Below are 144179 nucleotides of genomic sequence, written 5' to 3' on the forward strand. Positions count from 1 at the left end.
GCCCCGGTAATATCCTCACAAAACGTTTCTGCATTCTTTCCAGCTTAATGATATCTTTAACTGAAACTGATTTCAACACTCCAAGTGCAGCCTCACTAATGTCTTGTACAACTGCAACATAGGCCCCAAACTAATCATTGCTCTGTGCCTTTAATATGCATGGACACTGTTCCAACGTAGGAAACAAGGAAAATAATTTGCACATAGCAAAATCCCATTGTGTTTACAAGCGTTTAGCAGCTTTTGTAATGATGGTTGACAGATGAGTAATGTCCCCAAGATTATGGGAACAACCTCATGCAAAATAGTGTCATGTTTTCTCTCTCCCAGATTGATGCTCCCTCAGCATTACCCCTCCCACAGCACAGCGCTACCTCAGTACTGCCCCTCCAATAGTGCGGTACTCCATCAGCACTGGCCCTCTGATACCTCAATGCTCCCTTAGTGCCTCTGGGCAGTGGGCAGGTTTCATTGACCTGCATGGGAAGGTAGAAGCTCCCGCCCCCATACGTCTCGGGCAGATGAGGCTCGTCAGCCTGGGAAGGCAGTCCATCTAGGAGAGGGAAAACTCTGATCTAAAACCTCCACTGCCTTGTGGCCATATCCAGTCATGGAAAAGGCTCAAGGAGTAAACCTCAAGAAAATCCGGAGTCGGAGTCCCGAAGGCAGTTCGTCGTTGTCTACACCCTCGTTCTGGCAGCTCCTGCAACGGTGCTGGTGCCAAACTGTAACGGCTCTACTGTTCCTTTGGATCAATCAGTGATGTGGAGAGGGGGGACGTGCTGCATGGGCAACAGCCTGTCCATTATATGACATCACCCAGGCTTGCATCGCTTAGTGCCACCCAGCCTAATGTACATTGTTCCCTCAGGGTAGCATCATTGTGTTATCCAAGGAATCTGGGGAGGGATGTACCCTGAACCTGGTTGGGAGATGATGTTTGCGTTCTCAGCATTACAGATAGAAACATAGAAATATAGAAACATAGAAACATAGAAAATAGGTGCAGGAGGAGGCCATTTGGCCCTTCGAGCCAGCACTGCCATTCATTATGATCATGGCTGATCATCCACAATCAGTAACCTGTGCCTGCCTTCTCCCCATATCCCTTGATTCCACTAGCCCCAGAGCTCCATCTAACTCTCTTTTAAATTCATCCAGTGAATTAGCCTTCTGTGGCAGTGAATTCCACAAATTCACAACTCTCTGGGTGAAAAAGTTTTTTCTCACCTCAGTTTTAAATGGCCTCCCCTTTATTCTTAGACTGTGGCCCCTGGTTCTGGACTTCCCCCAACATTGGGAACATTGTTCCTGCATCTAGCTTGTCCAGTCCTTTCATAATTGTATATGTCCCTATAAGATCCCCTCTCATCCTTCCAAACTCCAGTGAATACATGTTCCAGATGGAGATGACATGTTGCTGGTAGCCTGGCCATGAACTCATAGAATCATGCATTGCAGGAGAAGGTTGCTCAGTCTATCATGTCTGTGCTGGTTTTTATGAAAAGTCTCTCCATTAATCCCCACCCCAATTTGTTCCCTAAGGCCTTGTTCAATGTCGCCCATCTCAAGTATGTTTCCAATATCCTTTTGCAGGTTCTTGGTTCGTGGTCCCTCAGGAACCAGGTTCCTGATGATACTCCCGCCATCTTTTCAGATTGCATCCAATGCCTATAAACACTTCCCTGCTCTCCTCTCTGACCTTCTTCTACCAGTCCCCTTCACTCTAGGTCCTTTGGGCAAACACCTTCCTACCCCAGGGGATTGCTTTTCCTTATTTATCGGAATCATTCCTAATTCTGAACCTCTGTTATACAGCTTGTTTAAAAGAATCTTTTTTTTTTAAAAAGACACAGGTTTGTACGAAAACCAATTCAGGGAACGATCCCTCACTTCAGGCAGAAGGCCAATTTAAATTTTTTGGTCATTCTCCACCCCCTCTGTACAGGAATCTGTTGTATGTATATCTCGCACACTCAACACATTAAGAAATTAATTTTACCCAACAGTAACTTTGCAGAAATGGCAATCTGATTCAGTTGCTCTGGTGCCTTCGAACTGGTGGTGAGGTGACATCCCATCACCTTGTGCCCTCTTATGTCACCTCTGGTTCAACGAAGCACTCAGAGCTCGGAGCCCGGAGACTACAGTCTATTTCCATCCCCCATCTACATAATCACCTGTCACACACTGTCAAACCAATCACTGACTTTTTCCACCCCATTTCAGAAAAATGATCAAAACATCATAAGCAACCACTTTCCCTGTGATTGGAAAAAAAGAAAATCGCAGAAGAAACTTTTAAAATTCGCACTTTATTCACACACTCCTGCAAAACCCTGCAGCAAATTATACCTGGGATCACCTCGGCATCGGGGTCACGGTTTCCGGAGCATTGCGGGGCCAACCCTATTTCATGCCTCTCAGTCTTTTGAATAAATATTATTAAACACAGTTTTACACAAAATGCTTCATTTTGGCATCTCTGCTGAAACAGCAGTCACCTCGGAAACGGGATACAATGCTCCAGTGGCGCCTGTCCCTGTATCTCCTTAATGAGGGTCGGAGAAGCAGCACATGGGGTCAGTTCTTTCTCCTCACACGCTCGCTTATCTATCACAGCCCCCAAATTCTAATTATTATGAACAGCGACAATATTGTTTCTGATGTTAAAAAATCACTGTCGGTCATCATCTATTAAAATAGATAAATACTTTGTGGAGATAAATTTCCAGGAAACTTTTTTCAAAGACTACAGGAGACTCCAGCAAACGCTTTCAGTCCACGAACTTGCTGAGTTGTATGGCCTCATTCAGCGCTCTAATGTTTAGTGATTGTGCCCAGGGTCATCTTTACCTGACTTTATCGGTAGAATTCCGAAGTGATTTAATAAACAATCTGTGTCCAGGTCGTAATGATTCTTAAATGAGTAACTTTGCTGAGTCTGCAAGTGGGTTCATGTTAATGGTCAGAAGCTCCTGATTTCATTAGAAGCCTTCGTGCTATTCATTAGCCGGTGAACACGTGTAGGAAGGAACTGCAGATGGTGGTTTACACCGAAGATAGCCACAAAATGTTGGAGAGATGCTGCCTGACCCGCTGAGTTACTCCAGCATTTTGTGTCTCTCTTCCAGCCGGTGAACATGTCTTGTGTCCGGAACGATAGCCCGGCCACTGCAACGTCGCCAGAACAGTAATGTGGTGCATCACTGCGGTCTGCTGGCTGCAAACTGTTCTACACGACAGGGAAATGTTCTCGGCTTCTGCACACCACTGCGTCACATTGCCGGGAGTTTCACTGAGAAATTTCTGGGTTTTTTTTACGGTTGCTACAGAGGTCACGAATCACAGTTTGAGTATAATTGCTCGGTTTGAAAAGTCAGAGCAAAAATGCCCGGGTCCCTATTGTGAGAGAGGCAAGACGAGGCACAGCTGAACTTCTGACCAAAAGTCTTCAACATGATATTTTTAAACTGTTTCTTTATCCGCAGATGTTTGACCAGCATTTTCTGTTTATATTGCAAGGCAGTTAAGCAACTAATAAAGATGGCAAATAGAGCGATCCAAGCATTTGCCATCCTCCCAGATCAAAAGCATCATATGTTTTTTTCACTGGATATATGGGTGTGTGGGTGTATATATATATATATATATGTGTGTGTGTGTGTGTGTGTGTGTGTGTGTGTGTGTGTGTGTGTGTGTGTGTGTGTGTGTGTGTGTGTGTGTGTGTGTGTGTGTGTGTGTGTGTGTGTGTGTGTACACGCATTTATATATTACGACCCGTTGGGTTCCTGTTGCGAAGCAAGCTATCGTGTACTGTTTTGGCTGTATTTCGGGAACATTCTGGGAGATCCTCAAGACGTTCAGTTATTTCAAATTCCGTCTCTTCATTCTTTCTGGGCGCGCTGCCGCCGGGCACGGCAACCCTCCCTCAAATGCGCAGGTGCGGCGACAGGCCCGGCAAGCGGGAGCGCACTGTGCAGGCGCGACTGCCATGTTGAAACTTGTCCCATTCACAGTATAAAGTTTATTAAAGTTTATAAAATGAATTATTTTTTTAATATAATGAAACTTGATACTGCACACCGCAGGCAAATGGTGGGTAAGGTGCCCCTAAAATTGTTGCGCTGTTGTGTACCGTTTAGGCTGTATTTCGGGAACATACATACAAGATGAGAGTTTTAGTTATTTACTAGCCGGGCGTGGACCCATTGGGCCCGAATCTCTCCTGTGGACCTGGCAACCATCCGTCCAAACCTCTCCTGCGGGCCCGGTAACCCTCCCCCAACTGATGACACACACACTCCATCCCCCCCACAACCCCCCTTTAAAACTCCCCTGGGGCCGGGAGCGGGCGAGGGGGGAGAGGAAAGGGGAGAGGAAAGGGGAGAGGGAGCCACTCACCACGGCCCCGGATGACAATGACGGTGGCCAGCAGCTGGAGAGCTCTTGTCACCACCCACCCCCCCCTCCCTCATTGGCTGCTACTCCTGTCACACGGGTGGGTCCCGCCCCTCTCCGAGCAGCAACCCTCCCCCAACTGCGCACATGCGGATCCTTCAGCCATCTTACGTATCAGATTAACGGGCCCCAACTCCGCAGGCGTGGACGCGTTGGGTTCCCATTGTGACGTCGAACATGGCTGAGAGGCAGGGCAGGTGGAAAAGGGTTTTTTTAAGTTTAAAAATTGAATTGAATTGAATTGAATTACCTTTATTGTCATTCAAAATAAATTGAACGAAAATCATTTGCCACGCAGCCACAACAGTACTTAGTAAAAGACACAAGACACACAATTTTAACACAAACATCCATCACAGTGACTCCTCCAGATACCCCTTCACTGTGATGGAAGGCAAAAAAAATTCTTCTCTCTTCCCCCATGCTTCTCCCACGGACAGATAGTTCGACTACTGCCGAGGCGACCGAGGCTCCCGACTCGCGTAATCCCCGCAAGGAGATGGAAGGTCCCGTGGCTGAGCCTTACCGGGCGATGGAAGGTCCCGCGGCCGAGCCGCGCCGCGCCGGGCGCTGTAAAGTCCCGCGACCGAGCTGCGGCGGGCGCTGGAAAGTCCCGCGGCCACGCCGCGCTGGGCGATGTAAAGTCCCGCGTCCGAGCCGCGTCAGGCCTCGAGAAAGAGATTTTTTTTTAAAAGAAAGGTTTCCCCCACCCCGCCGGCGAGCCGCAGCCGTATGGCGGCGCCGCCATCTTGGATCAAAAGGCATATTTTAAAGTTTAAAAAGTGAAAAACCTTTAAAATACAACAACCATTTGAACCGGAGGACAAAGGTGATTAAGGTGGTGCTAAAATTGTCACGCTATCGTGTACCATTTTGGCTGTATTTCGGGAACGTACTAAAATGCAATATATATACACATATATATATACACGCATATATATATATACAATGTGAGAGTTTTAGTAATATAAAACCCTACCCCACCCCCACCCCCACCAAGCCATTTACCTGTGCCCAGTAGCTGCAGCACTGATCAGCGGTGAGCGGCAGCGACGGCGAACGGGAAGCGCCACCCATTTTTTCCATCCAACTCGACGCGCATCCCTCGTTGGGTTTCCTTCGTGACATGTGAAAAATCATGTTCGTTCTTTGAAATAAATGGCATTTGTTTCTTATAAGTAAAAAAAAAATCCTATCTGGAAAGTTTTTGCTTTTTATGTGTAAAATCCTCTCCTGGAGATCCTCGAGACATCCTCGAGTGCCCTCATTCAGCAGCAGCGTCAGCTCGACTGCGACGTCAGTTGCTTTGAGCGGGAAGAAACGGCTCCCCCTACATGGGACACATAGCACTAAGCACTAGGTGCACCGCAGGAGAGAGAAAACCGGGGTGTGAGTGGTCCTCGATTATATGCCTGTTTTCCTGATACATCGTGAAGTGTCGATGGAAGCGAGACTGGTTTACATGATGGACAAGGCTGCGTTCACGACTCTCTGCAATTACTTGTGGTTTAGTTTAGTTTCGAGATGCAGCACGGACACAGGCCCTTTGGCCCACCGTGTCCGCACCCGCCAATACTATCCTACACACACTAGGGACAATTTTACTAAGCCAATTAACCTACATACCTGTACGTCTTTGGAGTGTGGGAGGAAACACAGTGTGGTCTTGAGCAAAGCAGTTGCAATACCAAGCTTTGATACATCCAGGTTGCTTTCTGTGGTAGAAAACACAGAAAACATAGAAAAATAGGTGCAGGAGTAGGCCATTCTACCCTTCTATGAGCTAGCACCACCTTTCAATATGATCATGGCTGATCATCTAAAATCACTAACCCGTTCCTGCTTTTTCCCCATATCCCTTGATTCCTTTAGCACTAAGAGCTAAATCTAACTCTCTCTTGAAAATATCCAGTGAATTGGCTTCCACTGCCTTCTGCGGCAGAGAATTCCACAGATTCACAACTCTGGGTGAAAAGGTTTTTCCTCATCTCAGTCCTAAATGACCTACCCCTTATTCTTAAACTGTGACCCCTGGTTCTGGACAAGATAACATCGGGAACATTTTTCCTGCATCTAGCCTGTCCAATCCTTTAAGAATTGTATAAGATTCCCACTCATCCTTCTAAATTCCAGTGAATACAAGCCCAGTCGACCCATTCTTTCATCAAACGTCAGTCCCGCCATCCCTGGAATTGACCTGGTGAACCTACGCTGCAGTCCCTCAATAGCAATAATGTCCTTCCTCAAATTAGGAGATTAAAATTGTACACAATACTCAAGGTGACGTCTCATCAGGGCTCTTTCCAACTGCAGTAGAACCTCCTTGCTCTTAAACTCAAATCCTCTCGCAATGAAGGCCAACATGCCATTAGCTTTCTTCACTACCTGCTGTGCCTGCATGCTTACATTCAGTGACTGATGTACAAGCACACCCAGGTCTCATTGCACCACCCCTATTCCTAATCTGACATCATTCAGATAATAATCTGCCTTCCTGTTCTTGCCACCAAAGTGGAAAACCTCACATTTATCCACATTATACTGCATCTGCCATCACTCATTCAACTTATCCAAGTCGCCCTGCAGCCTCGTAACATCCTTCTCCACTGCCACTCAGTTTTGTGTCATTCGCAAACTTGGAGATGTTACATTTAATTCCCTCGTCTGAATCGTTAATATATATTGTAAATAACTGATGTCCTAACACTGAGCCTTGCAGCACCCCACTAGTCACTGCCTGCCGTTCTGAAAAGGACCCATTAATTTCTACTCTTTGCTTCCTGTCTGCCAACCAGTTCTCCATCCATATCAATACCCTACCCCCAATACCATGTGCTCTAATTTTACACACTAATCTCTTGTGTGGGACCTTGTCAAAGGCTTTTTGAAAGTCCAGATACTCCACATCCACTGGCTCTCCCTTATCAATTCTACTTGTTACATCCTCAAAAGATTCCAGAAGATTAGTCAAGCATGATTTCCCCTTCATAAATCCATGTTGGATCCCGTCACTGCTTTCCAAATGCTCTGCTATTGCATCATTAATGATCAACTCAAGCATCTTCCTCACTACTGATGTAAAGCTAACTGGTCAATAATTCCCCATTTTCTCTCTCCCTCCTTTCTTAAAAAGCGGAGTTACATTAGCTGCTCTCCAGTCCACAGAAACTGATCCAGAGTCTATAGAACATTACCAAGGAATCTAAGAATTGGCAAAAGTCATTGGTCATTTAATGTGCCATATTTCCTTAGCCCTGAGGAAGGAGACATGTCATCAAGTTATACAGCGAGAAAGTAGGCCTCTCAGGTCAACTTGCCCGTGCCAACCAACATGTCCCATCTTCACTAGACCCACCTGCCTGCATTTGGCCCATGTCCCTCTAAACTAATCCTATCTATGTACCTGTACATGTGTTGGTGTGCTTAATTGGCTGTAGCAGCAATGTAGTTGGAACAGGACAAGTTGTTGAAGATATTTACAATGAGGAATTTGAAGCTGTTGTGTAATTCACCCCAGTTCCTGAAGTTGATGACCAACTCTTGGTTGGTACGGGCAGGTTGGGCTAAAGTGCCTGTTTTTGTGCTGTATGACTCTATGACTCCTTTGTTTTGCTAACATTGAGGGAGAGATTGTTGTCTTGGCACCTGGTACTAAGAGTTGATCTCCTTCGTGACTCTGTCTCATCATTGTTAGAAATCTGATCTACGATGCTGGTGGCATCTGCAAACTTGTTATTGGAGTTAGAGCCAAATTCGCCACACAGTTGTGAATGTATGGGGAGTATGGAAGGAGCTGTGGACACATCCTTACGAGGCACTGGTGTTGAGAATTATTGGCTGTTTTAGTGGATGTTTTGCCACCTACCCTTACCCTACCCTTGTTGTTCATGGGTCATGACATCAAGGATTGTGTTGCAGAGGTGGGTCATAGAATCATGTAGTATGGAAACAGATGCTTCAATAAAACTTATTCATGATGGATTATCATTGGTATCCATGAGATCAAGATGCCTCGTCTCAGCTCGTCCCATTTATCTACATTTGGCCCATATCCTTCTGAACCTTTCCTATCCATGTATCTGTCCAAATGTCTCAGAAATTTTGTTAATGTACCTGTCTCAGCTACTTTCTCTGGAAGCTGGTTCCATGTGTTCGCCGGCCTCAGTGTGAATAAGCTGCCCAATTCTGTATTCTGCCTTCACTCTAACAGGAATATGTAGGCCTTGAACTCTCACTCTCACATTTTTAAAAGCATTCCAATGTCCAGACGTCTCTTTGCCCGTAAACAATCTACTCCAATGAACATGTACAAACTCCTCTCTCGTGCCCCAATCAAAGGTACGGAAGTGAAAATTATTGAGAGCTTCAAGGTCCTTGCCAGTAATATCACCAACAATCTGTCATGGACCAACGACATTAATGTGACAGCCAAGACGGTACTTCAAAGCATCTTCTTCCTGAGAAGACTGAGGAAATTCTCAGAACTCATAAAAGCAACCAACATTATCAAAGATTTGTCCCACACCGGTCCTTTCTTCTTCGCGCTACACCCGTCCAGCAGAAGATATCAAAGCTTGAAAGCGTGCATTACCAGACTCAAGAACTGCCCCTTCCCCTCTGTTATCACGCTTCTGAGTGGTCTGTCCATAAGCTAGAGTATTGTCTGATTCTCCTGTGGGGCAGCACGGTGGCGCAGCAGTAGAGTTGCTGCCTTACAGCGCCAGAGACCCGGGTACAATCCTGACTATGGGTGCTGTCTGTACGGAGTTTGTACATTCTCCCCATGACTGCATGGGTTTGCTCCGGGAGCTCCGGTTTCCTCCCACATTCCAAAGACATACATGTTTGTAGGTTAATTGGCTTTGGTAAAAATTGTAAATTGTCGGTGGTGTGTGGGATAATGCTAGTGTACGGTGATCGCTGGTTGGCGTGATCTCATTGGCCCTAAAGGCCTGTTTCCACTGTATATCTCATCAAAACTAATTGTGGGTATTGTACTTTGTCCATGGAACTGATGCACGATGATACTGAGAACTATCCTCCGCACTCTACATCTCCCCCTTTACTCTATCTATTGTACTTGATTTTGATGACTGTATTTATGTGTGATATCTGATCTGTTTGGATAGCATGCAAAACAACTCTTTTCACTCTACCACAGTACCCACAAAAATAATAACGTTTTAAACTAAACCAAAACCACCAAAGTTGGCTTTGCCCCAATTTCGAACTTTAACTTGTGCACCAGCCCTGTCTTTATTCATAACTATTTTAAAGTTAGTTGCACTGTGGTTGCTGATCTCAAAAGGTTTGTCCACTGACACTTCAGTCACTTGACCTCCCCAGTTCCCTAAATACAGATCAAGCTTTGTCCTCTCCTTTGTAGGGCCCTCATCGTATTGCCTGAGGATTTAGATTTAGATTTAGATTTAGAAATACAGCGCAGAAACAGGCCCTTCGGCCCACCGGATCCGCGCCGCCCAGCAATCCCCGCACATTAACACTATCCTACACCCACTAGGGACAATTTTTTTTAAACATTTGCCCAGCCAATTAACCTACAAACCTGTACGTCTTTGGAATGTGGGAGGAAACCGAAGATCTCGGAGAAAACATTGGAGGAACAGCACCTCATATTTCGCCTGGGCAGCTTGCAGCCCAGTGGTATGAACATCGACTTCTCCAACTTTAGATAGTTCCTCTGTCCCTCTCTTCCCTTCCTCCTTCCCAGATCTCCCTCTATCTTCCTGCCTCCTTCTAAATCCTTCCTTTGTCCCGCCCCCCTGACATCAGTCTGAAGAAGGGTCTCGACCCGAAACGTCACCCATTCCTTCTCTCCCGAGATGCTGCCTGACCTGCTGAGTTACTCCAACATTTTGTGAATAAATACCTTCGATTTGTACCAGCATCTGCAGTTATTTTCTTATAGATATATTCTTGATTAGTACGGGTGTCAGAGGTTATGGGGAGAAGGCAGGAGAATGGGGTTAGGAGAGAGGGATAGATCAGCCATGATTGAATAGTGGTGTAGACTTGATGGGCCAAATGGCCTACTTCGGCCCCGATCACTTATGATCTGATGACCTATTGAGGAGCTTATAATACAATCCCAACAAGGTATTCATCCCATTTTTTTATTTCTCAGTCTCACTGGACCATCTTTTAGTAATGTCACCTTGGACTACTGCCATGATGTTCTCCTTGTTCAAAAAAGCAACTCTCCTTCCTTTTACCCACAACTCTATCTCACCTATAGCACCTGTAATTGGAACATTAAATTGCCGGACCTGGGGGTGCTGAGTTCAGGAGTTTGCTTGGAATTATAGTGTTGAAGGCCGAGTTATAGTCAATAAATAGGAATCTGACATTGGTGTTCTTGTAATCCATTTGTTCCAGAGATGAGTGTGGGACTGAGGAGATGGTGTCTGCTGTTGACCTGTGGATCGAGGCTCTCTAGGGGAATGGAGTTCATGTGGAGCTCACCAGTCTCTCTAAGCATTTCATGATGGTGGATGTCAAAGCTACTGGATGCTATTCATTAAGGCACTTTATCTTTTTCTTTGGGATGCTAGTGTTTTTAATGCAGATGGGAACCACAGAATGGGGTAGGGAGAGGTTAAAGATGTCCGTGAATATGCCTGTTAGCTGGTCCACTCAGGTTCTGAGGATGTGGCAGGTGACTCCTTCCGGACCAGTCGCTTACCGTGGGTTCACTCACGAGAATGTCGATCTGATGTCTGCAATGGTGACCATAGAGATTCTAGCTTTAGCTTTTAACTATCATCCAAGGTCATGGAAGTAGGTTAGAGTGCTCTAAAATTGCAGGTGGCAAGTATTAAAGAAGAAACATTCTTTTTAATGGGTCTGAGCCCATATATGACTCCAGCCCATACCAAGGATATTAACTGGCCTAGTTAATTTGGTAATAACTCAATTAACACTCGGTTGCATGTCATATGCATGCACTGGCTTGAGAGGAAACGAGCATCTCTTCTCAGCACAACCATGGAAGAGCAATAAATGCCACCATCCCATGTTAATTAGAGTCCCTAAAATAAATATAGGTGATCAAGAAAACTATTCGATTGAAAAGCATTCAGAGAAAGAACATTAAAATGTTTGGCATGAAAAATAACAATGAAAATTGGAAGTGAGTTGTGTATCTAAATGAGTTTGCTTAAATCCAGGGTTAGCATAATTAGGAATGAGTAACTGATAGTCAATATATTGATAAGTCATTCAAGGAAGTATGAACACTGCAACACAATGGTCCCAATTATCAGACTTACGCGAGAAGTGTTATTGATTCTATGTCTCCTTACCCCTCTCTGTGCTGCCCAGGGCTAATGCACCTTTCTGTATTGACAATACGGTAATAATAAGGGAAGGATTTGTCCAGAGTCATTAATTCACTGCAAACAAACCAAGCAACTGTCACTGGACAGAGAAAAGAATGGGGCCGATTTTATAGTTTTTCCGATATCACAAAATCCCACCTGTTCCGTGAGATCATCACCAATGTGATTTTTAACAAAGCAACAAAGGTTTTGTTTTAACACTAGTGTGGGAATAACAAATGCCCTTGGTTCAGAGTCATTTATTCAAATCTCTACACCCCACCAATCGAACATTGTGGCTGATCTTCGACTGGGCTGCTGGCCATTTCTGCTCAGACATACAAAGAGGATGCAGAGCTGGAAGTAGAGTTTGGGGAAAAGTGCAGGAGCTTTGTGGGTGGAGGGACGGGAATTTTTAAAAAAACCTTCATCTTTCGTCCCAACATCTTTTGTCAATGACTATCTTTGATCGGACTTTGCTGGCTTTATCTTATAATAAACAGTATTGCCTGATCATGTATCTCTAAATGGCTCGATTGCAATCATGTATTGTCTTTCCGCTGACGGGTTAGCACGCAACATAAAGCTTTTCACTGTACCTCGGAGGCCGTGACAGTAAACTAAACTAACAAAGATCTTGGCTCAGCATCAATGCCATTTATAGGGGAGAGTTCCTGACCTCCCAAAACCTCTGTGTCTAGTGGTATATTTTAACCACTTCTGAAAACCCTTACTCATCTCCATTGGACCCATGTTCCTTAATGTCTCAAAAACTTTGTTCAAATAACCACTTAATCTTTTAAATTCAACTCTGGTTTGAAGATTCGCTCTTTGTAATCTAACTCAGAGTCCAGGATTCAGACTGGTCAGTCTCCAATGCACTCTTCAGGCCCAGATACCCACCCCAAGGTGTGGTGTCCAGATAGACTTGCAGGGCTTCAATGACTGTGGTGTAACTTCAACCTATATGCACTCCAACCTCTGGGTAAAAACATCCATGTCCTACAAGCATTTTAGTTATGACATGAAGCAATTTCCAGATATTTTGAATTACCTAAATCTTTAAGTATCTTTGAGTTCCTCTGTTACTGCACTTTCAGTATTTAAGCAGCAGCTGTTTCATAACCTTACATTCCAGCCACAGTTTAGCCCAGTCATTAAATTGTTGTTGAAACAAGGTGCTGGTTAATACAAAAGCAGACAAAGTGCTGCCGTAACTCAATGGGTCAGGCAGCCTCTTTGGAGAACATGGATATTTTGGGTTGGGACCATTCTTCAGATTGATTGCAGGGGGTGGAGGTGGGGGGGGGGCAGAGAAAGCTGGGAGACATTTGTTGTTTTAAGTTCTGTCGACCCATTTGTTGTCTGCCTATCACGGTGCCATCAGAGAGCTTGGACATTTCCTGCCCTGTAATGAGTGCAATGAAAGATTGGGTTGCACAAGCAATCTTTGGGAATGTGAGGGAGATTCACTCCAGCAATTTGAGCCTCAGTCTATAATTTCTACACTCTGTCTCCAGTGTGAAACGGCAATGATTGTGCATTGGCCAGCTCCGGCCATTAATACAGGGATAACTCACAGAAAGGCAGCTAGCTGCACCACAATGAGCATCAGCTTGGTCCTGACATTAACCCTTCACACATGGGAATCATTCGAAAAATATTTCTCCATCTGATTCCCACCTTGCTTCAACAACCTTCTTCATCATCCACGTTTGCACAAATTTGTAAGGGCGGCACTGTGGCGCAGTGGTAGAGCTGCCGCCTTACAGTGCCAGAGACCTGGGTTCAAACCTGACTATAGGTGCTGTCCACACGGAGTTTGTAGGTTCTCGCCGTGACCATGTGGGTTTTCTCTGGGTGCACCGGTTTCCTCCCACACTCCAAAGACGTACAGATTTATAGGTTAATTGGCTTTGGTAAAAATTGTAAATTGTCCCTAGTGTGTAGGATAGTGCTAGTGCACGGGGATCGCTAGTCGGCACAAACTTGGTGGGCCAAAGGGCCTTTTCTACACTGTATCTCTAAACTAAATTAAACGTGATGTTTGAAGTAGAGGTTTCACAATCTCTTCATCCCATTCAGCCCGAGATCTCTGAACAATTCTCAAATGATCCTTTCCCTGTTAATGTAATCTTCATCTGCTTAATTATTATTTTCCTTTTCACCATCTATCTATGTTCTTTGCAGTGAAAGAAAAAGAAACTGCAGATGCTGGTTCACAAAGAAAGACACAAAGTTCTGGAGTGACTCAACGGATCAAGCAGTATCTCCGTCGAACATGGATAGGTGACGTTTCATGTTGGGACCCTTCTGCAGCCTCAATGTTTTCCAATAGCACATGTGAGCTGCTTCTGTGCTTCTTCCAGTCATAGAGCTCTATAGCATTAAACAGTCCCTTCGGCCCAACTTGTCCATAATGACAAAGTTGTCCAAGCAAGCTAGTCTCACTTGCCTGGACCTTATCCCTGCAAATCTTTCCTCTCCTCATACCTGTGTAGGTTATATCCACTGTCTTGATTTTGTTTGGAAGCAACAGACCAAGTGATGAAGGAAATTAAAGCTCTGCAGTCAGTTGGCTCAGACTGTTAAAAGCATGATATGAAAAGGAATTTCGAAGACTTCTGTAGCTTTTGAGACTGGTAAAGGATTCATAACCTATTGTGCATAGACAGAAAAAAATGCCTTTTAAATGTTGTGATTGTACCAACTTCTACCACTTCGTCTGGAAGCTTGTTCCATATATGCACCACCTTCTAGGTGGAAAAAGTTGCCCCTCAAGTCCCTTTTAATTCTCTCCCCTCTCACTTTAAATTTATACCTTTTAATTTCAACCTGCCCTACCCTAGGTACCTTATGTATGCCCCCCATGATTTTATTACTTCCATAAAGTCAGTCTCAACTTCCTATGATCCATGGAAAATAGACCCAGCCTATCCAGCCTCTTCCAACAACTCAAACCTTGCAGATATGGCAACATTCTCGTAAAACATTTTTTGCACCTTCACCTTGCACTAGTGCAGTGACCAGAACCGTACACAGTAATTTAAATGTGGCCTTAACAACATCTTGTTCAGCTGCAACTGACATCACAATCCCTGGGTTGGGTAGTTTTGTGGTTAAGTTGCTGGACTATCAGCCAGAATTCTGGACCATTGACCCAGAGTTATGAGATCAAATTCCACTAAGGGAGCTAGGGAATTTAAATTCAAGTAATTAAGAACAACTAACATTAAAAAAAGGTTAGTCTCATTACATGCAACTCTGAAACTACTGAATTGTTATGCAGATACTATCACAACATTTGAGAAGCATTTAGACAGGTACAGGGATAGGGCAGGTTTAGAGGGATATAGGCCAAATGCAGGTAGATGGGATGTGTAGATTGGCTCATGTTGACCAGTGCGGGCAAGTTGGCTGTTTCCACGCTGTATGACTCTATCACCTGTACTCAATAGACTGGCTGTCGAAGGCAAGCAAGTCAAACTACTCCTTCACCATACACTTTCATGGAACTATGTTTCACTCCTAGGTCCCTGTTTTATCACACTCCCAAGAGCCTGAGTATTCAAATTCTGCCCTGGCTGTCTCTCCAAAACACAACACCTCACATTTATCTAAATCAAACACTATTTGCTCGGCCCATTAGCCCAGTTGATCAAGATCCCATTGTAGTACAGGTTTACTTTCTTCACTGTCCACTGTATGGGGAGAAGGCAGGAACGGCGTACTGATTGTGAATGATCAGCCATGATCACATTGAATGGTGGTGCTGGCTCGAAGGGCCAAATGGCCTACTCCTGCACCTATTGTCTATTATCATGAATTTTAGTGTAATCTGTAAATGTATTAACCATGTGACCTACATTCAAATCCAAACCATTAATATAAATAATAAATATTAGTGGAGCCAACACCTATCCCTGTGGTACACCACATGTTACAAGTCTTCAGTGTGAAAAACAACCCTCTGCCATCACCACCCTCTGCCTCCGTTTTGGGCCGGTCCTATGCTTTTCCATAATTATTTTAAAACTAATTATGGTCATTTGTCCCGAAGTGCTCCTCCACTAACACTTCAGACATTGCCTAGTTATTCCCCTAGAGGGGTTGAGTTTTGCTCCTTCTCCAGTAGGGCCATCTGCATATTGATTGAGAATTATTTTCTGAACACACTTGACAAATTTCACCCCACCCAGGCCCTTAACAGACCCAGACAATATTTGGAAAAACAAAATCTCCTGCGGCAGCTGAGGAAACTCAATCTGCCACAGGCAATGATGGTCCAATTATATACTGCCATCGTAGAGTCTGTCCTCACCTTCTCCATCATGGTCTAGTTTGGCTCAGCCACCAAGAACGACATCCGGAGGCATCAACGAATCATTTGATCAGCTGAGGTTGTTGGCTGCAACCTTCTCCCTCTCCCTCTCCCTCTCCCCCCCCCCCCCCCACCATTAACAAACTGTACACTGCAAGGGTCAGGAAGCGAGTGGGCAAGATCATCTCTGACCCCTCTCACCCTGGCCACAAACTCTTTGAAGCAATTCCCTCTGGAAGATGACTCCGGACTGTCAAAGCAGCCACAGCCAGACATAAAAACAGCTTTTTTTCTGCTCTACTCAATAACCAAAAGTCTGTAGACTCTTTTTGCTTTGGTTTATTTCACTCACATGTAACTGTGATGTTGTATTCTTAATGTTTTAATGTTTTATGCTTTATGTTTACTGTATGTTCTTGTTGTTACTTGTGAGTGGAGCACCAAGGCACATTCCTTGCATGTGTACATACTTGGCCAATAAACTTATTCATTCATTCAAATTTGGACAGGTACATGGATAGGATAGGTTTAGTAGGATATGGGCCAAATCAAGTAAGTGTTACTAGTCAATGGGGCATGTTGGTCAGCGTGGGCAATTTGGGCAAAAGAACCTGTTTTCACGCTCTATGAATCTATGACTGCTTTGGATCCCACTCTCATGCCAGACTATCTTACACACTCCAGAGTAGCTCTTGCAAATCTGCACACCAGGATAATGGTTCCCCTCCACTTCAGGTGCAATCCGTTTCTCTTATACAGAATACCTCTGCCCCACAAGAGATACAAGGGTCAGAAAATCTACACCACTGCCCTCTGCACCAGCTCCTCAACCACTCATTCATCTGCCTTAACCTCTTATTCCTACTCTCACTAGCACGTGGCACCTGTCAAGTCAAGCTTATTGTCATATGCACAAGTACAGAGGGATACAAGTACAAGAAAACTTTTGCTTGCGGCAGCATTGTTGGCAAATAGGCGCAGGAAACACACAAACATATAACTTGTACATAAATTACACGCAAATTCTGCAAAACATTAATGAAAAAAGACTGCAAGAATATGACACTTAAATGAAAGCAAAGTCGATGGAAGTGCAAGAGGTGGCTCATAGTGTTCCATTGCCGAGGTAGGATTCCACCAGAAGTAATCCAGAGGTTACTCCTCTTGAGGTTCTGTTTTTTAATCTCCTGCCTAACTCCCAATATTCACGCTGCAAAATACCATATACAGGGAGCAGGACTCTCTTTTTAAAGGTGGACAAGACGTCGATAGTTTTAATCCGTTAAAAAAAATCATTGATGCAAAAACAGTGGATCTACATGGTTTATATAGTAAATCAAGCAAGAGTTAGATCATAGAAACTCTAAGATGTAACATCTCACCGCTAGATATTGATCAGTGAATGAACAAGCTTCTGAGAGGGGAATAAACTCTGTTTGTGTCCAGCTCTCCCACAAAGTTGCGTTCTCTTTGTGGGATCTGGGCTTCCTCTGTTCAGCTGCAAGGGTTTGAATGACAGTCTTCCAGCCCGAGTGTTGAATGGAAAGTTTAACATTTTGGGGTTTAAAAAAAAAAAAAAAAGCGGTTTTCCTTGCCGCCAACGCAAGTTTCCTGGACTGAAGCTAAATAGGGCGAATTAAAACAGAGTTAAAGAACGGGGCAGGTTGTGTAAATAGGGAGTGTGAAGAATGTTACAACGGGCGATGAATGCATCCGTCAGGGTCCTTTTCCCTTTCTGTGTCTTCACCATCGCTCAGAGAGCTGTGCACAGCTAGTGCATACCACCCACAAGTGATCTCTTCTGTGAGTCTCAGCAGGTCCCCGTGAAAGGCGCTGTATTCCATTGTGATTCCATTCAAAAGCCCTTCCGTCGCCAACACACCATTGGCTAATTAATAATTCCCAAACACTGCATTGTTACACTATCAATTGTATGGCCAACTCAGCAAAACCCAAGCCCGAATAATTGAGGGCAGCATTCAGACCTGATGCTGCCCATTGTACAGATGCATGTATCTTACACTAATCACTAAAGTCAGATAAAGCACGAGGTTAATGGGCAGGTCAGAATCCGTCCCAACGCAAAATCTGATAAGGTGACAGTCCATTCCTGTTCTTTATCCCATCTCCTGATCAAGACTCGGCAAAGGGACCAAGTCAATCCTAGCAGCCATGGCAGTACATCTCGGTGTAATGTATAAATGAGTCCTTTGACTGCCTATTCAGGGTTTAAGTAAAGATGTAGTGGCGTCTCAGAATGCCTGGCCGCAGCACAGTCTGGCTTTTGTGCATCTGTCAACGCCAACATCAGATTTACAATCTCTAATTATAAGTGTGGCGAGTATAACCTTTGCAATTACTCGCTGGGTTTATCCGATGGCCGTGAATAGGTTTTTCACGAGTGCGTGTAATACCTGCAACATCGGGCAGTCTGGCAGCAGTTTTGTGCTGCCCCCTTTGTTTCAGGTTCAGTGTTAGAGAGATAGACAAAATGCTGGAGTAACACAGCGGGACAGGCAGCATCTCCGGTTAGAAGGAATGGGTGGCGCCGGTTCGGTTCGAGCCCCTTCTGCAGACGGAGAGTCGGGGGAGAGAGACACAGAGACAAGGAAGGATGAGGTGTTAAAACGAGACACCAAAAGAGATGTGGCTCAAGGAAAATGTAGAATATGTCATTGTTAGCTTGGAGAAGTTGACAACAATGCAAGCAGAAATAAAATGTAATCTGGGACAGTCAGACTGGTCAGAGAACTGGGAGATGGAGAGTGGGAAGAGTGGGAAGCAAGGGTTACTTGGCAAGCAAACCAGAGATGTTGGTAACTTGTAGTGCAGCAGCGAGCTCCGATGTCGAATAGATTGCGTGGAGCAAACTCCCAACAGTTGGGAGTGCCAAGCAGCAATCTTCTGGTAATAATTCAGCACAGACATCTCACATCAAACCACTTTCCATAAAGGATTGAACGCACTATTCTCAGTGTAATGAATTAATTCATCAGTATAAAACATTAACGTCATTTCAATTGTGGTTGGGGTGGCGCGGGGTGTGCAGCGGTGGGCTGTTCCTATCAGCAGCTGCCAGAGATTGTGTGGGTCCTTCTCTGGTCAGGAGTGATAAATCTGCAATCTCTGGGCTCTGCAATTCCCCTATCGCCGAGAACCAGCAAGAGGCAAGGTGAGGGTGACTCGCAGTCTGCGGGAGAGCAAGTGTCGGTTGGCAACCCCTCCTGCCGAGCGCTACCCTTCCCCGAGCCTGTACACGAGAGATAAGGCAAACAAAAAAAAATACCCCGTCCTCTCCTTCCCCCGGCTAACGCAGCCAGCTCCCAGTCAGACCCAAGCCAGACCCCGGCGGTCCAGGCAAAGTGTGATTCGGAGTGTGCACCGAATCAGAGATTCACACTTTGCTCAACATTGCATGGGCATGGGCATGGGCATTGAGGGGGGGGGGGGGTAGGCAAAAATGGAGCCGGCATTAGTGTTGATCCAGGCCTCTGCACGATATGGGCTGCCCAGCACAGCAGACTGACAAAACGTGGGGGTGCAGTATAAGAAAATAACTGCAGATGCTGGTACAAATCGATTTATTCACAAAATGCTGGAGTAACTCAGCAGGTCAGGCAGCATCTCGGGAGAGAAGGAATGGGTAGTGCCGTGCAATGGGTCTGCAAGGGTTCACCTGCCACCCAGTAAACATGTGGGGATTTTGCAGAGACCGTGCGAGTGGCAATTGTGCTGAGCCGAAATGGTTGCTGTGGTTACTTCAGGACTCCGATGCAAACACGGGGGATGGAGATCACCGAGGGAGCGGCACACAATGGGAGGGCAGTGCTAAGGGAGCGCCGCACTGTGGGAGGAGTGGTACTGAGGGAGCGCCGCACTGTGGGAGGGGTACTGAGGGAGCGCCGCACTGTGGAGCACCCAGAGAAAACCCACGTGGGTACTAGGAGAACGTGCAAACTCCATACAGACAGCATCCGTAGTCAGGATCGAACTCAGGTCACCTGTAAGGCAGCAACTCTACTGCTGCGCCAATGTACCGCTCCCTCTACCAATATTTGAGTGATGTTTTGATTGATTGATTGCTACGTTATGGTCATGTACACATTAGTGAAATTATTCGTTTTGCATATAATACACATATGCAAAGCGTAGCCACATACAGGGCGCTGACAAAGTTACAATAATTCCTCAACCTTTTCTCACAATTTTCAATTTCCAATGTTCATTTTCCAATGTTAAATATATTCAGGATCAGTTCATGTGGATTGGAGGGTAGCTAATGTTATCCCACTTTTCAAGAAAGGAGCAAGAGAAAACGGGGAATTATAGACCAGTTAGCCTGACATCGGTGGTGGGGAAGATGCTGGATTCAATTATTAAAGAGGTAATAACGGCGCATTTGGATAGCAGTAAAAGGTTTGGTCCAAGTCAGCATGGATTTATGAAGGGAAATCCTGCTTGTCTAATCTTCGGGGATTTTTTGAGGGGGCAGTGGATGCAGTGTATCAAGACTTTCAGAAATCCTTTGATAAGGTACGACATGGGAGGTCGATGAGCAAAATTAGTGCCCATGGTATTTGGGGGTAGGGTGTTGACATGGATAGAGAATTGGTTGGCAGACAGAAAGCAAAGAGTAGGAATAAACGGGTCCTTTTTAAAATGGCAGGCGGTGGAGAGTGGAGTGGCGCAAGGCTCGGTGCTGGGGCCGCAACTATTTACAATATATATTAATGATTTGGATGATGGAATTAGAAGTAACACTAGCAAGTTTGCTGATGACACAAAGCTGGGTGGCAGTGTGAACTGCGAAGAGGATGTTAGGAGGTTGCAGGGTGACTTCGACAGGTTGAGAGAGTGGGCAGATGCAGTATAATGTAGATAAATATGAGGTTATCCACTTTGGCGGCAAAAATAAGGAGGCACATTATTATCTCAATGGGGTCAGATTAGGTAAAGGGGAAGTGCAATGAGATCTTGGTGTCCTAGTACACCAGTCACTGAAAGTAAGTGTGCAGGTAGAGCAGGCAGTCAAGAAAGCTAATGGCATGTTTGCCTTCATAATGAGAGGATTTGAGTACAGGAGCAAAGAAGTCCTCCTGCAGTTGTATAGGGTCCTAGTGAGACCACATCTGGAGTATTTGGTCTCCTAATTTGAGGAAGGACATCCTTGCTACTGAGGCAGTGCAGCGTAGTAGGTTCACAAGGTTAATCCCTGGGATGGAGGGACTGTCATATGAGAAAAGATTGGAAAGACTCGGCTTGTAATCACTAGAGCTCAGAAGGATGAGAGGGGATCTTATAGAGATGTACAAAATTATAAAGGGACTAGACAAGCTGGATGCAGGAAAAATGTTATCAATGTTGGGGGAGTCCAGAACCAGGGAACACAGTCCAAGAATAAAGGGGAGGCCATTTAAAACTGTGAGAAGAAACTTTTTCACCCAGAAATGTGAATTTGTGGAATTCCCTGTCACAGAAGGGAGAGGAGGCCAATTCACTAGATGAATTTAAAAAGAGAGTTAGATAAAGCTCTAGGGGCTATGGGAATCAAGGGATATGGGGAGAAGGCAGGCACAGGTTACTGATTGTAGATGATCAGCCATGATCACAATCAATGGCGGTGCTGGCTCAAAGGGCCAAATGGCCTCCTCCTGCATCTATTTTGTAGGTTTCTACATTTCTATCTGTTATCTCTCTACCCATTTCCTCTCATTCTCATTGACTGCTGGGATTAATTCAACGTAATTTTCTTTCAATAAAGCTATGCTCTCCCTGCTCAATCCTATTGTTCTTTTCTAGGTGTTCTATTGCTACATCCTTCGTTATTAATTGCAGAATACGCATCAGATTGACAAATTCTGCTTGGACCCTTGTAGTCGGGATAAACACAGCCCAGTTAGCAGGAAGTCAGAATAAATTACTTGCAGTTCAATAAAGCATCAATTTAACATAATCTTCAGCGTTTGTTCATTTAAAAAATTACTTAAAACCTTTGGTGGCATGATTTGGTGTCTCAGCACCAAGCCCTGCAAGAGAGTCCGTTGATAAAGATCTTACCTACAACAAGCAGAGCCACAAGAGGTAGCTGAGTGTTGGAGGCAGGTGGCAGGGACTGGAATAATGGTTTCAGAAAAGCAAGATTTTCAGCATGCTGTCTGTCTCTGCCCAAACAATGTAAGCTGCACTCTGAATAGAGGCACCTCCCGGAGAGAATGAATTCTTATTCAGCAAGCAAAGAAAGGCCAAACTGGTGAAAGTGACCCACAACAGGCCAGCAGCAGGTCACATGGCATTTGAGCAACTCATTAAACTCTAGGCACAGTCTGTTGCAAAGAATCTCGCTCGACAGCCAAATAACTGTCATTTGGAAATCACAGGAGGGTTTGTTAGCGAACCACACACTACGGCCCGTCAACAGGGTTGTGTAGTGGCACCAGGCACAGCGTCAGGTGCCTTTTTATATTAAAGATAGAGACAAAATGTTACAGTAACACAGCGTGTCAGGCAGCATCTCTGGAGAAAAGGAATAGGTGACGTTTTGAAAACCTTGTTCAGACGTCTTTGACCTAAAATGTCATTATATCTTTTCTCCAGAGATGCTGCCTGACCCACTGAGTTACTCCAGCATTTTGTGTCTATCTTTAGTGTAAACCGACATCTGCAGTTTCTTCCTCCACCTTTTATATTAAGCTGGGTGAAAGGCAGGGGGAGGATGCTCAGCATCACTCTTGGTTTCACCATGATGCCTGTTGACATGGCCATTTAACATTTGCGCCTTGGTATTGCTCCCTGTTGGCCCAAAGGTTGAAACGCCAGTGACAGGAAACGTCTTGAACTTGAGGTCACTACATCCACCGAGATTCTCAGCTGCATCTACCCTATCCTGGGATGCAAGAGGGAGCAAGGGAAGAGATTACTGAGGCTCTGACAGCGATGTTTGCATCTTCATTAACCATGTGCAAGGTACCAGAAGATGGGAGGGAGGGTAGTTAATGCAGTTTCCTTATTCCAAAAAGGGCAGTAGGGATAAGCCAGGAAATTTGAGGCCAGTGAACCTTACATCAACAAAGGGGAAATTATTGGAAAACATTCTGAGGAATGTTCATTTGGATTACAGGAGTTAGCATGGTTTTTGATAGATGATAAAATTTCTGAAGGCAGGGAGGTAGACATGGTTCACATGGAGCACAGGTTTAAAATGAGAAAAATTTAAAGGTTATTTGATTATGTGGAATGAACTGCCAGAGGTGGTGCTGGGGGAAGATATAATCACAATGTTTAACAGGCATTTGGAAGGTAATAGACAATAGGTGCAGGAGCATTCCATTCAGCCCTACGAGCCAGCACCGCCATTCACTGTGATCATGACTGATCATCCACAATCAGTACTCAGTTCCTGCCTTCTCCCCATACCCCCCTGACTCCGTTATCTTTAAGAGCTCTATCTAACTCTCTCTTGAAAGCATCCAGAGAATTGGCCTCCACTGCCTTCTGAGGCAGAGAATTCCACAGCTTCACAACTCTGAGTGAAAAAGCTTTTCCTCATCTCCGTTCTAAATGGCCTACCCCATTCTTAAACTGTGGCCCCTGGTTCTGGACTCCCCCAACATCGGGAATACCAGTCCAATCTGTGCAACCTACCCTGATAGTTTAACCCTTTAATGTTTGGATTGATCTTGGTTCCCTTGTGTGCTGAGGTCAAGCTTGCCCCAAACTATTGCTCTTCAGATACCAGTCTCTGCTGTTTCCCTGCTGAGACTTAAGGGCCTGTCCCACTTAGGCGATTTTAAGGCGACAGCCGGCGACTAGGCTGTCACCGAACGTTCGCCAGCGTGTCGCGGGCATGATCGTGAGGAGTCTTCCAAAGATCGTAGTGGATTGTAGTGGATCTCGGCGCGTCGCTGAGAAATCATCCGGTTTGAAATTTCTTGGCGACAGCTGGCTTGTCGGCAGGTATCGTTGCTTATTGCGGGCGCTGTCGCATGGTCCCCAGGTTTGATAGGTTCTCTTAGATGCATTTAGAAGCACATAATATTAAAATAAGTAAATTCATTTCAAAATACCATAAAATGCTTGTGTTTAACCAATTTATTTACCATCAGGACATTTGACAGGTAGATTAGAGGCGACAGTTTGACGGTCAGGTAAGTGTGGTAATTTTCACGATGTTTATGGCCATCAGCCATTACTTTTAAAATGGGCTCCAAACCCAGATATGCAACCCAGAAACCAGATATGCATCTCCCTTACATTTTCAAAGAATGCCCATACACTTTTCACAAAAATCCACTTAACCACTATTTAAATTAGTTTTTTTAATACAGCTATTAGTAAACTGGAAATAAATCCAGTTAAATCCAATAAATCCGGGCGGCACGGTAGCGCAGCGGTAGATTTGCTGCTTTACAGCGAATGCAGCGCCGGAGACTCAGGTTCGATCCTGACTACGGGTGCTGCACTGTAAGGAGTTTGTACGTTCTCCCCGTGACCTGCGTGGGTTTTCTCCGAGATCTTCGGTTTCCTCCCACATTCCAAAGACGTACAGGTATGTAGGTTAATTGGCTGGGTAAATATAAAAATTGTCCCTAGTGGGTGTAGGATAGTGTTAATGTACGGGGATCGCTGGGCGGCACGGACTTGGTGGGCCGAAAAGGCCTGTTTCCGGCTGTATATGATATGATATGATATGCCTTGTTAGTGTAGCTTGTTTTTTAAGTAATCCATACAAGGCATTATAGTTCAAAACTCTCAACGACTTACCGACTTGCCAGCGATTTCAGCGAAAATTAGGACGCCGGAGAAGCATTAACAGCGTGGGAATGTTCGATGTTCATGGCCATCAGCCATTACATTTAAAGTGGGCTCCAAACCCAGATATGCAACCCAGAAACCAGATATGCATCTCCCTTACATTTTCAAAGAATGCCCATACACTTTTCACAAAAATCCACTTAACCACTATTTAAATTAGTTTTTTTAATACAGCTATTAGTAAACTGGAAATAAATCCAGTTTATGCCTTGTCAGTGTAGCTTGTTTTTTAAGTAATCCATACAAGGCATTATAGTTCAAAACTCTCAACGGCTTACCGACTTGCCAGTGATTTCAGCGAAAATTAGGACGCCGGAGAAGCATTAACAGCGTGGGAATGTTCGCGATGTTTATGGCCATCAGCCATTACATTTAAAGTGGGCTCCAAACCCAGATATGCAACCCAAAGAACAGATATGCATCTCTCTTACATTTTCAAAGAATGCCCACACACTTTTCACAAAAATCCACTTAACCACTTAATTTTTTTTTTTTTAATACAGCTATTAATAAACTGGAAGTAAATCCAGTTTATGCCTTGTTACAGTGAAGCTTGGTTTTTAAGTAGCCCATACAAGTTGTTATAGTTCAAAACTCTCAAGTACTTACCGACTTGTCAGTGATTTCAGCGAAAATCAGGACGCCGGAGAAGCATTGACAGTGTGGGAATTTTCGCGTTGTTTCCGAAGACTGTGTAATCTCGACCCGACTTGGCATTGTCATGGTCATTGGGTAAAATAAAATGTCGGCGATCTGCTACGACTTTGACAGTCGCCGGAAGTCGCCAAAAAAATCGCCTAAGTGGGACAGGCCCTGTAAGCGCGGGAATTTTCGTGATGTTTTTGGCCTCAGCCATTACATTTAAAGTGTGTTCCAAACCCAGATATTCAACTCAGAAACCAGATAGGCATCTCCCTTACATTTTCAAAGAATGCCCACACACTTTTCACAAAAATCCACTGAACCACTTTTTAATTTAAAAAATAATAATTCAGCTATTAGTAAACGGGAAGTAAATCCTGTCTATTCCTTGTTACAGTGAAGCTTGGTTTTTAAGTAACCCATACACGGTGTTATAGTTCAAAACTCTAAAGTACTTACCGACTTGTCAGTGATTTCAGCGAAAACCAGGATGCCGGAGAAGCACTGACAGCGTGGGAATTTTCACGATGTTTCAGAAGACGCTGTAATCTCGACCTGACTCGGCATTGTCGTGGTCATTGTCGTCGGGTAAAAGAAAAGTTCAGCGATCTGCTACGACTTTGACAGTCGCCGAAAAGATCGCCTAAGTGGGACAGGCCCTTTAGAATTAGATTTGCCCGACTTCCACCGAATAAATTTGAAGACTAAACAAATTGTGTCTTTTATTAAAATCCAATTCCACAGACAGGAAGCCAACATTCCATAGTTTAGCTGATAAACAGTCTGGGGTGTGGGGCAGAGGGTGGGGGAAGGGGCAAAGGAACAATTCCAACATGCCTCACCATCTGCATCCAAACACCTCATCGTGGCAGGCGGCAGGACTGAGCTGAGAATAACTCTTTCATCAGTCAAAAAGACACTAAATGGCATGTCCCCAACATCTCTCACCAACTTCTAGTGATGTGCCTTAGAAAGCATTTTATCAGGATGCATCAAAGCATGGTTCAGGAACAGTTCCATCCAAGACAAGAAATTGCAGAGAATTGTGTTATTAGGGAACTGAACCATCCTACTAACAACTAGAGAGCAGTGCTGAGCTACTGTGACCTTATTGAAGACCCTCGGACTATCTTTGATCAGACTTTCCTGGACTTTATCTTGCACTAAACATTATTCCCTTTATCATGTATCTGTACACTTTGGACTGCTTGATTGTCATCATGTAAAGTCTTTATGCTGACTGGTGAGCATGCAACAAAAAGCCATTCACTGTACCTCGGTACACATGGCAATAAACTAAACGACACTAAATCTTCCTCAGACTGTGGTACTTTGGTGATCAACTGAGCTGAAAAGGAACTTGCATTTGTACTGAATGCACCATCCACTTGGTGACCACAGCGACATCCTCCCATCTCCACATATCCAGCAACATATTTCACCACACACTCCCTTCCTTAGCACAGTGATCCAAATATGGTCAGTGCCCCAGTCTAGCAGAAAGATTGCAGTACACTTGCTTTAAGCCACTTCTGACTAGGCCATTGGGGCCATGAAGCAGAGACTGAGAAAGCAGTGTGAATATTCATGTGATCTCATTTCGCTAGTTGGTCTTCATTACAGCCTACATCAAAGTGTTCTACATCAGCATTTATACATTCGACACATGAAGAATTTTGTTTTGAAGGTGTTAATATTGAACAAAATTGAGTTACCCCTCCAACCTGCTCCTCTGAATCCATTGTCCAGGAGGGAGGAATAGTGCTCCCTCAGGACTGCCCCTTCCACATTCTAGTGTTCCCTCAGTACAGCCCCTCATCTCCCTCAGCAAAGCTCCTCTCACAATGCAGAATTCCATCAGTACAGCCCCTCTCACAGTATAGCACTCCCTCAGTACTGTTCCTCCTACCGTGTGGAGCTCCCTCAGTACTGCTCCTCCCAGTGTGGTGCTCACTCAGTACTGGTCCAAGGTCCATTTGCCCTCTCACCCCACCTCTCCTCCATCTGCCCCGTTCACTGAGCATTGGATCCATTATTTGGGAAGCAGTGCCACCAAGTGTCAACAAAGTGCCATTACAACCAGCCAGAGATTTTTCCCCAACCACAATCTAATTGTGGAGACACAAGGAAAATGCCGATGTTGTGATCTTGAGCAAATTGTTCTACTTTTGCTGGTTGTGCTCCAACTGCCTAGGCCCCAAGTGTGAAATCGATACAGGACCATGGGGACAGGGGAGAGGGGAGGATGGATTAACGTGGGATTGACATTGGACCGTGGTGAGAGGGGAGTGCGGATTAGCATGGGATTGAATCCGGACTGTTGGAAGATGAGTGCAGAGTATCGTGGGATTGATACAGGACTGTAGGGAGAGGGGAATGTAGATTAGCATGAGATTGATACAGGAGTGTGGGGAGAGAGGGTAGGACAGATCATTATGAGATGGATACAGGACTGAGGTAAAATGGGAATAGTTTGAGAGGAATATCTGGGCGAGAACGAGAATTCTACTGGTGTTAGCTTTCCCTGACACTCTTGTCCTTCTATCCTTTCCAAAGGTTTGCATCATATGCAACTATTGAAGTCGTCCAAGAAGAGTTGCGGATTCTACTGGGAGTCAGCCCAGGATTACAAGATCAGAATAGAATTTCTCCATGGCACCTAGCTTTAATGGGTGTTGATTGATAAGTGAAGCACACTGACCCCATGTAGCTGTGGGTCACAAGACACCCATTATTTTCAGTTTAGTTTAATGTCACATGTACCGAAGTACAGTGAAAAGCTTTTTGTTGCGTGCTAATCAGTCAGCAGAATGACAATACATGATTAAGACAATACATGGTTACAAAGGATACAATGCAGTACTGACCAAGGTCATGAGTCTTCATCAGAGCACCTACACTCAAACCTCATCAGTACAACATTGCTCCTTATCTCCTGTGTAGTTGATCCTTCTCCTGTGGAGAAAATCCTTATCGCCCCAGCATCAACTATATTAAGCCCTGTATTTGGAGTTGCATAGTATAGAAACAGACCCTTCAGCCCAACACATCCATGCTAACCACGATGCTCATTTACGCTGATTCTATTTGTCTGCACAAACCCCTATCCTCTACTTTCCTATCCAACAATCTATCCAAATTCCTTTTAAACATTGTAACTGTAACCTACCTGCACCACCTCATCTTGGAGCTCATTCCAGGTAACTAATACACCCTGTCCCTTAGATCACTTTTAAACTTCTCCCCTCTCACCTTAAACCTGTGCCCTCTAGATTCCCCAGGCCAGGGGAAAAAAGTTAAACTATCTTTCTCCTTTTTGCAGCTATCAAAATTTTATAAATGCGGTTATGGTCACATAGTCCCCAATGATCTCCATCATTTCCCATATGCTACAGGAAATCACTTCCTCTGCAATGCCGACATTAATTAGTAATTAAATCAACTGTTACTTTCATTTCTGTCCTGTTTCAAGAAATCAGTTTTAGGTAATGTATGCAGAATAATATAATTATTAGACAAACCCTCCAAAAAAAATTTTTTTTAATTACCAGCCAGATGAGACACCATTCAATTAACTCACTGAACTAAAACATCTCACTTTTATAGTATTTCCTTTAAATATAACATAGCATCTTTGCCCTTACCTCACTGAACCCTTCATATTGTATGTACTATGTGCTGTGCTTGGACACTTGCCTCAGAACCCTGATTTACATTCCCAGATGCAAGTAGGTTTAAGTCAAAGGGTCCCAATCCAAAACTTCACCTATCTTTTTTCTCCAGAGATGCTGCCTGTCCCACTGTATTACTCCAATGTCAGGCAGTTCCTTGCTTCTAGATTTTAAGTCATCTTAGAGTAAGTTCAGTTAACCCAGTTTTAGCTGGCTATATAATTAACAGGAAGACTAGCTGGTAATTTGTTGACCACATATTTACTATTTGCTAACCACGATCCAAAAGGTAATTCTTTTTTTCTAAATATTCAATGGCACTAATCCAATAATTCTTCCCCCATGTTCACAGTCCAACACTTATTCCTTGACCAAGCACCAAAATCGATCACCCGGCTGATATCTCATTCCTGTTGTGGATCAAATGGTGCAAGATTACTGCTGCAATTATTATGCTGTAACCATGCAGGCTTCGATAAAGTATTCCATTATTTGTGGAAATGCAAACATGTGCATGTTTTGTGAAATGTAGCAATCTGTTTTGTTGTGACCCATTTAAACTTTTCTCTTGAATGTCCGAATCCACCACAGACAAGTACTATGTCCCTATTTTGATTTTTCTAGGACTTACATTATGCTCTTGCCACTTCTCTCTTCATTTACGCTGGAATATTTTGATGCCATTTGATGTAGGTGATTTTATTCAGGATTTAGCTAGAACTGAACCAGGACAGAGATTTTGGAACACAGGATATAGAACAATAAAGCACAGGAACAGGCCTTGGGCCCACAATGTTGGTGCCAAACATGACACCAGGTTAAACTAATTACTTCAGTTTTCACATCATCCATATCCCTCTATGCCCTTCATATCTATGTGCTTATCTAAGGGCCTCTCTAATGCCTTATCTATCTGCTGCCACCATCACCCTGGCAGATTTTCATACTCTTTTAAAAAAGTGTGAATGTAAGCTGCTCAATCTTTCGTCAAATCAAATGTGTTGACTAGGACACAAAACACGGGGATCAGGCAGGCACACGACACAAGATCAGCAAACTGAATGTTTAGAAATGCTTTCAGGAGCAAACTGAAAAATGATTTCTTGTCTCCAAAAAAGTAATAATTTTGAATTGTGTGAATTATCCCACGTTCTCCAGTGTGCGAGGCAGCATGGACCGTGCCTGTGGTACGATGGATCTGCCAGCTTTTCTGCTGGGTTGTGGAACTCAAACTCGCATGGGGTTTTAAGCAGCCAAAACAGAAAAAACAAAATGGGAAGAAAATGTAAAACAACCTTTATTTTTCCAGTTAGGTCTTAGTGTAGACTATCACCCAGTTACAACAGCTGATAAATGGGATATTTTAAACAATATTGCACCGTGTAAATCTATGAGCATGAACCACATTGAGAATGGCTCGACACAACTTGAAAGACAGGAACTATATTACATAAACCACTCCTCACAGATCCTCATTTGTTGGGGGTGCCGAGAATGTTCCCTGATCTCACTCTCCTTCCAATGAAGCTCCTTATGGGAACACTGCCTCCCAGAACATTCCATGAGAAAGCATGAATATCAATCCAGGCACCTCCAAAATTAAACATTAAATAAAAGGCTATGGTTGTACATCCGTCAACTGGACAGATGTATCAAATGACCTAACAGGTCAACTCCTGATGATGACCTCTCTGGATTCTATTTCACCAAATACCAGAAGTAATTTCCAATCAAAGTCTGCACAATTATCAAGCAGAGAATGGAAAAGGAAATTTTAAAGCAAAACACAGACACCCTGGTGCCAGTCCACATCTGAACGCTTTGAAATTCCAGCGAAATGTCCATTCTTACATGATGCACCACTCTCAATCGGGGTCTGACTTCAAGATACCGATATTATCCCAATGGCCAAACTCCTGCAGATTAGTTTCGGCTCAAGACTCTTCTAGGTCTGGGCGCCATGTTTGTTGCAGGCAGCAGCCCCAAAGGGCAAAATAAAGGCTAACCTTTTGTGGTCCTCTGTCCTGGGATCACAAAGACAAATGGTTCAACCTGCAAGATTCAAAGCCTTGAACTTCAACAAGGCAATGTCCAGTCTACTAACATATCAGATGTTTAAATTAGTAAAATACTCCAGTCAATGTCAGCACTAAATACTGGACAGGCCAGTAGCAAAAGAACACATGTCACGTGCTTGATTGTTAATTACCACAGGGGACCATGCCCAGGTACATATGACGATTTCTATGTGTTATAGACTGATTATAAGTTGGTTTCATCCCATGAGAAATCGTTCCTATTCTTTAGAACTTTTCTAATGAGCTTCTCCAGTTCCTTGCGAGCTCGCTGTTCCTCTTCCAAAGAACACCACATCTTCTTGCTTTCCTAGAGCAGAAATTCAGATGAAAAGTTAAGCAAATTATGTTTAAAGATGGAATAGAAACTTGCAGGAGACACAGAGATGTACGGCACAGAAATAGGCCCTTTATAAACATAGAAAAATAGGTGCAGGAGTAGGCCATTCGGCCCTTCGAGCCAGCATTGCCATTCAATATGATTATGGCTGATCATCCAAAATCAGTACCCCGTTCTTGCTTTTTCCCCAAACCCCTTGATTCCTTTAGCCCTAAGAGCTAAATCTAACAATAAGCTTTGGCTTCTGCCTACGCCTTTTTTTTCAGTCAGAAAATATCATGTGTGATTATATTGTTTTATTTTTGATACCATGATTTTGTACTATTTAACTTTCACAACTGTATGGTCAATAAGTTATATTGTATTGACTGGAAAATAAATAAATAAATTAAAAATTCAGTGTTTAAAACAAACTCTCTCTTGAAAACATCTAGTGAACTGGCCTCCACTGCCTTCGGTGGCAGAGAAATCCACAGATTCACAACTCTCTGGTTGAAGAAGTTTTTCCTCATCTCAGTCCTAAATGGCCTATCCCTTATTCTTAAACTGTGACCTCTGGTTCTGGACTCCCCCAACATCGGGAACATTTTTCCTGCATCCAGCCTGTCTAATCATTTAACAATTTTGTTTCAATAAGATCCCCTCTCATTCTTCTAAATTCCAGTGAATACAACCCCAGTCAACCCATTCTTTCATCAAATGTCAGTCCCGCCACCCCAGGAATTAACCTGGTGAATCTATGCTGCACTCTCTCAATAGCAAATATCCTACCTCAAATTAGAAGACCAAAATTGCACACAATACTCCAGGTGCTGTCTCACCAGGGCCCGGTACAACTGCAGTAGGAGCTTCTTGCCCTTAAACCCAAATCCTCTCGCAATGAAGGCCAACATGCCATTAGCTTTCTTCACTGCCTGCTGTACCTACATGCTTACTTTCAGTGACTGATGTACAAGCACATCCAGGTCTCAATGTACCTCCGCTTTTCCTGATCTGACACCATTCAGATAATAATCTGATAATAATCTCTATTTATCCACATTATACTGCACCTGACATGCATCTGGCCACTCACCCAACCTATCCAAGTCACCTTGTAGCCTCATAGCATCCTCATCGCAGCTCACACTGCCACCCAGCTTTGTAATCCGCAAACTTGGAGATGTCACATTTAATTCCCTCGTCTAAATCATTAAGATATTTTGTAAATAACTGGGGTCCCAGCACCCCACCAGTCACTGCCTGCCATTCTGAATAGGACCCGTTAATTCCTACTCTTTGCTTCCTGTCTGCCAACCAGTTCTCTATCCATGTCAGACCAACTCGGCCATGATGACCAAGATCTCTACTTGAATTAGTCCCATTTGTCTGAATTTAGCCCATATCCCTCTAAATCTTTTCTAGCCATGTACCTGCCAAAATAGGGTTTAAACATTGTAATTGTACATGCATCCATAGCTTCATCTAGCAGCTTGTTTCATATAGCCACAACCCTGTGCCAAAGTTGTGCCGAAGCTCCCTTTTAAATTTTTCTACTTTCACTTTGAATCTTGTTCCTCCAGTTTTAGATTCCTCTACCCTGGGAAAATTACTCCAACCATATATTTTATCCCTCATGATCATACAAGGTCACTCCTCAACCTCCATGAGGCTCCAGGGACAAAATTCCCTGGGGTGGGATGAATAAAGGAATATATTAAAAGTCCCAGCCTATCCAGTCTCTCCTTAGAAGTAAAGCCTTAGTCAACCAGAAATGCACACAATACTTCAAGTGAGGTCTTACTAATGACTTCCCAACTCCAGTACTTAATATCCTGACCAATGATGGCAAGCATGCCAAAAACCTCTTCACCACCCGTCGACTGTATTGCCACTTTGAAGGAACTATTTACCTGTCCTTCAACACACCTGGGCCCTACCATTTACTGCGCAAATGCTACCTTGGTTTAACATAACAAAATTAAACATTGTACACTTGTCCGAGTTACATTTGATCTGCCATTCCTTGGCCCATTTCCATTAGGTCCTGCTGTAATTTTAAATAAGCTTTTTCAGTGCACCATCCATTTTGGTGCCATCCGCATACTTACGATCCATTACTTACTATATTCTCTTCCAAATCATTTATAAGACAAACAACAGGGGACCCAGCACTGATCTTGGTGGCAACATCACTGGTGACAGGCCTGCAATCTGAATAACAACCCCACACTACAACCTTCTGACTCTTGCCAAGCTAATATTGTATTCAATTGGCTAGATCATTCGTGATCTAGCCTTCCAGACTAGCCTACCATGCAGGAGGTAACCAAAGGACTTGCTAAAGTCCATATAGACAACCTCTACTGCCAATTTCCGATGCGAAAGGCCATGCTGACTATGCAAAATTAGCCCTTGCCTTTCCTATCACTCAGAATTCTTTCCTGTAACTTTCCCACCACAGATGTAAGGCTCACCAGCCTGCAGTTCCCTGTCTTGTCCTTACAATCGTTCTTTAAATAAAAGCACAAATTAGCCAACCTCTAGTTTTTCGCTAGTGTCTGTACACTGTGGATGGCTCGATTATAATCATATATTGTCTTTCTGCTGACTGTTTAGCAAGCAACAAAAGCTTTTCACTGTACCTCGGTATACGTGACAATAAACTAAATTAAATTAAGTGGCTAAAGATGATGCAATATCTGCCATGGCGTCTGCAAGTTCTTCCCTAGCTTCCCACAATAGCCTTGGATACCGATGAAGCCTCAGGGATTTATGCACATTAATATGCCTTAAAACCACCAGCATCATCTTTTCCATAATGTGGATATGTTCCATGACATCAATAGTAATTTCCCTTAATTCCTTAGCTTCCATGATCTGCTCTGGGTAAGTTCAGATGAGAAAATGTTACCCCTTTACTCTTAATATGGAATCTCTTTGATTGCATCAGACGCCCAGTAGAAAATTATCATCAATACAATAACACATGAAGAATGTTAAAATTACCAAATAATTTATACACAAAATACTGGAGTAACTCAGCAGGTCAGGCAGCATCTCAGGAGAGAAGGAATGGGTGACATTTCGGGTCGAGACCCTTCTTCAGACTGATGTCAGGGGGGCGGGACAAAGGAAGGATATAGGTGGTGACAGGAAGACAGTGGGAGATCTGGGAAGAGGGAGGGGAAGAGAGGGACAGAGGAACAATCTAAAGTTGGAGAAGCCAATGTTCATACCACTGGACTGCAAGCTGCCCAGGCGAAATATGAGGTACTGTTCCTCCAATTTCCGGTGGGCAAATAATTTATACAAATAATTATTTATACAAATTTATGTTCATATAAATAATGTTCATATAAATTTATGTTCATATAAAACACAGTTAGGTTCCAATTCTCCATCCATTCTTAGAAATAACAATGCGTGGTCTTTTGCATCTACCAGAAAGGCCTGGTGATTTCTAATTTATCCTCGTCTGAAAGACAGTGACTGACTGTGGAGGTCCAGCAAGACCACATTCTATCCCTGCGGCACTACCCCAACATGCATGCTTCCATAAACATGCGGCATTCCCACAGCACCATTCCTCCCATAGTGCGATGCTCCCTCAGCACTGCCCATCCCAGTGAGATACACCCTCGTTACAGCATATTTGTATTCCAGTCTGTAGTTTTGTTACCATTCAGTAGACTTGCGCTCTGTCCCTCGTCCAGGACCCTGACCACCACCCCAGGATGAGTATAACCAGCAGCCTGTGGACTTTGTCTCTCCCACTGCTCGTTCCACCTCTCCCTCTTTATCCACCCTGGGAATAAAATGTTCTCAACAACACAGCCTAAGATCTCTGCGCTCAGTATTAGTGGTTTACGTACCTGTCTCAGTTCAAGCACCTCATCCTTTAATGCATAAACTGTGTCCACAAGGGTCCTGTTTGGAAAGGACAAAATGAAGGCATGATTTAGATCAAAGTGCTATTTTGCTCACCTAGGTAATTATGGACACAAATAAAGGGAATAGCTCAATTACTATCCTGAGCCTGCTCAGTAATTTATTAAGATAAAACCTGCTTTCCTACCGCAACACCATTTGCGTACCCTATCACCAGAACAGTACGATACAAGAAAGGGCACTTGGGCCCAACATGTTTCCACCAATCTAACTAATTCCATCTGCTTGCAGGTAATTTGAAGTCTTCCACCCCCTACCTGTTCATGAGTGTCCAATGCCTTTTAAATATTGCTATCGTATTTGCTTGTACCGCCTCCCCGTCAGTGCTTTCCAGGCACCTATCACACTGCATGAAAAACATTACCTACTAACACCTTCTTTAAACTTTCCCCTCACTTTAAACCTATATATCAGTGTCGGAGGAGCAGAGGGAGATTTTAAAGGCAGCTGTTGGATTGGCTGAGTGATCAAGATTGGCTAAATGAGAAGCCAATAAATAGAAGGCAAGGTGTAGTTGAGCAGCATATTGGGAATGACAGTGTTGAGGGGAAGTACTGTGTTGACAGAGAGTGAGAAGCTTTGGTGAGGAGGCTGAGCAGAGGGGGGGACAGGAAGCAAAGGTCAGTAGACACAAAATGCTGGAGTAACTCAACAGGACAGGCAGCATCAATGGAGTGAAGGAATCCAGAGATGCTGCCTGTCCTGCTGAGATACTCCAGCATTTTGTGTCTACCTACCTTTACCTCCTGTCCCCCTCTGCTTTTTGTTTCTACCTTCGATTTAAACCAGCATCTTCAGTTCTTTCCTACACAGGAGGTAAAGGTATGTATGCTGCGTCTCATTTGTGATTGTTGTGCTTTTTATTCCTCGGTTTTCGTGCAATAGTGATGGCAGGTAGATGATGCAATGTTCCGCCTACAGGATGCAAGAAGTCAGGGAAACTGCTAATGTCCTTGACGACTACACCTGTGGGAATTGTGCCATGTCCGGCATCTTACAGACCGCATTAGGGAACTGAATCTGCAGCTGGATGACCTCAGGATCATATGGGAGAACGAGAGCTTTATAGATAGGAGTTACAGTGAGGTGGTCATGCTCAAGGTACAGGAAGAGAGTAGGTGAGTAACCACGAGGAAAGGCAGTAGACAGAGTGCAGGTGGCCCCTGTGGCGATTCCCCTTCAATACAGGTATACCCATTTGGATATTGCTTGGGGAGGGGAGGGATGATCTGACAGAGGTAAGCAGCCGTAGCAGTCAGGTCTATTGCACCGAGCCTGGCTCTTAAGTCTTTGTGCATGTTGGCACAAGAGACATCGGTAGTAGTTGTTACCTAAAATCAGAAAATTCAATGTTAATACTGCTGGGCTGTAAGCTACCCAAATGAACTGAGGTGCTGTTCCTCAAATTTGTGTGTGGCGTCACTCTGGCAATGGAGGCAGCCCTGGACAGAAAGGACAGTGTGGGAATGGGAAGGGGAATTATGGTTAATGGTTGGCAACCGGGAGATCCAGTAGGCCTTGGTGGACCAAGCGCAAGTGTTCAGCGAAACGAGTCTATTCTTTGTCTCGCCCTCGTACAACAGCCCACATGGGGAAACACTGGATGCAGTAGATGAGGTAATCGCATGAATGGATGAGATATACTCATTTGCATCTATTGAATCTGGTGTTCCCGATGTGGGCTCCTGCACATTGACTCGACGACTGTTTCGCTGAACACTTTGCCTTGGTCTGAAAGTGAAGGGAAACTGTCCTCATTGGTGAACAGATTGTTCATTACAGGAGACAGCTCAACAATTGTTAAAAGTAAAGGTGGATTCTGCAAAACAATCATTCACACATGAACACGAAAATGTATAGCCATAAGAAGAATCAGGGAACAGGATTAACTGGTCTGGTCTCTCATTCTGAGTGGCACCCTCTGGTATCGTTATTTTTCCATGATTACAGGAATCCAACTCTGACCAGCGACTTCAGCAAAGACCTCATGGGAGACTCAGGCAGTCCTGAGCAAATCCCTATAATCAATTTCATGTGTAGGAATAATCCGCAGATGCTGGTTTAAAGCGAAGATAGACACAAAATGCTGGAGTAACGCAGCAGTACAGGCGGCATCTCTGGAGAGAAGGAATGGGTGACGTTTCGAGTCGAGACCCTTCTTCAGACTGATCTGAAGGGTCTCGACCCAAAAAAGTCACCCATTCCTTCTCTCCAGAGATGCTGCCTATCCCGCGTGAGTTACTCCAGCATTTTGTGTCTATAGCCCATTTCATCCTGTGCTCTTCCCTTTATCTGACTTGTGCAAGGAGATCTCTGGTGTCTGGGAGCTCCCATCCACTTCTCAATGACTCATTAGGAAACCTTTGGGGATATACTGTCCAGCTAAATCGAGATCGACTTGCGTAAGATTTGGAATTCCAACTTGGCGAGTGAGGTAGGCTCCAACCAACTCACTATACCACGCAATCCACTGTACACCATTGACTCCTTGCGCTGCTCCAATTGACTACCTGCTGCTTATTGACTTGCGTTAAATAATTTGCACACTACAAAACACATGATATTGAACCCTTCATAGATCTTTCTTACTTTTCTTCGATGATCATTTGCCCATTGCTGTTGGTTTCTTCTACAATCATTTTCTCTTCTTCTGGTAAGAAAACCTGGGGTGCAGATTCTTTACGATACGCTGCAACATAGTTTAGAAGTTAAAATCCCTAACCCAGGGTACCAGCAAACACAATTAGTAACACACAAATGGCATGCCCCGTATGCTTTTATATCAACAACAACAGTTCAACAGTTCAACAGAGCTTTATTTGTCATTCGGTACCAAGGTACCGAACGAAACTACATAGCAGTCACACACAAAAAAGAACACAAGACACATGACCCCAACACAAACGTCCATCACAGTGACTCCAAACACCCCCTCACTGTGATGGAGGCAACAAAACTTCCACTCTCTTCCCCACGCCCACGGACAGACAGCTCGTTATCACAATAACAGTAGACATGTGGGGCTTCATGCGTTCTGCACGTATGTGTCCTTACTGAGCAAGTGTAAAGTACTCTTTTTTGTGCGAGTGTATGATGGTATGCACATCTTTCTTGAGTCATACGTACATGCATAAGCGTGTTGGGCTGCCCATCTGTGTGTCAGTGAATACATGAATGGTTGCCAATCAAGTGCATGAGGGGCCCAGTGGCTGGTGACAATGCTTGCATGTTTTCGTTGGTGTAGGAGGATTGGTGTGCATGCCAAGTGCAGAACGTACACACACCCTTATGTAAGAGTTCATAGGTGTCCATGTGTGCACAAACACCTCAGTCCATGTACGGTTGGGCGTACCCATGTTTCAGCCTGCCTGTGCACAGATGGTCACTGTCATTATTGTACTGACTATAACCGCTATTTTGATTGTCAAATCGCTTTGGCCCTTCAATTTCTACTGACAGGCCTGCTGGAGAGAAATTCTATTATACTGTTAACTGGCAATTTCCCTCCAAAGGGACAGGAAAATTGTTGGAACAAATTTTTACCATTTGTCTAAAAACAGTTTGAGAGATCGGAATCCATGCGTGAATACACCAAATCTGCCACACGACGCCACAAGTAATCGTCTGCAGATCTTCTTGAATCACACAGTTCGTTGTGACATGTTGGTCACCCAGACAGTGTGTCAGCTCTTTGAGTGCAGAACATCCAGTTCCCAGCTTCTGAGCCACGATTCCATTCAACTGCACATCAAGTGATTATTTTCAAATTGCCAAGAACAAGCCCTAGCTTCATTTAAATACTCCAGAGCATTGCCAGACGGCACAGTGGCGCAGCGATAGTGTTTCTGCCTTTCAGCGTCAGGGATCCAGGTTTGATCCTGACTACGGGCGCTGTCCGTACAGAGTTTGTACGTTCCCCCTGTGACCGTGTGGGTTTTCTCTGGTTGATCCAGTTTCCACCCACACTCCAAAGACGTACAGGTTTATAGGTTAATTGGCTTTGGTAAAACATTGTAAATTTTCCCTAGTGTGTAGGATAGTGCTAGTGCGCGGGGATCGCCGAAGGGCCTGTTTTCACGCTGCATCTCTAAACTAAACATTGCCATTCATCCACAGAGGAATGGTGCCAAAGAGCAGCCTATTCACTTTGTCCGCAACAGGCTTGGTGGTTATGCATGAGTTAGGGTCCCAGGGACTCCCGGTTTTCAATTAGTAATGCAGCATGTCAAATTATCATCTCCAGGTCATATTTTTTTTGCCATTTTTGGTTCTCAGGCATTATGATCCTTTCCCTAAAGTTTCAACATTCCTGGGCAGCTACAACACTCAACAATGGACTTTCCTCACTCGAGAACGAGGTATGCAAATTTATCAGGCGTCGAAAGAGGAAAACATTTCTCATTGCAGAGGTGTCAGAACATGAAGCGAGATAGGTTGGGTTAGAGGGCAAGTTGAGCAAGATATGAGAATGTATTCTTCATCAAAGATAGTTGGAATCTGGCACTGGAACTCAGTGGGCTAGGTAGCATCTGGGGAAGGTATGGATAGGCGACATTTCAGGTCAGGCCTGAAGAAGGGTCCCAACCCAAAATGTTGTCTGTCCATTTCTTCCACAGATGCTGCCCAACCTGCTGAGTTCCTCCTGCACTTTGTATTTTGATCAGGTTATTGACCTCCCTCAAGTACCCTGTAGCATCAAGTCCGCATGACGAACTTAACCGGTAGCACGAATGCTAAAACAATGCTCATTGGTAAGTGGTGGACACAGTGTTGGACAACATGGTCCAATGTCCCAGTTTCAAGCAGGTGGAGAGTGCCTCGTGTTTTTTTCTTTGTGGAAGGATGGGTGAAACCGTGGTAACAGTGATTCAGTGCTGATTGGGAATTGTGGGTGACTCCATCGTCCGAGGGACGGACAGAAGATTCTGTGGCAGCAGGAGGGACTTGAGGATGGTCTGTTGCCTCCCTGGTGCCAGGGTTCAGCACATCACGGACCGGCTTCAGAAAATCCTAGTGAGGGAAGGCGATCAACCTGAAGTCGTTGTGCACGTGGGCACGAATGACGTCGGGCGGAAGAGGAAGGAGGTGCTACAGCGGGAGTTTAGAGAGTTAGGAAAAAGACTGAGAAGTAGGACGTCGAAGGTGGTTATCTCTGGACTGCTACCGGTACCTCGTGCTGGTGAGGCCAGGAACAGAGAGATAGAGGGTATGAATTTATGGCTGAGGGGCTGGTGCAGAGAGCAGGGATTTAGATTTCTGGACCACTGGGATCTCTTCTGGGCTAGGGGTGACTTGTACAAAAGGGACGGGTTACATCTTAACAGCAGGGGGACAAACATTCTGGCAGGCAGGTTTGCTAGTGCGACACCTGTGGCTTTAAACTAAGTAGTGGGGGGGAGGGGTTAACAAATTGTGAATATGAAGATGAGGTTAAAGGGAATACAGGAGATATTGCAGAAGACTCTCGGAAGAATGGGAACAGAAGTTCTAGAGGGGAAAAGAGATTAACGGCAGGGCCATTTGTGACCGATGTGAGAGGGGAGGTAAATACAGAAGTTAAAGTGTTGTACTTAAATGCGCGTAGTATAAAAAATAAAGTGGATGAGCTTGAGGCTCAGTTAGTCATGGGCAAGTATGATGTTGTAGGGATCACTGAGACATGGCTACAAGAGGACCAGGGCTGGGAACTGAATATTCAGGGGTACACAACGTATAGAAAAGACAGACAGGTGGGCAGAGGGGGTGGGGTTGCTCTGCTGGTAAGGAATGATATTCATTCCCTTGCAAGGGGTGACATAGAATCAGGAGATGTTGAATCAGTATGGATAGAAATGAGGAATTGTAAGGGTAAAAAGACCCTAATGGGAGTTATCTATAGGCCCCCAAACAGTAGCCTCGACATAGGGTGCAAGTTGAATCAGGAGATAAAATTGGCGTGTCACAAATGTAATGCTACGGTGGTTATGGGAGATTTCAACATGCAGGTAGACTGGGAAAATCAGGTTGGAAATGGACCCCAGGAAAGAGAGTTTGTAGAGTGCCTTCGAGATGGATTCTTAGAACAGCTTGTACTGGAGCCTACCAGGGAGAAGGCAATTCTGGATTTAGTGTTGTGTAATAATCCTGATCTGATAAGGGGACTGGAGGTAAAAGAGCCATTAGGAGGCAGTGATCACAACATGATAAGTTTTACTCTGCAAATGGAAAGGCAGATGGGAAAATCGGAAGTGTCAGTATTACAGTATAGCAAAGGGGATTACAGAGGCATGAGGCAGGAGCTGGCCAAAATTGACTGGAAGGAGGCCCTAGCAGGGAAGACGATAGAACAGCAATGGCAGGTATTCCTGGGAATAATGCAGAGGTTGCAGGATCAATTTATCCCAAAGAAACGGAAAGACTCTAAGGGGAGTAAGAGACACCTGTGGCTGACAAGGGAAGTCAAGGACAGCATAAAAATTAAGGAGAGGAAGTATAACATAGCAAAGAAGAATGGGAAGACAGAGGATTGGGACTCTTTTAAAGAGCAACAAAAGTTAACTAAAAAGGCAATACGGGGAGAAAAGATGAGGTACGAGGGTAACATAGAAACATAGAAACATAGAAAATAGGTGCAGGAGTAGGCCATTCGGCCCTTCGAGCCTGCACCGCCATTCAATATGATCATGGCTGATCATCCAGCTCAGTAGCCTGTACCTGCCTTCTCTCCATAACCCCTGATCCCTTTAGCAAAAAGGGCCACATCTAACTCCCTCTTAAATATAGCCAATGAACTGGCCTCAACTACCTTCTGTGGCAGAGAATTCCACAGACTCACCACTCTCTGTGTGAAGAAATGTTTTCTCATCTCGGTCCTAAAAGACTTCCCCCTTATCCTTAAGCTGTGACCCCTGGTTCTGGACTCCCCCAACATCGGGAACAATCTTCCCGCATCTAGCCTCTCCAACCCCTTAAGAATTTTATATGTTTCTATAAGATCCCCCCTCAGTCTTCTAAATTCCAGCGAGTACAAGCCCAGTCTATCCAGCCTTTCCTCATATGCAAGTCCCGCCATCCCAGGGATTAATCTGGTGAACCTTCTCTGTACCCCCTCTAAGGCAAGAACGTCTTTCCTCAGGTTAGGAGACCAAAACTGCACATAATACTCCAGGTGCGGTCTCACCAAGGCCCTGTACAACTGCAGCAGAACCTCCCTGCTCCTAAACTCAAATCCTCTTGCTATGAATGCCAACATACCATTCGCTTTCTTCACTGCCTGCTGCACCTGCATGCTTGCTTTCAATGACTGGTGCACCATGACACCCAGGTCACGTTGCATCTCCCCTTCTCCCAATCGGTCACTATTTAGGTAATACTCTGCTTTCCTGTTCTTGCCGCCAAAGTGGATAACCTCACATTTATCCACATTATATTGCATCTGCCATGCATTTGCCCACTCGCCTAATCTATCCAAGTCACTCTGCAGCCTCCTAGCATCCTCCTCGCAGCTAACACTCACCCAGCTTCGTGTCATCCGCAAACTTAGAGATGTTGCATTCAATTCCCTCGTCCAAATCATTAATATACACTGTAAATAACTGGGGTCCCAGCACTGAGCCTTGCGGTACCCCACTAGTCACTGCCTGCCATTCCTACTCTTTGCTTCCTGTCCGCCAACCAATTTTCTATCCACCTCAAAACTGAACCCTCAATACCGTGTGCTTTAAGTTTGTACACCAATCTCCTATGTGGGACTTTGTCGAAGGCCTTCTGAAAGTCCAGATATAACACATCGACTGGTTCTCCCTTATCCACTCTACTAGTTACATCCTCGAAAAATTCTATAAGATTCGTCAGACATGATTTGCCTTTGGTAAATCCATGCTGACTTTGTCCGATGATTTCACCACTTTCCAAATGTGATGCTATCACATCTTTAATAACTGACTCTAGCATTTTCCCCACTACCGATGTTAGGCTAACTGGTCTATAATTCCCCGTTTTCTCTCTCCCTCCCTTTTTAAAAAGTGAAAAATTATCACTAATGCATCCACTATTTCTGAGGCTACTTCCTTAAGCACTCTGGGATGCAGCCTATCTGGCCCAGGGGATTTATCTACCTTTAATCCATTTAATTTACCTAACACCACTTCCCGACTAACCTGGATTTCGCTCAGTTCCTCCATCTCATTAGACCACCGGTCCCCCGCTATTTCCGGCAGACGGTTTATGTCTTCCTTAGTGAAGACAGAACCAAAGTATTTGTTCAATTGGTCTGCCATCTCCTTAAACTAGCCAATAATATAAAGGAGGATAGCAAAAGTTTTTTTAGGTACGTGTAGAGGAAAAAAATAGTCAAGGCAAATGTGGGTCCCTTGAAGACAGAAGCAGGGGAATTTATTATGGGGAACAAAGAAATGGCAGACGAGTTAAACCGTTACTTTGGATCTGTCTTCACTGAGGAAGATACACACAATCTCCCAAATGTTCTAGGGGCCGGAGAACCTAGGGTGATGGAGGAACTGAAGGAAATCCACATTAGGCAGGAAATGGTTTTGGGTAGACTGATGGGACTGAAGGCTGATAAATCCCCAGGGCCTGATGGTCTGCATCCCAGGGTACTTAAGGATGTGGCTCTAGAAATAGTGGAAGCATTGGAGATCATTTTTCAATGTTCTATAGATTCAGGATCAGTTCCTGTGGATTGGAGGATAGCAAATGTTATCCCACTTTTTAAGAAAGGAGGGAGAGAGAAAACAGGTAATTATAGACCAGTTAGTCTGACATCAGTGGTGGGGAAGATGCTGGAATCAATTATAAAAGACGAAATTGCTGAGCATTTGGATAGCATTAACAGGATCATTCCGAGTCAGCATGGATTTACGAAGGGGAAATCATGCTTGACAAATCTACTGGAATTTTTTGAGGATGTAACTAGGAAAATTGACAGGGGAGAGTCAGTGGATGTGGTGTACCTCGACTTTCAGAAAGCCTTCGACAAGGTCCCACATAGGAGATTAGTGGGCAAAATTAGAGCACATGGTATTGGGGGTAGGGTACTGACATGGATAGAAAATTGGTTGACAGACAGAAAGCAAAGAGTGGGGATAAATGGGTCCCTTTCGGAATGGCAGGCAGTGACCAGTGGGGTACCGCAAGGTTCGGTGCTGGGACCCCAGCTATTTACGATATACATTAATGACTTAGATGAAGGGATTAAAAGTACCATTAGCAAATTTGCAGATGATACTAAGCTGGGGGGTAGTGTGAATCGTGAGGAAGATGCAATAAGGCTGCAGGGTGACTTGGACAGGTTGTGTGAGTGGGCGGATACATGGCAGATGCAGTTTAATGTAGATAAGTGTGAGGTTATTCACTTTGGAAGTAAGAATAGAAAGGCAGATTATTATCTGAATGGTGTCAAGTTAGGAAGAGGGGATGTTCAACGAGATCTGGGTGTCCTAGTGCATCAGTCACTGAAAGGAAGCATGCAGGTACAGCAGGCAGTGAAGAAAGCCAATGGAATGTTGGCCTTCATAACAAGAGGAGTTGAGTATAGGAACAAAGAGGTCCTTCTACAGTTGTACCGGGCCCTGGTGAGACCGCACCTGGAGTACTGTGTGCAGTTTTGGTCTCCAAATTTGAGGAAGGATATTCTTGCTATTGAGGGCGTGCAGCGTAGGTTCACTAGGTTAATTCCCGGAATGGCGGGACTGTCGTATGTTGAAAGGCTGGAGCAATTAGGCTTGTATACACTGGAATTTAGAAGGATGAGGGGGGATCTTATTGAAACATATAAGATAATTAGGGGATTGGACACATTAGAGGCAGGAAACATGTTCCCAATGTTGGGGGAGTCCAGAACAAGGGGCCACAGTTTAAGAATAAGGGGTAGGCCATTTAGAACGGAGATGAGGAAGAACTTTTTCAGTCAGAGTGGTGAAGGTGTGGAATTCTCTGCCTCAGAAGGCAGTGGAGGCCAGTTCGTTGGATGCTTTCAAGAGAGAGCTGGATAGAGCTCTTAAGGATAGCGGAGTGAGGGGGTATGGGGAGAAGGCAGGAACGGGGTACTGATTGAGAGTGATCAGCCATGATCGCTTTGAATGGCGGTGCTGGCTCGAAGGGCTGAATGGCCTACTCCTGCACCTATTGTCTATTGTCTATTGACCAGGATATGAAGGCAGGAAGGCAAAGCCTATAGTCAGCCCACAGCTCTAGATGAAGCTCCTGCTACCAACATCATTCAAAGCTTCTCCAGTGCCGCCTCCTGGTAAAACTATGCACCAGGCAAAGCAGACAGAAACAAAGATTTAATGTGAATCCACTGATAAGATTACTGAATGAACCAGACACATGTTCAACAGTCCAATGATGCATCTACTTAGCTGTTCCCCTGCAACATCGCCAATCTTGATTCCTTTGACAGTTGGAGCATTTACCCACATAAATATAAATTTCCACCTGGGCATTATATGCTACCGATCTGTAGGATTCAGGGTTCATTCATAACTTGGGTCTCTAGGGTATCCCTCATCACTACTTCCCCTCTTCCAAAACAATAATTAACGGGAACTCCAAGTGGTAGATTGCTATCAACCTTCTGAAGAGTCCATCAATGTGAATCACCAATAACCTGATCTAGTACTCAAGATTCTACGTTGTGACAGAGATAGGCTAGATGTGTACAGCACCTACTCAGTGGGAGGACTCTTAAATGCAGCCTCAGTACACAAGCTGTTTTAAACAGGACTAATAGTTCAGATTCCTTTTGCACCATCAGTGGAGTCAGAGCTGGCCACCACCCAGTCATTGGATCTGACTTCAGCAATCAGCAGCAGCAGTAGCAGCAAGCAGCAATCAGCAGCAGCCAGCAGCAATCAGCAGCAGCAGCCAGCAGCACCAAGCTGTGTTGCTTGGGAAGTATTGTGTGGGGATAGTAAGGAGTAAGACCTGTGTGATCTCCCGGACAAGTTTCGATCGCCTAGCTTGGGGTCGGAGAGGAATTTCCCGGATTTTTTTTCCCCAAATTGGCCTGGGTTTTTTATCCGGTTTTTCGCCTCTCCCAGGAGATCACTCAGTTCTTTTGGGTGGGCGGTTGGAGCGGTTGGAGCAGTGGCCGGGCGGTAGGTTTAGTAACCGAGCACGGGGCTTTGTTTGGGGAGTATGACTGCCAGGGCAGTTTATTGTTCTGGGTGTCGGATGTGGGGAATCTGGGAGTCTGATAGTCTTCCAGACATCCACATCTGCGCCAGGTGCGACGAGATGGGGCTCCTAAGGGACCGTATTAGGAACCTGGAGCGGCAGGTTGATGACCTCCGTTTGGTCAGGGAGAGTGAGGAGGTTATAGATAGGAGTTACAGAGAGGTGGTCACTCCAAGACCACGGGAGGTAGACAAGTGGGTCACGGTTAGGGGGGGCAAGGAGCAGGGACTAGGGAGTACCCCGGTGGCTGTACCCCTTGGAAATAAGTACTCCTGTTTAAGTACTGTTGGGGGGAACAACCTGCCTGGGGGCAGCGACGGTGCCCGGGCCTCTGGCAAGGAGTCCGGCCCTGTTGCTCAGAAGGGTAGGGAAAGGAAGAGGAGAGCGATAGTAATAGGGGACTCTATAGTGAGGGGGTCAGATAGGCGATTCTGTGGACGCAGTCGGGAGACCCGGATGGTGGTTTGCCTCCCTGGTGCCGGTGTCCGGGATGTGTCTGAGCGTGTCCAGGATATCCTGAAAGGGGAGGGAGATGAGCCAGAGGTCGTGGTACATATAGGTACCAACAATATAGGTAGGATAAGGGAAGAGGTCCTGAAAGGAGAATTTAGGGGGCTAGGAAGAGAGTTAAAAAAAAAGACTTCCAAAGCAATAATCTCAGGCTTACTGCCTGTGCCACGCGATAGTGAGAATAGGAATGGAGTGAGGTGGAGGATAAATACGTGGCTGAGGAACTGGTGCAAGGAGCAGGGATTCAAGTTTCTGGATCATTGGGACCTCTTCTGGGGGAAGTATGACCTGTACAAAAAGGACGGGTTGCATCTGAACCTGAGGGGAACCAATATCCTGGCGGGGAGATTTGCTAAGGTAATTGCGGAGACTTTAAACTAGTACGGTTGGGGGGAGGGACTCAAACACAGATAGCTAATAGGCAGTGTGTGAGGCAGGAGGCAGAAAAGGGAAACACTCAGACCCAATATGTAGGAGAGAAAGAAGGGAAAAGAAATAAACTTAGAATAAGAAATGATGGGTCCCTTAAATGTGTATATTTTAATGCTAGGAGCATTGTAAGAAAGGTGGATGAGCTTAGAGCCTGGATTGACATCTGGAAGTATGATGTTGTGGCGATCAGTGAAACATGGTTGCAGGAGGGTTGCGATTGGCAATTAAATATTCCAGGATTTCATTGTTTCAGATGTGATAGAATCGGAGGGGCAAGAGGTGGGGGTGTGGCATTGCTTGTCAGGGAGGATATCACAGCAGTGCTTTGGCAGGACAGACTAGAAGGCTCGATTAGGGAGGCTGTTTGGGTGGAACTCAGAAATGAGAAAGGTTTAGCAACACTTATAGGGGTGTATTATAGACCGCCAAATAGGGAACGAGAATTGGAAGAGCAAATATGTAAGGAGATAGCAGATATTAGTAGTAAGCACAGAGTAGTGATTGTGGGTGATTTCAATTTTCCGTATATAGACTGGGAATCACATTCTGTTAAAGGGCTGGATGGTTTGGAGTTTGTAAAATGTGTGCAGGATAGTTTTTTGCAGCAATACGTAGAGGTGCCTACCAGAGAAGGGGCAGTGTTGGACCTCCTGTTAGGAAATGAGACTGGTCAGGTGACGGAGGTATGTGTTGAGGAGCACTTTGGGTCTAGTGATCACAATGCCATTAGTTTCAATATCATTATGGAGAAGGTCAAATCTGGACCAAGGGTTGAGATTTTGGATTGCAGAAAGGCTAATTTTGAGGAGATGAGAAAGGATTTAAAAGGAGTGAAATTGAACTTTTTGTTTTATGAAAAGGATATAATAGAGAAATGGAGGATATTTAAAGGTGAAATTTTGAGAGTAGAGTCTTTATGTCCCTGTTCGGTGGAAAGGAAAGAATAATAATTTGAAAGAGCCGTGGTTTTCCAGGGAAATTGGACACTTGGTTCGGAAAAAGAGGGAGATATACAATAAATATAAGCGGCAGGGAGTAAATAAGGTTCTTGAGGAATATAAAGAATGTAAAAGGAATCTTAAGAAGGAAATTAGAAAAGCGAAAAAAAGATATGAGGCTGCTTTGGCAAGTAATGTAAAAGTAAACCCCAAGGGGTTCTACAGATATGTCAATAGCAAAAGGATAGTGAGGGATAAAATTGGTCCATTAGAGAGTCAGAGTGGACAGCTATGTGCTGAGCCGGAAGAAATGGGGGAGATATTAAACAATTTCTTTTCTTCGGTATTCACCGAGGAGAAGGATATTGAATTATGTGAGGTAAGCGAAACAAGTAGAGTAGTGATGGAAATTATGAGGATTAAAGAAGAGGAGGTACGGACACTTTTGAAAAATATAAAAGTGGATAAGTCTCCAGGTCCTGATAGGATATTCCCTAGGACATTGAGGGAAGTTAGTGCAGAAATAGCAGGGGCTATGACGGAAATATTTCAAACGTCATTAGAAACGGGGAAGATTGGCGCATTGCGCATGTTGTGCCTTTGTTTAAAAAAGGTTCTAAAAGTAAACCTAGCAATTATAGACCTATTAGTTTGACGTCTGGTGGGAAAATTAATGGAAAAGATACTTAGGGACAATATATATAATTATTTGGACAAACAAGGCCTGATTAGAAACAGTCAACATGGATTTGTGCCTGGAAGGTCATGTTTGACTAATCTTCTTGAATTTTTTGAAGAGGTTACCAGGGAAATTGATAAGGGCAAGGCTGTGGATGTTGTCTATATGGACTTCAGTAAGGCATTTGACAAGGTTCCACATGGAAGGTTGATTAAGAAGGTTAAATCGTTGGGTATTAATAGTGAGGTTGCAAGATGGATTCAACAATGGCTGAATGGGAGATACCAGAGGGTAATGGTTGACAATTGTATGTCAGGTTGGAGGCCAGTGTCTAGTGGAGTGCCCCAGGGATCTGTGTTGGGTCCACTGTTGTTTGTCATTTACATTAATGATCTGGATGATGGTGTGGCAAATTGGATTAGTAAATATGCAGATGATACTAAGATAGGTGGTGTAGTTAGTAATGAAGTAGAGTTTCAAAGTCTACAGAGAGACTTGGGCCTTTTGGAAGGGTGGGCTGAAAGATGGCAGATGGAGTTTAATGCTGATAAGTGTGAGGTGCTGCATTTTCGTAGGACAAATCAAAATAGGACGTACAGGGTAAATGGTAGGGAATTGAGGAATGCAGTGGAACAGAGGGATCTGGGAATAACTGTGCATTGTTCCCTGAAGGTGGAATCTCATGTGGATAGGGTGGTGAAGAAGGCATTTGGTATGCTTGCCTTTATAAATCAGAGCATCGAGTATAGAAGTTGGGATGTAATGTTAAAATTGTACAGGGCATTGGTGAGGCCGAATCTGGAGTATGGTGTGCAGTTCTGGTCGCCAAATTATAGGAAAGATGTCGACAAAATGGAGAGGGTACAGAGGAGATTTACTAGAATGTTGCCTGGGTTTCAGCACTTAAGCTACAGAGAGAGGTTGAACAGGTTGGGTCTTTATTCTTTGGAGCGTAGAAGGTTGAGGGGGGCTTGATAGAGGTTTTTAAAATTTTGAGAGGGACGGACAGAGTTGACGTGGGTAGGCTTTTCCCTTTGAGAGTGGGGAAGATTCCAACAAGGGGACATAGCTTCAGAATTGAGGGACAAAAGTTTAGGGGTAACATGAGGGGTAACTTCTTTACTCAGAGGGTGGTGGCTGTATGGAATGGGCTTCCGGTGGAAGTGGTGGAGGCTGGCTCGATTTTATTATTTAAGAGTAAATTGGATAGGTATATGGATAAGAGGGGATTAGAGGGTTATGGTCTGAGTGCAGGTAGATGAGACTAGGTCAGGGAGAGTGGTCGGCGTGGACTGGAAGGGCCGAACGGGCCTGTTTCCGTGCTGTAGTTGTTATATGGTTATATGGTTATATGGTTAATGGTCTCATGTTCAGAATCCATGCAACTCTTGAATCCTTTTCTCAGGATGGAAGGGAAACTAGCCTGGAATGTGAAATTCCTGAATGAAACATTGTTCTGAGTTAATTGAAAGCATTGATTGTTTGCACTCTTCGAATGGCAGGAAATTCAAGCAGCAACGGGAGTTGGTTTTGCTCTTGAATAGAATTATTGTGTAACTTTATAAATTAGAACATTTTCTGGAAAGATAAAAACATGGAATTAGGTTACTGTATCTTGTATGGTTATTGCTTCATGTCACCTACTTAAAATTTTGAAGATGAACTCTGATACAATGAGATCATGTTCAATGTAATATTCAAAATCAATAGCCATTAATCCATCTTGTGGGGTCAAACTTGGATCTTAAGACCGGAGCAGTAATCTACCCATGAGTGAACAACTTGGGAAGAGATTGAAAAAGATTTGTTGGATCACACGGATAAATTGAACACAGACATAAAGAAACAGTCCATTTCTGTTCCAACATTGTGACCAGCAATGACCTTGTGTCAGGCCATTTATGAATAAACCTTATACTGGCAAAGTTCAACATACAATACACAACAATGCTATAATAAAGACATTTTATTTTCAGCTGTATTGTACAATGGAAGTGAAATTACTTTTAAAAAAACAACACTTGAGTGGGATATATGTAAATGACAAGAGACAATCATACACTGTACAAATGTAACACTCAAATTTATAAAAGGTTATTTAAAGGCCTTTATCCTTAAAACTGCCTTTTGCCAACAATTAGCTATTACTGACACAGAACTGCACAACACAGGAGCTACTGAGTGTACAACAGGACACACCATGTTGTGTTTGGTCAAGTGTTACCCTATACATGCGTTTTATCTAATCCCATCCTATTATACAAAGAGTATTCCTACATGTAATGATAACTAATTTTATCATTGACAAATAGCATTAAGGTCCAGTTAACCAGAAATTTGCCAATTATCTGTTGCTGGTATAACTAGAATCTGATCAATGGCCTCAAACCATCTTAGTTTATACAATGCAGGAAGGTTCAATTTGGAGAAATTGGACATTGCAGCAGCATAATTTCTCAATACATCAGATAATGATTAAATCAGCACAAACAGTATTCTTACACGTTAAACCCAAATAATACAGGGTTGCCCAAACTAGGGTTCTGTGAATACCTGCAACCAGTTGGCCCCGGCCTTTGAAGTCTCCAATCCAAGGCAACCCGCTATCGTTTTCCTTGGTATTTCACATTTAACTGCAAGTTCTGATTTTCAAACATGCAAACTTCAAGTGGAAAACCAGGACCTTCTGCCACCACAATTTGCCCTTGGCCAATGTCACACAATAATGTGCACCTGCTAAGAACTGCAGTTGAGAGTGAACAAGAGAAGCAGACGCACAGCCAGCTGACTCACAACTTCAGGGGTCAACGGTCCGAGGAAATCATTGATAAGGTGGATTCAAACCTTATATTCAGCCCCAAGTTCAAGAACATCACCATCGTGCCATGCTGTTTTGGGTGTCGATTTGCAAAACCCAGCTCCAATTCCATCAGGGCAGGTTGTGGATTGAATTTGAAATATGATTGCTGCAGACTGGTTGATTATCATAAAATTCAACTGAGTAAAGACCTTCAGGGAGGATTGCAGTGCTTACCTGAGCTGGCCCACATGTCTCCCCAATATATCCAGAGATTTATTGATTGATACTGATTCCCACCTCCTGGGTGAGGCTTTGAAACTTGTTCAAGTGCCACAAATACAGAAAATTAATATCATTTCCAGAATCACTAGCAGAACCTGCGACTCCAGAACTAAAGTGGGAACTAAACCCAGAACTAAACGAATTGCATTGAACTGGAGACGCCTACACACTGATTGCTGAAATCCTGATGAGGTTTGGTTAACAGTGAGTAGTCAGTGCTTCAAAAAACAGTATATGTTGTGAACAGCGACCTGAATAATTACTATGCACCAATGTACAAAAAAAACACCACGCAATATCATTGACAATCACACCTATCCAATGTGACCTTGCACCAAGCACCCGGCATAAATAAAAACAGTGAAACATTTCAAACAAGCTATTGAATTCTGCTGCAAAATAATAAATAACAATGTTTGGCAACAACTATATAGAAGAGTGATATATTATGTCTCTTAAATAAATCAAAAATCATAGCTTAAATTCAACACTAGACTTTTGGCATTTGCTATCTAATGGCAAACAGATGGGCCCCGTAAATCAAGGAAATAAATTTGCTTTTTATTTTCACAAACACTTCTTATAGTTAATGGCATTTCATTCCTGCTCAGCGTGGTATAAAACTTGAAACTATTGTGCATAATTGAAATGTAACTTTTCTTTAAATCTAAAAGATTCAATGAGGTTTATGTAGTGTAACAAAATAATAGGAATGAATTTTCAACAATGGGGAATGTTACAAGCATCAAGCCACTCAACTCACTGGGAAGTTATAAGTACGTCACATTTCAGACTTTAGAAACTTACAGTAATTAATTTGCACAAACTGCAGCTCCAACTATTGGAAAAACAGTTCCTTGATTACTTTAACTGACGGAAAAGACAATGTTTTAAAAACCAGCAGCATCATAAAATCTATCCCATGACCAGCCTGTTACCACCCAGCCCTTGGAAACACTGCCACACTAACAATGTCTCAACTCTCTTCACCACATTCCACATTATTTTTGTACCAAATTTTTTTTAACTGCTGTTGCTCGAAATCTAAACAAAAAATAAAATGCCAGAAATACTGAGTAGATCAGGCTGCATCTGTGGGAAGAGAAGCCGAGTAAATGTTTCATGATGAAAATCTTTTTTCAGAACCAAAAATGTCTTTCCAATCCACGGAAATAGGCCCTTCAGCTCACCAAGTCCACACCGTCCAGTGATCCCCGCACTATCCCATACACACGTTAGAGTTAATTTACATTTATACCAAGCCAATTAACCTACAAAGCTGTATGTCTTTGGAGTGTGGGAGGAAACCAGAGCACCCGGAGAAAACCCACGCAGGTCATGGGGAGAACTCAAATTTCACTCTACCATAATTGGTACATGTGAAAATAAACTGACCTTGAAACCTTGAACATACAAACTCCACACAGTCAGCACCCGTAATCAGGATCGAACCTGGGTCTCTTGCACTGTAAGTCAGCAACCGTGCTGTTCCTGTCCTGCTGAGTATTTCCACCATTTGCTGTTTTTATCTTTGACCTTGGTGACCAGGCTGGACTCAACCCCCCACCAATTACCAGTATGCACAGCCCACTCTACACTAATTCTGGCTGATTCAGCAAGCCCGACTTCCATCGCTCCTCCTCCGTGCTTTCGGCTGCATAGGGCTAGTCTCTGCACTGTTATCCATAAACCTTTCTGCAATTTTCCTTTAAGAAATGCTAAACGCAGCCTTGTCATATTCCCTCACATCAAATTATGTCTTGATAATTCTGCCTAATTCTTAATAACCATGTTCAGAACAAACACCCCAGCCAACCCACTCAGACTCCACACATATCTCACCCCGACCTTTATTCAAAAACCTCCCACAACCAAATTCTTACGCCACCCAGACCCCCCCCCCCACCACACAAATCCAAACAGTCAGATCCAGACCCCACCCAGCCACAGCCCCCCACCCCAACCAAACACACCTACACCCACCCAACGGCAACTCCCACTCTCACCCACACCCTGACGTCACCCAGACCCAGAGCCCACAACAAACCCATACATAGGCTCAGACCCTGGCCCATAATCATGGACTACCTCACATACACCCACACCTCATCATGAGTAGCTCAAGGACGGAGGTTCTCATGCTGGGGAGAGCTAGGGTGTGGGGACAGGCAACGGTGAACACACCAACTGTGTTCTGCCTTATGCAGACATAAAACTACCCAGCAGAAATGGTAGTTACTTCCCCCACACTTTCTTCAAAAGAAAATTTCATTTACAATCTGGAAAGCAAATACTTGTCTGATCTATAACCAGTCCCCTTACACAGATTACAGCAGCTTGAAGGCTGAAACAACTGCTCAGCTATCATTATTGCCAGGCTTCGAGTTTAGCAGCAGAAGTGATCACATTTAGGACATTACAATACTACGATTGCTGTCAAGTCGAACCCTCTGATTATTTTCTGTCGTAGTCCTTCCATACAATGGGAAATTTAGCAACTCTCCGCTTGTGTAGAGTTTGAGTCTTGGAATTAATCTCTGGAACTTGTACTGTGCTCAATTACCCCAGCATCGTTCACATTGGCAGACAGACCCATGTCAGTGTCTGCACCCCAAGTCTGAGTGAAGACTTACACTAAATTACAAAGTCACAAGAATTAACAAGTCTTTCATGGCCAAAACATCTTCTTGGTTTCTCTCATCTTGCCCTTCAAACTACCTCTAACTCCATGTATTCACAACATCCCACAATAGCCCTCTGCTCAAAGCTTTGAAGATGTCCTGCTTTCAAATATTATCAGACTGTCTAAATGAACCACTCAATCAATGCACAATTTCTGTCAAAATATTTTTGATGAACAGAAATTACTACCAACAAGATTAACAGAAAGCACAATATCAAATGGGGACAGCCAAACAAACAGGCACAAAAGAAAGCAAAGCAAACCATTTTGGATTTGCTCGATATCTGCCAAGTTTGGCACTTGTCAAGAACTCAGTTGAAAAAAATTCTGGTTCTATTAAGCCACTGAATTCAAATACTCACTTCCTTCTGTGTTTCCTACCCTGTTCAACAGCATAATACTTGATCCTTGCTGACATTCAGTCACCAAAGACGATCATTCAGCCTGCACCACACACCCTGTGGATAACATTGGGTCACACTCAGGGCAGTATTTTTTGCACCTGGCAATTTGAACAGGCAGTCTGCTCAAACTTGCATTCAGAACCCACAAATGCAGGAAGTTTCGTGGACACCATGAATCACCAGACATCTGGTTGGTGAACCCTCAAAAAGGTCAAGGTAATGAAGTTAGTTGCAGCTCCACCTCTGTGGGCTCACTCTACTGAGGTCCACTGATCTAGTGAAGACCAATGACTCAATGGTACTTTATTGTACAGTGAAATTCTTTTTTGCATACAGTTCAGTAAAAGTATTACTATACACAAGCACATCTTAGATTCAATACAAGTGTATAGGAATAGTACACCGAGACAGTTCTACAAGAGTCGCCAGGTTTGGCACTATTTAAGTCCAAGTTGTGGTAAATGCAGAGTTCTTAAACTGGCCAGTCAACTACAGAATGAGTGCTCCCCACTCATCATCAGAAAGGAAAAGAAGAAAAGAAATAGGAGCCTTGGGTAGAACCCCAAAATACCTTGCTTTGACACATTTACATTTTAATACAGTACAGCAGGGAAACATAAAACAGCCAATTAATACAAGCAATTCTTGCAAACTGGAGCTCTTAGTTCTGGTGCGAAATATACGAACAGCAGCTTTTACGAGTTGTTGAACCTGCTCGGTAACTGTGGGCCAGCCATATACTGTCATAGTCAGAGTCTTCAGAAAGGTCAGTAGGTTCGAGGCGGGAGAGGCTGCTGCGACGAGCTGAGGAGTCCAAGCTTGATAGATCATCATCGCTCAGAATATGATTGTGCATCAAGTCAGTCCCCTGCCATGCTAGGATGGTTTGGAGAAGGTGATGGGTGCATATGAGGGCAGGGGAAGGGTCAGGGCAGTGGAGAAAAAAAGGAACCAATCCAAAGGTGAAATTAAAGCAAAGGTGGATGAAGACAAGGAGAGAAAACACATTGTTAGGCAGTGACAAAGGTTCAGGTTCGCCAGCAGGGTTAGATTCAGAAACACTCAGATTGAGATTATAAGATGACTAAAAGGCTTTGATAAATTGTAAAGAGCATTAAACAGCTACAGATTACAGTGGATATGACTGATTGCCCATCCCTCAACCCCAACAATGAGGCATGGAGCCGAGAGCTTAATGTAAAGTCTCCTGCAACCCTGACACACCCACTGGGAGTGTGGGGCCAACTAATCGCTGCCGAACAAATCAAAATTACTCACAACCCACACTGGTTTGGACACCACACTGCACTGCACCAATGTAAATACAGAAGTCAGCACAAAGTGCACAGAGATAACAAGGAAATAGAAGTTGACATTGTGCATCAGGTCTATAGCAACCACGCATGTTAATCGGGAAACCACCACGGAAAAGCAGAGAATGTGGACATGGTTTGCGAAGCTGAGGGGAAGGGAGCATTAGAAGGGACAACAGATAGAAGTAGACTTTAATGATGCCAAAAGAAAACCTGATGTCAACCCTGTGATTACCAATATGCTTCGACAAGCATTGAAGGGGTGAGGGGGTGGGTGCAGGCACCGGGAGAGGGGGGCGTCGGGAGAGGGGAGGTTCAAAGTAGCCCTTGCGGATTGAACTAATGCGTTAGGTAAAGCAACCGCTCAACCTGAGTTGGCTTTGGGCTTACAATGTACAACTATTCAGCCTTCAAATCCAGCTGCCTATCACTTCAATTCTCCATCGCACTACTATTCTGACTTCTGTTTGTTGACCTCTTACATAGTTAGAATAAAGCCCAACACAAGCTTCAGCAGCGCCTGAAGTTCTTACTTGGCACATAACAGACGAAAGAATTCAATAAATTCAACCGTTCAGATATCCAGCCTTCAGGTTTTTATCAGTTATCAATAAAAGTGTTATTAATTTTATACGTTCATTCAGCTTTTGCTACATAGATGCAACTTGACAATATTTTCAGCATCCTGTTTTTATTTTGGATTGTAAGCACCTGCAGAGTTTTGTCCCTTATAGTTTCAGCATTTTATTTCCCTCACTCCTCCAATTATCATTTCTCTTTTATTTTACACACCACCCTGAAACAGATCATCAGTGATTACAACGTTTCACCACCTCTCAAAAAGCACAGCTACCAGCAATTGCCTCGCTATTGGTCTCTTTCCATCCTCTCAGATATATCAGATATATCCTTTGTTCTCTTCAACCCGCCCAACTCTTTAAAAGTGTTTTATTTCTAATTTTTCTCTGTTCTGAATGAAAGATCATTGACCCCAAATATAGACTCACATTTCTCTCTTTATGCTCTTGGAGTACCTGTTCAGTATTTCTTACAATTTATGTTTTTATTTTAGATTTCCAGCACCTACAGGCATTTTGTGTTGTGACCTCGGGCAGAGTTTTTCCACAGATAATCAGGAGTTACCGAAAAAAACATTAAGATGAGAATTCAATTAATCTTAGATATAGGTTTTTTAGTTTAAATTAGTTTGAGAGCTAAATGCAAGTGTGGTACAAATCATGCATTAGCAAGTCTCTACATCAATAGGAAGTTGGGCTGTAATGGTTAGAACTATTAGAAATGCTGTCAAACAAATGCTTATTTTGCCCACTGATGGAGTGAAAAATCATTGATCTGAAGCATTAACTCTCTTCTGCTCTTGACAGATGTTTCTAACATGTTAAGCATTTTCCAGCACACCGTTCTGGTGGGAGAGTGTGGGGGGAGGGTCGATTTTGTTATAACATGTGCTCTCGCTGGCCAGGAAATGTCTTTGCCCATCCTTAGTTTCTTTTAAGGTGACAATGAGCAATCTCCTTGAATCACTGCTACGTATACAAATACTTTCGTCTACCCAATCCTGCAATCAAATAGCTTAATGATTTAAAATTAAAAGCATACAAAGGACATAGATCTACCATGGATCTCAGCCTCAATCTTAAGGTATTTAACAGTACTGAAAGGTGTTCTTCTCATGTGCTTCTTTATTTTTGAAAGAAACATTTAATGCCAAGCCCTGCTGATATTAATGCCACAAGGTACTCCTTAGCAAAGGACAGGAAAATCTGGAACTCTCCTCAGAAAGGCAGTAGATGCTGAGAATCATGACAGTTTCCAAAGGAATGTTAGATTCTTGTGTAGGAAAGAACTGCAGATGCTGGTTTAAATCTAACGGTAGACACAAAATGCTAGAATAACTCGGGCAGCATCTCTGAAGAGAAGGAATGGGTGACGTTTCGGGTCGAGACCCTTCTTCAGACTGATTCTTATTGAGTTAGGTGTGATATCGAGGAATATTGAGCTAAGATATGTGGATGGAGTCAGAATACAGAGGTCAAAATCCAAATGAATGAAAGGATGATTTCAAATATCTTAAAGGCCTTCTGTGTTTGTGGATTATTTTACACTCTCACAGTATTATTATGCTCCACAATTACCAAGTTCAAGCCTATCCTTTAATCACTCAGCTATTAATTATTCCACTTGTGGCTTCAATGCAATGACCAAACACAGCAGTGATTATTATCCATCATCCAGAGATCAATTTCAACCCCATCATCCAGAGACCAATAACAACCTCATACTGAAATGAATTTCAGATACTTGGGAAAGGTGTCATGATTTGATAAGTAGCACCAACATTTGAAGATGGGAACTCTACACAAGGTATCTGTGTACAAGGTATATGTGTTTCTTGAAGCAGTGCACTTGTCTCATACTTAATTTTTTTAAAACAATTATTTATGCTTGTGCAAGAGAGATTGTTCCTTTGCAAGATCAGCAGCATTCATCACAAGTCAAAAAAATGATTCTGATGAGTTTCAAAATTCAATGCACAATAATTCTGGTAATATCCAATCTGACTTTCTAACTATAATTAACAAAAGGGAGGATTTTGTTTCCTCCAAGGAATGCACACCAAAGTTCAGTTCATGAAAGCTGAACAAATGTGGATTAAATTCTTGTTTTATATACAAAAAGAAAATCAATTACTAACAAAATTTTGAAAACACTGCAGCACCATAGAAATAAACACAGCTAGAAATAAGCAGCTCAGGCAACATGAAATGAGAGGACACTGATCTGGAACGTTACCTGCTTCACTCGGAATGCTGCCTGACCTACTTTTACATGTCCACCCTGTTGTTTTTTTAAAAAACATTGACATAAAATGATTGAGATCCTGAATGACAAAGTACAACTTGCTTAAATCTGATTCCAATGGTTCCTGGTTAAGGTATTCCTATAGAGCAGAAAGGTCATCACTTACTTGAGTTTAGAGTTTGACGGGTTTTGGCACTAGTGCAGTAAGCTTCAATGACTTTCAATATTTGTGCATCTTCTTCAAGAGCCGCTGTGCCTGGGTAATAAAGATAACATCTTGTTGGAAAACAAATCACAAAACACAGAAATTGTATTGATGACACATAATATTTTCTGGATTTCCAAATATCTACAGATCCAAAAACACAAGATCTAATTTGATGACTGGACTGGGCCTTGGTGCTGTTTGCAGACTGTAGTCGAAGTACATGTCAAATTGCCCTTTAATTTTAAACCGCAAGTTGGTTACTTCTTCCACCTCAACCCATTCTGTGTCAATCTATCAGCAATTTCACAGCAAGTGTCAACCACCCATCAGTTGTTACCAGGTTTAAAAGAGATCATGGTCACAATGAAACAAATATCTGTGCACCAGCATTAGCCAAGAACACAGACATCAACTCAGAGAACCCCATCTCCCTTACATCTGAAGCACAGATCTCTGAAGGCTCTCTTTGCCTTCACCTCAAGCAAGATCAAATTCCTAATCACTGTCGAACCAGTTCAGGCATTCCAAAATGGGACACATCTAGCTCTGCAACCCTGCACCCTTTACTTTGGAGAACTAACAGGTTTTTGTCAACTGCTTATCTGTAGTTAGCCAGAACCAATGTAAAATAAAATTAAAAATTCTAAAACCTGAGAATGAAGTTCATAGAACATGACATAGGAAAGAGAGCAAAGCAAATAGAAAGAGTAAGCATACTTCTCCTCAGTGCAAATTCCTCCTCAGAAGGTTTCCTTTCTGGTTTCCGTTTGGGAAGCAGCTTCTTCATGGTTTTGGGGCTCCTGCTGAGGTCCTACGTAAAACAAGACACAGCATTTCCATTAGCATTAGCCAGCCGTTGTTCTGACAATACACAATAGGTGCAGGAGTAGGCCATTTGGCCCTTCGAGCCAGCACCACCATTCAATGTGATCATGGCTGATCATTTTCAATCAGTACCCCGTTCCTGCCTTCTCCCCATACCCCCTGACTCCACTATCCTTAAGAGCTCTATCTAGCTCTCTCTTGAATGCATTCAGAGAATTGGCCTCCACTGCCTTCTGAGGCAGAGAATTCCACAGATTTACAACTCTGACTGAAAAAACTCTCTGCCTGGAAGTCCATGGTTAATTGATATTCTGCCAAGGAATATTAATTGGGTAAAGTGTTGGGGGCACTGAAGAGGCAAAGTTAGCAGAAACGTCTACTAGTTTACTATAGATTGAAGAAAATGGCAGAGGTTTAACATCACAGGGGATTTTACACAGTGGGAGCATACATCAGGGCGCTTAGATATTTCAAGATGTTGTAAGGGAGTGGGGTGTTGGGATTGAGGGAAAGCGCAAAAGCACAAATCTGATTTACACAAATACAACAGCCACACATGGATAGAGCACTTTAAATTGAAAAATTCTTTAGAAGCTGACATTTATCACATGCCAATTAAGAGGAGTGAGATCAGCCATGATTGAATGGCAGAGTACACTCGATGGACCGAATGGCCCAATTCTGCTCGTATCACTTATGAACTTTTGGACTATCTAACGCAGGCACCAATTCAAGGATCATATCAGAACAAATAAACACTTACCTCCTTATAACAAAGAGCGGCTGAAGGTTTTAGTGGGGCTGCTGGTCGGAGGCAGCTCAAACTCCATGGCTTTGGCATCTTGGGGGGTTCCAGAGGTCCCCAGCTCAGAGTGCTGTGGGATGACCCATGTAGGGAAGGATGAGGAAGGGTGTGGTAGGGCGGAGTCACAGATATTGGATACCCATCAGAATGCTTATTGAATGGTGTCACAGGATGCAACGGAAGCTGTGCATGGAACATAAGAGGGTTAGTGCTTTAGTTGTGAGGAATTTCCTTTTATTAACGTGGCTCAAATATTGACAGGAAACCTCCATCCATCAATTCCGCACAGGGTGTGGTAACTGCATGGCACACAATCTCTCTCACACCCAGCAATCAAAGGATATCACCTTGAGGTGGGATCAGAGTTCTGAGATGTGGATGGAGTGAGGATAGGTTAGGACTTTGACACTTGGAGGGCAGAGGATGTTTTCAGTCAATGAAATGCAGTTCCTATATAATCCAAACAGCTTAAGGAAGATAGAGGAGTAACTTTGAGTGAAAGAATGGCAATAATAAGGGAGAAGATTCAATGAATCACTGAGGCAGCGCCAGTGTAATAAGTATACAGGGCACAGAATTACTAAATTGGATTCAGCCAAATATTGCCAACCAGTTTGTAAACACGCCTAAAAGGACACAAAGTACTGGAGTAACTCAGCAGGTCAGAGTTCATCTCTGGAGAACATGGATAGGTGGCATTTCGAGTTGAGAAAATTACTTTTATTCTGGAGTATGTCCACACAAATTGTCACCTATCCATGTTCTCTAGAGCTGCTGCCCGACCCGCTGATTTATTCCAGCACTATGTTTCCTTTTGTGTATTAACCAGCATCTGCAGTTGTTGTTTCCACATGTAAATATGCCCAGCTTGAGCTGGTGCAATGCTGGATGAATTTTCATGGAATTAAGATGGGCAGGCAGAAGGAATACAACTGGGGAACTTTCCTGTAACAGGAATCATGATTATAAAAAGTAACAAAGATAAAATCATGGTGAAGGTTACAAATTGGAGAGATATTACCTCAAATTAAAAAATCATTGTCAGCAATAGTTGTCTATTCAAAGGATATTCAAGTTCAGAATAAAACATGAGCTCAATAAAAAGATTGGGTCTTCCAAATTTTGATGTCCTAAATGAAACTACATGGAGGCAAAGGCAAGGCATAGAAATAGAAGGAAAAAAAAGAGTGCTGGGGTATCTCAGCAGATCGGACAGCATCCTTGGAGAACATGGATAGGTGATATTTCGGGTCAGGACCTTTCTTCAGACTGCTAAAAAATGGAAGACTAGATCAGAGATCGAGACCTCAATACTACAGGAAGTCCAGCGACTGGAAAAGTGAAGTCAGAAGGGAAATTTAAAAAGCTTGCAGAGCGCCTGAAAAAATACCAGCAGGAAAAATAAAAAAACTACAGATATTTTATAATTACAAAAAGACCCGAGGATAAACATGGAAAGAATTGAGCCTCTTAGGTACTAAAAAGACATCTTGGTATGGAGGCGGAGGTAATGGGTAAGATTTTTAATGAATGCTTTGCAATTGTCTCTCAAGAGACAGATGATATGTGGTTAAGGCAGAAGTGTCTGAACTACTGGATGGGATAAACACAAGAGTCAAAGTATCAAGGGATTTAGAATGGTTTGAAAATGGATAAATTACCACGGGTGGGTAGTTGTTAAAAGTAGGAAGGAAATTGCAGAGACTCAGCCCTTTATTTTCCAATCCTTCCATATCATTGGGTTGGATGACTGCCAACATTGCATCAATGTTCAACAAGGGAAAAATGATTAACCAAGTAGCTGTTGGCAAGTTAGCTCTGCTTTGCTGACGGGCAAATTATTACCACTAGCTGAGGGATAGTGTGAAATTTTATTTGGAAAAGCACAGATTAATCTAGAATGGCCAAAATGGCTGTGTTATATAAAAATGCTGACCGTCTAATTCCTTTTTGGGAGGGAACAAGGAACATTAATAAGGACAGGTATTTTACGCAATGCACGTGGACCCCAGTCAAGTTTTTGACTGTCCCTAAAAGGCATTCTGTTCATAGAAATGTAAAAAATCCTCAGATCTAATACTAATTGGTCCAAAAGGTTGAGGGGCAAGCAGCAGAGAATTATGGTCGCCTGGTGTTTTTTTGCAGCTGGGAAGTTGTTTCCAGCATGGTTCAACAGGTCCATTGCTGTTTGTTGCACGTAGTAACATGGTAAATGAAACAAAGGGAGCAACAAAAATGCAAAAAAAACCGAGATGCTGGAATTCTGCAATAAAAACAGTAATTGAAATGTTCAGATCAGGCAGCACTTGGCCATTGTAAAGTCATTGCAGATGTTGCAAAGACTGGGCCAGTGGTTGACAATGTGGAGGAACGCATTTGATCACAGGAGGAACGCATTTGAACACAGGAGGATATTCATGGACTAAATAGGCAGGTGGAATTGTAGAAAATGGAGCTCAATTTCGAGAAGTGGGATATGATGGATTTGGGAAGATGCCATAAGTCCTGGGAGTCCACAATAAATAAAAATATGACAAGGTCAGGAGCCGGCCATTTGGCCCCACCAGTCCACCTTCACTAATCAGCAGAATCTGGCTGATCTTCTACCTGGAATGTTTTTTACTCTGTCCCAATACTCTTTGATATCCAGAGTTACATCCATCTAAATATGAGAGTGTAATTCCACCATCTAAGCGAGGGTAGCTCTCCTCATGTCATGCTAAAGGGGCTTTCAAGAGGCAACATAATATTCATGCTGAGAGAGCACCAACCACACATTGGGGCATATTAGAAGTTACTGCCATTTTGTTGCCTTGGAATTGAGCTCCTAAAAATCAGTCACTTTTCATTTATTTAGTTTAGTTTAGAGATACAGTGCGGAAACAGGCCCTTCGGCCCATCGAGTCCGTACTGTCCAGCGATCCCCTCACACTAACACTATCCTACATACACTAGGGACAATTTACAATTATACCAAGCCAATTAACTTACAAACCTGTACGTCTTTGGAATGTGGGAAGAAACCAGAGCACCTAGAGAAAACCGACGCAGGTCACGAGGAGAATGTACAAACTCCGTACAGACAGCACCCGGAGTCCAGAAGGAACCCGGGTATCTGGCGCTGTAAGGTAGCAACTCTACCACTGCGCCACTGTTGCCTCACAACCTCACATGGTGCTTTAGTCTGCTTGTGCATCTCTCTACCTCACTCCATTCATTAAAATTCTCTCCCACATCAGTCCACAGGAAGAAACTCCCAAGTTCTTGCTGGTGGTTAAGGGTATGGTAATCTTGTTAAAAGGTCACCCTGTTGAGATTCCCTCACCCATCAGTGCAGCAGGTCGAAGCAGTTCAGCGAGCCCCAGGGGAGAGAGGTATTCAGTATTAAAATTACTGCTGATCTCATCACTCTTCCATGCATTGCCCGCTTCACTTACTGTGTGACATGGCACGGACTGGTGCCTTACAACTCCGACACTTGGTGCTTTTGTTTGCTTGTGCAGATGGTCGACCCACTCCTGCATATCCTGGTGGCTTGAACACGACACCAAAATCCGTTCAATCATACTTCCTGCAAAGAGATGCACAGGTCAGTTGCTCAGATATAGATTTGTCACATTCCCTTGCGATGTAATTAAAAAGTACAATGTCTCAAAAGCATTATACTTAGAGCTTGGTCCAGTAATACAGTTCAGAGTCAGCTGGTGTGCTCAGGATAAGTCTGGCAGGACTCGGATGAAGTGTCAAACTACATTCCACTATGGCAGCAGACACATAGATACGATGGCCTCAATGCATCCCTGCACTGGGCTTGGAAATGCACTTGATGAAGGTCCTGGAACTTCTTACCCAGCAGCATGGTGGGGGTATCTTCAACACAGACTGCAGCGGCTCACCATCACCTTCACGGTCAATAAAATACGAGCAATGAACCTTGGCCTTGCTGCCCCCGAACATGATTTACTAAAAAAAAATGTACGAAGGAACTGCAGATACTATGTCTATCTTCTTACTAAATAAATAATTGTGTTTTCTGGTGCATTTCCTCTGTCCAGCCCTGATGATTTTGCCACTTTCAACAGTTGGTAAATCCTTTGAAATTTCATCTCTTATTGTGTTTATCCCATTCAAGATTTCACATACTTCCTATTCAACTGCAATATCCGTCACTTTTGCGTGGACAGTTTCAAAGTATTCATTAAAATTCTTATCTTTGCTTGGGTATCCTCGTGATCTTTATGTAATATTGATTATTTCGTTTTAGAGATACAGCATGGAAACATGCCCTTCGGCCCACTGAGGCCACGCTGACCATCGATCACCTGTTCACACTAGTTCTGTGTTATCCCATTTTTGCATCCACTCCCTACACTCTGGCCAATTAACCTACAAACCCACACGTCACTGATGAGAAGGGAAACCAGAGCACCCGGAGGAAATCCATGTGATTACGGGGAGAATGTGCAAACTCTACATAGATACCACCAGAGGTCAGGATCGAACCCAGGTCTCTGGTGCTGTAAGGCCAAGGCTCTACTAGCTGCACCACTCTACACTACTGTTTGCCCATTATCATAACAAGTCATGGATTAAAAGTAACTATTCCAAATGCTGTAACCCAGGGGGACCAACATTCTGGCAGGCAGGCTTGCTAGTGCCTCACGTGTGGGTTTAAACTGAATAGCCGGGGGGGTTGACAGATTGGGAATATAAAGATGGAGCTAAAGGGGAAGTGAGTACAGGAAAAGTTACAAAAGACTCCCGGATTAATGGGAAGGAAAGTTCAAGAAGGGATAAGAGAGTAAGGTCAGGGGCAATAGTGACCGGTGTGAGAATGCGGAAGTGTTATATATGAATACACAAAGTGTAAGAAATAAAGTGGATGAGCTTGAGGCTCAGTTAGAGATTGGCAAGTTTGATGTTGTGGGAATTACAGAGACATGGCTACAAGAGGATCAGGGCTGGGAACTGAATATTCAGGCGTATACGTCCTATCGAAAAGACAGACAGGTGGGCAGAGGGTCTGGGGTAGCTCTGTAGGGAAGGAATGAAATTCAGTCCTGTGCGAGGGGTGACATAGACTCAGGAGATGTAGAGTCAGTATGGATAGAACTGAGGAATTGTAGAGTAAAAAGACCCTAATGGGAGTTATCTACAGGCCCCCAAACACTAGCCTGGATATAGGGTGCAAGTTAAATCAAGAGTTATAATTGGCATATCGCAAAGGTAATGCTACGGTGGTTATGGGAGATTTCAACATGCAGGTAGACTGGGAAAATCAGGTTGGTACTGGACCCCAAGGGAGTTTGTAGAGTGCCTCTGAAATGGATTCTTAGAGCAGCTTGTACTGGAGCTTACCAGGGAGAAGGCCATTCTGCATTTAGTGTTGTGTAATGAACCGGATTTGATAAGGGAACTCAAGGTAAAGGAGCCATTAGGAGGTAGTGACCATAATATGACAAATTTTAATGTACAATTTGAGAGGGAGAAGGGAAAATCAAAAGTGTCAGTATTACAGTTGAGCAAAGGGGACTAAGGAGGCATGAGGGAGGAGCTGGCCAAAGTTGACTGGAAAGAGACCCTAGCAGGGATGACAGTGGAGCAGCAATGGCAGGTATTTCTGGGAATAATACAGAAGGAGCAGGATCAGTTCATTCCAAAGAGGAAGAAAGATTCTAAGGGGAGTAAGAGGCGACCATGGCTGACAAGGACAGTTTAAAAATAAAAGAGAAAAAGTATAACATAGCAAAGATGAGCGGAAAGCCAGAGGATTGGGATCCTCCCAGATGTATTAGTGGCCAGGGGACCTAGGGTAACAGAGGAACTGAAGGAAATTCACATTAGGCAGACTAATGGGACTGAAGGCTGATAAATCCCCAGGGCCTGATGGTCTGCATCCCATGGTACTTAAGGTGGCTGCTCTAGAAATCATGGACGCATTGGTGATCATTTTCCAATGTTCTATAGATTCAGGATCAGTTCCTGTGGATTGGAGGGTTGATAATGTTATCCCGCTTTTTAAGAAAGGAGGGAGAAAGAAAACAGAGATTTTGGTATCCTTGTACATCAGTCACTGGAAGTAAGCGTGCAGATACAGCCGGCAGTGAAGAAAGCTAATGGCATGTTGGCCTTCATAACAAGAAGAGTTGAGTATAGGAGCAAAGAGGTCCTTCTGCAGTTGTACAGGACCCTGGTGAGACCACACCTGGAGTATTATGTGCAGTTTTGGTCTCCAAATTTGAGGAAGGACATTCTTGCTATTGAGGGAGTGCAGCATAGGTTCACGGGATTAATTCCTGGGATGGCAGGACTGTCATATGGTGAATGGTGCGACTGGCCTTGTATACACTGGAATCTAGAGGAACGAGAGAGGATCTTATTGAAACATAAGATTATTAAGGGATTGGACACGTTAGAGGCAGGAAACGTGTTCCCGATGTTGGGGGAGTTCAGAACCAGGGACCACAATTTAAGAATAAGGGGTAGGCAATTTAGAACTGAGACGAGGGAAACCTTTTTCCCCCAGAGAGTTGTGAATCTGTGGAATTCTCTGCCTCAGAAGGAAGTGGAGGCCGATTCTTGGATGCTTTCAAGAGAGAGTTAGATAGAGCTCTTAAAGATAGCAGAGTCAAGGGATATGGGGAGAAGGCAGGAACGGGGTACTGATTGTGGATGATCAGCCACGTCACAGTGAATGGCAATGCTGGCTCAAAGGGACGAATGGCCTACTCCTGCACCTATTATCTATTGAAACACCATGACAGACACATGGGTTCATTAATTTATTGAATTAGCCCAAAACCAATTCTGTGGTCATATTTGCTTTTTTGCCAATCAGCTATTGCTAAGATGTAATAAATTCAAACGTAACTTTTATTTGTGACTTAAATTTATAGAAGCACTGCACGTGTGTTTAAGGAGGATCGCGTTAGTTTCTCGCCTCATCAGCACGCAGCAGAGAATTGGTCTCACAGACCACTCTTCAAGTGACTACTCACCTAGTTTTTATTGCTATCCAAAACTGATTCTATTGATTCCAAAACATTAAATGAAAGTATCTGAATCATTTCATCATTGAACAGCATAGATTCCTAGTTGTATTTTCAGAGGAAAACAAGAATGGAACAAAAATGAACAAAATGAATTAACTCACCAGTAATTTCAAAGGCATTCTTGTTCTCATCACTGTCCTCTAACTTGGTTACGGTTAATCCTGTTAATGGCAATTTCCCCTAATAACCAAGTAAAGTTGAGTTGATATTATACCTCTCAAATGTACTGCAGCATTGTCTCAACCAATTCCTATATTTTACACATCGAGCTCATCATTAATACAAATTTTAATCATATCTACAGCTATAATGGACAGCGATAACGTGTCATAAGCACATTGATATCAACAACCTGTATTTAGACAACTTCTTTAAAAGTATGCTAGGATATTTCACAGGCATTATAAGAAAGAAGTTCAGGATTCAATTAAAGTGCATCACCTTGTTGACTTGTTACAGATAGTTAAGGTCCACTTTATTAACCTCAGGTTGCCAGTAACAGGTTGTTTGCAGCAAACGACAGAGTGCCATATATGCATGTTATCCTGTTGGAGCAATGTCAGCAATGATTCCCATAGGGATCTGCCTGGACCTCATTAGTTTGTCATTTTTTTTATACATATCAAACCTTGCCTATGATGGAGTGAGAGAGATTACAAGCCCAATCCAAAATGACAGAAGTGTGAATAATCAAATAGCAGAGTCCATTGTGTAAGAAAATGTGAAACAATGTAATTTGGGAGGGCAGTCATTGGAAAAGAACAGAGGCATCTTTAAAGTCTAAATATAGATGCCAAATAACATGAAACATATGCAGTACTCTTAGTTAAATAACAAATAATGTTCACGCAACATGGAAATTGGTCTTTCAGATAAAATGGTCCACGGTAGTTTGCTCCACACAAATGTCCCCTGACCAGATTGTAGCTTGCACTTACAACTTATCCCCTAATCTTTTCCCTTGCAATAAAAGCAACTTTCTGAGGAAGTGCTTTCCACACCTTCATCCTCTGGGTGAAGTAGTTATATTCAATTAGTAACATCGTAAATATCAATGGCTTTATTTATAGACACAAAGTGCTGGAGTAATTCAGCTGATCAGGCAGTACCTCTGGAGAACATGGAAAGGTGACATTTTGGGTATGGACCCTTCTTTGGACCAAAGCCCCCATCCCCTCCCCCCACCGCCTTCCATTCCCCCACACCCACGTCTCCCCTGTGCCTACCTGGACTTTCCCTCTCACACCTTCTATCTTTTCATCTCTGGCCTTTGACCAACCATCTACCTATTATAAACCTCTTCTCAGGTATCCAGGTTCCTACTTGCCAACTTTTGTCCTATCCCTCCTCTCTTCCTGCTTTCTTCTCACCCTGCTCCCCACTCAAAAACAATCAGTTCAAAGCGTTCCAACCCAAAATGCCACCTATCTATGTTCTCCAGATGCTGCGTGACTATTGAGCAATTTCACCACCTTGTGTCTTCTTTTGTAAATCAATATCTGCAGTGTCTTGTTTCTACGCCTAATTAAAGCATCAGCATAAAACTCTCTTGCCAAGTACCAGGCATTCCATCTCTTTATAACAGCATTCCAAATGGTACTGTGTAACTCCCTGACAAGTTAATACTTAACAGGAGGTACTTTCACCAATCCGGGAGGATTTAACATACAGCAGGCAGCAACGGAACAAGTTTGTGATGTTAATCTAGGCTCAGTTCCATTCCTGCAGGGGAGGGCAACTTCATACACAAGTTCTGCATATTACTGTTTTTGCAAATGATCCAAAACAAGATTCCCTCACCTGATAAATGAAACCACTCATCCTGGGACTGGCAGAAAGCATGAGAAGGACATGTGGAAACAGGAGAAAATATCTCTCACACTTCTCCTGAAAAGAATATCATATGGAATCAATTAATTGAAACAGTTTCTTCTGTAGTTATAAAGAAAATTCCCAGAAAATTAAACTGCACATCAAAGTAAGAGTTCAGAACTACACCCAATGTAATAGGGATCAGTGTCAGCTTTATCTTGGTGGAGAAAGTTTTCTTGTAGTAGAAGGTCTGGACGCCAATGATGACCGGGATGGTTGATGACGTGAAATTGGGCATGAATTTCTGCACAGGAACTTTTGTCACAGTGGGAATTATGGAAATATGTTTGTTCCCAGGGTTTCCAGAGTCAAGTAAACCCAAACCATTCAACCCAGCTGAAAATTTCAGCCGTGCATTACAACTCTATAAAGTTGCACACAGTGGCTCAGACTGCAACTGCAGGGAGAAACTAAAATCCCTCTCTTCTAACTCCCACCGACTCAGAGCTCTGGAACCCAGCGTAGAATTCCCATCAGGAAAGTGGAAAGGAAGAGTGGGAAATTTCATTCTGCCTTTGGCAGGAATTTGACAGATCCCTCCAAACTGTGGCATTGAGGGTCAGCAGCAAACACTATTTATAAATTAATATTCAATTAATCTCTGGTTTTACTTTGTTCCAGGAAACACTGATCATTTTATGACCTGTTCAGCAGTGATCAAGATGTGACATCAATAATTCAGAAATTAAATGTTCAATCAAAACAAAATGCAGCTTCCACTCCAGTCCAAACCCCCACCCTCAGCACAGGAGCAGTCGACAAAGTTATTCTCTTCTCTGTCAGGGAACCCAGCCAGATCCGGGGGTCGGTGGAGGGGGTGGGATCAGAGGCCCAAGCTGTTGGAGGATGAAGAACTACTCGCTAAGAGGGAAACTGGAGTTACCACATCACTGTGGCTGTGCCCTGCTCTGACTGGAATGGCAAATTACCTCATTGCCACTTTGTACCATGAGCTGGGACATGTAGATGACGTTGCCGAGGGATCGAATATCTTCACCCTCCCAGCCATGGACTGTTTCCATCAGGATCTGTAGTTCCAACTCCTTTCTCTTCCGGATTTCTTGACACTGCGACTATTACAAAAAAGAATTAAACTTTACCACTGAATGCCCAAATTTCCAGAGTCCGACAGAAGTGAAACTGAAATAATCAAGGAAGTTTTACAAGCCAATCATCCTCTCTTCTCCCCTCTCCCACCCAGCAGAAGATACAAATGCTTGAAAGCACTCATCACCAGATTCAGGAGTAGCTTCTTACCCCCAATTATCAGGCTACTGAATGGTCCTCCCCGATAGTCCCGATCTTCCTACCTAACTCTACTGTGGCCGCTGCATTTTTTCTTTGTAACATTACCACGATATAATGTTTTTAAATTAGATTCTGCACTCTGGCATTTTTCTTTTTGCCGACCTTTTGTACTGGTGCTCACATACAACATGATTTGACTGGAGAACATGTAAACAAAGCTCTTCACTGTATCTCGGTACACATGACAATAAATAAACCATTCGCAATACCAAATACCACCAAAATCTCCCTCCCGGTCAGAACATGCTGACAGCGAACTCCTCTCCGCAACCATGACAGACGTTGTGACGTTGTGACTATGCCAAACCACCAGTGACTCTCACTTCACCCTCTCCCGCTTGCCCGTCCACCCTAAAGACTCGGAGTGCCGCTACTCCACTTTGTTTAGTTCAGTTCATTTTAGTTTATAGCCACATGTACCGAGGTACAGCGAAAAACTTTTGTTGCGTGCTAACCAGTCAGCGGAAAGACAGTACACGATCAGCTAGTTTCCCGCAGAAATCTTCCCTGCACTGGAATGTTAAATGCGAGAATGCACTGTGGAAAACAGTGAGCAATCCAGGAATCCAGGACTGAGCACTGCACGCTTGCTCAAACAGGTTTACATAAAATTATTTAATAAGAGAAGTAAATTGCTAGGTCTCCCAATTATGTTAAACTAAGTAATCAGTTCAAGTCTAACTCCTAAAAGTCCAATCCCAAAAAGAACAGCCATTTTAATTATTTATATTCAGTGCACAGGGACACGCTGCCGAGGAGAGGCAGCAAATTATACTTGCACCTTACCGAAAGGCTTTTGAAGGCAGTCATGGATCTCTGGATGTCAGGCCAGTCTGGGTGGGAATCCTACGACAAAGGACAAATGAACACAAATTTCTAGATTTGGTGCTGAGGAAACCTTTAGGAAATTAGATAACCAAGATGGAAGCATGATAGAGCTTAGATAACCAAGACAGAAGAATAAATATTAACAACGAACTTTAGTAAGGCATTTGGCAAGGTCTAATATGGAAGGCTAGTCCGAAAGGCTAAGGTACGTGGGACTCAAGATGAGCTGGCTAATTGGATCCGACATTTGCTGGGTGACAGGCAGCAGAGGGTGGTAGTGGAAGGTTGCTTTTCTGATTGTTTGCCTGTGACCAGTGGTGAACTGCAGGGATTAATGCTGGGACCCTTGTGGTTTGTGATGTGATGACCTGGATACAAATGTAGGTGGTGTGATGAGATGACAAAGGAGGTAGTGGATCAGATTTGATCATAACTTTAAGAGATTCAGTCAAACACTTAGGCAAGATATAGAAGGATGTAACTAGGAAAATGGACAGGGGAGAGCCGGTGGATGTAGTGTACCTTGACTTTTAAAAAGCCTTCGACAAGGTCCCACATAGGAGATTAGTGTGCAAAATTAGTGCACATGGTATTGGGGGTAGGGTACTGACATGGATAGAAAATTGGTTGGCAAACAGAAAGCAAAGAGTGGGGATAAATGGGTCCCTTTCAGAATGGCAGGCAGTGACCAGTGGGGTACCGCAGGGCTCGGTGCTGGGACCGCAGCTATTTACAGTATACATTAATGACTTGGATGAAGGGATTAAAAGTAACATTAGCAAATTTGCAGATGACACAAAGCTGGGGGGCAGTGTGAACTGTGAGGAAGATGTTATGAGGTTGCTGGGTGACTTGGACAGTCTGTGTGAATGGGCGGATGCATGGCAGATGCAGTTTCATGTGGATAAGTGTGAGGTTATCCACTTTGGTGGTAAGAATAGGAAGGCAGATTATTACCTGAATGGTGTCAAGTTAGAAAAAGGGGACGTACAACGAGATCTGGGTGTCCTAGTGCATCAGTCACTGAAAGGAAGCATGCAGGTACAGCAGGCAGTGAAGAAAGCCAATGGATTGTTGGCCTTCATAACAAGAGGAGTTGAGTATAGGAGCCAAGAGGTCCTTCTACAGTTGTACAGGGCCCTAGTGAGACCGCACCTGGAGTACTGTGTGCAGTTTTGGTCTCCAAATTTGAGGAAGGATATTCTTGCTATTGAGAGCGTGCAGCGTAGGTTTACTAGGTTAATTCCTGGAATAGCGGGACAGTCGTATGTTGAAAGACTGGAGCGACTAGGCTTGTATACACTGGAATTTAGAAGGATGAGAGGAGATCTTATTGGAACATATAAGATTATTAAGGGGTTGGACACGTTAGAGGCAAGAAACATGTTCCCAATGTTGGGGGAGTCCAGAACCATGGGCCACAGTTTAAGAATAAGGGGTAGGCCATTTAGAACAGAGACGAGGAAAAACCTTTTCAGTCAGAGAGTTGTAAATCTGTGGAATTCTCTGCCTCAGAAGGCAGTGGAGGCCAGTTCTCTGAATGCTTTCAAGAGAGAGCTAGATAGAGCTCTTAAGGATAGCGGAGTCCGGGGGTATGGGGAGAAGGCAGGAACGGGGTACTGATTGAGAATGATCAGCCATGATCACATTGAATGGTGGTGCTGGCTCGAAGGGCCGAATGGCCTACTCCTGCATCTATTGTCTATATAGACACAATGCTAACAAATGGGATTAGTGCAGCTCAGATAAAAGATCAACATGGACATGTTGGCCCCAATGGCTTGTTTCTCTGCTGCACAAATATTATTATGTGACAAATAGGCCACAAATGTCTGCATTTCTCTTCATTGCATTGGATCTCCTCTGCACTGTAGATCCTGCTCAATATTTGCACCTCCCTTTATTGCGTTGCATCTTCTCTACATTGTATTCTCTTCAGCATCTCAGAGGTCTGTCTGAATAGGCTTGCAGACTGTAATCAGCCAACTATTGAATGTCTGACCTATCAAAAGCACAAAGCCAACACTTGTATAATGTACCCAAGAGATGATAAAATTCAAAATTACCCCAAATATGTTTGCAGAGCTATCCATTAGCAATTAGGAATCTTTTACCTCCATGTGACGCTCCAGTTCCTTCAGCAGAGTTGGATATTTGTCCAGTCTCATGAACGGTTTGCTGAGGCTGGTGGTAAGCATGAGGATCCCAGGACTAGATGCGCCTTTCATTTCCACAAATTCCCCCAACTCCTCACTGCAGACAACAAAATAACTCAGAAAATGACTTGCCTTCTGACCCCAACCAGCAGTGCAAGTTCTCTCTCAGAGCTCATACCGAGATCTAGGGGGGTTTCATGGATGTACTCAAATACAAAGGCGTAAAGCACATATCTTCCTTCACGTATCCTGCCTCATCACCCAGCCCCCTTCATATACATGGTCACATGCCCCATCCCATCCTTCAGCCCAGCCAACACACACCTTCCCCATCACCTCAACCCTGATTATATAGACATCCCCATCACCCACTTGTTTATAAACATATACCTTCACACATGTCATTCCATAACTAGCTTTTCCTTCATAGACACATTATCACATGTACTGCACCCATCAACATCCTGTTTCTAGATATGATCGCACATGCCACATGTTCAGAAAAAACTCAGGGCTGACAACTGATACTGGGAATTTCTGCACTCTTAAAGATTTATTACTGTGCCCACAGGGCTAATTCACATACCTGTACTCTGTGAGGACATTCACAGCCCATGGATGGTTGGCACAATATGCAAGGTACAGACTTTTCATCTGTGACATTAGGTTTGCAAAGCAGCCCCCGACTTTCTGTTGTGACTCAGGTAACCTGCGCATACACAAGAGGACGTAATGGAAATCAATAAACGGCATATGTTGGAAATCTTAAACAAACTCAAACAGAAATGTGTAAACACCCAGCAGGTCAGGCAGCATCTGTGGAACGTGAAGCAGAGTTAATGATTCAAGCTGAAGACATTTCATTAAACCATTTCAACCTGAAACATTAACCTTATCCACAGATGCTGCCCGAGTGCTTCCAGCATTTTTTGTGAACGTTAGCCATAAGATAAGCTTAGATTTATTTTAATAATTGGTAATAAGAAATGTTCAGTTTAGAGATACAGCATGGAAACAGGCCCTTCGGCCCACCGAGTCCACGCCAACCATCGATCAACCATACGATAGTTCTATGTTACCCTTCTTTCACATTCTACACACTTGGGGCAATTTTTACAGAAATCAATTCACCTACAAACCTGCCCGTCTTTGGAGTGCGAAAGGAAACCGGCGCACCCAGAGAAAACCCACGCGGTCACAGGGAGAATGTACAAACTCCGTACAGACAGCACCTGTAGTCAGGATCGAACCACTGAGCCGCCCAATCCTTCATTTTTAGTTTGATTTTGATTCCCTCATTGGAGGCAGTCATCACAGACAAGTGCGCCATCTGCTACCTTGGGAAGGTGGCGAGAAGCCGTCTTTAGAACAACAGAAACCCTTATGTTGAAGATAGCTGCACAGTTCCAATGGCCTAGCAGTCCCAGGTGCTTAATGTCAGATGGACAACCAGAGGCAGCACTGTAAAGTGCCCGAGAGCAGGAAGGCAGTGACCCACCGGGGGGGGGGGGGGGTGGGGGGGGGGGGGGGGGGGGTGGGGATGACATCACTTCCAAAGCATTTACATTGGTTGTAGAGCTTTTCAGGATGTCCTCCTGATGGTGTGAAAAGTGCTGCAGAAAATGCATCAGAAATTACAGTTTCATCACACAAGCTTCACTGAGAGAAAGAACCAGTTCCTTCACTTGGTAAAGACCAAAGCTGCTAAGTGTCAACTAGAATGCTATGCTCTAGTGCATCAGAGACAACGTAACAGTAGCCAAGGTCCTCTGTGACCTCCATTTTCCAACAGAAGATAAGGAATGAGAACGGAGCAATAGAAAGATCCCAGCTCCCTGTTGACAGAACAGATAAACCGGAGTGCTCATTTGATCAGTGATGCTCCAGCTGGAAGTCAAGACTTCCAAAAACTTAAAAGATTTGCCAAAACTTACTCATCCCCTTCTCAATTACTCACCTGGTGCAATCTTCTAAACACTGAACAAGAGTCTGTTGGAATGAGCAAATATCCTCCAGATTTCCTATCAAGGACGCCACTTCAACAGCACTTAACCTAAAAATGTAACACACAAGGGTTGGTTCGGCATTTCAGACACAAGCACATAATTAAGTCCATTTTCAGGATTTAGGATAGCCCACCAGATATTGTCTTTAGTCAGTTTGGAATGAATAACAGGTTTATGAGGCCACTTCAGCGCCACATTTCTGCCATACAGCCAAGACCACCATGGAGTCATAGAATGATAGTGTGGAAACAGGCCCTTCAGCACAACCAGCCCACACTGACCAAAATGTCCCATCAACACTCGTCCCACCTGCCAGGGGGGGTGAGGAGGGGTGGGGGAGAGGGGGGGGGGGGGTATGACATCAACTGTGCAGTTTCTTCTTCCTAAAGGATTTTTTTTTATACAATCATACGGCTTCTCTGACTGCTGAAGGCCTCTCCTCTACATAACTCTTCCCTATAAACACACAGTGCTGGTCTCTCCCACCTTACCTCTGTATACTTGAGCTCTTCCAAACCTCTGCTGCTGCCTGCACACCCAAACTGGCACATGGACCCTTCAACATCAGCCATGCATGTTCTGACTTACACTCACTTACAAGACAATTAAAAAATTCTCATTATCCAGTTTTCTCAAATGGCCTCACCCTTCCTACCTTTCATCCGCATTAGCCCTCCAAGATTAACACATCCCACCAATACCCATCGTTAATCATTGCTCCACAGGCCTTTAACCACCAAGTACTGGATTTCGTCTCTCTTTGATCACATATCCCTAACATTTATCATAAGAATATAAGAAATAAGAGCAAAACCTTTTGTGCCTTATCAACCATTCAACAAGATCATAGCTGTTCAAAGTCATATTCTTGCACTATCCCCACATGGCTTAATTCCATAATACTCCGGGTGTAGTCTCACCATAATAGCTGTAAGACATTTGAAAGTGCAACCAATGAAAGTGCAAACAAATATACAAGTTGGGTCTGAAATACTTACTGTAACATTGTTCAATGTCCCCCTTTCATTTACGTTACTTGTATAAAGATACATATAGACAATAGGTGCAGGAGTAGGCCATTCGGCCCTTCGAGCCAGCACTGCCATTCACCATGATCATGGCTGATCATGCACAATCAGTACCCTGTTCTGCCTTCTCCCCATATCCCCTGACTACGCTATCATTAAGAGCTCTATTTAACTCTCTTTTGAAAGCATCCAGAGAATTGGCCTCCACTGCCTTCTGAGGCAGAGAATTCCACAGCTTCACAACTCTGAGTGAAAAAGTTCTTCCGCATCTCCGTTCTAAATGGCCTACCACTTATTCTTAAACTGTGGCCCCTAGTTCGGGACTCCCCCCATCATCGGGAACATGTTTCCTGCCTCTAGCGTGTCCAATCCCTTAATAATCTTATATGTTTCAACAAGGTCCCCTCTCATCCTTCTAAATTCCAGAGAATACAAGCCCAGTCGCTCCAGTCTTTCAACGTACGACAGTCCCGCCATTCGGGGAATTAACCTCGTGAACCTACAAAAGCACTCCTTCAACAGCAAGAATGTCCTTCCTCAAGTCTTTTATGTTAAACATAACTTTATGTTTCTATAAGATCCCCTCTCATCCTTCTAAATCCTTCTAAAGAGCTCAGAGAAGTCAGGTTAAAGGGGACGTTATAGAAGTATATAAAAAATTATGAGAGGCACAGCTAGGGTAGACAGTCAGATCTTTTTTTTCCAGGATAGAAATAACAAACACGACAGGGCATAGCTTCCAGATGGGAGGGACAAATTTTAAAGGTGATGTTTGGGCAAGTTTTCTTTGTTACACAGAAGATGGTGAGTGCCTGGGATGGCAGATATGATAGCGCCATTTAAGAGACTTGTGGGTAGGCGCGAGGGTATGCACGGGGTAGAGATAAGAATTATGTTCAGGTAGATAGGAGTTGTTCTTGGCATCATGCTCGGCACATTGAGGGCCGAAGGGCCTGGTTCTATGTTCCATGAGGTGGGAAAGGAAAACCTATCGAAAAATGAAGAGCCAGCAAAAGAAATATGGCCATGCTTCCTCTTAAAACAGTTTCATAAACTGGTCTCACTTGTCACTGGCTTGTAGAGGTCGCAGGAACGTCGACAAAAGCATTGTTAGTTCCTCCGCATAGTCACACTCCGTGTCTAGAATATTCTGCAGCACCTGCCGAACAAAGAACAAATGATGGAGCGATGCACATAACCAGTCCCAGAACAATCCCTCCTGGAGTGACCCGACCATTCCACTTCCTCACAGATTGGAGAGGGAGAGGAAAAGGGATGCATGAAGGCCACAAACTGTTCCTGGCTTCTATCACCATGGAAGCTGCAGTGGGAATGAATTTTAACCATCACAGTTTGGGGTACACTCACAGCCATGGTCCCAAGGTAATGTAAGCAGAACCCTGACACTCCAGCTTCTTTGAGCGAGAAAAATATCACAGGGACATACTCCAATCCTCACCCACGCTCACAACTCAAAATGTAAAAATATAATTTTATACCATGGCCACCACAGGACTTCCTAGTATATTATGTCAACAATGAAATACCTGTTGAGAAGTGCGAAACATGGTGCATAACATGTGCTCCCAGGATAGAACTGATCAGTTTTAGCAACAGTGAAAATCCACTGTGATAGAATTACAGTGGAATTCTCTACATCCAGAAATATAGCAAGCAGGACATCGATTTTACATCTCATCCACAATGTGGCATCTTAAGGCGCAGCACTCAGTAGTTTCCCTCCAATAGCGAGAAATTCCTTTAACATCACCTCTAGAATAGTGTGCTGCTCCCAAGCTACTGCCCTTCTGCATGCAACAATACATGCTCCACCTCCCTCACAGTCCCCCCCCCCACCCCCCCAGCACCACTCCTCCAACACTGCAATGCATTACTGCCCCTCCGAGTGCAGTGCTCATCCAGAACCACTTCTCTGGCTGGATGTTGTTCCATCAGACTGACACTGAAGATATTGCTGAATTGTTTTTATTGCAACCACAAGTGGATGTTATTACCTTCATCAAAGAGACAGAGTTCAAATTACAGTACAGGAATACAGCACCATCAACCACAGGCCTCCTCCCATCTTTTCTCTCTGGTGTGTTCATCCAACTATCTTTGGACTTTAGAGATACAGCGTGGAAACAGGCCCTTCTACCCACTGAGTCTGTGTCGACCAGCGATCACCCCATACACTTGCACTATTATGCACACTACAGACAATTTATCATTTGCAGAAGCCAATTAACCTACAAACCGACATGTCATAAGTGTGGGAGGAAACCGGAGCACCCAGAGAAAACTCACAAGTTCACAGGAAGAACGTACAAAGTCCATACAGAAAGCAGCCGTAGTCAGGATCAAACCTGAAACTCTGGCGCTGTAAGGCAGCAGCTCTACCGCTGTGCCATTGTGCTGCCCCTCAAAATGTTGCAATGCTTTTCACTTCAGTCATTCCCTGTAGGAGTGATCTCCACATTTTCCAGTTATTGCTGCTTCTCCTGCATTCTCTCCTGGAGTTAATTCAAATTATTTTCAATTACAGCTTCTACCTCTGTCTATGAAACCTTTTAATTTTCAACAGCTCCCCCTGGTCACCTCCCAACCTTCTCTTTCCTGGAGGAATGTGCACCAGCCTCCCCTCCTAGTCGTAAGCTCCTTTGTTCGAAAAGAAAAGTACCCTCATTCAGGCTTTATTATCAATTGTAACTGAGGAGATTTGCTGGCAAAAAGGCAAACAATCTGGACTTGGGTCTCAGAGGAAGCATTGCAATATTTGACACAAAATATGCAGCACTATTGAAGAGGATAAGAATGAACTGCAGATATAAACACAGCTTTACAGTCTCTGCAGATGAAATCAGTGGAGATGCATTTTGTGATAAAATAAACATTTCGTAAAACATTACATACGCAAAAAGACTTGGGTTTCACAGACAACACTGCTTGATAAAAATTCACGCATGGAACACCAGGCGCAGGCCTTCATGAACGATGCCACTGAGTACAAAGCAAATGCAAACAGCTTTACTCAAAATTGGACAGGCTGGACATGAAATAGGTGCTGAGACAACAATTCTAGGAACCATAATTTTCTGGACAGAATAAATTAAACAGGCCTTCTCTATCGCAACAAGGTTAAGATGAGCTCCAGTAGAAGAACAATGAGCTGTGTCCCCTTTTAGGGCATATAAAATCCAATGGGATATAAATCAATTTCCTGTTGCACATTTCCCAATCGAGCCATTACTTTTCCCTGCGGAGTGGTAACCCAGCTGCGGACTGGCTGTAATCAGTGACAGCGATTGATTCATCAGCCAGCACTGAGGAGCATTATACAGAGGACACTGCTCTCCCAACTCTCACCTTCACCAGTCTCTCTCACGCACAGTCCCTATTGTGATAACACACCTTATTTCACTATAGAGGTCAGTGAACAAACTGGAAGTCATATCCAAACTGTTAGAAACCAAAAGGCAGAAGTCTATCGAGGCCACCATCTACCACCCTGGTCGCTGCAGGTTATGATGTTAATGGAACAGTGTGTAAATCAACTAATCAATCTCAATAAACAAGTCTCCAAAAGGCTGAGACACAAGCTGAAGAAACCTCCTGCGGTGAAACACTTCAGAGACCAAATGTGGAAACTTTGCTCTTCCTCCCAAGCTGCTAAACTCCATCCACTGTGCCTCCAGTTGTTTAGAGACTGCCCCATGATTAGGACATGATTTTTTTCAGTTTAAACCAGAGAAAAAACCTCTGATGGCTTGATGGATACTAACAAAGACTTGTTTCACAAAAAAAAGCTGCATCAGCAATGTATTGCAACCATACATTATTTACATTTGGCGAGACACAGACGAGTGTTAAAGGTGCAGAAAAATAACTGCAGATGCTGGTACAAAATCAACGGTATCACAAAATGCTGGAGTAACTCAGCAGGTCAGGCAGCATTCGGGAGAGAGGGAATGGGTGACTTCTTCAGACTGCAGGGTCTCGACCCGAAACGTGACCCATTCCCTCTCTCCTAGATGCTGCCTGACCTGCTGAGTTACTCCAGCATTTGGTGATACATACGAGTGCTAAATGTGCATGGCACTGGGCAGCATGCACATGTTGGGCTGAACAACCTTTCCGTGCTATAAACAAAATGCTGGAGGAACTCAAGTAGCTCAGGGCAGCATCTGCGGAAGGAAATGAAGAGACGACATTTCGGGTCGGGACGCTTCCCATTCTGATAGAGTAGAGGAGAGAGTGTTGGTAGAAAGAGGTGAGGGAAAGAGGTAGGGAAAGAGCTGGCATGTGATAAATTGATGAAGCCAAGAAGGCAGATGCCAGTTGGGGGAGGGAGGGGTTACGATGACAAAAGGGTGGAAATTATGGAATCTGTTTAGGAGGAAAGATGGGGAGGGATATTCAGAACCAGAGGGGGTATGGTGCTTAGGAGGGAACCGGGCGGAGGAGTGAAGAAAAGTGGGAGAACCGAAGTTAGGAGGGGTGGGAAATGAGCTTCTGGAGGCCGGAAAAAGGAACTGGACGACACGGGCAGGAGGAGTGAGGGAAAAAGATGTGTGCAAGGGTGAGGAGGTCGGGAAATGCTGGGTAGATTTTAGATTTAGAGTTATAGATACAGCGCGGAAACAGGCCCTTCGGCCCACCGAGTCCGCGCCGCCCAGTGATCCTCCCACATTAACACTATCCTACACACACTATGGACATTTTTTTTTTACATTTACCCAGTCAATTAACCTACATACCTGTACGTCTTTGGAGTGTGGGTGGAAACCGAAGATCTCGGAGAACACCCACGCAGGTCACGGGGAGAACGTAAAAACTCCGTACAGATGGCGCCCTTAGTTAGGATCGAACCCGAGTCTCCGGCGCTGCATTCACTGTAAGGCAGCAACTCTACCGCTGCACCACCGTGCCGCTTTTGGAGATGAGAGGGATGATATATATGAAATTAGAGAATTAAATATTCATGCCAATGGGTTGTAAGGTACCTAAGTGGAACACAAGGTGCTGTTCTTCAGTTTGCATGCCTCACTCTGGCAAAGGAGGAAGCTAAAGACTGAAAGGTATGTTTGGGAATGGGAAATTAAAGCATCTCACAAGCAGGAGCTCCCACCTGGAGGACTGAGTGCAACTGATTTGCAGCTGCTTAATCCAAGTCAAGTCAAGTCAAGTCAATTTTATTTGTATAGCACATTTAAAAACAACCCACGTTGACCAAAGTGCTGCACATCGGATTAGGAAAAAAAAGAAACATACAGTGGCAGGCAGCCAAACACAACGGCGCGGCCATCTTGAACAAAATGTTTAACTAAAGCAGAATCCAAGCGGGGTCTCACAGATGTAGAGGAGGTGGCATCAAGAGCCCAAAGTGCAGGGACCCCACTGCGCTAGGCTTCCTTCCCCCCCTCCCCCCAGCGCCACCCTCCCACAGGGCGTCCCCGTCCCCCGTCCCACAGGGCGCCCCCCCCCAAGCGCCACCCTCCCACAGGGCGCCACCGTCCCACAGGGCGCCACCGTCCCACAGGGCGCCCCCCCCCCCCCCAGCGCCACCCTCCCACAGGGCGCCTCCCCCCCAGTGCCACCCTCCCACAGGGCGCCCCCCCCCCCCAGCGCCACCGTCCCACAGGGCGCCCCCCCCCCAGCGCCACCCTCCCACAAGGCCCCCCCAGCGCCCCCCTCCCACAGGGCGCCCCCCCCCAGCGCCACCCTCCCACAGGGTGCCCCCCCAGCGCCACCCTTCCACAGGGCGTCACCGCCCCCAGCGCCACCCTCCCACAGGCCCCCCCCAGCGCCAGCCTCCCACAGTGTGGGGCTCCCCCCCCCACCGCTACCCTCCCACAGGGCAGCCCCCCCCCTCTAGCGCCACCCTTTCACAGGGCGGGGCTCCCCCCTCAGCACCACCCTCCCACAGTGTGGGGCACCCTCCCAGTGTGGGACTCCCCCCTCAGCACCACCGTCCCACAGTGTGGGGCTCCCCCCTCAGCACCAACCTCCACAGTGTGGGATTTCCCCCCTCAGCGTCACCCTCCCACAGTGTGGGGCTCCGCCCCCCCCCCACCGCCACCCTCCTACAGGGCGGGCCCACCCCTCTAGCGCCACCCTCCCACAGTGTGGGGCTCCCCCCTCAGCGGCACCCTCCCACAGTGTGGGGCTCTCCCCTCAGCCCCACCCTCCCATAGTGTAGGACACCCCCCTCAGCACCACCCTCCCGCAATGTGGGGCTCCCCCCTCAGCGCCAATCTCCCACAGAGCAGGGCCCGCCCCTCAGCGCCACCCTCCCACAGTGTGGGATTCCCCCCTCAGCGTCACCCTCCTACAGTGTGGGGCTCCCCCCTCAGCACCACCCTCCCACAGTGTGGGGCTCCCCCCTCAGCGTCACCCTCCCACAGTGTAGGACTCCCCCCTCAGCACCACCCTCCTACAGTGTGGGATTCCCCCCTCAGCGCCACCCTCCCACAGTGTGGGGCTCCCCCCTCAGCACCACTCTCCCCAACCGCGAGGCTCCCCCTCAGCGCACCCCCAATGTCAGCCAAGAATTTTGTAATGTTTCTGGAGAAGGGTTTGAGCCTGGAACTGCTGTCTCTGAATGTTACAGCTCCAGTATATTTCCAATCCTCTACAATTGTTTTCAGCAATTGATACGATCCAATTCCCTTTCCTTCTGACACACTGAAAGTGCCACATCGAGCAGCATTAGGGCACCATGTGCTCACAATATCCCAGGGTACGGCATTACTGCTGGCTGACGCAGGCACTCGGAATCCCTGTGCCCAGCTGCTTGGTACAACTGGCTCAGTGGGCCAGCTGCTCTTTCTTGGCCATTGTTCTTGGGCTACACACGGCGTCAATTATGAATAGTGGCTCTGCGCCCACTCCCGAGTGAGCTGAAAGGACAGTCTCTAACAACCCATGAAAACCATCACTGTCCGCCAGATTTAATGCAGTAAGCTAGCCATAGAACAAGCACTCAAAAGCATGCATTCCCTCAACAAGCAAGCCAAGTATAGTAAATCAACTGTCCTTTCATAATGTACAATTCCTCAGAACAGGCAGGGTTTCATTGAAAAATATCCCAGATCAATATAATACTCTGACTTCTTCCATTTTGTAATCAACTTTACTATTTTGCTTTCTCAACTATCAACAGCAGACATCCTAAACCCCAACTGGAGACAAGCCAGTTCCAAAGATCAAATTCTCTCCCTCAATGCTGAGAATTGAATACTGACCCTCTCAGCCCCACAAAATTGGAAATATACCAATAAATGTAAGGAATTCACTACATACAGCTCGAGAAAACCTTCCAAAATGCTATTCATTGACTGCAGCTCAGCCTTCAACACCATGGTGCCGCACGGTGGCCTGGGACGACACGGTGGCGCAGCGGTAGTTTAGTTTAGTGATACAGTGCGGAAACAGGCCCTTCGGTCTTTGCATAGTTTGCATGTTCTCCAAGTGATCATGTGGGTCTTCTCCTGGTGTTCCGGTTTCCTCCCACGCTTCAAAGACGTACAGGTTTGTAAGTTAATTAGCTTGGGTAAAAATTATAAATTGGCCCTAGTGTGTACGATAGTGTTAGTGTACACAGATCGCTGTTTGGCGTGGACTCTGTGGGCAGAAGTGCCTGCTTCTGTGCTGCATCTCTAAACTAAATTAAACACTGGCCAAGATTGTGCGCTCATTTTGCGTTTACCCATGGCTATGTACGTGGCCAAGTGCAGCACCAGCTCTATCTTTAAAGTCACGATGATACAACTTTCTCCGCGGATCAACAACGATGATGAGACGAAGTACAGGAAAGAAATCGGGAACTTTAAGTCATCACGTTGTGACACATCAGCAAGATAAATGAATGAACAAGGAACTGCAGATGCTGGATTATACCAAAGATAGACAAAAGTACTGGAGTAACTCAGCGGATCAGGCAGTATCTCTGGAGAAAAAGTATGGCTGACGTTTTGGGTCAGGATCCTTCTTCAGACTGAGGAGTCCGATCACCCATCCTTTTTCTTCAGAGATGCTGCCTGACCTGCTGAGTTACTCCAGCACTTAGTGCAACAGCTGCAGTAGAGATGGTCCATAGGTTCAAGTTCCACATCACCAATAACCTAACCTGTGGTCCCTTCACACTTATGCGGTAATCAAGAACATATTGACTTTCTTAGACACCCGAGAAGATTCGGCACAACCATGAGGTTTCTCTCAAGCTTTTGTAGATGTGGTCTAGAAAATATTCTGACGGGATGCATCTCAGCCTGCTTTGGAACTTGCTCTGATGTTGACCACCTGAATCTACTGAGAAAGGTGAACTCAGCCCAGTCCATCACAGGCTCTCATTTCCTTCCGTCCCAGTCCACCTTCATGGTGCATTGCATCAAGAATTCCGGAAGTATCGGCAAGGATGCCTGCCACCCCGGCCATTCCCTGTTCTTTTTTTTCTACTTTCTGGGAGAAGAGAGGCTTGAAAATGCAGATGTCCAGACTTAAGAACAGCAACTGTTATCAGACTCCTGAACCAATCACCTCTTTCATAGTCTCTTCCAAAAGACGTATTTAACTCTACCTCATTTGGTTATTCCATTATTAGACTTTGGTACTTTTTTTGCACTATGGATTGCACTGCAATCTTGCACAATCTGCTGTTTTGTATTTGTCATTGTAATTGTATCTGTCAATACCATGCACTGTTTACTCTGCGAGCTTCTTGCGCACAAGAAATTCCACTGCACCTTGGTGTACATAACAAACTCTGAATCTGAATCTACAGGGTGTTAATCTCTGTTTTATGACACTGCTCTGAAAAGCATTGGGAAATGTTATTATGCCCTCATGGGTAGAGTTATTACATCCTCAATGCTGCAAAATTGCAAGTTATTGGTAAGTCTTTGCAAAATGAATTTTTAAGAATGTTTCTAAAGTATTTTTTCCGCAGGAAGGGCAGATTGACAATCCCTATCACCATGGCCAGTTAGGTAAAGCACGATTTAATTCAACAAATTTGAAGTAACAAAATATTGATAGATGTTAAATCATGTATGCAAAGATGCACAGGCAGTTTGCCCACTATACACTTTCTGTTCATGTTTCTTGCAAGCAAATCAAATGTTGATTTCATTGCATAAAATTTGGGGAGTATAGGCAGCACTTTGATCTGTTCCGTTTTTGTTTACAGAATTTATTATTCCAGAGACTTGGTCTTTTCAATCAATCAACATTTCATTCGTAATTTTAAAAATATTAACTTCTTTATGAATTGAATATTCCTGACAACTTTAATTTAAATAAACTGGAATTACTTTTGAATCCCAACCAGTTCTTTCTCTATACTACTTTGTCAAATTTTACTTTAGCACCTCACCTAGCTTTATTCTTTATTGAATAATCATCCAGCTATTAGTTTGAAATTTCTTTTCATGGGAATTTGATCAACATCCTTGCTATCATAGGTTGCTAAAATCTGGTACCAGTTGAAATTTTAATTTATCTTGTTGCATTTCTTGCAGATTATGTATAGAACATCTATGCCAGGGTACATTTGCTGTTACGCTGCCTATTTTTTAATGAAACAGAAAACATGATAAATATTTCAGAATATGTGTATTTTTTAATGTGTTTTAAGACCATGAGAGAAAACATGGTTAAGAGTATTTTGTCTTTCAATCTCTTCCTATCTCTTCATACTCAACATTAGTTTACTCAGGCGGTTTAACAAGAAGATTCCTCCATCATCTTCAAGAGATTCCAAATAAAGCAGATTAAAAAACTGTCTGATACTTTGAACACAAGTAGGTTGACTGAAGAGTTAGTAATCATCAAATACACGCAGGGCTATAACTCGGGTTTAACTTGAACCAAACAGGTAACCCCAAATCAGCAATACAAAACTTCCTACCAGTAAACCAGTGGGGCCACCTGTCCAACTTAACCTCCAACACAAACCAAACACTCAGGGAGAAATATGCAGCAACTAATTAACCTTGCTGCGATTCGCGGAGTCCATGTATTGCACTAGCAATATCATAGTTCACATGAACAGCAGTTAAAGTAAAACCTGAACATAATGTCTTCAAAAGCAGGAATTGTTTTTTTTCTTCTAAAAGGTATTCCACACTAAAATTTGTCCAAATTGATCAACAAAATTTTGGACTACTGTTTAACCAGCTCCTTCTTGTGAGGTACCCTCTTCAGATCAAAAATGACCACAAGAACATGACAGAAGTTCCAGGAATCTGTCATTTCAGCAAATGTCGTTTAGCAGATTCTACCACCAGACAGTGACAGCCTCAGAGAACTAACACACAATTCGATCTTGCGCAGCAAACTAAAACACATCAGTTTGTAAAATGGATCATCGCATACGACGATGTGTTAAAATGACAAAGGGATTTCACGGCAAGCATCAATTTAAATCCAATTCCACATAAACAGTAAGTCTCACTTACCACATTGTAGTAGCCTTTACTAATTGGAGGAGTCTCAAATCCTTTAGGTGAACTTTTCAAAGTTGCGGACTTCGGAGAGACTGGGTTTTCTACAGAATGAACCAATTGTCAAGTTTTTTTAAATGAAATTCACCATAGAGATCATCACGCAACATCAACAGATATCTGGAAAATAAGTTCCCCAAGTAGTTCCAAATCATAATCAAAGCATTATTCTTTAAAACTAAAGCATATTGCTAGCAATGGATTAATATTTATATTGTAATCAATGTTGAAGCAAGAGCTGAAAGCATGACCCTCTTAAACATCCACACGAGATAAGCCTGGCAGAAGCAGTGAAGATCGCGAGAATGATCTTTGCCAGCAATTAGTGTATCAATAGTGAGGGGAGGGGTGAAGATGACAAAGCTGGGTTGTAGGGTAGACACTGAAGGCTGACAGAAATAACTCATTTTACAACACTTTTATAGCCAAAAAATCCTCCTACGAGAGATCACAGATTATTAATCGTCAGTGGAGTGAAAAGGAGGATATGACAATAGACAATAGGTGCAGGAGTAGGCCATTCAGCCCTTCGAGCCAGCACCGCCATTCAATGCGATCATGGCTGATCACTCTCAATCAGTACCCCGTTCCTGCCTTCTCCCCATACCCCCTCATTCCGCTATCCTTAAGAGCTCTATCCAGCTCTCTCTTGAAAGCATCCAACGAACTGGCCTCCACTGCCTTCTGAGGCAGAGAATTCCACACCTTCACCACTCTCTGACTGAAAAAGTTCTTCCTCATCTCCGTTCTAAATGGCCTACCCCTTATGGCTGAAGAGACCACTGCTTTCAGGTCATCATAAAACGCTGCACTTCCAATGAAGTACTACTGATGTGTGTAAACACATCAACCAAAAAGTGTCAGATTCACATTCCAGTAGAAAGCAAAGATGACAAATGCCTTATTCATTAGATCTTTGGCATTAAGCTACACTATCACTTTGTGAGGACATGGAACAGAGTACAGGTCATGTCTTCAGACATCAGACACGACACCAGCAGACGTGGGCCAACATTTCCCCAGTAAAATGTCAACATTCTTACGATAACAGAACATCCTGTAACTCTGTCCAAAACAGGTACTGATAAATATATTCCACAATATGTAAAAACTGCAAAACTTTGCTGCTGCCCCCTGCACTGTCCCAATTGCTGGATGTTGACCAGACATGTAACCAGTACTCCGACTGTGACCACAGGACATATCTTGACTGAGATGTGAACTCCACTGATTTGTCAATATAATTCAGAATCCTAATGGCCTTGCTCACTGCTGCCTGCATAATCAAGGACCACAGCTAAAGTGGACAGATCCCTCTTGTGCAAAAACAAACAAAATTAACATTACAGGTCGAAGATCCTTTGTCAGAATTGGGAAGTGAGAAAGGTTAGTTTTAGAGAGGGGATGGGGAGCTGAGATGGAATGTAGGAGAATATATTTCTGACAGGGTGACGCCAGATTTGGCATGGTGAAGCTGTTGAAGACGACATCTGACTGATAGGCTAAACGAGGTGGGTGGAAAAGGGGGAGAGAGAGCGTGATAGCAAACAAAGCGACACACAAAAGCTGTGAAATGCAGCACTGTGGGAAATGCCTGCCAGATCAGGCTGTGCTAATGGAGAGAGACAAACTGAGTCAATAACACCGATACATATCCTACAGAGAACCCGAGATTTGTGATATTGAATTTGATATTGATTTCAGAATGCTGCAACAGATCCAGTTGGAAGATGAGTTTCTGTTTAGCTGAATTTAATTTAGAGATACAGCATGGCATCAGGCCCTTCACCCACAGAGTCCACACTGACCATAAATCAGCCTACTTGCCAGCATCATTATTTATTTTTAAAAATTAATCCAGTAACAACTGCATTAAAAACCTTGTTCTCCCAACAACTATTTGTTTTCCACTTTTTCTTTATATCAATACTCAATACGAAACAATCTAAATCTGAAGATTTTGAACAATTTAGTTTCGATCCAGCCTTAAGCTGAGGATTTCTTTAGTCTCTCTTAACTCGATCAGAATTTTATTCCACAGATGAAACACCTCACATTGTATTTTGAACTACTTATCAATTTCACAAATACTTTCCTTTCAAGTTGTCAACTTACCATTCAGCTTCATTTCTCTCACATAATTGCTGGGAAACCAGCCGTTCTTGCCGTTGAGTGTTCCTTCCCACCAGCCCCCTTCCTCAATTCTGGTCACATGGATGATATCACCCTTGGTAAAGCACAGTTCATCCTCGTTGGTCTGATAGAAGTTGAATTTTGCTTTTACCACCATGTGATGGTTGCTGTTATCTGTCATGTCCTTTCCAAAAATTAAATAATACAAATCAGTATTCACTCCTTCATAAGAATACAGTAAACCCTCGTGAGAGCAGACTATAGAAAATGGGGGGGGGTCTGAGAATGGCCGGGGATGTAGTGCGAGCTGGGAGTAGTATTGCGGGCCGGTGGCAGAGCCGGGGCAGCAGGAGCTACAAGTAGCCGGGGAGGCAACCAGCCAGGAGACAGCCTGAGCCAGGGGCGGCAGCTAGTGCTGCGAGCGGCAGTGGAGGCGGCACAAGTTGGCGTATGTCCTCTGCAGCTAGCGTATGTCCCTCCGTTATAACCAAGATTCATTGTACAGAGGTCCGTTAATACAAGGGTTTACTGCATTATTTGTAATGAAAGGCGAGGCAATTCCTTTTGAACAAATGGTGAGCACTGCGGCCAGTTCTGCCCTCAACATCTTACAAAGATGTCAAATCTAGGAAAACGCTTCAGAGATTTACCCTAATGACCCCAGGTGCTTCAGTGAAATGGAGAAATAGGAGAAGGCTGGATTGCAAATCTCCAAGTAGAGCTTTAACATCCTAAAACCAACAATGTGCATTTTACAAAGCAAAGGTCCATCACAAGATGCCAATCCTTGGAACCACACCCTGACGACTCAGTGAAATTAGTGAAACCATCTGTCCACCATAGATCCAATCAGGTAGATTTTCTCTGCAGTCATTTTCTCCAGATCACACTCCAGTAATCCCTGCTCCTCCCTCATATCCACAGCCTTTCCCCATCCCCATATCCCAACACGGCAAACATTCAACTTTCACTCACTAAACTTCGATACTTTCCAGGAAAGTTTTTGGAAGTTCTTCCAAGTGACAAATGGGCTCCAGCGAGAGAATCAGCGGACTTTATTTGATGGGATTGATGACGTGCACATACCGAGTCACTTCCAACACCAATATCTGCAGGAGACAGGTCCATTAGTTGCTTATTTGAACAATTATTTTGTATGTTTAAATATAATTGGATTTAATTATTTTTCAACGCACACTAGTTTAGCAGTTAACACAGTGAACATTTGGCTTTCTCAACACATTCTAACAGATATACGGATTGGCTTAAAAATATGACACTTGCACACAAGGTTTTGTCGTAAGGGAACCGATTTATATTAATAAAGCTACTAAAATAATGGTAACTTATTTGCTCATGTGGTCAGCACCATAAGTCTATTTGTCTCCTCCAAGATCAACCCATATTGGGTATCGTGAATTTTCAATCTTTCTTTGTTAGTTGTGTCTTCAGTCCTGTAACTGTCTCATGGAGTCAGTCATACAGTGCGGAAACAGGCCCTTCACCCCAACTTTCCCACACCGACCAACATGCCCCATCTACACTAGTCCCACCTGCATATGTTTGGCCCATATCCCTCTGAACCTGTCCTATCCACGTACCAATGTTTCTTAAACGTTGCAGTAGCACCTGCCTCAACTACCTCCTCCGGCAGCTCGTTCCATACACCCGCCCTTTGTAAGAAAAAGCTTCCCCTCAGATTCCTACTAAATCTATCTACCCTCACCCTAAACCTCTGGTTCTTGATTCTCCTACTCTGGGCAAGAGACTCTGTGTCTACCCAATCAATTCCTCTCATAATTTTGTACACCTCCATAAGATCAACCCACATCCACCTGCGCTCCAAGGAGTAAATTGGATAGGTATATGGATAGGAGGGGATTGGAGGGTTATGGTCTGAGTGCAGGTAGATGAGACTAGGTCAGGGAGAATGGTCGGCGTGGACTGGTAGGGCCGGACAGGCCTGTTTCCATGCTGTAGTTGTTTCACGGTAGCGCAGCGGTAGAGTTGCTGCTTTACAGCGAATGCAGCGCCGGAGACTCAGGTTCGATCCTGACTACGGGTGCTGTACTGTAAGGAGTTTGTACGTTCTCCCCGTGACCTGCGTGGGTTTTCTCCGAGATCTTCGGTTTCCTCCCACACTCCAAAGACGTACAGGTTTGTAGGTTAATTGGCTGGGTAAATGTGAAAAATTGTCCCTAGTGGGTGTAGGATAGTGTTAATGTACGGGGATCGCTGGGCGGCACGGACTTGGAGGGCCGAAAAGGCCTGTTTCCGGCTGTATATATATGATGATGATGATGATGATGTTATATGTTACAATCCTTGCCTGCTCAACCTCTCCCTATTGTTCAGGTCCTTGAGTCCTGGCAACATCTTCGACAATCTCTGCACCCTTTTCAGCTTGCCAACATCTTTCTTATAACATGGTGCCCAGAACTGACCAAAATACTCTAAATGTTGCCTCACCAACATCTTATTATGACTGCCACATGTCCCAACTTCTATACTCTCCCTGAACCGTTCTAGCTCACTTCCCCTCGTTAAAGCACCCAGTAAACTGATATCCCCTGCGGCTCGGGTGTCAATTTTTCAAGGCTACACTTTAGCAAGGTAACTCTCAGATGGATTATTTTGTTTCAGGTGCAGTATAAAACAGAAGTTGTGCAGGCGAGTGTTTGCTGGCCCTCTCTTGACAAAGAACCGGAGTGATTATGTCTAGTGCATACGAAGGTTCTCAGCCCACTTCTTCCTGCCCATAAATGGTGCACTAGCTAGCAGGCAGCAGCTGCTCTGTTCACATCATTTAAATCTCTCCACTTTGACAGCAAAACAAAACCCGTGATGTTGGATTTCCTGCAAACACTTATTTGGCTCCTTTCGACTACAGTTGCCATGGAGATAGGGATTTGGACAAAATCCAGAGAAATCCTCTGTCTGAAACTAAATCAATACCAGAGGACAGAAGCTTTGCACTCCAGCAGCCATCCACTGAATGTTCAGCGGCTCTCCTGATGCCCACCCCACATCAGTGTAAGAAAATAACTGCAGATGCTGGTACAAATCAAAAGTATTTATTTCACAAAATGCTGGAGTAACTCAGCAGGTCAGGCAGCATCTCAGGAGAGAAGGAATGGGTGACGTTTCGGGTCGAGACCCTTCTTCAGACTGTGCCCACCCCACATCAGGGTACTTCCCGGGATCAGACGGCCAGAGCATCCCTTGGAACAGTATTCCCCATTTAATAAATGATCACCTGCCAATTAAGTTACCTGAGCCCTCAAACTCACCCTGCTTACATTTTCATAAAGCCTTCTCCTGCCTAAGTTTCACAACTTTTAAACAGCCAAAAAAGCTGTCATTACCAGCTTTTGAAATTTCCAATTTTCATGGTGCTTTGGGGGGAGGTGGGATGGCAGAGGAGAGGGTTGCAATACCTCCAAATGACTTAATTCTGATTCTGAAGAAAAGAAAATAGTCAACAGAATGGTCACGAGGAAAGGAAGTATCAAAGCTTGTGTGACAAGTACATAATGATCCCAATTTATTCTTAAGAGATTTTTAAAAATCAGGGGCCCATGAACCAGCCATGGTGGAAGCAGAAACTCACCTACACTCAAGCTACACCAATTTCCTGTCCTGACTACAAAGGGATAGTGCTATGACCTGGAAAGAGAAATGGGATGCATCTGGTCACTGCAGCCAGAGAAACATTCTGGAGCCACCAGCCGGCGGCCTCAGGGTGGCAAGAGCTTGTGACATTGGGTCAGTTCGAGCAAACGCAGCCGTTGGTGCCGTTCCAACTTCCTCTGCACATAACTGGATGAACAGGCTTTCATAGAAGGGAATTTGAGTCATTCAGAACCTTTAATAGGAAATCTGATCTACCATGTTTTTCTTTTAAAACTTCAAATGCATAGGAATCATCTTAAGCAATCCCAGTGCTATAAAGGAGCCCAATGTTTACCTTTGTAAAACCTAGCTGAATGTGAAGAAAGTTAATTTATCCATTGTACAGATCTAGAAAAAAAGTTCAATGAAGAAAGTCCACATACAGATGGTCCAATACCATCCAGAACTGCAGTGCCTCCTTTCTACACCAGAGTGTCCTGCTCAATGTCTGCAAGTCCTGACTGTAGTGTGTTAAATCATTTATGAATTGCTGCTGGGAAGTCGTCCAGGAATTCAACTACATGCCAAATGGATCAGGTTTCACAAACCTGAAATCCAAGTTACTTGTTTGGCAAAGGTAACAGAAATAAATGCAAATAAATGTTGCTCTAATGCAAAGACAGACTGGGTTTACTCTCAAACTTCCCCTAAGTATTAACTTCCTACAGGATTTACAGGAAATGCATTGTCCAGGACTGACCTGATCAATCATGTTCTATCTGAGCGCCCTGCCTACCAAGGTACACATTGGGAAACTAGAACACAGAAGGTTGGAGTGAGCACAACCCTTGTTACCCAGTGTTTCTGCTGCTTTTAATTGTCCTGGGATCAAGGAAGACTTGCTTCCATTCCAATTTTGCGGCCAGAGGCTCACATGAAAACACAAACTCTTCCACAGATGGGGCAGGTGGGGGGCGGGGTAATTTGAAGTGGTGAACTCCTTCCACTGCTCATGCAGGCCACTCGTTTGCTCCTGACGCATGACCTCAAGGTCCTTGATAATATCCAAACCTCCTCCCCCTCTATGGGCAAAAGAGGCATTGGGAATATTGCATTTCTTCAAGGTAAGTGATAAAATCTTTCAAACTTTCCCTCTGTTCACCTAGTAATCTTATCCCATGATAGTTTAGGAAGATGGTGCAAGGCAAGCAATCAGTATGGCCTTCCATCATTGCAGGCTACAATAATAAGGACTTCACTACTGGGAGAGAAGGTTGACACATTTACTTGCAGTGAAATTAGGATTATTGTGGAAACAACTTTGGTAGTATCTTTCTAGTATCTCGACATGCCTGCTGTTGATACTCTTAAGGGCCTGTCCCACTTAGGCAATTTTAAGGCGACTGCCAGCGACTAGGTTGTCGCCGACAGTTCGCAGGGGTGTCGCGGGCATGGTAGTGAGGAGTCTTCAAAGAATCGTAGTGGATCTCGGTGCGTCGCTGAGAAATCAACCGCATTGAAATTTCTCGGTGACAGCTGGCTTGTCGCCAGGTATCGTTGCTTATTGCGGGTGCTGTCACATGCTGTCCCCAGGTTGGCTAGGTTGTCTTAGATGCGTTTAGAAGCACGTAATATTAAATTGAGTAAACTCATTTGAAGATACCATAAAACACTTGTGTTTAACCAATTTATTTACCGTCAGGACATTTGACAGGTAGATTGGAGGCGACAGTTTGACGGTCAGGTAAGCGTGGGAATTTTCGCGATGTTTATGGCCATCAGCGATTACATTTAAAGTAGGCTCCCAACCCAGATATGCAACCTAGAAACCAGAGATGCATCTCCTGTACATTTTCAAAGAATGCCCACACTCTGCACAAAAATCCATTTAACCACGTTTAAAATTAAATTTCTTAATACTGCTATTAGTAAACTGGAAGTCAATCCAGTTTATGCCTTGTTACCGTGAAGCTTGGTTTTTAAGTAACCCGGGCAAGATGTTATATTTCAAAACTCTCAAGTAATTACAGACTTGTCAGTGATTTCAGTGAAAATTAGGACGCCGGAGAAGCATTGATAAGCATGGGAATTTCGCAATGTTTCCGAAGACGGTGTAATCTCGACCTGACCTAGCATTGTCGTGGTCATTGTCGTAGGGTAAAAGAAAATTTTGGCGATCTGCTACGACTTTTCCAGTCGCCAGCAGTCGCTTAAAAAAAATCGCCTAAGTGGGACAGGCCCATGGCCATGCTGACTAATTAAAAATATAGCCATTTAATCTCAGTCATACAGCATGGAAAATGGCCCTTCGGCCCAATTTGTCCTTGCCAACCAAAATGCCTCATCTACACTAGTCCTACCTGCCTGTATTTTCCCATATCCTTCTAAACCTTTCATATTAATATATCTGAGCAAATATAATTGTGGTTATAATACCTCTGGCACACTACCTGCCTCAACTACCTCCACTGGCAAGGACCTGGCTCGCAACAACCCCTCCGGGCAAATACTTGTCTCTCAACTACTTTCTCAGGCAAGTACCTGCCTCAGGTACCCACCTCAACGACGTTTGTGTCCTGAAAGTTCCTGACCATACATAAATTTACATAACCGGTTTCTGGAAATTCTTGATTCAAATAAATGTGAGTAACTTTTTCCCTTCACCATGCCTCAAGTTCACTTCACTGAGATATTTACCCAGTCACTAGAGGAAATAATTTATCAACTTCATCACATTCTATCAAAATGAATCAGCTGATTCCCATCACTTGTCCTTCAAACTAGATATATCTCTTCTGTTACATTTTCCAAAGAATTTCCATCTTGCCTAAAGCAGAATACAAAGTTGCCCACAATACTGATTTAAAAGGTTGCAGCACAATCTCTCTGCTTTTACATTCAGCATATCTATTTATAACCCCATGTGACAATTATGATTTTTTTAACCACTTTATCAACTTTCCCTGTCATCTTCAAGGATGGCTACTGACATCAAGTCTGTTTTCTGCTCAATTACACTTTAGTACTGAGGTATTTATATAGGACGATTGTTGCACATTAATCCTCGTAAACGACAGCACTGCAGGTTAAGCAGCTTTTCTGCTGTGAACTCTATCTGGTATACCGGCAAGCATATTATTGCACACAGTATGGCCATTCATCACACCGAGGTTATTCTGCAGCTTTGAGGAGCTGCTGTGAAATTTATTCTCTTTTTACATTACAGCTTGGTTTTTGAATAACTCTGCCTAAGACCTCAAGAAATTGCAAAGTGTTGTACATGTAGCCCAGTCCATCACACAGACCAGCCTCCCCACGATTGACTTCATCTATACTTCATGCTGTCTCGGAAAACCAACCATCACAAACAAAGACTTGTCCCATCCCAGTTATTCCTTCTTCTCCCTGCTCCTATCTGGCAGAAGGTACAGGAGCATAAAAGCATGCACCATCAGACGCAGGAACAGCTTCCCATTATCAGGCGTCTGAACTATCCTTCCATAAGCTAAGGTACTGTCCAACTCACCTCTATTCCCTTGTGGACACTGGACTTTGTCTCGGGAACGGATGCTCTATAATGCTAACTATATTCTGCACTCTGCATCTTCCCCTTTGCTCTACCTTTTGCACTTGAGTTTGACTTGATTGTATTTCTTGATTAGTACAGGTGTCAGAGGCAATGGGGAGAAGGCAGGAGAATGGGGTAAGGAGGAAGAGATAGATCAGCCATGATTGAATGGCGGAATTGACCTGATGGGCCGAATGGCGTATTTCTACTCCTATTCCTTATGACTTAATTTATGTATATTTTATATGCAACTCAGTACACATGACAATAATAACTTTAAACCTAAACCCATGATATTCACATTACAGCTACGAAGGCCACTCTGGTAGAGGGAAGCAGTGATCACAAGCTTAGTTTTGGGAATGAGCTTCTGGAGATCTTTTAAAGACCAAAAAAAGACAGAGCCAGAGCACAAAACAAGCAGTCCCCCTTGATCAGAAACAAGGTTATGTAGATACCAAGTGTAATTCTCTACCCTCAACCTTCATTGCACAATATCAGAACTTATTTTCTCCAATATGTACCACTTGCCCTGTTCCCCTTTCACCTCACACTGCCAAATTAGCTGGAAGGGGTTTCCAAGGGAGTACCAAACAGTATGCAAGCACAACTATTGATGAGAGAGATGCTGGGGGGGAATGCCCTCACTTTACCAGCGTAGCCCTCGTGCAAAACCACTTCATTAGCCACATGGCACTTTGAGCCACTCAAAATTGTGAAGAGCAATATGTAAAAAAGGTATTCTATTAGGATATGAAGGATTTCAGAGCAATCACCGCTTGGAGCAAAGGAGGATTGATGAATCTTTCTTATAAGTGTAAAAAAACAAAATCTTTCTCGCATGGCAGAACTTTGCCCACAAAGAGAACAATTATCAATTCCTGAACACCTCTTGTGTACAATTGACAAATATTCATTTTCAATTTGCCTATAACAAGTTCAGTTATGCAACTCAAAGCAATATTAATTCAATTTCACATCTCGGAAAATATTGCTATAGTTCATCTAAATTACTCGTACCATGAGCCCAATACACTGGGAAACTAAGCCTCACCCAAACAGTCTTCTTACCTGCAGTTACTTTATTCAAAGTGACCAGGGAGCTAAGAATCTTGTTGAAGTTCTGGCCTTGATAAAGATCATTGGCATCAAAAGTCTGTGAGAAGCAAAAGGCAAATCTGTAATTACTAATTAACACATTGAGTAGTCCTTCTGATGAGATCTTCTAGAGACAGAGCAGTTTGCTTATCGAAAACCAACAAGTCTGGAGATGTTTCTAGCAATGAACCTCCCAGCACTTAAAAGGAAACCTCCCATGTATTCTCAAAATGCAGCTAAATCTGTGAAGACTTGTTTTCATTCCGAACAGCCACCAATAAAAGGAGCATGCACACATCTACCTCCGGCTTATTAATAAAAATGGAATTCCTGTCAGTTCCAAAGAGACAAATTGTTGCTTTCCCCTGATTTACAGATTAGATTATAAAACTAATCTCAAAGCAGAAACACAGGGCTCACTGCCAACCCATACTGAATGTACAAAAGCAATCAAGAGCTGCAAATGCAAAGCTCTCGCTGCAAATATATCTGGATGATGACAGGAATCTCGCCCAACAGCGCATGCTCCACTACTTCAGTGGTTTGGAAGTTTGATTCTGCACATCAGTGTAATTTAAATATATATTTGACCATAAACTAGATCAAAATGTTCTATACTATAACACCCCTAGGAGAGAGAAAACTTGTAGAATTTTGAAAATGAAGCAAGTTTATGAATCATCCGTTACTTTTAGTCTCACCCACCATAGTACATTGCCATAAGTATATTGTATATTTAAAAAAATACCTACCTCACCAATCTTTGCACACCAGTATGTTCAACATAAAATGTAAATCGGCCTTGTACTGGTTCTCACCCCCAGAAAGTACCCCATGATGTCAGTGCAAACTGCACAAGGTATCCACCTTGAATTTGGAATTTTGAGTATTTGCTGACTTTACATCACATCTATCACCGGCCCACGTCTATCAGCTGACTTACAGCAGCTTAATACAAGGTAGTAATCTCAGTTCAATTTCTCCAAGCAATCCCACAGCACCATATCGAAATGCAGCAAGGGAAGATTGGCACAAGTGTGACAGCCAACATGCATTGCTCACTTAACATCCTGGTTCAGTCTGATTCACCTGGTCATCATCACAAAGCCCGTGGGGTTTCACTGCGCACAATCAGACTGCTGCATTTCCAAAGGTACATTATTCTTTTTATTTTAAAATATTAATTCAATAATCAGCATTTTGGGATATCCTAAGTGCTGGAGAAATACCAATTCGTTCTTTCTAAACTTTTGGACAGTTGTGTGTGCTAAGGGATGGTGGGGAATGGGGTAGGGGGAGAGGAGGGGACAGAGAGGAGAGGAGGGGGATTTTACCTACACATGCCCGGCAGTTGCCGCATACACATTCTTCCTCACATCTTCCACTCTCTCCGAGTGAAGGCATTCCTGCAGCCACAGGCGACCCTTCCAAGGCCTCTCCATTTGTCAATTGCTCTCTCCTCTCCTACCATCAGTTCATCAGTTTAGTTTATTGTCAAGTTTACTGAGATACAGTGAAAAACCTTTGTTGCATGCTAACCAGCCAGTGGAGAGACAATATATGATTACAATCACAGTGTACAGATACATAAGGGATTAATGTTTAGTGCAAAGTAAAGTCAGTAAAGTTTGATCAAAGATAGTCCGAGGGCCGCCGAAGAGGTAGATAGTAGTTCAGGACTGCTATCTGATTACAGTAGGATGGTTCAGTTGCCTGATAACAACTGGGAAGAAACTGTCCCCGAATCTGGAGGTGTTAGTTTTCACACTTCTATACCTCTGCCCGATGGGAGACGGGAGAAAAGGGAGTGGCAATGGTGCGACCTGTCCTTGATTATGCTCCTGGCTTTGCCGAGGCAGCGCAAGGTTAAGAATGGAATCAATGGAAGGGAGGTTAGTATGTGTGATGGTCTCGGCTGTGTCCACAATACATGGCTCTGCTCCGCTCCGCCCCCACCCCCCTCCCACCGCGTCCTAGAAGCCACACTGCCTAGTCTAAATGATTGTCTCCCAGGAAATGGAGAGAAACCGAAGCTGCCACCTGATGCCACCTGAAGTAGCAAGTGTGGCCAGCTGCTGCACACATAAAACAGTATAGCACAGGATCAGGCCCTTCGGACCAACAATGTCCATATCAAACATGATGCCTAGCCGAACCAATGTCATCTACCATCTACACAATCCGTATCCCTCTATTCCCTGCACTTCCATTATTGATCAGCTGATGTGGACAGAGTCATTTTCTGGAAGTGCAAAGGTCTCACTTAATGTCACTGGACTCTCAATGTGAAGTAGAATTCTACACTGCCATGACAGGAAACTGCAGAACATTTATGACGTTAAGGCAAAGATAGAGACCAAGCGCAGACTTGCTGATCATTTCGCTGAACACCTCCACTCAGTCCGTCAACCTACCTGATCTCCCGGTGGCTCAGCACTTCAACTCCCCCTCCCATTCCAAATCTGACCTTTCTGTCCTGGGCCTCCACCATTGTCAGAGTAAGGCCCAGCGCAAATAGGAAGAATAGTACCTCATATTTTGCTTGGGTAGTTTACACCCCAGCGGTATGAACATTGACTTCTCTAACTACAGATAGTCCCTGCTTTCCCTCTCTTTCTCCTCCCCCTTCCCCCAGAAAATAACTGCAGGTGCTGGTACAAATCGATTTATTCACAAAATACTGGAGTAACTCAGCAGGTCAGGCAGCATCTCGGGAGACAAGGAATGGGTGACGTTTCGGGTCGAGACCCTTCTTCAGCTAATGACGCTTCTTCAGTTTGGAAGGGCTTGCAAGGATTCAACAGGTACAAGACAAAAACCCCACACTCCTTGGACAATCGTCAGCTGACCAACGACCTGAACGAGTTTTACTGCAGGTTCGAGAAACAGAAACATAACCCTGGGGCCCCCTGCCCCCCATCCCCAATCACCACTTCACACATACTCAAAGACTGACTCCAGTTTGCAAAGACTGGATCTGTCCCCACCCACTCCTCCCCAAGCAGCAATTCACACCTACTCAGAGACTGGCTGGAGTTTCCAAATTCATTTTCAAACTCTTGGACATAGGACTCAACACTCCCCTCTGCAACCAGATCCTCAAGTTCCTCAGCAAAAGACCACTATCAGCAAAGGCGGGCAACAAAACATCCTTCATGATGAATCTCAACACTGGAGTGAAAGATGCCATACTCCCTATACACAACTATTTTGCCAAATTTTGAACGTGCACCATTTATAAGTTTGCAGATGACACCTCTGCAGTCGGCTAGATCTCAACAATAGAGAGCTTACTAACATGGTATCAAGGCAACAACCTCTTCCTCAATGTCAGCAAAATGAAAAAGCGAGTTATTGCCTTTAGGAAACAGAATGGAGTATATGCCCCAATCTGCACCAATGGTGAAGTGGAGATGGTCGAGACCTATGAGATCCTCAGAGTGCATATAACCAATGTGTCCTGGTCCAACTATATTGCCACAATGACCAAGGAAGCACACTAATGCATCTACCTTCTCAGAAAACTAACAATATTGGCATTATTCCAATGACTCTCATTTATTTCTATCGATACACCATTGGATCAGGATTTACCACAACTTCGTTTAGCAACTACTCTGCCCAAAAACGCAAGAAATTGCAGAGTTGTGCATGCAGCCCAGTCCGTCACAAGCCAGCCGTCACTCCCCCACCCAATCAACTCTGTCTATAACTCGCGCTGTACCTGGAAAACAGCCAAACAACCAACATGACCAAGGACCACGCATATCCTAATCATTCCCTCTTCTCCACTCATATGGGGCAGAAGATAAAAAGCCTCAAAGCACGTACAGATTCAAGAACAGTTTTTACATCGCTGTTATTTTGAACAGACCTCTCATAAAGTAAGTATATATTCCTGATCTCCCAATCTATCTTGTTTCAGCCTTTGTATTTTTTTCAATCTGCGCCTTTCGGCAGCTGTAACATTATATTCTGCGCTCGGTTTCTTTTCTCTTTTAGCACCACCTGTTTTACTCATGATTTGTCTGGATAGCACACAAAACAAAGTCTCTCACTGTATCTCAGTATGCGTGACGATAATAACAAACCAAACCATAACCAACCTCCTCTGCTCTCTCAGCTTCTCCACATAAGTGAAGTTCCTCATTTCTGGAACCTCAGCAGCATGAGAAACCCTGGCTTACTCACTTACGTAAACTGCCAAGATACATAATTTGCAGTGCACGAGTTAACACATCCTGCTAAGGTTTGAAAATATGACATGAAAATCAAATCCTCCAGGCAACTGCTGTATAGAGCCTGCAATCAGTCTTGTGAAGGGAACAATTTAGGTGGCAATGCATTGCTGAGCAATACGTTTTAGCCAACATGCAAATGTAGATATGTATGGAAATTAAATGTTAAACCCCATTGTTGATTAAGCTGTTTGTGCACTACTTGTGTTACAGGTCTCATTATACATTCGTATTTTTAGACCAGACTCTTGACACAACATTAATATTTATACTTTGTTCAGTTACTGTGGAGCACCAGTTTTCAATAGTCGGATGAATTGGTAAACATTATAAATCACACCACAGCAATTTGTTCTCATTGAGGGTGAAAATTAGATTCTTAAAACATTACAGCAACAAAAGCCCATCAGAAAACACAAATAACAAAACAAATTATGAGAAAAAACAATGCCATTCAGTCCCTCAAATATTGTGGCAGTCAAAAACCAATAGCTAATGTGTGACCGAGCCATCAATTCACCTTTATTTCCATTAAACAAGATTTTTTACTATACAATCAACCATTTAAAATTAACCATTTTAGTCTCTGTTGGTATTTGAAAAGAGCTACAAATAACCAGCATCCTTCTCCGCAAAGATATTTCTCAACTTCATTTCCTGCTTCTGGCGGATCCTGCAACCTTGGTTAATGTAGCACACTTGTTTACCCTTAGAACCCAGTTACCATTCCAGTAAAGATGCGTAATACTCCAAGGCCAAATATCCTTCCATGAAGTGACAAGAGACTGCAGATACTGGAATCATGAGCAAAGCACTGGAGGAACTGAGCGGGTTAGACAGCATCTGGGTTGGGGAATGGACAGGCGGCACCCTTCATATACTTTCCCTGATCCCATTTGCCCACATCCCTGCGATTATGCTCAGATATTTCAGCTCCAGCTTTTTCCACTGTAAATTCTCGCATAAACATATCAACAATAGTTGATGCTGCAATATCTCACTTTCAGATGAAGAACACTTCCACTCCAATCAACTCTAAGCTTCTGTTACTCAAATTGCCTGAAAATGTGTTATTTAAAATAAATTAAAATATTTTAAAATTAAGCTTGAGTTATACCTTTCTTCTCTAGAGGAATTATACCTCAATTTTCTAATCCACTTCACAAGCGCCACACTATTCCTTCACCCCCAACCAAGATATAAACACGTTATTAGCAGTACATCTCACTTCAAGAGCATCAGCCAAACATTAAAGTGTCTAGTTCATCTATGTAAGTTCTGAAAACGATTCAGTTAGTCCCACAGCTCCTGATCTTTTCCCTTTGCCAAAGAATATTTATCCAATTATTTTTGTAGTTTTCTGCGGATTCTGCTTCTCCCGATCTTATTGAAGTGAATACCAGTTCAGGTTTCATGGAAGTATCTTAGCTTCTTACAATTTTTATTGAGAGTATTGGCAGCAAATTAAATGAGAGTGAAATTGAGGTGTTGAAGAGGTAGACATGGCAATATTTTCTTTTATTCAGCGCGAGTATCGCAAGAAACAAAGATGGTGGGGAGATGGAAGGTTGAAAACAGTTTATGCATAGAGTGGCCATTGTACGGTGGATGGCAGACTTGAAATGCTGAATGGTCTCAGGTGAAAAGCATGTTCCTATGGCAGTGCCCCCATGCTGCCCTCTTCCTCCCTCATTGCCCCACTAACGGTGGCGCAGCGGTAGAGTTGCTGCCTTACAGCGAATGCAGTGCCGGAGACTCGGGTTCGATCCTGACTACAGGCGCTATCTGTACGGAGTTTGTACGTTCTCCCCCGTGACCTGCGTGGGTTTTCTCCGAGATCTTCGGTTTCCTCCCACACTCCAAAGACGTACAGGTATGTAGGTTAATTGACTGGGTAAATGTAAAAATTGTCCCTAGTGGGTGTAGGATAGTGTTAATGTGCGGGGATCGCTGGGCAGCGCGGACTCGGTGGGCCGATGGGCCTGTTTCTGCGCTGTATCTCTAAATCTAAATCTAAAAAACACCATGCCACCCTGACCCCTCTACACTTCCCTACCAACTGTGCAGATCGCACAACCAGGCTGCACTTCCTTGCATTGGCCTGCACTGTACCCTTCATACAACACCTTTATATCACAAGTGAAAATATCCCAGGGCAAGTGAGATGTTATCAAACAAAACCTCAAGCCTAAGGAGATATTTTTGGCAGAATGATCAATGATTCTTTGAGGTGAATCAATAGTTTTTTTCCCACCCACTCACTTTGGCCTTCTCCACTTCACACATGTCCATCGCTTCACCACCACCCCCATAGTTACGCCCAGTTCCATACCCTTGTCCCCCTCAATTCCCCAGATCTTTCCCCCACATCAGTCTCATCGATCATTTCTCCGGATTCTCCCCATTATTGTTCATTAAATTCCAATGAAGGATTCCAGGTCCTTTCAAGCTTTTCTCCCCACAACCTGATGCATTGAACTCTCAGCAACCAAAGTACCTCCAACACAGACAAGATTTAGCACAAAGGACATCAGACCCAGGGAATGGCACACCATCTTAACTTAGAACCTCATGTTCCTTCATTGTGTCTAAATTCTTGAGCACTCAACCCAAGAACACTGTGAAAGGATCTTTACTATTTTCAAAGGTTCAAGATAACAGAGCTCCAGGATTATCTCATACGTGATCCAAGGATCATTAACAAACACTGAATTTACTGGTGACATCCACATCACAAAAAATATATTTTTCACACATCAGATGCTCACCTCAACTCGAAGCGCCCCACAGGCTTTCAGAAACTCTTTGATGTTATTCAGACATTCCACCTCTGATTTGGGGTCCTGGTGTATCTGTGGAATACAAAAAATTAGGAAAGAATTAAACCACAAACTGCGAACCCCACCATTAACTGAATATCATCATCTCTTAGAACAATTGGCAATCTGCACTCAGCTAAACGTCGGATACACAGGATGGGAAGTGTATTAGGCAAGATCCTATTCCAAATTTTGTGCATTTAAAACAGGTGCAAGCCCTCCTCTCATTTTCCAGATTCAATGTATCTGCACTCTGACATCCACACCACTTTCAAGCAAGCATAACAGTCTGTTGCAGCTGCAGATGGGACAGTCAGGGTAGAGTTCAGGGGTGGCAGTATGGACCACATCAACATACAGATTAAATTTGACAAGGGTGTTAATATCTGGTTCAATGTCACACAGTAGTCAGAGTGAGGCATGGACCAGTGACTAAGGAAAGAACTGGTGAGGCAAACTGATGATGATGACTTCAATCTTCCAATGTACAGAGAAAATGTAAACGTTTTAAAAGAAGAATGGTTGTCAGGGGTTATGAGAAGGCTGGAGAAGGAAAGATAGATCACTATCATTGAATGGCGGAATAGACTTAATGATTCTGCGCCTGTAACCTATGAACTTTAATCGTTCAGTAAAGGGAGTGGAGGGGGGAGGAGGTATGGGGGATGGGGAGGGTGCTGCACCAATGCAGGAGAGGTTTGCCCAACGGATCCACTTGGTCTAGTATCTAATTAAATGTCATGATCTTAATCCAGTTGATGAGGCACGAAACTAAATTACACATCACAAATTTAAAAAATTAGTCAGTTTACATGCATGCCCCAAAAACATATTGTTTAATGGTTATGTAGTTTATTGCCAAATGCACAAGTATGGTGAGGTACAGTTATAATAAAAATCTTGTTCACAGCAGCACCATAGGCATAGACTCAGACAATACACAAATTATACATAAAATCCACAAGACAGGGTACAGAAAAGGATTGTGCAAATAAAATAAGACAATAGTATACAAATACACATTAGGAAAAAAAGTCCATGGGAGTGCAAGAGATGTTCGGTTGCAGATGTAGGGTTAGGGCTCTCCACATCAGTTCATGAACACAAAGGTTGTAGGAAAGTGGGTTTTCCTGGACCTGGTGGTGAGAGACTTCAGGCTTCAATATCTACTACCCGATGGCATCAGTGAGAATATGGCATAGCCCAGATTGTGGGGATCTGATGATAAATGCCCCCACCTTGAGGCAGCACCTCACTTGGTTTAGTGATACAGCGCAGAAACAGGCCCTTCGGCCCATCGAGTCCGCACTAACCAGTGATCTCCGCACACTAACGCTATCCTATACACCCTAGGAACAATTTACATACAATACAATATATCTTTATTGTCATTGTACAAGTACAACGAGATTAAGAATGCCACTTCCATATCGAAGCTATAAAATAAATAAAACATGGCGAAAACAAAAACAACAAAAAGGGGGAAAAAATAAACAAGATAAAGTGCGCAAAGGTTCATGCAGGGTCAATTGTGCCAGATGACCATGGGGAAGAGACAGATCATGGGGGGCATTCAGCAGGTCCGATTCAGAGCAGCAATAGCTCTAGGAATAAAGCTGTTTCTTAGTGTGGAGGTGCGGGCATAGAAGGCCTTGTAACGTCTGCCAGATGGAAGTAGTTCAAACAGACAGTGGCATGGGTGTGTGGAGTCCTTGTAGATGCTGGTGGCTTTCCTGTAGCAGCATGCGTTGTAGATGTCCTCCAGGGCTGGTAGCTGTATCCCAATGATCCTCTGCGCTCTGCGGACGACCCGCTCAAGAGCTCTCCTATCTGCTGCCGTGCAGCTGAAATACCACACATAGATGCCGTATGTCAGTATGCTCTCTATGGTGCAGCGGTAGAAGGTCATCAGCAACTGTGGGGGCAGACCAGCCTTTTTCAGCGTTCTCAGGAAAAACGGCCATTGCTGTGCTTTCTTGACCAGCGCAGTGGTGTTAGTGGACCATGTGAGGTCCTCTGAAATGTGTGTGCCCAGAAACCTGAAGCTGGACACTCTCTCCACTCTGTCCCCGTTGATGAAGACATTTATACTAACTTACAAACTTGTATGGCTTTGGAGTGTGGGAGGTAAACGGAGATCACAGAGAAAACCCATGCAGGTTTAGATTTTTAAAAAAGATTTAGATTTAGAGATACAGCGCGGAAACAGGCCCTTCGGCCCACCGGGTCCGCGCCGCCCAGCGATCCCCGCACATTAACACTATCCTACCCACACTAGGGACAATTTTTACATTTGCCCAGCCAATTAACCTACATACCTGTACGTCTTTGGAGTGTGGGAGGAAACCGAAGATCTCGGAGAAAACCCACGCAGGTCATGGGGAGAACGTACAAACTCCGTACAGACGGCGCCCGTAGTCAGGATCGAACCCGAGTCTCCGGCGCTGCATTCGCTGTAAGGCAGCAACTCTTCCGCTGCGCCACCATGCCGCCCTGAGGTCATGGGGAGAGTGCACAAACTCCATAAAGGCAAGCACTCGGAGTCAGGATAGAACCTGGGTCTCTGGCGCTGTAAGGCTGCCACTCTACCGCTGCGCCATCGTGCCACCCTGATGTACATGCTTTGATGGTGGGGAGGGCTGCTTCCATGATGGACTGGGCAGAGTCCACCACTTTCTGCAGTGTTGTGTTCCTATGCATTGAAATTGCTGCACCATTGCAGCCCATGATGCAACTAGTCAGGATACTTTCTACAATGCATCACAAGAGATTTGTTAAAGAGTATCCAGATATCTATAAACTTCTAAGTGGTGTTGGCTTTGGTATTGATTTATTATCCTCACGTGTACCAAGACACAGTGAAAGACTTTATTTGCATACTATCCAGTCAAATCATACTATACATGAGTAAACAATCAAGCCATACACAAGTATGACAGGTAGTGCAAAGAGAAAAATACCAGAGCACAGAATATAGTGTTACAGCTTTACTGTTACAAAGAAAAAGTCCAAGGTCCACAATGAGATAGTTGGGAATATTGGCCTTGTAAACTACTTTATGGGAAGATAACAGCAGGGAAGAATTACCAAAAGGTTAGCAACTCAGATTACAGGGGCACTGACAGTGGATGGTCTCTCCATCATTTCTGAGGATCATTCTCCTGGGGATCCAAAACTGATGGTGCATGCTCTCATGCTTTTGTATATTCCGCCTGATGGGAGAGGGAAAATGGAATAATCTGGGTGGAAATGGTCCTTGATTGTTGGCTGCTTTCCCGAGGCAGCTTTATACATGGAGTCAATGATCAGGAGGCTGATCTGTGCGATGGACTGGACTACATACACAACTCTCTGCAATTTCTTGCAATCTTGGACAAAGCTATTGCCAAACCAAGCTGTGACACATCCTGGAATGAAGCACTCAACCATCTCCACTTCAGCACTATCGATGCTGATTGGGGCATGTACACCTTACTTCCTTAAGTCAATAACTAGCTCCTTTGTCTTTGACATCAAGGGAGAGGTTCTTGTCTTGACACCATGTTATTAACCCATGGTATAGAGAATTAACGTGGAAGGTGTAGTGATCAATGGGTCAGAAAGTCAAGGATCCAGTGATGAAGATGGAGTGCTGACGCCTAGGTCCAAGCATTTGGAGATGAGTTTGGTTGTGATTATGGTGAAGGTGGTTATAATTAATAAAGAAGAATCAGATGTTGGTGTTATCTAGAAGTTCCAACAATTAATGCTGGGCCAGAGAGATGGCATTTGCCATGGACCAGTTGTGACAGTAGGCAAGTGTGCAGTAGATCAAGGCTGTCCAGAAGACCGCTGACTAATCACCACTCATGATTCGGTCAACCACATTTGTTGACAAATTTAGAAATGGCACGGGAGCTATGCTTAGCCACACAGCCACGGGTGCAAAGAGTAGAACAGGGGGCTAAGCACACAGGGTCACCAGTATTGATGGTCAGCGAGGAGATACTGTTACCGATTTAGGTCTGCCAATGGTATTAAGTTTCGAGGGGATGACTGTGTTGAACGCTGAGCTGCAATCGATGAACCTGACCTTTCTGTTTCCAAATGGTCCAGACGAGAGTGGAAAGCCAATGAAATAGAATCCGCTGCTGACCTGCTGTGGCAACAGGCAAATTGAAGCAGTTCGAGGTCATTTCTGAAGGAGTTGATTAGTGCCAAAACCAACTTCTCTTTGTTACACTAGAAACATAGAAAATAGGTGCAGGAGGAGGCCATTCAGCCCTTTGAGCCTGCACCGCCATTCAATATGATCATGGCTGATCATCCAGCTCAGTAACCTGTACCTGCCTTCTCTCCATACCCCCTGATCCCTTTAGCCACAAGGGCCACATCTAACTCCCTCTTAAATATAGCCAATGAACTGGCCTCAACTACCTTCTGTGGCAGAGAATTCCACAGACTCACCACTCTGTGTGAAGAAATGTTTTCTCATCTCGGTCCTAAAAGACTTCCCCCTTATCCTTAAGCTGTGACCCCTGGTTCTGGACTTTCCCAACATCGGGAACAATCTTCCTGCATCTAGCCTCTCCAACCCCTTAAGAATTTTATATGTTTCAAATGGGAGTGCTGTTGGATCGTAGTCATTGAGGTAGATTACTGTGCTCTTATGGGCACCTTAAAATAGATACCCTTTTGATACAGGTGGGAACCTCAGACCACAAGAGAGAGACAGAAGTTGTCTCCGGCCAATTGGTCCATACATATCTTTAACACTTCGCCATGTATGCCATCAGGGCTCAAATCACCCTCTTGAAGGATGCTCTGACATTGGTCTCGAGAGACTGAGATCATTCAAAGCATGCATAAAAGACATTGAGCTCATCTAGAAATGGTGAGTAATGGCCACTTATGCTACCGAGTTCCTCCTTGTCAAAGGTGATAGCGCGTTAGCCCCACCAACGCAGGTGAACATCCACCTGCACCTCCAGCTTGGTCCGGAACATTAACATCCAGTCAGATATAAATGATTGAAGCTCACTGCTGATCAATAATCACTAACCATCCTCTGGTGAGGCAATGTCAAAACTGGTTAAAGCATTCATCGCCTTCAACAGAATATGCCTCATACAAAACAGATGAATTAACATGATTCATGCAGTTACTTAAATATTTGACAACAGCATCCAAGGAAATAAAGATTATGTTCTATTTTTAATTTACCAATAAACACAAATTAATGTTACACACAATTTTAACAAATGTTGAAAGTATGGAGATCAGACACAAAAGGGTTAAATTTGATCCATTAATAATTTTGGTATCCACATAACACTTTGGGCAACACCTTCAATTCCTTCAATTGGCTGACTGCTCCTCAGCAAAGAGGCCTGTTGAATTGTCCTCTGATATGGTCCATTTATATCAAGCACTTTGTTACTCAACTCTTAAAATAAATTAAAGTTCAAACCGGCTTCCACTTTTGGGTAACTGTCTCTTTGTCTTTGAGAGCAAAATTCTTCATCCAATTAACAATCCTGTGCTGATTTCTCACTTTTCCTGCTTCATCAATACTCAGAAGGTCAATATTTCTCTGGGCTTCTTATTCTGGTCTCTCATTTACATTTCTGGTTCCTTTCATCTCCAGCACAATGACATTGGTTAGGCCACATTTGTCGTATTGCATGCAGTTCTGGTCGCCCCATTACAGTTCGATGTGGAGGCTTTCGAGAGGGGGCAGAGGTTTACCAGAATGCTGCCTGGATGAGAGGGCTTCAGCTACAGGCAGAGGTTGGATAGACTTGGATTGTTTTCTCTGAAATGCCGGAGGTTGAGGGAAGACTTGATAAAAGTATAGAAAAGATTATGAGGCATATATGGGGCAGACAGTGATAACCTTTTTTCTCAGGGTGGAAGTGTCGAACATTAAAGAGCATAGTTATACAGTGAGGGAAATATTTAATGGACATGTGCAGGGCAAGTCAAACAAGGGCAGGACCTATACAGTAAATGGTAGGCCTCTGAGTAGTGTTGTAGAGCAGAGGGATCTAGGAGTGCAGGTGCATGGTTCCTTGAAGGTCGAGTCGCAGGTAGATAATGTGGTCAAAAAGGCTTTTGGCACTTTGGCTCTCAGCAGTCAGAGTATTGAGTATAGAAGTTGGGAGGTCATGTTGCAAGTGTATAAGACATTGGTGAGACTGCATTTAGAATATTGTGTTCGGTTCTGGGCATCATATTATAGAAAAGATGTTGTCAAGCTTGAAAGGGTTCAGAAAAGATTTGCAAGGATGTTGCCAGGACTAGCGGGCGTGAGCTATAGGGAGAGGTTGAGTAGGCTGGATCTCTATTCCATGGAGCGCAGGAGGATGAGAGGAGATCTTAGAGGTATACAAAATCGTGAGAGGAATAGATCGGGTAGATGAAGAGCCTTTTACCCAGAGTAGGTGAATCAAGGACCAGAGGACATAGGTTTAGGGTGAAGGGGAAAAGATTTAATAGGAATCCGAGGGGTACCTTTTCACACAAAGGGTGGTGGGTGTATGGAACAAGCTGCCAGAGGAGGTAGCTGAGGCTTGGATTATCCCATTGTTTAAGAAACTATTAGACAGGTACATGGATATGGACCAAGAGCCATGACTCACCATTTCTGGATGAGCTCAATGTCTTTTATGCACTAGTGGGACTAGTGTAGCTGGGACATTGTTGGCAGTATGGCCGAGTTGGGCCGAAGGGTCTGTTTCCACACTGTATCACTCTTTTACTCTATGTACAGTCAGGTGAAATCAGTTTCAGTAGGCATCATGTTCGGCATAAACATTGTGGGTTGAAGGTTCTATGTTCTATGTAGATTTTATCAAGCTTTGGAAGATTCAGGCAGGTGAATCAACAGTGTGATCCCAGGATGCTGACTCATCCTGGGATCACACATTTCTGGTCAAGGTGTCAAATCATGGCTTTGCAACGCTACTTGCACCCGAGTCAGAAAGTTTTGGATTCCAGCTCTCTCTGGAGACCTGCAGCTAAATCCAGGCCGACATTCTAAACAGTACTGTCAGAGTTTCTGCTTACAGTTAGAACAATGGACCTACAAGATCTCATGGCCACTGTTTCCAAAAGGAGAGTGAAATTGTTCAGTTTCCTGGTCTATTTTTATCCAAAAAAAACAGCAAATAAAGCTAATCATTCATTATCTCTTTATGTAAACAAACTGATTGCAACATTTTCCACATTGCAGCAATGACCACCATTCAAAAGGTCCTTTACTAGATTCAAGGCATCTGAGTGACCTTGACATTGTCAAAATTCAAATGTAAGAATTGCCAGTGCTGGAAATCTGAAATCAAAAATGTAGCTTAACCTGCTGAGCGTTTCTAACATTTTCTGCTTTTATTATTGAAATTTAAGTTTTTTACATCACACAATAGGGCATTGAGGTTATCAGTCACCACACAATGCTTACATGTTAAAATCAAAACAAAAATAAATAAAAACATTTAACAGGACAAGATTTGGAAAATACATTGGGGTTTTTTCAGGGGAAACAGACAAGGAGACATTTTATCCTCCAATTCTCACTTCCACAGCCAAGGCCAATCCTCAATCATTCCAGGATTCACATTAATCAAGATGGAAACAATCATGTGTCACTAAAATTCACTAAATATCCTAATTTATCAAAGAAAAAAGACAAATGCTGGAGTAACTCAGCGGGTCAGGCAGCATCACTACAGAATATGGATAGGTGACATTTCTGGTTGGGACCCTTCTTCAGAATGATTGAAGGGGGGTGCTGTGTCTGCGATGGAAAGTGCCTGTGAATGGGGGAGTAAATGTGTGTCTGGGATGAGAGGTACATGTGGGTGGAGCTTGCTGGGGATAGGTGATAGCGAGGGAGGGATAAGTCTACGGGTGGGAATGGGTTATCTGGATTGGGGGTGGGGGTGTCAGGATGGGTGGTACCTTGGTCTGGAGGTGGGATACTCCTGGGGGTGCAGTGGGCTGGGGAGGACTAGGGCGAGATGTGCCCAGGACCGGGGAAGAATCTGGGCTAGGGGTGGTGGCATCTGGATGGAAGCTTTCTGGGGTTGAGGGTGGGATGTCCTTGGGGATGGGTTGATGATTGTCTGGGTGTGGGGGTGGTTGTGTGTCTGGTGTAGGTAGTGTCTACTAGGGAGAGGGAAGGGTTGTCTGGGTGATGGTCTATCTGGGATGGGAGGTGCCTGACGTGGGGGTCTTGAGGGGAGGTCGAGTTCGGGAAGAGCCCCGGCCCCCGCTCACTCACCCGCTGCACCGAGCCCGGCACCAGCCGCTCCAGCAGCCGGCAGAGTGCCACCCCATCCCGGAGCACGGCCCGCAGGAAGGCCTCGGGGTCCGACACGCTCTTCTTGGGGGACTCGAGTACCCCGAGGCTGATGAGCCAGGTCACCGTCTGCTCGGCCGAGCTCATGGCGGCCGCGGGCCGGGCCCTGGCTGCCGGCACCCCGAGCCACAGCCTCTGCTTCACAGGCCCCGCTCACTGCGTCGGGTCGCGCCAGAGCTACGCCGGGCTGCCCAGCATGGCAGACGGAGTGTCGGCCGAGCACACTGCTTATCCCCGACCCTCGCCGCTCCAACAACCCGTCGCTGCTAACGCCCCCTAGCGCCGTCCGCTCCGCATGCCCTGTCCCTTCACCGCAGACCCCGCCCCACCGATACAGACACCGCCCATCCTCGATACAGACCCCGCCCCCTCCTCCCAGACCCCGCCCCTCCTCGCAGACACCGCTCCTCCTCGCAGACACCGCCCCGTCTCCTCAGACCCCGCCCCTCCTCGCAGGCGCTTCCTCAAAGACCCCGCCCCCTCCACATCCGCACTGCCCCCACCTCACAGACCCCGCCCCCTCTTCAAAGACCACGCCCCCTCCACAAGGGCCCACCCACCTTATCACTGACCCACCCCCTTCGCCACAGACCCCGCCCCTTCCACACGGGATCCGCCCACCTTATCAAGAATACACCAGGTGGCGCCACCAGCACTGGCTGCCTCGCTAACAGTCTGTCTGTCCTTTATACTGATTTTATTATTTTAAGAATGTGTTTAAAGTATGTTTTAGTGTTTCTTGGTTTGTTTTATGTGGGGGGAATTGGGGGAAACTTTTTTTCAATCTCTTACCTCTTATCTCTTGGAGATGTGATTTTTCTCCGTATCGTATCCCCGTCCCCTGCTGCGGCCTAACATCGAGGAGTTTGCGGCCTTTCCTGGAGACCGGCCAGGCGCTTCAAGCCGCGGGGACAACGCGAACTTTAACATCGTGGAGCTGCGATCTTTTGCCATGGATCGATTGTGGAGAGCAGTGCCTGTGGACTTTAACACCGTGAAGCCTGCGGTCTCTGGTAAGAAGAGGCCGACCTGGGAGCTCCATGCCGCGGAGAGTTTTTTCTCTAGGGAACGGGGGTTCCCTTCTCCCATCATAGATGAGGCCCTCACTCGTGCCTCCTCGGTACTCCGCAGCTCCGCCCTTGCTCCCCCCTCCCCCCCCCAAGTCACAACAGAGACAGAGTCCCCCTGGTCCTTACCTTCCACATCATCAGCCGTTGCATACAACAGGTAATCCTCCAGAATTTCCGACACCTCCATCGGGATCCCACCACTAGCCACATTTTCCCATCTTCACCCCCTTCCGCCTTGACCGTTCCCTCCGCAACTCCCTGGCTAACACATCTTTTCCCACCCAAACCACCCCCTCCCCAGGTACCTTTCCCTGCAAACGCAGAAGATGCAACACCTGTCCCTATACCTCCTCCCTTGACTCTGTCCAAGGTTCCAATAGTCCTTTCAGGTTAGGCAGAGGTTCACTTGCACCTCCTCCAACCTCATCTGCTGTATCCTTGTTCAAGATGTGGAATCTTATACATCGGCGAGACCAAATGCAGACTGGGCGATCGTTTCACAGAACACCTTCGCTCAGCTCGCGTGAACCAACCTGGTCTCCTGGTTGCTGGACACTTTCATTCTCTTTCCCATTCCAACACAGACCTTTCTGTCCTCGGTCTCCCCATTGTCAGAGTGAGGCTAAATGCAAAATGGAGGAACAGCATCTCATATTTCGCTTGGGCAGTTTACAGCCCAGCGGCATGATCCTTGATTTCTCTCACTTCAGGTAGCCCCGGCATTTCCTCACTCTCTATCCCTCCCCTGCTCAAGTCATATTAGCTTCTCATTTTCACCCTACAAACAGCTTACAATGGCCTGTTTCTTTTATCATCGTTACTTTTTTTGCATGTCTTTCATTCATTGTTCTTTATCTCTGCATATCACCGTCTATATCTCTAGTCTGAAGAAGGGTCTCGACCCGAAATGTCTCCCATTCCTTCTCTCCAGAGATGGTGTCTGTCACGCTGAGTTACTCTAGCTTCTTGTGTCCACCTGCATAAAGTCTGCCCCATCCCTACAAATCCTACCCCATGTCCCTCCATCAAACGGCTTCCTATTCCTCAGATTCCCCTGCAACCCAGAGTCTGCTCTCCTGGCAAACTCCACAGAACCCATCCCACAGAATCACAGATTTGCAGTGGACCCCCCTCCCTTCATGAAACCTCCCCCCAATGTCCACCACTCAACTTTGCTTTTCTTCAGAGTTCCCCAAATACCCTATTATCTGATTGAATGGTGCCTATTGTCTGATTGAACAACAACCTTCCTCTTAACATCAGTAAAATCAAGAAACAGATTGTTGACTTTAGAAGAGGAAGGTCGAGCATCCACAATCTATCTTCATCGACAGGTTGGTGGTGGAGAGAGCCCACAACCTCTAGTTCCTGAGCATGCATATCTCTGAAAATCTGTTCTGAACCCAGCACATTGATGCAATCAAAAAGAAACCTCACCAATGCCTCTACTTCCTTAAAAGATTTAAGTATGCTGACTCTCTTGAATTTCTACAGGTGTACAGTAGAGGGCATATTGACTGTTGCATCACGGCCTGGTTTAGCAGCTCAAATGCCCAAGGATGAAGGAGATTATAAAAAGTGTTGAATATTGCCTGGTCCATCACAGGTTCTGACCTCCCCACCATCAAAGGAATCTTTTGGAAGTGCTGCCTCAAAAAGGCAGCCAGCATCATCAAGGATCAACACCATCCTGGCCACACTCTCATTTCACTCCTGCATTCTGAGAAGATATAGGTTCTAGGTTCAGGAACACCTTCTTCCCAACAATCATCAGGCTATTGAACACTATGAACTGCAACTAAACTTGTTTGTTTATTATATTATTTATTGAGGACCGTCAAGAGTGTTTTATTGTCACATGTACCAATATGGGGCAGCACAGTGGCGCAGCGGTAGAGTTGCTGCCTTACATTGCTTACAGCACCAGAGGCCCGGGTTCGATCCAGACTCTGGGTACTGTATGTACAGAGTTTGTACTCCCCGTTACCACATGGGTTTTGTCCATGATCTTTTGTTTCCTCCCACATTCCAAAGATGTACAGGTGTATAGGTTAATTGGCTTGGTATAAATGTAAATTGTCCCTAGTGTGTGTAGGATGGTGTTAATGTTAGCTGGTCGGTGCCATCGAGGTGAGCCGAAGGGCCTGTTTCTGTGCTGAATCTCTAAACTAAACAAAACTAAACTGTGTTTATAAATCTGTTGTGCTGCTGCAAGCAAGAACTGCTGTTTTGGTACATGGGGCAATTAAGCACTCTTGACTCTTGACATTCATCCACCGACCTTCTGTTCAAAGCTGGCAAAGAGTGCATTGAGCTCATCAGGGAGGGACCCGTTGCTTCCAGCGATACTACCCACCTTTGCTTTGTATGTCGCAGTAGAGAGCAAGCGTGTCATTGCCTCGGGACACCAGCTTGGTCTGGAATTCCCTCCTGGCATCCTTAATGGCTCTGCATCTCTTGTAGATACGTTTCTTGTCGGTTTTGATAGTTGTATAGCAGTGGCAAATGTGTTTGGGCTTCTGGTTGGACTGGAGACATGCTGATAATATTTTGCTAGCATGCTCAAGGTTGTTCCAATTGAAGCCCCCGTTATTATGAATAAAACCTCAGGGCATTTTGTTTCAAGACTATTGGTGACAGTCTGTGGTTCCTCAAGTGCAAGCTTAGCATCAGCTTGGGGTGGGATGTACACTGCTGTCAGGATAGCCAAAGTGAATACCCTTGGCAGGTAGTAAGGATGACACTGAAATACTGGGGATGCTAGAGACATGTCACTGGGGATGGACTTTGGTTGTTTTCTGTGGTGTTTAATCAGATGTTTCAAGAATCTAGTCACCTTCTTGTTTCTCTTTGAGTGCTTGTTTTACTATTTCCCCCTTCTGGTCTCCAACCTTCCTCTTCCAGCACTCGCTTCCCTTCTGCTTCACTCATCTTCCTGCTTCTGAATCTTTGTTCCTTGAAAGTCTAAGATATGATACAAGAGGCCAAAAAAAAGAGCAACTGCAGGCAACATTCAGAGTCCAGTGACACGTGGCCCTCAGTAGTTCTTATCCTAATGGCTTCAGTCTGTAACAACCTTCTCCTTCGACCTTCCATTTGAGCATCTTCTCCACCCGCTTGTTGTAACCTTACTTGACCTAATGGAGGATAAGAATCAAAAGTTCCTCTGGTCCTTAAATATATATAAAAACAAACAAACTATAATTGTGCAAAGATACAAAAAACTGAACCCCCACGTCTATGTAGTTCAGAGCTTATTTGGAGGTTGTAGTGTTTAATAGCCTAATGATTTAGATACCGCTGCTATGGGGAAAAGTTGCTCTATTTAATCTCATAATATCCCTCATAATTGTGTACTCGGTGACTCCTCAATCCTTCTCAGGATGCATCAGCTAATGACGAAAAGCCATATGTTCCTTATCTACCTGTGCTGCCACTTTCAAAGTTCCTTGGACTGTCTACCTAGGTCTCCATTATATATATATATATATATATATATATATATATACTGATCAGCCAAAACATTATGGCCACGTGCCTAATATGCTGTTGGTCCTCTGTGTACCGCCAAAACAGTGCCAACCCGACGAGGCATGGACTCTACCAGACCCCTAAAGGTGTCCTATGGTATCCGGTACCAAAACATTAGCAGCTGATCCTTCAAGTCCTGTAAGTTGTGAGGTGGAACCGCTGTGGATCCAGCACATCCCACAAATGCTCAATCGGATTGAGATCTGGAGAATTTGGAGGCCAGGGCAACACCGTGAACACTTCATCATGTTCCTCAAACCATTCCCAAACAATATGTGCAGTGGCAGGGCGCATTATTCTGCTGAAAGAGGCCACTGCCATCAGGGAATACCATTGCCATGAAGGGGTGTACCTGGTCTGCAACGATGTTTAGGTTGTAAAACAAGCAATCACAAATTGATGTCTACATGAATGGCCGGACCCAGGGTTTCCCAGCAGAACATTGCCCAGAGCATCACACTCCCTCCACCAGCTTGTCGTCTTCCCAGTCGGTTCGGACCAGACGGGCTGGCCTACGTTGCCCTCGCGCATCAATGATTCTTGGGTGGCAAACACCCTGTCGCTAGTTTGTGGTTTGTCTCTCCTCGGACCACTGTCGGTAGGTACTCACCACTGCTGACCGGGAGCACCCCTCAAGCCTTGCCGTTTCAGACATGCTGTGGCCCAGTCACCTCGCTATAACAATTTGTCCCTTGTCAAAGTCGCTCAGGTCTTTACTCCTGCCCATTCCTCCTGCACCCAACACATTAACTTCAAGAACTGACTGTTCACTTGCTGCTTAATATATCCCACCCCTTGACAGGTGCCATTGTAACAAGATAACCAATGTTATTCACTTCACCTGTCAGTGGTCATAATGTTTTGGCTAATCAATGTATAATAACAAGGCAGTGTAGATGCTGGTTTATGTCAAACATAGACACAAAATGCTGGAGTAACTCAGCGGGGCAGGCAGCATCCCTGGAGAACATGGATAGGTGATGTTTTGGGTCGGAAGATGGGTGTTATTTTAAAGTAAGAGAGACACCATCTATGTAAATCAATGTGAAATATTGATTGTAAAACAAGCAATCACAACACTCAAACTGTATATTGCCTTTCTGTTGACTGGTTAGCATTCAACAAAAACTTTTCACTGTACCTCAACTCAACTCAAGCGTTCAATTGTCCTGGCAGTTAAATATAATACATTCTAGATAAATACGTTTTGTTTTTGCTGAAGATGCTGTCTGACTCCAGTGTCCATCTCCGGCAGCATCCATGTAGGGAATGAACAGATTCCGGTCCGGGTTTTGCGTTGACGTGAATTTGAGTTTTGCTGTTGTTCCGGTCCGGGCGTTATTCGTACTCCGCCGCGGGCTTTGTGCGCAGCCGTCCTTTGTGTGGCCAGGAGCGCGGCGCCGAGCGGATAGTGTGGTCGCCTCTGCCGAGCCTAGCGCTGTAATGGCGGCGTGCGAGCGGGGCTTTTCGAGTGAGGAGCTGTTGTCGCTGCGCTTCCCGCTGCACCGGGCTTGCAGAGACGGCGACGTTGCGGCGCTGCGCTCGTTGCTGGCCGCCTCGGCGCCCGCCGACGTCGGCCTAGAGGATAACTTCTACGGATGGACCCCGCTGCACTGGGCCGCGCACTTCGGCAAGGTAAGGCTGGCGGGCGGGGCGCCCCGTACTGGAGAGCGCGGCTGAGCCGAGCCGAACCGAACCGGGGCACAGGCGGGCCCGGCGGCGTAGAGAGCCGAGTGGGCGCCGCGCCGCGCTGGGGCCGGGGTCGGGGGTGAACCATCCGGGCTGTAGTAAGTACATCGACGTGGTTCGTTTGCAAATACCGGCTTTAAACTTAACATAACCACAAACAATACACACACAACAACATGAAATAAAACACATCACAACCCCGTTAAAGCTGTTGCCCGACACCTTTCCCTTCGCCCTTGGGTAAACATGTCACACTGTCAGCCGCAGAAGCAGCGCTGGCCACTGGTTTACGGTACATGTGTGGACGGCGGACAACAGGAAAACCGAGGGATTTTAAAAGAGGGTCTGAATCAATCATGAGAGGCATAGACAGTGTGGATGGTCACAATGATTTTCCCCAGGGTAAGGGAGGGCTTAAATTATAGGGCATAGGTTTATGAGGAAGGATGTAGAAGGGACCAGACGAACAAATTTTCCACAGGGTAAGGGGTATGTGGAAAGAACTGCCAATGGTAAAGGCGGGAACAATTACAATACATTACAATTTGGGCAAAAAGATTAAGGGGACGGGCTAAATGCAAGCAAATGGAACTAGCTCAGAAAAAGGCAACTTGGTCAGCATGGACAAGTTCAGCTGAACGTCTTGGTTTCATGTTATATAACACAATGATTAATTAGGCTGAACTGAGTTATCTGTCCTCCCTGGAAACATGTTCAACTGGAACACTAATTTAATACTGCTAACTCTGGAATTCATTACGGCACTTATAATTAACTATGGAATAAAATGACGCAAGTAGTTTCATAAAGAAGTTGTGAATCTTTAGAATTTACTATTCCATAGAATTGTGGAGTTTGGCAAGCATCTAATTTACTACAAAGGTGTCAAGCAGTGCAAGGAGAGAATGGGGCAGGGTTATTGAGGCAAAGATAAGATTAGCCTGATCAAATTTAAAGGTGGAGCAGGTGTGATAGATTGACTGGCCTACTTCTTTATATTCTTATGTGATGGGTGACATAAGAATCTATTATGTCACAGGAAATGCCTGCAGATAGATGGATGTTATTTAAAATACAAAAAAACAGCAAAGGATGAAAATTGTAGGGCAGGCACCATCTGTGTAGATCAATGTGAAGTATTGATTTTAAAACAAGTAATCGTAATACCCATAGCGTGTCAGTTAGAAGTGTTCAATTATCCTGGCAGCTAAGGTAATGAATTATAGATGAATATTGTGAAATTTATGCTGCAGAATATTTCCCACATCTGGCGTGTGATTGTAATAGCCAGATATTAAAAATAAATGTAAATTAAATTTGCAGAAATCAAAACTATCTTAAAATGCTATTGTTTACCTCCATAGTTTTGCTGTTCTCAGCTCCAATGTCCACATGTTATGGAAAATTCTGTAAAAAAACAAGTACTTTAATAGCACCCTCCTGCCAGTGGAGGAGCTATAGTGATATCACAGTCTCGCAGGATAGCGACAGTGTGACAACTTTACATGGGCAGCTTCAATTATAAACACCGAGGAAGGAATAAAAAATGGGGGAGAAAAATTAGAAATAGGTCTAATGCCTGTTTAAAATGGAATTTCTATTACCAGAGAACTCCCTCCCCCCCCAAAACAAATCTCCATCTCAAACCCCGTGGTCTTACTTTGCCCATATCAAATACCCCAGGAGGACAACCTGTCTACAGTAATACAACTGTAAATATAAATATATTAATAGATAGGCCTTGGCTAATAGAAATAGGTGATCATCTGAAATAAGCTGAACCAATTTAGTATAGAACTACTGAACTCTGCCGCATGAGCTGCAGGAATGTAGATAAAACAAGTAGCTATATAAATTATAGGAACTAAGAAGCTATAATTATAAAAATTAAATTCTGTTCAGCATGTAACATAAATTAGGTTACTCCCATTAGGAAATCTCAGTACTGTCAGATTACCCAATTTGAGGCACTAAATTTTCTCACACATTTACTGGGCGTTTAGGAGCACCATAGCGTTGAGGGAGGGGTCAATGCATAGGTGATCTCTAATGTGGGTGGGGGAAGAGGTAATCAGGTACTTGGTCAACTTACAGGATGTGTAGAAAGTACATGGCACTTTTGACAGAAGGAGTTTGCGTCATTTCCAGTGGAAGTATTTTTTTCCTGGGTTGTGGAGCTTGTGGCACTTGTGAAAATTGAGGAGAGGGGAGAATAGCGCTGTGCCACAGTGGGACATTTCTCTGCAAGGCTGTTATGTGACAGAGTGTGACTTTTGGAGTGGTGTCATGTAGTACTGTAATAATGGGATGTAGGACCACATGTCAGCATACATTCTCAGTGAGGGTAGTAGGTATCTTTTCTGGGTTTGGAGGTAGACAAAATGCTGGAGTAACTCAGCGGGTCAGGCAGCATCTCGGGAGAGAAGGAATGGGTGATGTTTTGGGTTGTGACCCTTCAGACGGATGTCAGAGGAGGGGGTGGGACAAAGATAGGATGTAGTCGGAGACAGGAAGAATAGTGGGAGAACTGCAAAGGGGGAGGGGATAGAGGCGGGAAGCAGGGACTACCTGAAATTAGAAAAGTCAATGTTCATACCGCTGGGGTGTAAACTGCCCAAGAGAAATATGAGGTGCTGTTCCTCCATGCTGTTCTCTGGGTTTGGGGTTGTGTGGTGTTACATTATTTCAAGGGAAGGGCTCACGGCCCTGGGTCATCTTTGAGATGTGGGTCTTGCAACATTGGGTCTTCTCCGGGGTGTGGTGATCACAGAGAATATGCAATACCTTCGCTTTCAGGTGTGGCACATGGGAACTACCCAGTATGATCCAATTCCCACTGCATTGCATGGAACGTTCATCTTTACAGAGTATAAAAGAATTGCTCAAGATTGGTGGGGAGCAGGGGTCAGCTTGGAAAGGAGTCAAGGAAGCCATGATTAGAATTAAGCCATGAAGGAAACTCAGAAGCCATGATTTAGTTGACAAATCAGGTTTAAGTGTTCTTGTGGCCCGCTCTAACATGAGAAGTATTGACATCCCTAGTCACGGCATTTAGTCATTTATGGCCTTCTTCATAGAAGAACAGGTTTGAAATGTTTCTGTTTCACTTCCCCAGAATTCTGCAAAGTTACATCAAATAACTTCATGTTAATAATACTTAGAAAATTAACTTTTTACAATAATATACATATTTAAGCACATTACTACATCATTTAACACAACACTTCTGCGTAAGGCTGTTAGTTTACAAATTAACAAGACTGTATAAAGTGCTGCCCTTCCTAATTCACTTTGTTCCTGTATATTGTTTTAGGTACGCTCTAACCTTTTCTTTGTATAAATTGTTGTGAAGATTATTAGGTACTGGATCGCAGTGCTTGAAAGTACAGGTTGATTGGTTGATTACAGCTTTGAAATTTGATTGATACGCTGCGAGGCGGGCTATCAGAAGCACTGGAGCATTCATTCTCTGCTGCTGACCAGCTCCAGGACAACCGTTTGTACAGAGGTAACATCATTTAAAGCTAGACACTGCAAGGAAGCGAAGGATCAATGTGTTCACCCAGTATATTCAAACAAGAAACCTTGTGGTTCATGCTGAGCATAGAAATTGCTAAGTTAATACTGTGGTGATTTAAACAAACTTATCTGGTAGTTCTGGGCATCTATCTTACGATGGATGTGAAATCAATGTAAACAGTTCCTTTTAGACATACTGGGATGGTTTACAGGTATGAAGGGGTTATAGTAATGAAGCAGCTCTTAATTTTTTCACTCTAGCTTAAACGGTTAATGATGAATTGAATGGGGGTTTTCCACTCTTGAGACAGGAAAACAATGATTAGTTCTCATCATAGATAACAAAACCAATCTGCATGACAATTCAACAGCAGGTTAGTGAAATGCATTTTATGCATAAGGAGTGAAATTGCTGCTAAAAGAAATAAGTACCTCGGCAATAGGTTGGACTCCATAAGTGTGCTAGATACTAGTTATTGATGCAGGCACTACCACATGGTTGATGAACTGAATGCTTGCTCTTTGTTAAAATAATCTGAGATTCTTTTCTTTTATTCTAAGCAGAATCAATTCCTAAAATCCAATTTTCTTTATGCAGTTGTATATTACACGCAGCTAAAGCTTTTTATTTCCCTGACCTTGACGAATTAGCATCCTGATATATTTGCATTCTAAGAACTTGCTACATAGTCTACAAATGGGTTTTAACAAAGAAATTGTTTAACAAACGGTGTTGCCCAGTGTTGTAGCACCTGCTGTGTTTCTACTGGGGACATTGGCATTCTCTTCAATTCAGGATTACCCGTTGACTACAGCTGGCACTGAAGCTGCAAAAGCCCCTTTTCTATTGTTGAGTCAACACAGGCTGATTGCTTTTAATCATTTTTCCAAACAGTGGGGCTCTGACAAGTGCTGTAATCGCTCTTGGAACTGCAACATGAAATTTACTAGGGGGTACATGAACCAAAGTGTACTCTATTCCTTCCCCCCACAGGCAATGCACTGCAAACATTTGGCATATGATACTTAAAACTGCATTTGGAGAAGTATTTTATCAATGAGTTTTGCATATCCAGAACTCCTTCTTCTTTGCCAACCATCCTTCCCTCTCCCAAAGTCCCTAAAGGGAAAAGGCTGAGAGGACAATTTGCATTTTTAAGAAATGGATCAATAGATTTTTTGTTGGATTGGGATATGTGCAATACAGTTGCACACATCACGGTGATTTGATTTTATGGAGAATTACTTTTATTTTCCTAGGTTAGTGGGTAATGGAAGTTGCAAACTTGAGCACCCCTTCACAGAGAGTACAGAAAATTGTTTGATTCAAAGAAACAAAATAGTTAATTACGAAATCCCATTACCACCTCAAATCTTGTGGCAATATGTAATTCCAAAAAAAGTGTTGGACACCCCAAAGGTGCATATTCTGTATTTCCATTATAAATTGGCTCATTTTTGCCCTGAATCATTTCAAGTAAGGGTTTGTGGGGCAGTATTTATAAAGGTATCTTTGTCACTTTATGATAAGAACTTTGGATTGGAGGTCAATAGCCTGTGAATCCAATAGTCAGGTTTTGCAATGTGATGTTTTTCTGACTGGTGTCATTACACTCCTGAGGTGCTCTGCAGAGTATAGAACAGAGAAAAACACAGCCGCACTTGAAAGTTTATATAACTCAATCAGCCATTCCTTTATATTCTCCTCCAATGCCTGCTTGCTTCCTTCTCTCCCTCCTTGAACACTCACAGCTCAGATCCAATATCTTCAGTAAAGCTCACTTCATACTCTGCATCTTCTCTCAAATTTGCCTGTGAACCTGGTTTTAGACTGGGGTGATATGAGAATGTTTTCTGCATTCATTTCACCTCTTCCTTTGGAGCCTTGTGTTCATTGATTATGTCTGCCTCAGCCCACTTCTTCAATAAATCCTGGACTCTCCTCCTTATGCGACTAATTCCATAAGCTCAGATAGGTTACCTTTCTATGTGACCTATATCTGGATATCCTGTCTGTTGAATGGAATTGTGCACTATGTGAGAACTGAAACAAACTTTAAAATCTACCAGTAGGGTTTGTTTGCTCTGCCTCTGGCTACTAATTCAAGATCTGGTTAACTTTCTGAACTGCCATGAGCTGCGTAGTGATTTCGGCAGATTGCAGTTAATATCGTTGACAAATCATCTCTTCTTGTTGAAGCTGATTATTTTCTTCTTGTGTTTGGTATCCCCTGGCATCCAAGCCAGGATTCCTCTTGTGATCTGTACCACCACCAGATTCATTGCTTGTTCGCATCAGTTGCTAGTTGTGAATCTTACATAAGTAACAAATTAATCAAGATGTATTTTGGGAAGCCTGATAAAACCACTCGTATCCTTTTTTCTATTATTTAATTCAACTTCAGTTAATTTCATGATATGTTTTGGTAGTTTAATCGAGTCAGTAGTTCATGGTGTTTTGAAAGAGGAGTAAGGTTCTGATCTGTGTGCTCTTAATTGATGAGGGTTGTTTCAACTTGCTATTGCAGCTGTTTTTGATCAAAGCTATTTTTAACAATGAGATTGTGTTTGTGAAAATATCTAAACTAATTTGTTACCAACGCATCTGCACTAATGCCATTAAGATTGAACTGTAAAGAACATTAGTTTACTTCTGAGAGTTCACCAGTTACGATAAGCTCCTGCCTTTACGTTATTCAAATATGTCCCTACAATTGAATTCTAATCCTTTCATTTCGGAAATAAATAATAAATTAGTAGCAGAAATCAAAATAAGAACAGACTGTTGGTCGCCAGTTGATTTAAAAGAACTATGACTTAATTTATGGTAATTTCTTCAGTCAAAAATGAAGCTACTTTGTGTAACAGGCATTGTGAATTTATTTATTTCCACCTCATCCACCCTTGTACAATTTTTAAAGCTTCTACCACAGAAAATCGATCAGTTTGTTTAGATATATAAGCTCCAGAAATTAGCCCGTTAATGTGCTCAAAAATCTAAGGGAGGAGCCAGCCTTTTAATTTAAGTAGTTTTTATCTACAGTGCCCTCCATAATGTTTGGGACAAAGACCCATCATTTATTTATTTGCCTCTATACTCCACAATTTGAGATTTGTAATAGAAAAAATCACACGTGGTTAAAGTGCACATTGTCAGATAATAAAGGCCATTTTTATACATTTTGGTTTCACCATGTAGAAATTACAGCAGTGTTTATACATAGTCCCCCCATTTCAGGGCACCATGATGTTTGGGACACCGCAATGTCATGTAAATGAAAGAGGTCATGTTTAGTATTTTGTTGTATATGCTTTGCATGCAATGACTGCTTGAAGTCTGCGATTCATGGACATCACCAGTTGCTGGGTGTCTTCTCTGATGATGCTCTGCCAGGCCTGTATTACAGCCATCTTTAGCTTATGCGTATTTTGGGGGCTAGTACCCTTCAGTTTTCTCTTCAGCATATAAAAGGAATGCTCAATTGGGTTCACATCGGGTGATTGACTTGGCCACTCAAGAATTGACCATTTTTTAGCTTTGAAAAACTCTTTTGTTGCTTTAGCAGTATATTTGGGATCATTGTCTTGCTGTAGAATGAACTGCCGGCCAATGATTTTTGAGGCATTGTTTGAACTTGAATAGATAAAATGTGTCTATACACTTCAGAATTCATTATGCTACTACCATCAGCAATTGTATCATCAATGAAGATGTGAGCCAGTACCTTCAGCAGCCATACATGCCCAGGCCATAACACCCCCACCACTGTGTTTCACAGATGAAGTGGTATGCTTTGGATCTTGGGCAGTTCCTTCTCTCCTCTATACTTTGCTCTTGCCGTCACTCTGATATAAGTTTATCTTCGTCTCATCTGTCCACAAGATCTTTTTCCAGAACTGTGATTGCTCTTTTAAGTACTTCTTGGCAAACTGTAACCTGGCCATCCTATTTTTGTGGCTAACCAGTGGTTTGCATCTTGCAGTGTAGCCTCTGTATTTCTGTTCATGGAGTCTTCTGCAGACAGCGGTCATTGACAAATCCATACCTGACTGCTGATGACTGTTTCTGATCTGTCGGACATGTGTTTGGGGATTTTTCTTTATAGCGAGAATTCTTCTGTCATCAGCTGTGGAGGTCTTCCTTGGCCTGCCAGTCCCTTTGCGATTAGTAAGCTCACCAGTGCCCTCTTCTCAATGATGTTCCAAACAGTTGATTTTGGTAAGCCTAAGGTTTGGCTGATGTCTCTAACAGTTTTATTCTTGCTTCTCAGTCTCATAATGGCTTCTTTGACTTTCATTGGCACAACTTTGGTCCTCGTTGATAAACAGCAATAAAAGTTTCCAAAGGTGATGGAAAGACTGGAGGAAAGACTAGGTGCTTAGAGCTCTCTTATACCTGCATTAAGGAACCACAAAACACACCGGAGCAATTACAGATGCCTGTGAAGCCATGTGTCCCAAACATTATGGTGCCCTGAAATGGGGGGGGGGGGGGGGGAACTATGTATAAACACAGCTGTAATTTCTACATGGTGAAACTAAAATGTATAAAAATGGCCTTAAATGAAATCTGGCAATGTGCACTTTAATCACATGTGATTTTTTTTCTATTACAAATGTCAAATTGTGGAGTACAGAGGCAAATAAATAAACGATGGGTCTTTGTCCCAAACATTATGGAGGGCACTGTATGTTTAGACTAATTGGGTACCAGTAATCCTCCTTTGATGCTTTTGTTGTGCAAATTGTATTGTTTGGGGATTACAGGCAGTGGCCCTAACATTGATGAGGATACTAACTGAATTTTTGGCACAGAGCTATTTGGCCCTTATACCCTAAACGGGAAGGTGACTTGCAACTGTTAGGATCTTGCCGCATGTGTTAGTAGGTTACAGTATTGTTGGTGAGTTCTCATATTGCTCACTGTGGTTACAAATAAAGCATTCCGAAGCATCTTTTTAATAGTGGGTGGAGGCCAAGAGTTCAGAGATAAGGTGCTGATAAAGCAAATTGCTTTGTGTTGGATAGTGTTGAGCTTCTTGTATATCATGCCTGTCACATTGGATTAATTGTCTGAACCTTTAAAAAAATTGATGAAAGTAATGCAGAACTAGCAGCTGGAAACTCCACAAAGATTAATACTCAATATCCCGAAACATGTTGAATTTAGTTTATTGTCACGTGTACCGAGGTACAGTGAAATGCTTTTGTAACATGATAAGCAGTCAGCAGAAAGACAATACATGATTACAATTGAACCATCCACAGTGTACGGACCATGATAAAGGGGTCTAGGAAAATAACTGCAGATGCTGGTACAAATCGAAGGTATCACAAAATGCTGGAGTAACTCAGCAGGTCAGTTAGCATCTAGGAGAGAGGGAATGGGTGACGTTTTGGGTCGAGACCCTTCTTCAGACTGAATAATGTCAATGTGAATAATGTTTAATGTAAGATAAAGCCAGTAAAATCTGATCAAAGATAGTCCAAGGGTCTCCAATGAGGTAGAGTCAAGTTCAGGACTGCTCTCCAGTTGTTGGTAGGAGGGTTCACATGCCTGATAGCAGCTGGGAAGAAACTGTCCCTGAATCTGGAGATCACATTATGAAAGAAGGGTGGCAGTATTAAGGTGCATAAAGGTGATAAATCCTTGGGAAGTAACTTCGGACATCATGGGAAGCAGGAAAATAAATTACTGGGATCCTGGCAGAGATTTTTGTACCTTTCTTAGCCATGATTAAGGTGCTGGAAGGCTGTCGGTGGCTTATGCTGTACCTTTATTTTAAAATAGATGCAAGGACAAGCCAAGCAACTACAAGCTATTGAACTAACATAAGTAATGGGAAAGCGACTGGAAGCAATACTGAGAGGCAGGATCAGTCAGCATTGTTTTTGTATGGGAAATTGTCTCATGAATTTGACTGAGGTTTTGGAAGGGCTGACCAACAGGATTGGCGAGTACAGGACAGTAGACATTATCTACATAGACTTTAGCAAAACCTTTGACAAACTCCCACTTAGGCTGGTTGTGTAGGCTAGATCACATGAGATCCAGGGTGAGCTAGCCAATTGGTTACAAAATTAGCTTGAGGATAAAGTGGTGGTGGAGGTGTGTTTTCAGATTGAAGGCCTGTGACTAATGGTATGCCATAAGGATTGGTGCTGGGATATCTGTTTATTGTTGTGTACACTAACGCTTTAGATGAGAATGTAAGTGGCATGACTACCAAAATTAGTCGTGTAGTTGACAGTGAAGAAGGGAATCACTTGAGAAAGCAACCAAAGGAATGGTTGATGGAATTTAACTCGGACAAGTATGAAGCATTTTGGGAAGTTAAACTAGGATAAGACACACATTAAATGTTGGGACCCTGGAGAGTCTTTTTGAACAGGCCTCGGGATACAAGTATATAGTTCTCTGAAAGTGGCAACAGGGGGAGGCGATGATAAAGAAGGAATGTGGAACGCTTGCCATCTTTGGCTATGGCATTTATATTGAGAAGTTTTGTTACAATTGTACAAAAAAGGAAGAGTTGTGATGTCATGTTACAGCTGTACAAGATGTTACTGAGCCGCCAGTTGGGGGACTACACAAAGATCTGGTTGCCTACTATAGTAAGGATGTGATTAAGCTAGATAGCATGCAGAAACTATTAACAAGGATGGTGTCAGGATTGAAGGGTTCGAGTTATAATGAGAGGCTGGATAGGCTGGGACTTTTCTCCGTGAGGCAGTGGTGACCTTTAAGATCATGAGGAGCAGAGATAAGGTGAATGATCCCAGCCTTTTTCCCCAGGGCAGATGAATCCAAAACTAGAAGGCATGGCTTTAAGGTGAGAGAGGAAAGAATTAAAGGGAACCTAAGGGGCAGATTTTTCACACACATGGTGGTAGGTATATGGAACGAGCTACCAGAGGAAGTGATAGAAGTGGGTATCATTTCAACGTAAAAATGATATTTGGACAGATGCATGGAAGTGAGGGTATAAAGGGATTTGGGCAATACACGGGCAAATACACGGACTAGCTCTAGTGGGCATCTTAATCAACATGGTCCAAAGGGCCTATTTTCAAGTTGTCTCTGGAATACTGCGTGTTACTGGAGTGCTTGCTACCAATTAAATTGTTATCTCTGTAAATATGTTCTGAGTCATTGTTTTATCTTTCTAGTTTTCTCAATAATAAAAGTGTTGACTGTTCATAGCCAAAATTAAGAATCGAGTGGTGTTTAATATAGTGCTAGGTGAATGTTAAAATTGAACTTACAACTTGTAGTGTATCCTTGGCTGGCTGCATGAGAGAGAGATGAAGGGAATACCTAATTTGGGGTTTGCATGGTTGACGTTCAAGGGCAGCCTGAGACATTGAATTTAAGAACAAGACATGCTGCTTGGTAATGTAAACTAGTATAATGTCTAGTTTGTTTGCAAAAAGTAGCCAATGTCAGATTGATCAGGTTTCCTGTTGAGTTTACTTTTAGGTTTCTGGGCACTTTCTTTTTCCTTGAAAGTAGTAAAATCAAAGTGGGTTGGGAATAGGACATTGGACAGTCGAAAGGTTATTTATCATTGGGGCTTGAAATGGGGGGGGCAGGGGGGGGGGGGCGAGAGGGTCCCTGCAATCAGTCTTTTGCATTCTCCACAACTCATTGTAGGATTCTCAGGCAGGCACCTTCTACTTTAACCGAGCTTGTAGTCCTGCTGATGCCTCAGTGCTGTCCTATCTCAGGATTGTACTGTCAGAGGAGCAGTCTCAATCCAAGGCTTCATTTTCTCATTTGGGAACATACATGGTCCCATGGAATTATTAGAAAAGTGCAGGTGGGTTTCCCTGAGGCCTGGTCAATATTTATTGCGGCATCACTGGAAAATAGCAATTGTCTTTTTACTTAGCTTGTAATCTGTAGGATTATGTATGGTTCTAGCTTCCATAAGAAGTTTGGAAAATGCATCATGTTTTTCTGCTAGGCTGGTGTAAAATGGGAATTGCAATCAGATAGATCATGCAAGTTTCTGGTAAATGGAAGCAACATTGATTTATTAAAATCTTGTTTTAATACACAGTTATTTGTTGACCTTGCTAAATTGTAGTGTGCTGAATTGACTTGTGACACGTGGTAGCATGGTCCACAAAGTTGACAAAGAAACTGTATTAGAAGAATATGGCTTTTGAGTATGTGGTGTGTACGGGTGCATCTGCAGTGAATAACTTAGGCAATATTGAGGAGCTAATCGTGACGAATCTGACATCATTCTAATGGAATAACAAAATGGGAACAAGCAAATGTTGTCTATTTATTGAATGATAGTCGACAAGTAGCTGCTTCATCTGGAGATTGTCTTTGCTAGTTTGCTCTTTCCTACGAAAGGCATAGCCTTGAAGTGTAACCTCAAGCTCTTGTACAATTCTGATGTTGTCAACTTTTCTTTTAGTAAATTGTTTCGTCAGCATGAGCCTCCGATTAGAGGCAACTTGGAATCGTATAAAATTCTGCTTGTGAATAAAGGAAGTGAATTGAAGGAAACAAGGAAGTTAGTGTTTAGTTTAGAGATACAGCGTGGAAGCAGCCCCTTCGGCCCACTGACTCCATGCCAACCAGCGATCACCCGTACACTAATTCTATTTGACACACGAGGGACAATTTATACAAGCCAATCAACCTACAAAGCTGCCCGTCTTTGGAATGTGAGAAGAAACCGGAGCACCCGGATAAAATCCACGTGGATGCAGGGGAAACATACGAACTTCGCACAGCACCTATGGTCAGAATCGAACCCGGATCTTTGGTGCTGTAAAGCAGCAACGCTATCACTGTGCTGCCCACGTTACTGTAACCTGTTAGAGAATCACTGTCATCTTCTTCAATGGATGACCTTCTTCAGCTCACCATGCCTGTTCTGTCTCCATTCAGTCCTCTGATCCACTTTTACCTTATTAGATCAACAGTGCCATTCTAGATCTGAAAATCTCACTCTTCAAAGGTTTTTTCCTTAGCCTCTTCCTACTTTCAGAAAATTAGTTTAAGTCAGTAATTCATATGTGCATTTGCTTTTATAATGTAAGGGAATTAGTAAACATCAAACTTAATTGAAATTATGTTTGATTCAAAAACTAAGTTGAATTGATTCAAAATTTCTGGACTACTAGAACAATTTCCTTTTTGACTTTCTTGAATGTTGGGATAGACCCTGCCTCAACTACCTCCTGTGGCAGCTTGTTCCATACATCCACCACCCTTTGTGTAAAAAAAGCTACCCCTCAGATTCTTATTAAATCTTTTCCCCTTCACCTTAAACATCTGTCCTCTGGTCCGCGATTCACCTACTCTGGACAAGAGACTATGCATCTACCCTACCTATTCCTCTCATGATCTTATACACCTCTATAAGATCACCTGCGCTGCAAGGAATAGAGTCCCGGCCTGCTCAACCTCTGCCTATAGCTCAGACCCCCTAGTCATGGCAACATCCTGTAAATCTTCTCTGTATCCTTTCCAGCTTGACAACATCTTTCCTCTAACACGGTGCCCAGAACTGAACGCAATACTCTGAATGTGGCCCCACTGACGTCTTATACAACTGCAACATGATTTCCCAACTTCTATACTCAATACTCTGGCTGATGAAGGCCAATGTGCCAAAAGCCTTTTTGGCGTGAGAAGTCTAAAAATCCCATTTTGAAGTAACTTAAAGTGGATTGATCTCACAATGCTGGAACCAAGCATAATTAGCAAATGGCTGCTCCCTTTGTTGTCAACTTGTGCATTTCTGTAGCATCTTTCATGATCTCGTGATGTGAAGTGCTTCCGTGAAGAATTTTCTAAGTGAAGTACTATTTATAATGTAGAAAATGCAACATCTTGTTTACACCAGTATATCATAAATTTCAAATCGCTACTGACCTGATAAAAGGGTGATATTTATTAAAGTTTAATTATTGGCCAGGAAGTTGGCAAGAATTTTCCTAATCCAAATTGTGGCCTTTTGACTTTACATCCATCTAAGAAGATACTTGGGAATTCGATTTCATGTCTCATCTGAGACCTACGAATCATTCCTTCAGTTCCGTTTGGGAGCACTGGCCTGGATATTTTTCGACTCATTTTGAGTGGGACTTGAAGCCGCAGCTTTCTGAATCGACCACTACCTGATGAGTAAGAGTATAGCAAGGGAAGGAGATGGTAGTTTGTTGCTGGTAGATAGGACGAGTAGGTAGGAGAAGTTTAATGGGGAACTAGGAAATGATTCGGTTCCATTGTTCAGAATTTGATTCCAAATCAAATTGTGCAGTGTCTCTTGGCATGTGTCATTGCTTTCATGAAACACTGACATGTGTTCTCTTTCTTTGCCTGCATTATAACGTTAGCAGGATTAACAAAGAAGACACCTCCTTATGAAAGGTCTTGCCAATCATGCTTTATTTTATTTTATATTCAGCCAAAATGGAATATTTTATCCAAAGACCTTATTGTTTATTTTCTGAATTAGCTTTAGTCATGGCATAACGGATTTCGATCATAGCTAGCTGAAGTCTTCAAGTTAAATGACTAATATGGTCACCATTAGTTAAGTGTCCGTGATCAAAGTTACAGACGCCATTGAATGTGGCTTCAGTTGCCAGAGGTTGTCTCTTGAACAATTAAAAGTGTTTGGTCAATCACGTAAAGGTGGTTTTCAAAAGAAAATAATCTATTTTTAAGGAAAGGTTAAAATATCAGCTGTGACATTACTGGGGTTAGATGGTTTAATGCAGAGGTCATTTATGGCAAGGTTTTCACTTAGTTGTTGAAGTCTGCGGTGTGGTATTGCTTTGACCAGATTGTTGGTATTTAAAACAACACTCTGCTGACTAACTAGAAGTCCATGACACTGTATTACTTCCATTGTTAAATTTAGGTATACAATCATTGCATTGTGGTTTCACTTAATGAAATGATCATTTACATTATTCTCTTCTTTTTGTAGCTGGAGTGTATAATGCAGTTGGTGCAGACAGGAGTTGGAGTCAACATCACAACAACACGATTTGCTCAGACTCCAGCGCACATTGCAGCTTTTGGAGGGCATCCTCAAGGCTTGTTGTGGCTGATCCAAGCAGGAGCAGATTATAATATGCAGGTAAGTCCACAGGTAGTCGAAGGTAACCAGAAATAGCTCCTAGAGTCTGATCGCTATTTGACCAGATCGTGGCTGATCCGAGCTTTTACCTTAATACTTTCCTGTCTAATCCCAATCACCCTTAATTCCCCTGAAGTCCAAAGAACCATTTATCCTAAGATTAAAATATACTTAAAGACTCAACACCCACAACCTTTTGGAATAGCGAATTCCAAAGATTCACAGCCCTTTGACAAAAGAACTTACTCATAGTTCTATGCTCCTCAACTGAGGAAATGTCTTCACTGTCCCCTCAGAATCTCCATCTTGTGTCTCATTGTTATAAACGCAGGCGAGTATCGCCCCATGTTGCTTGATCTTTTCTCATAGAAACATAGAAAATAGGTGCAGGGGTAGGCTATTCGGCCCTTCGAGCCAGCTTATATGTATCCCGTTCCTGCTTTTTCCCCATAATCCCTTGATTCCTTTAGCCCTCAGAGCTAAATCCAACTCTGTCTTGAAAACATCCAGTGAATTGGCCTCCACTGCCATCTATGGCAGAGAATTCCACCGATTCACAACTCTCTGGGTGAAAAAGTTTTTCTTCATCTCAGTCCTAAATTACCTACCCCTTATTCTTAAACTGTGACCCCTGGTTCTGGACTCCCAACATCGGGACCAAATTTCCTGCATCTGGCCTGTCCAAACCCTTCAAAATTTTATATGTTTCTATAAGATGCCCTCTCATCCGTCTAAATTCCAGTGAATATAAGCCTAGTCGATCCATTCTTTCATCATCTGTCAGTCCTGCTATCCCGGGAATTAACCTGGTGAACCTACACTGCACTCCCTCAATAGCAATAATGTCCTTCATCAAATTAGGAGACCAAAACTGCACGTAATACTCCTGATGTGGTCTCACCATGTACAACTGCAGTAGGACCTCCTTACTCCTATACTCAAATCCTCTATAAAGGCCATCATGCCATTTGCTTTCTTTATTGCCTGCTGTACCTCCGTGCTTACGTTCAGTTTATTTGCTCACAGGACATCTCCCATGCACCAACAGGTCAATAAAATGTATTTCTATACTTTTATCCAGAGTGGATATCTTCATTCTGCACATTATTCCCCACCTATTTGCCTGCTCATTGAATATGTTTCTATCCCTTTAGCAAATGTATGGCAATACCACCACCAGCAAGTTCCCTTCCAAGTCGATCAAGATCCTAACTTGAAAATGTTTTGCTATTCCTTCATGGTCGTTGGATTTAAATCCTGGAACTTCCCAGCCAATGACATTGGACATACAGTTACCAGAAGGATAGCAACTATACCAGAAGATGGGTCAAAACTACCCCAGGAGCATTTAGGAATGGACAATTAAATGCTGGTCATGTCGGCGATGCCGTTATCCTGCAAATCATTAAAGAATTATTCTCGACTTCCCTGCCTATCTTCGAATTATCAGCAAACTTGGATTAATTATACTCTGTCTTCTTTAAGTTGTTAAAATGACTTGCAAAGTACCTGAACCCATCAATGATCTCTGAGGCACTGACCAGTTACAGTGTTCAATTGGAAAATTACCCATTTATCCCTTCTCTGTCTATCCCAATTCTATATCCATCCTAATGTTAACCTCAATCCTTGTTCTGTAAACTTTTATATAACAGCTCATGCTTTTAGGAAAGGTAGTGCACTGCTAAGTCATAGAGCTATCAGTCCCTTTGGCTCAACTTGTGTATGCTGACGTGCACGGCCTATACCCTTCCAAAGATTTCCTGTGTTTGTACCTCTCCAAGTGCTTTTAAAGGTCATAATTGTATCCGTCTCTTTCACTTCCTCGAGCAGTTACATCCATGTACACTCCACTCTGTGCAAAAGTTGTCCCTCGAGTCCCTTTTAAATCTCTCCTCTCTCATCTTAAACTTATGCCCTCCAATTTTAAAATCCCCGACCCTGAGGAAAAGGCAATGTCTAATCACCTTACCTATTGCCCTCATGATTTTATATATCTACAAGACGACCCGTTGGGTTCCTGTTGTGACGCAAGATGAACACGAAAGTATTAGATCAAAATGGTGATCTCATCTTGTGTATATATATATATATATATATGTATGTTCCCAAAATACAGCCAAAACAGTATGTTCCCCAAATACAGCCAAAACGGTATGTATAGCACAACAATTTGAACAAAACTTGATATTGCACATTACAGGCGAATGGTGAGTAAGGTGCCCCTAAAATTGTTGCGTTATCGTGTACTGTTTTGGCTGTATTTCGGGAATATATGTATATGTATATCTATATAAGATGAGATTTTTAGTAATATATACTAGACCAAGTGGACCCATTGGGCCCATTCCTCATAGAAGGGGGACAGGGAAGGCGAGAGGGTGCAACGCACCTCGGCCCCGTGGCGCCAGTGCTACAGCCAGAGCGAGCCGTGGACCCAAAGCCTCTCGTGTTGGTCTAGCACCCTCACCCCCGACCCCCACTCAATCCCCCTTTCTCCCCCCACTCACCCACTCCATGCCCCACTTCCCCTCACATCCCCTCCACCCACTCCCCCTAAACCCACTCCCCTCCCCCCTTTTGTGGAGTCGTCGACGACGCCGTCAGTTGATGCGAACGCTGGAGGAGACGCGCGAGGAGGAGGAAAAGGAGCTGCCCGGTGGGGGTTGTATTCCGGTGATGGTGCAGGGCGCTGGGCCCAGGCGGGAGCGGGGACTCGATGACGCCATCAGTTGAAGCGGGCGCTTGTGGAGACGGAGGGGAACGATCAGTCGACGGGGGCGACGACCATCTTCCTCCTGCTCGGAGTCTCCCCTGGGGCCGGATGCGGGCGAGGGGGGAGAGGAAAGGGGAGAGGGAGCCACTGAGCCCGACCCCGGGCGGCTCTCCTGCCAGCAGCCATTTTCTTTCGTCTTCTCTCTGGCGCTGCGCTCCTCCGGCAAGGGGCGGGCAATTAAAGTCATGCGTGTCCCATTGTGACGTAACACGCTGAGGACCTTTAAGAAGTCAGATTGAAATGTAATTTTTAAAGTTTAAAATCTCTCTAACTTTAAAAATATAAGACCAATTTAAATAAAACTTTTCATTAACAGTCGCCAGGACAATGGTGATTAAGGTGGTGCTAAAATTGTGGCGCTATCGTTTACCGTTTTGGCTGTAGGTCCACATGTCCAAAACCAAATCTCTAGGACCCTCACCCCCTCCACTCAATCCGCCTTATCCCCCCGTCCTCCCAACTCACCCACTCCATCCTACCCTACGCCCACTCTCCCTCCACTCCCCCTCGCCCCTCCCACTCTTCCCCCACCTCCACTCCTCTCCCCCATCCCAACCCCACACTCCCCCCTTCCCCCCCCCACCCTCACTACCCCCCCTCCCTCAACCCGGGCATCAGTCAGACCCTCAACATTCCCCTCCCCTGCAAGAGATTAATATATATTGAAAGATATACAATATATCATTTTACATTCTTACATTAATATATTTTAAGTGTCATTATTATATTATTATTATTACCCTATGTGTATGTGTGCCTTGTGGCAGTAAGCCGGTGCGCTGGGGCAGTTTGTAGTCCGGTGATTGCCCGCGGCGGGGGGAGCAGGGACTACACCTCCAGGCGGGCAGCGCGCACAAGATGGTGGAGGAGGAGGAGGAGAAGAAGGAGAGCGGCCGCCATTTTTGTTGTTGTCGAAGCGGGTGCTGGAGGAGACAAGGGAGGAGGAGGAGAAGAAGCTGCCTGCTGAGGGTTGTAGTCCGGTGATGGTCTGGGGCACTGGGAGCGATGAGACGACGGGGACGACGACTATCTTCCTCCTGCTCGGAATCTCTCCCAGGACCGGGTGCAGGCGAGGGGAGGGAGATGGAGCCACTCGCTCCGGGGGGCCATCGCGGTGGGCAGCAGCAGGAGAGCGGCCGTCCTGCCAGCGGCCGTCTTCTTTCGCTTACTCTCTGGCGCCGCGCTGCACCACGGGAGGAAAGTCATGCGCGAGGCATGCCGGGACGGGCAGCAGTCCTCCCGCTGGTCCTCCGGGGGGGGGGGGAAGCGCATTTGTTCAAGTCAGTTGATTGGCCGCGACTCCATGGCCACCCTTCCTCATTGGCTAGCACTCGTGCGGGTCCCATTGTGACGTCACACACTGAAGATCGTAATGAAATCGGTTTGAAAGGTAATTTTTAAACTTTAAAATTTCTCTAACTTTAAAAATATAAGACCAATTTGAATGAAACGTAAAACGTCGCCAGGACAATGGTGCTAAAATTGTGGCGCTATCCTATAGGTATAGATATTTACCTCTCAGCCTGATCATGAGAGAAAAATATCCTAGCTTCTCCAGTTGCTCATTATAACTCCAACCCTTAAGTGGCAGTAACATACTTATAAACCTTTTTTTGCGTCCTTTCCAGTTTAATAATGTAATTCCTCTTGTACGATGAGCAGTACTACAATTGTTGGCGTACTATGGTCTTGTACAGCTGCTTCACCTGCCCTGCTGATAACTTCCCCTAAGAACTTTAACTAATTTCCCCATCAGAAAATCATTTTGGCTGCCTGGTCAAATTATACTTTTCGACTTAATAAGCGATTCCAACATTTTCCTAGTGAGTGACTTTAGTTTGCATGTCTGTTCACTTTCTTTCCTCTCTTGACTAACAGCTTTTATTTACTCTGCTGGAAACCTTTTAGAATTTGGGGAATTTTGATGTATCACAGCCAATGCATCCACAGTCTCCACAGCGACCTATTTTGGAAGTTAGATATTATTTATGCTTCTTTCACTCTGAAGATGGATTTTAATTTTTTTTTACATTTCTGCTATAATTTCTCTTTCCCCAATTCACTGTTTATTGAGATGTTGTAAACCGTTTCTCTCAATCTTTCAGTAGGCCATGCTTGGATTCATTTTTCATGAAATATTTATTTCTCAGTAAAATGTTTATTCATTGAAAGTGATGAAGCATTCTGTTTGCAAAATGTTTGCCACTGATTATCTACTGACATACCTCCTGATCTGGTTTCCTATTTTTACAGCCAATTTGACCCTATATTCCTCTAATTTTCTTTATTTACATTTAAGACTCTAGTTCAGATGTCTGTTTCTTTCAAACTCAATGTGAAATTCATAGTGTTATGATCACTTCCCTGGAGAATCCTATACAAGACCACTAATTAATCCCTTTTCTGTTCCACATGGCTGGATCTAAAGCAGGCTGTTTCCCAGTTGGGTATGACTCACAGTATTGTTCTAGGAAATTTGCTCAAATGCTTTCTCTGAACATGTACTTGAGACTACCTTGGCCAATTTGGGTTATCCAGTCCGCATGAAGATTCAAGTCGTCGAAAGTCATTGTAATACTTTTGCTAGCTGCCACTTTGATTTCTCGATTGATATTCCATCCAGCATATATTTGTAGATTAATTTGGGTTTTCATTCACCATAATTGCAAATTTGTTTAACGAACTCATCTTGCAACAACCTGAACAACATGGCATTGCTGCTGTAAATCAGTTCAACTGTTGGCTGTTTTAGAGAGTGTGCTCTGCACTTGATATCTATCAATGAAGTCGAACAAAGGACACTGCAAGACTTGCAAAAACCAATGGGAATGTGACCTTAAGGGGTCTCTGAAGCAGCAACCTTTTCAACATGTTTAAAAATGGGAACTCTTTGCGATTGAGTGTAAACTGCAGTTTTATGCTTTAATGAGTTTCAAGTCCAAATCTCCCTGCCTTCGTGAAAATTCTGTGATTGCTCTTGTCACGTTCTTAAGGCTGTTTGGGAAAAGACTGTTTGCATCACTGTGTTTGTCTTCAAATGTCATGATCTTTATTCATTGCCTACTGCAAAATAATTTTAAATGGCAGTCAACTTTACATACAGCCACAAAGAGCTTAAAAAATGCATGACCTTTATAATACATTTAATTGAATTTTTGGATTTTATACTGAACCATTTACTGTAAGTAGGACAGACGTTTCTTGTAGATTCCCAGCAGAATAATGTGAGTGGAGTTCATCCGAACCTCCTCCACAGTACATGACTCAATGCTTTATTTAGTAATGGTTTTGAATGCCTGCTGCAGAGGATTGGGATTGAGCCATATGTTTGGACGGTTTCCAATATATTGTCCAATGAGGACCCTACAAAAGATAACATATTATATTGCCATGATTAATGAGGGATTAAATAATCAGTTGGTAGCATTGTTCATTTTTTATTAAAGAAGGTGGATTTATACAGTACCTGCTCCGCAGATATCCTGAACTATTTACAGTCAGTATAAGTCACTGTTCTGTGACTAAACACTGCAAACAGTATGTGCGCAGCAAGATCTCTCAGCAGTGAGATAAATACCCAGCTAATCTGTTTTGACGATGTTGGTTAAATGTCCAGATTTTAAGGATGATCTTTTTGTTTGGCCCGGCATTAATTGCTGTTTCCAAAAGGAGTTCAGTGTTTCTTCTCTCATCTCTATTTTCAAGTACACTCTTGCACTCTTGCAAAAACCTTGCTTTATTTGTTTTCAGATTCTCTATACTTTATCTGCATTTTCCCCCATAATATCTTGAATCTCAATCAAAGTAAATACAATTTTCGTAAGCGTAATCCTTTTTAATTTTCAACCCTAGATATCATCCTGGTAAATATATTCAGAATTTTCTCAAGGATCCCTCTACATTGTAGTGAAATGGCAGCTCTGTTTTGGAGGCAGGACTCCACAAACACTCACACTTTCTAACTCCTGTGTCACAACTGAGATTTAATTGATGTTCAGTCTGAAGAAGGGTCTCGACCCGAAATGTCACCCATTCCTTCTCTCCAGAGACGCTGCTTGACCCACTGAGTTACTCCAACATTTTGCGTCTACCTCCGATTTAAACCAGCATCTGCAGTTTTCTTTCCTACTGAGATATGATTGAATTTGTCCTGCACCAATGACAGAATTTCCATTTACATTGTTTAAACTTTGAGGTTGTATTTTACTTGGCTAAGATTGATAGCATTTGATATGTTCCAGGCCTCTCACTGCCGCATTAGAGTGAAGAATATTGTGTTCTTATTTGTAGGGCCTAGGGATTTGTGCGCGTGTGTGCAGTCGACAATCCCAGCAGTTCACAGAATCATTGTGAGCCACCAATATGCCAAAGTTTTACATTGTCTTTTGCCTTGTTGAATACCTTTGGGAGAATGAACAAAAAGGGAACAGATGCTTTAATTTTGTGGCTGAGATGTTTTCTCACAGATGGTATTGCTTAGGTCTTGTTCTATATATAGAGTGGCAGGTCAGATCGCCAATCTGTCAATTTAGTTTCCAGGAGGGAAGAATAAACAGCAACGCAACTGGTGACTAATGGGGGAAAAATGTTTTCCAGACTTTCATAAACTTTGAAATGGAAACCGGACTGGCTTCCTTTCTAAATTCATGGAACATTTTCTCTCTGAGATCTTATTTTGGCAGCTGAATTAAAGTTTGGGTTGAATTTACACTTGGCAGAATGCTGACCAGTCTTCATAATGCAGAGTTGCAATTGAGGCCATGTGTAATGGAGTCATTCCAAGAGGTGACTTCATGGAGGCTTTGAAAATAAAGAGATTTTAATGTAGAGAAATGTTGCATGGAATGCAGGACTATATTAATGTGGTGATTGGATAAGCTACGTTTATTCTCTCAAAAATATAAGAGGCTGAGGGTTGAACGTTGTAGAGGTTCATAAAATTATGAGGCATATAGAAACTGTATTTGGTCAGAATCCTTCTTCCGGGTCAGGAATGTTTGGTACTACAGGGCTCAGTTTTATGGTGAGAGGGGAGGAATTAAAAAGAGACCTGCAGGGAAGTTTTTTTACAGGGGAGGATTTAATTATCATATGTACCAGGAACAAAGCAATGAAATTCATGCTTGCTGCAGCTACAGGAATATTAAATGCAACAACTCATCAAATATATATACAATATACTATCAGTTATTCTATGTAGATCAGATCACGATAGCATGTCAAAATACGTCTAATCTTAGTAGTGCAAAATCTTTCAAGTTCAGTGAGGGTAGGCTTGTGCATGGTGGTTTAAAAGGCTGATGGTTGTTTGGAAGAAGCTAGTGGTTATGGTACAACTAGCTGATAGCGGCAGCAAGATGATAGCATGGCCTGGAAGGCGTGGGACTTTGATATTAGCTGCCTCCTTGATCCCTTCAATAATGATGAAGTCAGCACGTGATGAACCTGGCAAAGCCCACATTTTGCAGTCTCCTCCCTTCTTGAACATTTGAATTACTGAACCGGTCAATATATTCTCCATTCGACACCTATAGAGCTTTGATTGTTAAATCTCTCAAACGTCTGAGGAAATAGAAATGCTGGTGGTTGGTGACCATCACATGCTGGGTCCAAGACAGCTTTGGGGAATTGGATTCCATCTTAAATGCTCTCAGAACTGGCATGGCAAAGTATTCAGTTGTGCAATCACTGCAACATTAAAACCGAATATACTAGAGGGACCACCTGGTGTCAACTGATGCAATGATTTTGGATACAACCAAGTCACTCCCAACTCAGCCAACCATGCAAGATCCTCCCTGCAAGCATCTGGAGATTGTTGTAAATTGAGAGAACAATCTATCTGGCAAATGCATCTGTCCCCAGTGGAGGTTTTTGTGGAGGCAAGACCCATCTTCGCGTTGAGGACATCCTCACCTGTGACACTACTGTCATGCTAAATAGGATAGACTTAGAACAGATCTGGCAAAACAGAAGAAGTAATCAATGCGAGACTGGATCTACAACAACAGCAAAGATTACACCATCAAAAACCGTAACATTGTGACCTGGTATATACTCACTGGTTCAAGGAACAGTGCAGGCGGAGGTATTGCATTAGACTTCATGCACAGATTCACTGAATCCAGGAAGTGTATTCTACTCCATACAATGATATACTTTGCTTTTCATTGCAGGATGTTGTAGGTGAAACCCCTGTCCACAAAGCAGCGCGATCGGGAAGTTTGGATTGCCTTAATGTCCTTGTCTCGCATGGGGCTACAACAGAGTAAGTAAACATTTTGGCACCTCTTATATAATAGTAAGTTGTAAACACTCAATGGGTGATGGGTATGGCACCCTTAAAGGAGCTGTATGCTTTAAATTTGACCCCAAAATTTTTAACTCAAATAATTCTCTAAAATACTTACCCTTAGCATTTTTGAATATTGAGGTCCATCTTTTCAATAAC

At 43.8% G+C, this 144179-nt stretch overlaps 2 protein-coding genes across 7 annotated transcripts in view; one reads left to right on the forward strand and one right to left on the reverse strand.

Annotated features, from left to right (window-relative positions):
• Window positions 1-30523: 30523 nt before the first annotated feature.
• On the reverse strand, window positions 30524-114344 carry LOC144595112 (rho guanine nucleotide exchange factor 7-like). 3 transcript variants are annotated; one of them, XM_078402178.1, is made up of 22 exons: window positions 113949-114344; window positions 105638-105721; window positions 98605-98689; window positions 91329-91462; window positions 90336-90537; window positions 88176-88264; window positions 78783-78877; window positions 76642-76737; window positions 75271-75393; window positions 74643-74781; window positions 72487-72546; window positions 71322-71465; window positions 70321-70407; window positions 68622-68700; window positions 64906-65039; window positions 61427-61651; window positions 60556-60649; window positions 59797-59886; window positions 56182-56370; window positions 38178-38277; window positions 35513-35567; window positions 30524-31628 (listed from the first exon to the last, which is right to left on the reverse strand). In XM_078402178.1, the coding sequence occupies exons 1-22, from the start codon at window positions 114111-114113 to the stop codon at window positions 31506-31508; spliced, it is 2592 nt and encodes an 863-aa protein (XP_078258304.1). In that variant the 5' UTR covers window positions 114114-114344; the 3' UTR covers window positions 30524-31505. The 3 variants fall into 3 exon arrangements, with proteins under 3 accessions (XP_078258304.1, XP_078258305.1, XP_078258306.1); XM_078402179.1 differs by lacking the exon at window positions 56182-56370; XM_078402180.1 differs by lacking the exons at window positions 90336-90537; window positions 91329-91462.
• A 5672-nt stretch (window positions 114345-120016) lies between these two features.
• The window catches only part of LOC144595114 (ankyrin repeat domain-containing protein 10-like), a 55364-nt gene continuing 31201 nt past the window's right edge, over window positions 120017-144179 (forward strand). For 2 of the 4 annotated variants that reach the window (XM_078402181.1, XM_078402185.1), the window contains exons 1-3: window positions 120017-120262; window positions 134800-134952; window positions 143905-143996. In XM_078402181.1, coding sequence (XP_078258307.1) covers window positions 120071-120262; window positions 134800-134952; window positions 143905-143996 — 437 coding nt within the window. In that variant the 5' untranslated portion in view covers window positions 120017-120070. Of the gene's footprint in view, window positions 120263-120323; window positions 120415-122889; window positions 123825-134799; window positions 134953-143904; window positions 143997-144179 lie in introns of those variants that run through there. The other 2 variants (XM_078402184.1, XM_078402182.1) reach the window with 2 other exon arrangements.

Source organism: Rhinoraja longicauda, chromosome 7 (assembly GCF_053455715.1).
Source record: "Rhinoraja longicauda isolate Sanriku21f chromosome 7, sRhiLon1.1, whole genome shotgun sequence".
NCBI lineage: Eukaryota > Metazoa > Chordata > Chondrichthyes > Rajiformes > Arhynchobatidae > Rhinoraja > Rhinoraja longicauda.

What these genes read in the sequence shown, in the direction of transcription:
- LOC144595112 (XM_078402178.1), bottom strand. Translation starts at nt 114,113, where the DNA reads ATGAGCTCGGCCGAGCAGACGGTGACCTGGCTCATCAGCCTCGGGGTA. An exon ending in CTGCCTTCAAAAGCCTTTCG is followed by an intron (nt 71,466 to 72,486) that starts GTAAGGTGCAAG and finishes TTTTTGTAATAG; the next exon opens with TCGCAGTGTCAAGAAATCCG. An exon ending in AGGTGCTTGAACTGAGACAG is followed by an intron (nt 31,629 to 35,512) that starts GTACGTAAACCA and finishes TTTCTGCTCTAG; the next exon opens with GAAAGCAAGAAGATGTGGTG.